The sequence below is a fragment of the Idiotropiscis lumnitzeri genome, chromosome 1, assembly GCF_059441095.1.
Source record: "Idiotropiscis lumnitzeri isolate Australia: NSW breed Sydney's pygmy pipehorse chromosome 1, RoL_Ilum_1.0, whole genome shotgun sequence".
NCBI lineage: Eukaryota > Metazoa > Chordata > Actinopteri > Syngnathiformes > Syngnathidae > Idiotropiscis > Idiotropiscis lumnitzeri.
This window is the reverse complement of record NC_142391.1, coordinates 17,684,178-17,801,677: the sequence shown is the minus strand read 5'-3', so window position 1 is coordinate 17,801,677 and position 117,500 is coordinate 17,684,178. Positions and strand designations below refer to the sequence as shown.

The 117,500-nt window shown below is 40.4% G+C and overlaps 6 protein-coding genes across 16 annotated transcripts in view; 3 read left to right on the top strand and 3 right to left on the bottom strand.

The window, feature by feature from the left end:
• Nucleotides 1-5,877: 5,877 nt before the first annotated feature.
• Nucleotides 5,878-25,953, bottom strand: pdss2 (prenyl (decaprenyl) diphosphate synthase, subunit 2). 2 transcript variants are annotated; one of them, XM_088295892.1, is made up of 9 exons: nt 25,481-25,953; nt 20,591-20,725; nt 14,578-14,776; nt 11,541-11,615; nt 10,159-10,332; nt 9,088-9,219; nt 8,927-8,962; nt 6,740-6,899; nt 5,878-6,674 (listed from the first exon to the last, which is right to left on the bottom strand). In XM_088295892.1, exons 1-8 carry the CDS (start codon nt 25,780-25,782, stop codon nt 6,744-6,746), a joined length of 1,209 nt encoding a protein of 402 aa, XP_088152018.1. In that variant the 5' UTR covers nt 25,783-25,953; the 3' UTR covers nt 5,878-6,674; nt 6,740-6,743. The 2 variants fall into 2 exon arrangements, with proteins under 2 accessions (XP_088152018.1, XP_088151939.1); XM_088295813.1 differs by having other exon boundaries at nt 5,878-6,899.
• sobpa (sine oculis binding protein homolog (Drosophila) a) lies at nt 25,907-63,486 on the top strand. Of its 6 annotated transcripts, none has more exons than XM_088295431.1 (8): nt 25,907-25,982; nt 36,444-36,564; nt 38,276-38,485; nt 42,417-42,568; nt 43,905-43,928; nt 50,146-50,241; nt 55,852-57,805; nt 59,428-63,486. In XM_088295431.1, exons 2-7 carry the CDS (start codon nt 36,462-36,464, stop codon nt 57,802-57,804), a joined length of 2,538 nt encoding a protein of 845 aa, XP_088151557.1. In that variant the 5' UTR covers nt 25,907-25,982; nt 36,444-36,461; the 3' UTR covers nt 57,805; nt 59,428-63,486. The 6 variants fall into 6 exon arrangements, with proteins under 6 accessions (XP_088151557.1, XP_088151402.1, XP_088151719.1 ...); XM_088295276.1 differs by lacking the exon at nt 25,907-25,982 and adding an exon at nt 29,986-30,310; XM_088295593.1 differs by lacking the exons at nt 25,907-25,982; nt 38,276-38,485 and adding an exon at nt 29,986-30,310.
• Nucleotides 63,487-65,842: 2,356 nt separating this feature from the next.
• rock2a (rho-associated, coiled-coil containing protein kinase 2a) lies at nt 65,843-101,844 on the top strand. Of its 2 annotated transcripts, XM_088295150.1 has the most exons (33): nt 65,843-66,710; nt 83,677-83,758; nt 83,840-83,940; nt 84,059-84,196; nt 84,316-84,576; nt 85,961-86,105; nt 86,198-86,336; nt 87,276-87,367; nt 87,449-87,608; nt 87,720-87,774; nt 88,052-88,140; nt 88,222-88,270; nt 88,628-88,763; nt 89,007-89,098; nt 89,397-89,643; nt 90,530-90,636; nt 91,314-91,473; nt 91,622-91,782; nt 92,003-92,187; nt 92,287-92,356; nt 92,591-92,694; nt 93,173-93,359; nt 93,473-93,566; nt 93,645-93,739; nt 93,870-94,061; nt 94,225-94,393; nt 94,510-94,580; nt 94,665-94,753; nt 94,872-94,950; nt 96,887-97,154; nt 97,223-97,436; nt 99,495-99,542; nt 100,595-101,844. In XM_088295150.1, exons 1-33 carry the CDS (start codon nt 66,612-66,614, stop codon nt 100,596-100,598), a joined length of 4,182 nt encoding a protein of 1,393 aa, XP_088151276.1. In that variant the 5' UTR covers nt 65,843-66,611; the 3' UTR covers nt 100,599-101,844. The 2 variants fall into 2 exon arrangements, with proteins under 2 accessions (XP_088151276.1, XP_088151352.1); XM_088295226.1 differs by lacking the exon at nt 99,495-99,542.
• Nucleotides 101,845-102,201: 357 nt separating this feature from the next.
• Nucleotides 102,202-108,100, bottom strand: slc66a3 (solute carrier family 66 member 3). Of its 4 annotated transcripts, none has more exons than XM_088294946.1 (9): nt 107,850-107,991; nt 107,630-107,673; nt 106,504-106,562; nt 104,970-105,052; nt 104,825-104,894; nt 104,671-104,728; nt 104,252-104,372; nt 104,110-104,151; nt 102,202-102,588 (listed from the first exon to the last, which is right to left on the bottom strand). In XM_088294946.1, exons 2-9 carry the CDS (start codon nt 107,651-107,653, stop codon nt 102,488-102,490), a joined length of 558 nt encoding a protein of 185 aa, XP_088151072.1. In that variant the 5' UTR covers nt 107,654-107,673; nt 107,850-107,991; the 3' UTR covers nt 102,202-102,487. The 4 variants fall into 4 exon arrangements, with proteins under 4 accessions (XP_088151072.1, XP_088150979.1, XP_088151153.1 ...); XM_088294853.1 differs by having other exon boundaries at nt 107,630-107,681; nt 107,851-107,988; XM_088295027.1 differs by having other exon boundaries at nt 107,630-107,701; nt 107,850-107,982.
• A 179-nt stretch (nt 108,101-108,279) lies between these two features.
• On the bottom strand, nt 108,280-110,494 carry cimip5 (ciliary microtubule inner protein 5). The gene is made up of 3 exons (XM_088294651.1): nt 110,182-110,494; nt 110,071-110,110; nt 108,280-109,670 (listed from the first exon to the last, which is right to left on the bottom strand). Exons 1-3 carry the CDS (start codon nt 110,397-110,399, stop codon nt 109,473-109,475), a joined length of 456 nt encoding a protein of 151 aa, XP_088150777.1. The 5' UTR covers nt 110,400-110,494; the 3' UTR covers nt 108,280-109,472.
• Nucleotides 110,495-112,346: 1,852 nt separating this feature from the next.
• The window catches only part of LOC148343456 (CAP-Gly domain-containing linker protein 4), a 29,589-nt gene continuing 24,435 nt past the window's right edge, over nt 112,347-117,500 (top strand). Inside the window, exons 1-8 of the mRNA XM_088301327.1 lie at nt 112,347-113,631; nt 113,852-113,998; nt 114,454-114,593; nt 114,705-114,798; nt 115,218-115,292; nt 115,370-115,495; nt 115,650-115,942; nt 116,135-116,230. Coding sequence (XP_088157453.1) covers nt 113,619-113,631; nt 113,852-113,998; nt 114,454-114,593; nt 114,705-114,798; nt 115,218-115,292; nt 115,370-115,495; nt 115,650-115,942; nt 116,135-116,230 — 984 coding nt within the window. The 5' untranslated portion in view covers nt 112,347-113,618. The remainder of the gene's footprint in view (nt 113,632-113,851; nt 113,999-114,453; nt 114,594-114,704; nt 114,799-115,217; nt 115,293-115,369; nt 115,496-115,649; nt 115,943-116,134; nt 116,231-117,500) is intronic.

The following is a 117,500-nucleotide window of genomic DNA, read 5'->3' as shown; positions in this document are numbered from 1 at the left end:
GGTCGCCTGGACACCAAGGAGTGTTGTTAACCATTCGACCATCACAGCTGGATAACGCAATGGGTTTTCGAAATAGGGTTTATATTTAAGGTCAGTGTTAGGTCCGTATTTATGGTTAGGGTTAGGGGTAGGGTTTGGGTTTGGGTTTGGGTTTGGGTTAGGGTTAGGGTTAGGGTCAGGGTTAGGGTTAGGAGTAGGGATAGGTATAGGGATAGGGTTAGGGTGAGGGTTATGGGTAGGGTTAGGGCTAGTTTTAGGGTTAGGGTTAGGGTTATGGGTAGGGTTAGGTTTCGGGGTAGGGGTAGGGTTAGGGTTAGGGGTAGGGTTAGGGTTAGGGTTATGGGTAGGGTTAGGGTTAGGGTTTGGGTTAGTGGTAGGGTTAGGGGTCTATAAAAACACCAATCGTGTAAGATTTGAACTAGGGTCGCCTGTACACCAAGGAGTGTTGTTAACCATTCGACCATCACAGCTGGGTAAGACAATGGATTTTCGAAATAGCGTTTATATTTAAGGTCAGTGTGAGATTACGTTTTTTGGGTTAGGGTTTGGGCCAGGGGTTTGGTTCGGAGGCTCTAAAAATACCAATAGTGTAAGATTTGAACTAGGGTCGCCTGGACACCAAGGAGTGTTGTTAACCATTCGACCATCACAGCTGGATAACGCAATGGGTTTTCGAAATAGGGTTTATATTTAAGGTCAGTGTTTGGTCCGTATTTATGGTTAGGGTTAGGGGTAGGGTTTGGGTTTGGGTTTGGGTTTGGGTTAGGGTTAGGGTTAGGAGTAGGGATAGGTATAGGGATAGGGTTAGGGTTAGGGTTATGGGTAGGGTTAGGGCTAGTTTTAGGGTTAGGGTTAGGGTTATGGGTAGGGTTAGGTTTCGGGGTAGGGGTAGGGGTAGGGTTAGGATTAGGGTTAGGGTTTAGGGTAGGGGTAGGGGTAGGGTTAGAGTTATGGGCAAGGTTAGGGGTCGGGTTAGGGTTAGGGGTAGTGTCTGCCAAAATATCCTACCCGTACGAATCATCCTACCGGAGGCTGATTTGACAGTCTGATCTGTCAAAGGGTCCTACCCATGCGAAACTTCCTACCAGAGACTAATTTGTCAGCAAAGTACTACCGTGTGCTTTCAGATCGTCTTATTTACATGCATATAGGTATAATTAAAAAATATATTTTAGTAAAATACACGTAGACGCAAGCAGGAAGGACGTCCTGACAGTTTAATTTATATATGTATATGCATAGATATGTTTACAAACAACTTTTTCTGGTGATCTCAAACGAGTGTGGCATACATATGCGTGAGTAATGTGCTCAACACACGTATTTTGAGGCAATGGAAAAATCAAATATGACTCAAGGAAAATAAAAATATTAAGTACTCCCCACTTTTAATCGAACAAACGAAAGGTCGGACAAAAAGGTCCAAACTTCCCACGAAATCACTGTCGGCTTGTGTGCATGCGCATGCGCACTAGGCAATGGTAGGACGGAATTTCAGAACATTGCGACATAAAAATGTGTCATCAAACGGTTTTTAAAAGTGTACAGAGAGGGGGCTTGCTTAACATTAATGGAAGCTCATTCCATAAGGAAGGACCGGTGTTCCGTTGTATTTCATAATTTTTTAATTTACTATTACTTTTGACAGACTCAATTTATTTCCGTGACCAACTTTGCCATTTTGTTTCACCAACAGAGGGGTGCCGGACTCACAATTGTGTCCACAAACGTAACGGCAAAACAATACACGCAACGTGGGTTCACTAACGGTTCATATTCAACGGACAACAGCGTCCTCAAGTGGCAAGATTGTGTAACAGTTTAATGGCTTTGTAGAATGAAAGAAAATACAAATATTTGGAATGTGTCACTGCCAGTTACATTGCTCTTTAAAACTACATTGTAACTTCAACTTTTAACAATGGGACTGTTTCATGAAACTTAACAAATTCGTCCTCACAGGTCCAAAGTGCTTGACTACCGCGTTTTTTTTTTCTAGCCTCTGATTGGTTAATCATGGTCAAACGTTCCAGACAACTTTGAAAATCGATACAAGTCTGAAGTAATCTGCATACTTACTAGTCCTGTATTTGTGAAATCAGTATGACGGTTACTTGGTAGCATAAGCAGTGAAAATATCATGAAATTCACGTCGATTATTTGCTGCAAGACTGAAACCCTATATCACAAAACCATCTCTTTCTAAAAATAATTGGACATAAAATCATCATGATAAATTACCAGAAAATTAAAAATTTAAATACGAAATAACTTCTTGAATGAAACACAATTATTATCGGTGGGGAATCAAATAAAATCTCTGCAAACAAAATGGCCTATTGCCTTTTATGATTTATTGTAATTTGAGCATTTTCATCCATAGAACAAGAATCAACAAGCTGTTGCCCCAGAACTTTCCATCACATGAACCACCAACCCACTATGGCTATGAAAGAACTGAGTAACATATTATTTTGGCAGGATTAGAATTTTATTAGGTGCCCCTGTCAATCATGGGCTCCTCACATCCTTCTCTTTATTCCCCCCTTTTTGTTGGCCCTCAGTCGTGGTATCAATTGATAGATTAAGTTGGGTAACTCCCCCTGCATTTTGATGTGATCATTTTCAGGCTAGTTCAGAACGGAAGTCAAGCAAAAATACCAAGCTTTTGTCAACCACATAAAATGATGCAGAGGGCCTGATCTGGCCTGAGTCTTGCTAGTTTTGAGTATGACACCTGTGGACTTGAGTGTTACAAGTGGTTGTAGGCATTTCTGTTAAACAGAGCTGCTGAACCGCTTTTCTGTGACGACTGAAGCTTTCGGTGAGATGAACAGAAAATTCGATTTTAATCACGTCCAATTTCATGCACATATTAGCAGCCAATGTTCTGTCCCGTCCACAAATACGTCGACGGAGAGACGATCTAAGAAGTCAATGTGTTGGCTGATGTGATTCTCATTAGTCGGCTAATGAGCTGTCTCCGTGGTGTTCTGCTCTGTATCAGCCAGCGGTGTGAGCACGGCCTGTGCGGGCGGAAGCGTGGCCCGGGGTCAGCCAGGCGACGGCATGCGGCATTTAACACAGGAAGCAGCTCGTTAAAGTGTCATTTTTAGCCAATGTGATTGTCTATGTCAAGCAGGGGTGCTCAGCCGTACTTGCGCCATCACGGGAGAATGACTCTCATCCATCACTGCTCGCAATACGCTCATATTACTGTCACAGGTGTTTACTGAAAGACCATTTGGAAGTGCACCAATGGAGAATATTATCATGCTGAACTCGCCACACATTTCTCCATTTTTTTTGGACAAATTTAAACAACTGAATGAGCACCCCCTGATACTAGTGATTCCATATTTTTTTTTGCCAGGGGTAGTAGTTGATGGTGAGCTATACTGCTGCTTGTAACACGTTTGAAACGCAACTAAGCATTGAATACATCCAAATATATTCCGGCTCACGGCGTGTTGGTATGGAAGCATGGGGCTGCGGAGTGAACATTTTTAACCGGCAAACTAATTTAAATGTATTTTTAGGCTTAAATGATGAAACATAATGCAACATAACGTTTTCAATCCGAGGCAAGTCTTGTCTACTGTATTTGTCGACCTCATTTTGCCTCACAGGATATTCCGGCACACAGAATTGCTGGGCGCCCTACACATCTGATAATTTGGTCACAGAAAGTAAACAAATGGGTGCGTCCTCATTTTCGTGCCTGAACTCCGCTTCGCGTCTCTAGGCATTCTGATGGGACATTTTCTATCACATGCCCCTGACAATTTGGTGAGCAAGTGTAAACTATATTTTAGGTCTCAATGGAAATTTAGTGTAATTTAGTGCTTCAAGTGCAGGCGGACTCTTTTTCTCTGATGCAATGTACAGCCGTGGGGATCGAGGCGCTATTAAGTGATGCTTGCCATCTAGTGGTGAACACTTTTATTACAACTTAAAACTGCCCAGATAGAATATGTATCCAGTATCTGATCAGCTTCTCCCCACGAGCCATCCCAGCTATCTTCGGGTAGTGGGCGGGGTACATCCTTAACTAGTTGCCAGCCAATCGCAGGGCACACAAAGACAAACAGCCATCTGCACTCGTAATCACACTTAGGGACAATTCAGAGTGTTCAATATACCTACCAAACATTTTTTGGGAATGTGGGAGGAAACCCGTGTACGCAGAGGAAACCCACACAGGCACGGGGAGAACATGCAAACACCAGATAGTAAGGCCGGAGCCCGGATTCAAACCTACGCCCTCTGCACTGTGTGTTGGACATGCTAAGCAGCCAGATCAAACATTTTATTAAAAAAAAAAAATGAATCAAGGGCTGCAGTCTGCTTGCCTATCCCTAAAGTAAAGCATTACAGCGAATAAACTTGTAGACAACTAAACAAACGTTTGCTCAGTCTCCCAAAATGTTTGGGTTCCTCTTTGTTTTCAGGGAGGAGTTTTTGAGACCTTTTCATGCATAGTGTCATTTTAGACATCGGTCAAACGGGGGCTCTTATTTTTCTCCACTGAGTCAATTTTGGGCATTGTTGCCAACAAAGTGACTTTTCTGACCCCGATAGCAAAAGTTGTTGAAAGAACAACAACAACAACAAATTCTGAACTGCAAATAGAGACAAATCGAGCAATTTTGCATTTCAACAACCCAGAAATGTATATTTATGCTGACACGATATAAAGATACCAAACTACAACTCATTACCACAAAACAAGTACAAAATACTAAGGTTTACTGTATTTGTACTACATTGAGCATCTTAGACCAAACTTACCTCTTTGCAAAGTTTTGTTTAGTAAGTACTTAGTATATTCTGGCCCTGTCCCGACTGCCTTCCTTGTTTGGTTCTTTTCCTCATGTCTCCTCAGGGCGGGGATACATATTTCATGAAGTGCCCGAGGCTTTCTTTTGCACCTGCGGTGGACAGGAAGCCATGATGGCCGAGGAAGCCCAAACTGTAGAGGACAAAACTTACAGCACGTTTTTTTTTTTTTAACATCTTGTCCTTCATTTACATTCTTTTTTTTGCCCATTTCTCTTCTTTGCCCGTCGGTCGACTATCTGTCTTTATTTGGACAAATTTAAGTGTAATCTGGAATTAAACGTTTTTGCTTCTATTGAAACACAATTTTATCTCACAGACGCAAACCAAGGCCAAAGCCATGACATTGTGTAGGGATGTCCAAATTATTATTTTTTTTTCCCTTTAAGCTACATAACGTCCATGACGTCATGCGCCCCCCGAGCTCAGTTCTTCAGGTAAGGCCTGTCTTTGACGGACAGTTGCCAATGAGCGGCCTGCGTGGTTTCACACCTCTACTGCCTCCTCCTTGCAGACTGGGCCCGGGGAAACCACAGGCTACCAGGCTGGCGCCAGCTCGCACAGCTCGGGACAGGACAGCCAAGCCCAATCAATAGCTCTGCATTTCCTGTCCATTTGCTCAAGTCTCTTCATGAATAATTACTGCTTGGCGGAGCTTCAGTGTTCTGGCAGGCTGGGCCAAGAGGAGCGGGCTGGGTGACCTTTGCCCACCCCTGACTTGACTTGGATCACATCACACACGCAATAATGTGACATGGATCACTTCATTGTTGGGCAGTACATGTGCCATTTCTCTCTCTAAAGAGTGCATATCATGTGAAACTCAAGTTAAAATTACCCAATAGTTGTCACACTTAACTGATCAAAAATATTTGGTAGAATGCGTTTCAATTTGGCAAATGGCATCAAATGCAGCTGGAAGTGTTAAACGGAAAAAAAAAAATCACAATTGAATATATTAATAGTGCTCTGGGAAGCTTGTTGACTTCTGATTTTCTCAATGCTGGAAACAATGCTTTCCATAGGCGATAGAACAAGTCAAACATCATAAAAACTTTATTAACTGCACATATTACATTCTTAAATCATACAAATATGAATAATTTAACCACCGTATTCATACATTAAAAAAAAAAAACATTCAGTCCAAATTTTAATGGCACAGGCGTAATGTAAATGTGATTCATGTGACAGATGCTGTTCATGCTCAGGGCTGCAAGACTTCAGATTTATTAATTTTTTTAAGTAAGTTGACACAAATGTAACAATCTGTGAAATTGTTTTTCAATAAATCAAAGGAGGAGCGAAAATGTATTCCCGAAAATTGGTTATCAAATAGTCAATGTCAGGCTGTAAATGTCATTGTGGAGTAGGAAAGTCGATTAATCGACTAGTCTAGACAAAGCACATACAGCGCACGCACCAATAACGAACACTCCATCACTTAACTTCTGGTGTATATTCACCATCTTTCCCCACTTCCACCCTCGCTCCCATTTCTGGTTCTCCCTGTGAAATATGTGTCACAAAAAAACGTATCCTGACATTTCTCAAACTTTGAAGTTAAGATCAATTCCTGTAGGGCTAATTTACAGCTTCCAATCTTAGTCCGTGCTGATAACCATGGCAACAAAAAAATAACAGGTTCAACAAGTCGATGAAGAGAATATGCATTAATTGAAAGCATGATGCTATAATGTTTTTCCTTTTCTTTCATCAATGCCGTCACAGAAAATTCACAGTTTAGCGAAGCAGTCCGTGAGACAGCACCTGGTTTTGTTCAATTTGTTTGCAGAAGTCAAGTCATCTGTTTTGTGGTTCTCCTTTCCTGTCCTCTGCACAAAAGGGCCAATCAGGTTTCACTTTTAAAATCAGAAGTTTGTGTGCATTTTAGTGAAACCTGGTCAAAATTTGGTGATGGCGGAGGCAATGTTTTCCAAGGCAGATCGAGCTTCGGATGAGGGGAACGCCTGGATGGCTCCCAGAGCCCTGTTGCCATGGAAACAGCATAAGTTGACTGCCGAGCTCAAGCCTTTCTCTGACTTAATCGCTGCCAAAAGCTGTCGAGAGAGCAAAACACACGTTGTTATTTTTAATAGTCATGTTTGTATTACTGCTTTTACTGCTTCCGAGCTTCGGACACCCAACAGAGAAAAGTTGAAAAATTTCTTAAGGATACAAGCTTGACTACTAACAGACATGAACTGTGACGAATATATATATGCAATCCATCTGCATAACAGTTGCAAGTGAGTTACAAATTTTGAGTTATAATGACCCTTGTGTGTGTGCTGTTCTAGAAGTTCGCTTGTAACTACTAACATGAGTGTTTTTGAGTGAATACAATATGCAGCATTTAATTGAAAATGGCTTCCAGTATGTTTTTTTTTTTTCGTGATCATTTCAAGAAGGCAACATGAATGTAAGTTTAATAAGACTTGACCACCCTCTTTCATACACCGACTGACGTGTCTCTCTATGGCTGCTGTTGATGTTGAGTTTCTTTTTGCTGTGGGCGTTTCACCTCATGAATTCGAAAAGTGGTAAGCACCATGGGCTGTTCTTCATTTTCTTCTTCAATAAAAGAGCCCGGCTTCACCTCACTCTATTCTCCCCAATATTGTGAGGACGGTTAAGCAGTGGTAATTAGGGATAGACTAATTATCGTCCGGGCCATTTATGGGCTCCGATATTTTACATTTTAACTAATATAGATATCGTCTTTATTATTTATTTTTTAATTTGAAAGCCAATAATGAATCAATTTAAAACTGGGCAAATTCAAGGAACAAAATCATTTAACTTTAGAAGAGACTGCTTTATTTTATATTAATTTTAACATTTCTGTTATTTTGAAATTTTGCAGAACTTTATTTACTGTGGTAAACTATAGGGAGCTATTGTTTAAGTTTTAATTAAACTTTTTAGGACATGCTAAAGACCCTGGAAGCTCCCTGAACTTTTTTAGAATTTTACAACACAGATGGATATTGTTAAAAATACAATAAAATAATAAAAACAAAATAAATCAATCAAAAAATTGGAAAAAATGTTCAATAACCTCATGCTTAAAATGTTTTGACAAAGTTAAGGCTTTGTGGTTTTGCAATACTTTCTTTTTTACTGAAAATATTAATATGGTCTCCAAATATTGGTTATAGGCCTCCCTACCTACTAATAATCTGTATCAGCCTTAAAAAAAAAAAAAACATCGGTCTATCTCTAGTCCTAAGAGGAAAACCAACTCCTTGACACCAAACAGCAAAAGTACACATTTCATTTCAGTCATTTAACCGTAAAATATTGGCTCCCAAATTTTTACAGTATGATGGTTAACTGACAGGTAAAAAAGACGCTAGTTCAATGACCCCAAAAAGAAGGCGCTATATTGCCTGTTCATTGACCTATATATACGCGGTTGGTTAGTATTTAGAATTTCTAAAAAAAACTTGGCACAAATGTAAGTGGACCACTGGGACAACCACTCCCACCACCACCAATTTGTTACTCCTCTGCCATCCAAAAACACACAATTTAAAACGTGTCTTCATAACATGCCCATGGTATGCTTTTGTCAAAACACCCCAAGTACCAAGAATGATACAATTTTCTTGCCATGGAAATAAAATGGTGCATTTTAGAGGCAAACGGGTCTACTTTTGCGAGGGTGATCCTTCACGTCAATGTTCCGTGGCTTTGGGAATCAGACTGGTTAAGGTCATTATCCACTTCCTGCTCTTGACCTCCAAAAGTGTTCGTCGTGTCACTTGACTTCCTCCTTCCATGCAAACTTCTCACTATGTGTCCTTTCCAGCTGAAGGAGATTCTCCCACAATGCCAGTGTCTTTGTGCCTCAATGTCTCCTCCACAAATAGGCCTTGGTAACTAATCCATGCTGCTCTGGTTTCAGACAGGACTAAATAGCCTCTCAAACATCCCAATCCCCTTCCACCCCATGAGTCCCATTCTTTCACACCTTGATTTTGGAAGCTAACTTTGGCATAAGTTGCAGTGAAATGACATCATCTAACTATTTGGTGGCTTTGCATCATGAAAAGGTCAGAAGAAACAAAGCAACTGTGCTTACCTTGGAATAATCCAGCTGGTTTCTCATTGTTTTAGCCTGATGAATAAGAAATGAAGTTAAATCGTTTGGATGAGAGAAAGGAAGGTGGTATCATGGTGGAAAGCCACCTGTACATCAGAAGGTGTTCGGGTTGCTGCGCCGGTGCCACAGTCATAAATTACCTGCTGCACTTGCTGCTGCCATCGCTCGGGGCCAACGATGTGGCGGTGAAAAACCACAGGGGCGGCGCTAAAACTGAAAGACACCTGCTCTCCCGCGTTGCTCTTCACGAATGGCTGCAGGTCAGAGTTTAGCTGTGGGAAGGAAAGCAAATCCAATGAAGGAAATGTGACTCATGTCCGGCTAACACTCCAGGTGACCCTGATCAAGACGAGCATGATGAATGGCCCTGTAACTAACACAGCTGGTGCCATGCAAATGGCCCTTAAAAGGACCCATTGCAACGTGAACCCATGCTGGCATCCCCTGTCGTAACACAGACCAGCACACAGCAGGAGAGGATCTCATAGAAAATTGTGTTAGTATAAGTGCGCTCAGTAAAAATGACAGTGAACAACTCAGGATTGGAACTAAAATTGAAAAACAAACAACAAAAAAAACCAACAACAACAACAACAATTAAAGAACACAGTCAACTTTGTATATGAACAATCCCCTCATTCAGCTTCTTTGTTTTTCTGCGTCCATATCAGCTTTAATATCTCCGACCAGCGCCTTAATTAGACATACGAAACATACGTGCGAGCTTTGCACATAGTTACTTTGATCCGACGTGGTCACAGTTCCGAACTGTAATCGTGACACACGTCTCGGCCCAGTGACACAGCGGTAAAAGGGATGTCGTATTTCTAGCATATTCAACTGGGGCTTCATTCCATTCCATTTCAGCAGCAAACAGTTTTCTATGGAACTCATGCTTGCAACTGAGCACACAATTGTCCTAGATGCCGCTACATGGCCCTTTCTTTTGAGTTCTCTCCACACCAGTCTCTTACATCACACATGTCGTTAACAGTAATAAAAAAAATAAAAATAAACTTGCAAAATGCTAATTGGAGCCGTGAAAAAACATTTTCAGGAATTTATAAAACTCCACTGGACGTGGTGTTTAAAAAAGTGGAAATGTCAGGGCAAAATAGGACATTTGGTCACACTACAGTATATGGAAAAAAGAGTATCATATAGTTTCTGCATTAATCATTCCACTCAATAACCCCAAATTTGAAGCTTACCATGTGCCCTAAGGACAGGTGTTTGCCGTACATGTAGGCCAGTCTTTGGGACTTCTTATCATGTTGTGCCAGCTCCATGGCAGCTTGGCAGCTCTTGGCCAGCAGCGCCCCGTGAGACAGAAATGTCTGCTCCTCCCATGCTGTTGTGTCGACTTCAGTGCAGAGATTATTCTCCTGCAAGAACAGGCAGACATCATGAATGTTGACTTTTCTCTGTCCACATCTTCAGTGTTCCTATTGAGCAGCGCTCAGTTCATTTCCAAGTCCAACATTGTCCGGCACACCTGACAAGACACACAGTGGATATAAAAAGTCGAAACAGCCGTGGTCAAGTTATTGGTAACGTTACTGTTGTGCCAAATGACTGTTTTTACCGTGTCCATTAGTCCTATACTTTGTAAAAAAAAAAATAAAATATATATATATATATATATATATATATATATAGGTATATATGTTTAACTGTTTTTATTTCTTAAATTCACATTGTGTGTAATACTAAACTGTTATCTTGTCTCGTAGCAGGAGATTCTATTGCAATCTAATTTTCAAAAATGAAATTTATTACAAAAATATATTTTATTTACTCTATGAGTAGCTACAAAAACGTTAGGGAGCAAAAAAAAAAAAAACATTTAAAAAAGTTTGGCTAACTTTACTTTTTTTTTTTTCCACCAAGGCCCCTCCGGGCTACTCGCACACAACTCATCCGAAAACGATGCATCCAATGTGGCTACACTCGGCTGTGGAGTTGGCCTCCGTCCATTCATCCATCCATTCATCCATCCATCCATCCATCCTGTCTGACTCAACACAAATAGATTTGAACGTTTTGAATGCATGTCATGTTTAAAAATGTTACCGTACATACCGAATTTTGCACTGAAGCGTGATTAGAAGAAAATTGCGAACCGAATCAGAATCCCAATATCTGTCAGAAAAATCGCAATTTAATCTTTTCCTAAAATCATTCAGCCCTACGCTATGCTAAGTTTTTGTTCTCGGTCATTTGTACCCCTGGCACTGACTCCTACAACTTCAATAAATACTGCGCGGGTATTTCACACTACAGTCTAGCGTGCAACCAGTGCGAGGAATGAATCGAGACAGTGTGAGGGAGGTAGCTCAAAGTCACAGAAACATATGGCAAGTGGAAACTGTGATTGGCTGGTAACTTTTGAAAGTCAGCAGCCAATGTGGTTTAAGAAGATAATTTAGAACACTGCCTTTGCAGTATGCATATTTCTGCAAAATCGGATTGTGTCTTCAAATATCCCTTCTTGATTTGGATCAAGATCGTGCCACTGACACTGTCCACCTTCATTTATTTTCATTTCCCCGTTCTCATGGCAAACAATGAATCATTGATACTTGTCGTTTACCTCAGTGTTATTGGAATTCTCATAGTAGATTCCTTGAACTAAATCGCCGATGGCACTGGAAATCAGTTCAACAACCTGGCGAACAGACAAAAACACAAAGCAGACATTAAGGTCAACCTAACAGTGCCCCTCAATATTCTACATCCAGTATTTGAGAGAGAATAGAGGACTCGTGGTTAAAAATGGCACAAAAACAGATGGAAGAATTGCAAGCTGATTACACGTCATCTTTAATGTGCAGAAGAACCAGAAAGATCTACACAGTTATCATCACGGCCTTGTGAAGTATGCGCTGAACCGATGAGTGTCTGCGCCACTACAAATCATGCCTGCTGATGAGACATGAACGCTTGATGCAAATAAGAAGAGAAATAGATATTGTAATCATTTGCGCTTTTCACAGCGGTAACACGGACTGACTTTTGTTTGTAAGACTGCAGTGTTGACGATGTCCTCTTACAAGGGGCATGCACGACTGACTACATTTGAGCTTCCGGAAAGCCTGCTCATTGTTGACCTGCCACGTGAGAGGCTGATCGGAATATTCACGACACCACCAGAATGAATCACATTCAGAGTTCATTCAGCTCATTGCAGACATCCTTGGTTCATCAGAAAAGTCTGGTGACGCTAATGCTTGCGGTGCCCTTTGGGTAACGCAATCCATCTGGGGGAAAATATTGAGGAAACTTGAGCTTCACCCACGGATCTGAAAGGACAATGTGCCTACAGTGTTACTCTGGTGTCTCTCCCTGTCTTGGGAAGTGGGAGGTGGTGGGGGGCTTTTTTTGGAAAGTATCAGATAAGCTCTCCCTCTGCTTCCCCCTTACTCCGTTCCCAAATCCAGTCGGATCGTGTTTTGCCGACAGGGCCAGCAAAAGGGAAGAAACCAGAGCTGCTTGGGCAAGATTACTTTACTGAAGCGGCATAGGTTACCTCTCAAGGCCATGACACATCATCTCCATCAATCGCATAGTTAGAGAAAGCCCGGCGACAACCCATCGGCAGGTCAAGATGTTGGCAGAAAAAATTCCAGGACAGGTTTGGATTTTCACGATGCGGCGTCATCAGCCTTGGCCTTATTTCAATGTATCGAGACGAGTTGTGTGAAGGCGAGGGTTGGCATCGTGAATGAACGTGGATGATTCCGTTTCCTCCATTAGATTTTGGTTCCCAATGATTCTCAATTACAAGTCGTTAAATGGATTAATTTATGGAGCTAACCAGTTATTCTTGGGGGGGATTCAATAATTTGATCTTCTCTATGTTTTCGAATTTCATGAATGTTTTTACTGTTTATGATAATTATTGTAAATTTCTCACAGGGCTATTCTAACCAGCATAATGAAATCAAACCTGTGAACATGGAATTTTCAAATCATGTCTGGGTGTGATTTTTAACCATTACTGACCAATGTAAAGTGAGTTGCTTTTTTGATGATGCAATATCAATGGTTAATTAGGTAAATACTGGAAATTTCCCACTGCTGTGAATGTGAGTGTGAGTGTGAAGAGAGTATGTACTTGCGTCAGTGATGTGATTAACACTCGACCAAACCTGCACAAGCGCCTTACATGCTTTGCAATATTTCAAACACATTCCAGTACAGGTATTATCGAGTGGATGACCACAGAACATGGGGACTATGTGTCCTGAATATAAAGTGGAAGGAGGAGCAATAATGGAGGGCCTGCTTTTTGGCACAAGAGTGGGATGGTGAGAGTAAACCCGCCTACTTGTGGGGGATAGAGGCCGAGTTTCACCATGACTAGCGAAAAAGTGCAATTAATTGACACCGCCCTAAAACAATTGATCATTTCACACTCATCATACATATATGTTACTTCAAATACAACTATGAGTCTTATCTAATTGTTTATGTATTATTTAGTAGTTTAGACACTCTGTGCTTTAAGAAACTAACTCATCATCTACAAAAAATGAATTTTGTTTATTTGGGTTATCTTTGGCTGGTGTTTGCATTTCTTTGATAAACATTAACAAACTATGCAAAAACATACTTTTGAAAAGAGGGCAAATACTTTTTTTGTCACGGTAATCACGGCAGACGGTATATAGCTTACTCCATAGCCTTCTTTGACTCCATTATGTGATCTCTGTGATAATTGTGAACACCTCACACAGTCTATCTTTATGCAGTCAATCCAATAAAAGAAAGCACCAAGTATATGCTTGATTATTAGGGCTGGGTAGCCATTCAAATTTCCTGAATCTATTCGATACAATACACAAGGGGCCGTTTCCATTTGATTTTCGATTCACTTTGACTGATTTTTGATTCAAATCACGCAAATCAGAAAAAAATAAAATAAATCAGAAGGACGTACTAGAGCAGGCGTGGGCAAACTATGGCTTGGGGGCCACATGCGGCCCGCTAAACATTTTAATCCGGCCCGCCAAATTTGAAAAAAATTAAATGAATAAACCTTGTTAATGATTTATTTTCTAAATTCTCTGGTGTGTCAAACACATATATTTTGTTGTAATGCTTTTGTTTATTTTCATTTAAAATCTTCACCAATGAGGTGAGGTTACCAAAACACGCCATCCATCTGCTCCTGGTCCGGCTCCTCTGTCAAATTTTTGAACCCATTGTGGCCCACCAATCAAAAAGTTAGCCTGTACCAGAGGTTCACTCTGTTGAGAGAAGTGCTGATTTCTGTCTCCCAGACTGACCTTTAAGAAAATTGGGGTCGGGCTCGCTGCTTGGCAGTTCGGTTATTGTGCATTCTTACTATTGCAGATTTTCATTGGTGACCATAACGTCATATTTTCAGCTTTACTTCGCTATTTTGCAGGATTTCTTGCTACTTATCTTCCTTCTCAGTCGAAACGGTCAAGAAATGTTGATTTTTATGATTATTGTGCTGCGTTGTTGGTATTGCTGATGTAATGCATTGTAGCCCCGCCTACTATTTCCTACTACAGAAATGTGCTCTTTCACCACACATTCATGAATTTATTCATTCATTTATTACAGCTACAGTTAATTGTCTTTCATGCCACACAGATTACCTTGGTGTTGTTTAACTGGGCCAATCCGGTGCAAGCATTTGCAAGAAGGAAGTCTCCACTCAGGACCGCCATCTTGTTTCCAAACTCCATGTCCTTCAGCAGGCCATCAGAAGCCGTCAACTCTTTCAAATTGACAACGCCACGATGCACCAGGAACGCTGTGTGGATCAACTCGGTGATCTCTGCCAAATTGCGCTGGCTACGACACAGACAGAAAATGAATAAATAAACAGAGCTGGGCACTTGAACCTTTTTTGACAGTCAGTCCACCGCCCTCGGGCCTCGACCCTCCGGACTTATTCATAAAAATTGGCGCCCACCCCCCCAACTGAGATGAACTCATGGCGGCCTCACACGCACGAGGGCCGGACTAAAATCCACCCCTGGCCTTGTTTAATCGAGCCCTTTCTTTAAAATTTGTCAACCCCCACCCCTCGCCCAAAAAAAAGGGGGTCCGGCCGGGTCAGAGGGACGGACTGCCCAGCGTTGTAAATAAATAAATAAAAGCATTCAGGCAAAACTACATTTTGTTAAACGGCGCTTTTCCAGAGAGATATGACTTTAAGAACATTTTGGCAATAAAAGATTTTGATGGTCATCGGGTTTAGGAAATATGCAGCTTGCTAAGTCGAATGAAGCAGGTAGCGGCTCAAAAAATAAAAAAAAACTAAATCTCAGCAAATAGTTCCCTTCAAAACATTTCAGTCCTGCAATAACCACATTTATTTCACACAACCCTGCTCCCGACGCAACCAACCAGTAACACCAAAACTCATTCTCACTCTCTGAAAAATAAATCAAATTACACTCACTTGTTCAATATTAAAAGTAAACTCATCATGAGCCTACAACGCTCGTTTCTGATTCTATTCTTTGAAATGGAGGCTTTCAGTGCAGCCTTCGGGAGAATATAATCAAATGTTGATTCAGTCATTGGTGGGGGATAATTAGAACCCACTCCATATGGAAGAAGCTCACAGGGCTGCGGCAGGAGGGATTCATCTAGACAGGGTCGGGCGCCCTGATGGCCACTTACCTTTTTCAGCCACAGTGAGAGACTGATAAGCCCTCTCTGTTCTCCTCCACCCCCTAAGCCACCACATCCCAAAACACAGAAACCCATACACGCGCATCTAGTATGCAGCCAGGTAATTGACGAGTTCAATGTCATCTTAAAAAAAAAAAAAAAAAAAAAAAAAAAAAGACGTGATTAACATTCAATAACGCAATGTAGTTTGCTTTTGTCAATCACACCTATTGTCTGTCAGGTTAGACGCTGGCTGCAGCAAAACATAACGGTCGGCATTGCAATAAGTACACTGAAAAGATCTTATTTGAAAGTCGCTTGTTCTCAAGGTGCATTGAAGGAAGTGATGGCAATTCTTGACAGTTTAAGAAATCAAAGTAATGTTTGGGGAAGGAAAAAAGGGGCTCATTCAAATATAGTAAAAATGTTAAGTTCAAGAGAAATCCTCAGTTGAAAATTAGTGATAAATGCTAAACTGGAGCTCTTAGCTAGAAATTCAATATCGAGACTGATTTTTCAATGGTTGTCCAAATCAAAGAACAATCGGTTGCTGTGAAATTTGCTCAGCTTTTTCTATGCTGTCAATGTGCATAAATGTGAATGCACTCACAATTCTATAAGCCACTGTCAAGATACCGTCGTAGAATGTTATTTCCTGAAAAAAAAGAAAAAAAGGATTTGATCTGAATCAGAAATAAAGGTATTTTTTCACTGCTTTTTTGATAGGAACAAAAACAAGCAAAAAAACTTCTCCTAGCTATGGACTCTGACACCTCAGCAAAACCTTTATCATCCAATCTTTGCGCTGCCTTTGAGACCATTAATCTTAACATTCTGTATACTAATAGAGCACCTCGAAACGACTCTGAGAGGACACACAGTGTACTCCATGGCAATGCAACCTTTGAGGTTTGTAATGTTACATGTGGAGTCCCCCGGGGATCTTTACTTGGTCCTCTGTTGTTTAGCATATACATGCTTCCACTTGGTGACATTATATGTAAATATAAAAGTTTTCACTGTTATGACCATTATGTCATGTCATGTCATTATCCACACCGTTTATTCTGTAGAGGGTGCTGGAGCCTATCCCAGCTGACTACGGGCGAAAGGCGCACTACACCCTGAACTGGTCGCCAGCCAGTCACAGGGCAGACATAGACACCGTCACTGAGTGGGAACTGAACCCACGCTGCCCGCACACAATTCAGGTGAGTGTCCCACAACACCATCAGTGACATTGTTATGACCATTATACCAAATCATATGACTTCTTAAATCTATGAATACACCCACAGAATGCATTTTATCTGTTATCTGTTCAACACCAGAACTGTAGAACTGTTAATAATAATTTTTGCTTATTTATGAAGCCGTTCAAACTTGCAACAAATAATTTTTCCAAAATTTTTGACATCTGAGTAAGTATTGAGATTGGCCGATAGGTAAACTATTGCCACTTTTGTAAATTGGAATGACCTTGACAATTTTCATGCGATAAGCAAATTCTCCAGTTAAAAAAAAAGCTATACAGTGAACCCTCGCTACTTCGCGGTTCACCTTTCGCGGGTTCAGTGCTTCGCGGGTCTAAAAAATATTCGGGCGGCGTGCGCCGAAGAAGAGCGTGGGCGAAGAGGAGAGTGGACGAAGAAGAGCACGTTCCCCCGGGCACGATTTGGGGCGACGTTTCGCGCGGTTCGGACCGTACGAGAGCTCCGGCCAGCGTGCGTGGCAGTTAAGCCGAAGAGGAACAACTTCCGCCCGGGCATGAGCGGAGCGCGAGGCTGTCAGTTATGAATGAATGAATGAATAAATAAATAAATGAAGAATGCCACCTTTCATTTCACAGGGCACACCGGACGGCGTACCAGCAGGTAAAAGTCAAAGTAATTAAATAAATACAAAAATAAGTAATTTAATAAATACAAAAATAATGGCTGGGGAATAAAAAAAATAATAAGTTTTAATAATAATTTTTTATTTTTTTTGTTATAACCTGAATTTCACTCTCTCTCTCTCTACCCATGTATATATATATATATATATATATATATATATATATATATATATATATATATATATATATATATATATATATATATATATATATATATATATATATATATATATTTTTTTTTTTTTTTTTAAGCATTTTTGAAGGTGCGCCGCTACTTCGCGGATTTTCAGTTTTCGTGGGTGGTCTCGGTCCCCATTAACCGCGATAACCGAGGGTTCACTGTATTACAAATAATAGCTATGGTCATACACACACACACACGCACGGCCACATGCATGCACACACACACACACACACACACCCATGTTCGCACACAATTTGCAATTTATGTGTATGAATATGTCATTGGAATTGTTTGTCCAGCTGTAATTTGGTGTTGAGTGTTTTGTGACATCATATACATACAAACAAATAAGTAGGTGAATAATGCTATTGGTGGGTACACAAACATCCGTGTACGTTACTAAAGTGCAATAAGATTTTACTACTTGAGACATCAGCTGAATCTTGCACATAGCACTCTAACAGTCAAGCACTTTTGCACAAAAGCTCTTTAAGACGTATGAAAGCTCGCACTTCAGCACTTTACAACTCATACTCATACTTGGTTACATTCAATGTATTTATGGCTGTCCATTGTTGTCTTCTTTTTGTTTTTAGAAACTGTACTGTATTTTAAATGTATATGTTATTTTTTCTTTTGTTTGCTCGAACATCAACCTGCCACAGGGACAATCAGCCATTGGCTATTATCTGGCATATTTACGGGAAACTGTTTAATTAATACGTGCTGTCCATGTATACATTTAAAAATAAATCAATACAAAATAAAATAAAATGATAAAAAGAAATGATAATTATGAATAAATACATTGATAAAACTTTCATTTCTGTTGATAATTAATGTTGTAAAGCTTGCAATTGATTATTGACTGACTTCAAGTGCAGTAAAACAGGTGAATTAATAGTGCCCACAATGAGCCCATCAAAAACTCAGACATTAAACTGATTACAAGTAGGATGTAAAAGAAATGGTAAAATATCTGACATTAGATGCCTTTTAATTTTCATTTTATCTTCAGCAAATACTGGTAGAGGTACACTTTGGTCATTAAAGATGATGATAAACTCGAGAATATTCATTTGTTGGAACAAAAGGTCACACGCAGGAATGAGCTCAACTGTTTCTCCATCTACATTATGTCCTATCTCTCAGTCCAGTTATGTATCTGTGGGTCTTTGAGAGGAAAAAGGGGAACAAGGGGGCCCGTGTATAAATAGCTTTGGTGCCTGGTTGCATAGCAACTGATGCCATCTTGCCAAGTCGTAACGCCCCTTACCACGCCTCTCGTCCATGTTCTATGCCATTTTACTCCCTCAGCTGTCTGCCTCGAGGATGTGAGAGTGACTTAAAAGAAGACTGTATAACAGATGTACAACATAATGTGTTCCGTAGCATGCAAATACCGTCATTCATTCATTCACTCACTCACTCACTCATCCATCCATCCATCCCACTGTTTGCTTCATATACCTCAACCACATTTCTGTCTGTAATATCTAGCTATCAACATATCCATCCATATGACCCGTCTGTCCATCAATCACTGCTATGTTTTGGTGAATCATCAGTGTCAGGCAGCAGAGTGGGGAATCTTTTACAAATGCTGTCTGTCAGGAGGGAGGAGACCATCCCCCCGAAGGTTTCAATCATCCCCTGCCTTCCATCTCGCCATCAGCCGAGGTGCTAATGAGCCTGAGAGAGGTAAGAGGGAGAGCTTGTGGGAGCACAAATGAGGTGATCAAGTCACGCTGCGTTCGCGTCTACATGTGAGGTCAGGATAGTCATCACAGTGCAGTGCAGTGAAGGAATGCGTGTAAGTACGGCAGTGATCCAGAGGCATCGTCACCTTTTGGAAAAATGGCACACACCCACAGGCATGTTAAGCGCCTCATGAAGTGTGCAAGAGAAGCTGAAATGACCTAAGAGAGTGGAAGCAACTCTCAAATTTGATAACATGATATAGAATATTCCTTCCCCTTTGAAACGCGTGTTAAGGACAAACAAGACGTGTCCAAATTCTCCGTAAACTTTTGGGGTAGGGTCACAAACAAGGGGCGTATGGCCCTTCCGTAAGAAGATCCCGACCTCCCGAGAATGTACACACGCGCCCCTCTGCAACAAATACAATGTCTGCAGAAATGACATCAATGAACGAGAAGAAGTGGGACACATATACACGTAAGTAAAATATTAGGTGATTGTAATTAGCCGTGTTTTAAAAGTTGTTGCTTAACGCTCACTGGCACGCGGTCGGGGCTAATAGCATAGAGTATATAATATAATATATTATCATATAATAGGTTTGTATGTAAAAGGGACATTAGTACAAAATGCCCCCGCAAAAGACTTTGGAGTGATTTTAAGGGCATTTTTTGTGATTAAATTGACGACAAATTGGCACGGCCCTCTTTTGGAGCTCAGCGTGTTATTTTTTCCGTCTCAGCCGTCTACGTAACAGAAGGGAGGCAAGCATTGTAATATTACTTGCTTTGTCAGTTCTGTTGTCTAAAATGCCGACCGATTGCCACCAAAATTGAAATGCACATTACTAATCTCGTCCACTTCAACCAGTCAAAGTATAAAAGCGTTCTGCACAATAATTTTGATTTATCGACATCAAACGTGAGCTTGTGTGATCACCTCCCCAAAATCGAAAATACCGTGCTGATGGCTTCCCCACTTACACAGGCTGAAGCGGACAAGAGCAAGAATGCGCACACGAACCCCAGCTGGTTATATTTCGGACATTTAGCTACGCTAAAGTCGGGTCAACTGTCAGGAGGCATTTTTTTTTTTAATAATCGGAACCAGAATCTAATTGAAGAATCTGAAATGGAATCGTCCAAATTCAAACGGTACCCAACTCCAGTGCTAAACCAGCGCCAATGACATGAGTGGATTTTACCTGGGGTAGATGCCGCTGACCATATCCTGAGCTAAGGGATCTGAGGAAATGTGGCTTGGTCCTGCAGCTTTTGAAAGGAGGAGCACAACCAGTCCCCTCATCTGAAGGTTGTTTCTGCTATCGTAGACAAAACCTCTGCAAAGAAAGAGGAAGAACAATTAGAGCTACCGCACACCAAGCGATGTGACTGCAAAGTGGCTAACTGGGCCATCGCAATAGAATGACATTTAATGACACGTCCCAGCATACGAAGTGGCTGAGCACTACACATCAACCAACAATCTTAGCGATGCGCACAAGTCCAAAGGCAGTCCTCTACGGCCAGGTTGGCTTTTTGCTGGGGGCAGACGAAAATGTTCAAAATTTACTTGCAACAAGAAAAGTATTGGAAAACGTCTGTCGAACGTCTGACAACTGTTTGTGACCTTGAACAAACCCTGACATGAACCTGTATTTCAGAAATCTTCGACTCTGTGAGATAGGAGCTGAAGACTTTGCAAAGTCCTGGATATAAATAAAAATATCAGTGGTGTGCAAAAATATTTTTGATGTTCAATTCTTTTAGAGTGTTAAAAAATGTTCCAAATGTATTTTTTGGGGGGTATCGAAAGCATTCTAGTCATTATCTTTCCAGTATTTTGTTGAACTAATGAAACAAATTTGAAATTGTTTAGCTGTCAGCTATCATTTCACCGCTTGTTAAAGATGTTTAAAGTTGTTGCAGTGGTATAGTTTCATTTTGTCGGCTTCCTTTAAAGTTATATAAAAAGAAAAACTGACCTGTTTTGGAAGCTGCTGTTTGTCGCAAATAAAATTGTCATTACGACAAAACGTTTTGCAAATATATCTTTGGTCAATCCTTATATCAGAAACGACGGTATGCTAGTTGAGACCACTATACACCTGCAAATATAGTCATGCTGTACTGCTTCCAAAAAGGGTGCAAAAAGTTGGTTGCACCAGTGCAAAAATTAGTGCAGAGCCCTTCTTTTTGACAAACATTCGTTGTAAATTGCCAAACTGAAATGATGAAATAATCTATTCTAAATATGTGGGCATTCACTGCAATACTGTACTTGGGAGTGTACAAAAAATGCATTTACACAAACAAAGACAGGCACAGACCAAGTGTAATGCTCGCTGCTGGTGTGGTAGCGAGATTAAATATCTTTTTAATGTCTCGTGGGAGCGCTTAGACAGAGCACCTCTAATCCTGTCCCTATGGGAGCCCCTTGTGCAATGAATCACGCTCTCGTTAGGGGCTCCGAGGCAGACAAGCGGCCACACCCCCACTGCTCAATGCCCAGACATCAGCCTCACACCCGCCACCGTCACGCCAGCCCCCACCCCACTCTCCCTCTTTGACCCACCCCTGCACCACAGACGAAGGCAGAGGACAGAGTGGATGTGGGAGATGAAGCGTGAAAAGAGGGAGGGAATGCAGAGAGACATAGTGGGAGTCAAGCCTAGGCAGAAATGAGAATGCAAAAAAGAAAAAAGATGACAGAATGACTATATGAGTGATTCAAAACACGCAACCATTACTAAGAGCAAGTTTTTGCACCTTCCACAGAACAAAATCGTCAACAGTGGTGACCTTTTGGAGCATCGTCCCGTCACCCCGCTAAAGAGGTTGATCACAATAGTGTGGTCAATATATTATTATTATTTTTTTTTTTTTTAACACAGGAAACTTGCAAAACAGAAAGGAACTGTGATAAAGCAGCGCTCTTCTGAGAGTGGTCTGAGGGCTGGGATGTGATTAATATTTATGTCACTATCTACAACAGCATCCATCAATCAATCAATCAAACCCGTGGAAGGGAATGAAGCACGGGTGGTATGATAAAAGAGGGTGAGCGATCGGGGACGTAGGCAACGAGAAAAATGGGCTGCTGTCATCTCGAAAGGGTTGTGAACAGGTCACCACACCTTCTACTTGGACTGTGCAAAGAAACTTTCACAGGCCTACCAGCTTCTGCATTTAGAAAGATGTCGAAATAATTCTTTCCTTGAGAAGAAGTTGAAATCTTTTCCACCATGAATGGGAGTTTGAATCAATTTCCTTGATGGATAACCATGAAAATTAACTCACATCCCTTGAAGTAAAAAAGTGGAGTTCAACCAAATCATCATATCGCGAGTGAGTCAGAGCATTTTCAGTGGACCTGGATCGGGTATCCCACTGTTTTGAGCTGATGTATGCGGCATCTTTTATTATTTTCAATAAAATAAAAGCATCTTAATATACCTAACTGCAACAACAGACAAAGGATTAACACATATGATTTGATTTTTCCTTTGTTTTTAGCGTGAAAGGTCGCTAGTGGAGAGACAAGAGAAAGCAACATCCCCTCTAACCTGTGTGCGTGAGCAATTGCGCATTTCACTCACCTTCTCATAGCACACAATGACGCTGGCGCACACCACGCACGCACATTACATTTCTACACTCATTGCTTAATTTCCACCCCAGTTTAAGATACAAACAGGGCACCACACCGTTCCCACTTCCCCGACAGTTTCAGTAGCGTGACTGAGGGGGCACACTCAGTTGTTCTACTACAGTTTGAAGAATACATTAACACAAACACTCGCACTCAACATTGACAAGACACTGCTGGTTCAGTTTATGAGACCCCAAACTCATTTAATCCATAAAGCATACATATTCACGTCTTCAGAAATGTAGTCCCCACTTACTGAAGACGTATTTATACATTGTACATTATTTTTCATGCAATAGCGTACGAGAGGCTCTCACGCAGCTTCTGACAGAAAGAAGTATAATGCTTGACTGCAAAAGGCCAGCGGGTGGCAGGTGGCTCCAATGAAAATGGCTGTGATTAAATGAGTTAAAGGGGAAGTCAACCCAAAAATGTTTTTACAAGAATATGGTAAATGCAGGCAAACTAGTCAAAACATGGCATTCTGATTAATATTGTGTAATATTAACCCATATTCCGCAGTAAAATCTATCCGTTTTTAGCCATCTCAGTGGGTGGCTATTGTGTCACTTTTGTCAATTGAAAAAAACTTCACATTGGCTCAGAGCTCAGATAAGGTCCGACTAATGATCAGCTGTTTTCAGAAGCAGAGTCATGATTGGTCATTGTCTTGAAAATATAACTGACCTAAATTAAAATTATCAAGTAGCATAGTCATTAGTCAGCATTGCTAAATTCCTAGTACCTGATAATCAGAGATGGGCTACCAGCGGCCCGTTGATAAACATTCTAATCTGCGAAGACACAAATTCATTGGTGCTGAACAGCAAATATGCATTGACTGTAGTTTTAAGTTGTAACATCACCATTCACCACTATATGGCAGACGTGGCTTAGTCGTGTACGTCCGGCAAGGAAGTGCGTGGTCCTATGTGGTCGGGGTGGGCAATATACATCGTCATCAATATTGCTTTCACAATGTACAATTTTACATATCGAGTATTTATACTATCTCCATAAGGAAAGACAAACAAGTGCTTCGGTGGCCGCAAAGTAGAAGGAAGAAGTGAAAGAAATAATTCAGTGAATTAGTGCGCATTGACCGCAAAGGAGGAGGAAGTGTTAAACCTTCTGTCAGCGAATCAGTGGGTAGGATCCAGTCACGTGACTCTTTGTTGCAGGATTTCAAATAAGGAATGTCTCATGTCAGCGGGTAAATTAAGAACAAGACGCGAGTCCACGTCCCTCGTCTGAAAAAGATTTGGGGTCGATAAGACTGACGTCGGTCGGATATCATTGTTAGATGTACCAAAATGGTCAACGTGGAGAGCAATTCTGTTCCACCATGAACCATATGGATTACGAGGAAAGCTTTACTCCTCCAAAAGCACGCTAAAGAAAAGCTAAATAAACACGCAGACTCGGGAAACCTTCGCAGAGTTGAGCAAACACACGCACGCGCACACATACACGCCCATGCACATTCTTACTATACTTTAGGTGAGCAAGTTATAGAATTTGACAGACAGGATGTTCAGTATTCGCCGAACATTCATTTTACACACTTGAAGTCTGCATCATAACTACTGTATGCTTTATTTCTCCTATAGTCTGTTTTAAGGACCAACCACAAGTTACATATCTGTTTTCCAGGATGACGCATGTGGTACAAATCAACTTATATCGAATAAAATATATTTTTTTCCATTCTGACTGCTGGAGTAAACACCTTTTCTCATTCTGATTGCTTTAGTAGTTGGCAGTGGTCCACCAGTACTTACTGCAGCTCAAAATGTGATGATATCTATCTTAATGGAAGAATAAAAGACATTTAAGTGACATAAATACTCCCCAAAATCAATGGAAGTCTCGACATAATTTTTTCAGGTGTATGAAGCAATTTACAATACAATACAAAAATGTTGAAAACAACATTCTCTCAGGGTAGTCTTTCCTCAAACTTATATCGCGCACCATAATCGTTCTATGAAGCAAGTTAGAATATTTTTTGTAGAATATCGTCAAATTATCGAACACAAGGCTATGTTTTTAAATAAAACACAATATATAATATATAGTTGGATGGATTATATGTTATAATAATGGTGAAACATTCATAGCATTATTTGAAGAGATGGACCTTTGGATTTTAGTAACACCGAAAAAGGGTACTAAGTGGAACTCCACCTGCATGACGTATGCATCGGGTTGGGGCGTGGTGGATTCGCAGTACTATTTCTTTTTTTTTTTTTACAAAATGTCATGTCGTGCCAAAGGTCACCAATGAAATACAACATCATAATTGCAAGTTTATATTTACTGATCTTTGTATAGGGCGGTAGGGAGATCAAATCCACCTTGTAGGAGAGGGGCAGGCATTTTCTAAGTTCTCTCTAATCGAGCAGACAAAGCGTGCAAGACAACAGTCGTGTAATGGTTTTACCTTGCGGTGTTAAGTAGAGGGTGTTGGGTTCCGACCAGCTTCTTGACATGCATTGCGACGTTACTGAACTCGTCACTGAGTAGACAGCGGAGGCTCATGAAAGAGGTTGGATATCCCACAATCTTCTCGGCGTCGGATACCACTTTACTCCAGTTTGAAGGTCCTGGGCTGGAGAATAAACTCAATGTCCTCCGCACTGGTCGGTACCGGACTGTACATGGCAGTCGCGTCCATACAGACGCAAGCATTTTCTCTTTATTACCAGGACTTTTTAAAACAGCCTTGCCAATATTTAATGGCATCTTAAATATGGGTATTTGGGATCCCACATGTTGTTAAACGGTGTTCATCTGGTTTTTTTTTTCTTTTAAAGACTCGACTCACTGTTTTGCATCCGGCTGTTTTACGACACACAACCTGTCACAGTGCGCCGCCATCTTGACAGATATCGGACGTGACCTCATCTTACGCTGCCAACGTCACTTCCTGTCAAACTATTGAGGTTTGTGATCGCGCGATTAAATTGAACTATTTTCTTTGTCTTAAATTAAAACTACTGCACAATACCATACAATACAATACAATACAATGCAAAATATGTTTTTATATAGCGCGTTCACAATAACTGTAGCTGTAACAAAGCGCTTTGCAGAACATTTGGCTTAAAATAATATGAAATAACAACACATAGCATGAAACAAACAATTATTGTCATCATCACTGCCAAATAGGCGTACAATTGACGTATGGAATATTTCTTTTTTACATGTCTGTGTGTGTACATGTGTGTTGTTGCTGTATTGTGTTTTGGGGGGTGACCCCCATTTTTCATGGGAAATGCATGAAGAATGTTTTTCAGTGTTTTTATTTTTTGGGGCCAGGTTAAACAAAAACACATTTTTTCCAATGCATTTCAAGGGGCTATTACTATTCGTAGGCTGGTACTTTTTTTGGGGGGCGGGTCCATATTAAAAAATAGTCATATGTGTGTCCCGAGTAGCGCAGATGAAAAATTATACCCCACCCCTGTCTATGATTTAAGTACGGAGGATGCTGACAAATTCTGAATTCTATATTGAAAGTTAAACATTTGAGTATGTGGATGTATCATTGTAACAAATGGATGACCAATCTAACATTTTGAAAATTACTGGCTTTCTTTAATGATGCCATGTTAATGGTTGAACACAAGTGACGTTTTGGGGATCTCATGAAAAGTGCTGATTTTGGAGGTACAAAGATTCCGCACGACACCGGTGTTTTTCTGTATGCACAGTAATATGTTCACAAACCACCACATTATGATACAGGAAGGAAACCAACGCGCTGCATAGCACAAAAAAAGTCTAAAAGTGAACATGAAACAATCTCCTGAAAGAAAATTGTACATGCAACCGCTGCTGGAATTACAGTACAGACCTCCTATACTTCATTTCAGCCACAAATTCTCATCCACTTCACAATTATTATCATCGCTTTCTATGAGCTATTTAAGAAAACTGGTTTTGCTCAAACACATTATGACAACTTGTTCAGCCATTTTGCATGTAAGGATTTATATGATGAACTAATGCCGACATTTTGTGAAATGTTATGAGACAATTTTACTGAAAACCTCGATGAAAATTTGGATCAACATGACATACGCAATCACTGATGATGTAGTGGTACACTCGCCTGAGTTGTGTGCGGGCAGCGTGGGTTCAGTTCCCACTCAGTGATGGTGTCTATGTCTGCCCTGTGACTGGCTGGCGACCAGTTCAGGGTGTAGTGCGCCTTTCGCCCGTAGTCAGCTGCGATAGGCTCCAGCACCCTCCCGCGACCCTGTACAGGATAAGCGGTGTGGATAATGACATGACATGACATACGCAGTTGATAATGTAAGAGAATGGTAAATAATCATTTGCATGGATGTGCCAAAGCATTGACACCTTGTTCTAAGAAATGAGAAACATTTTTTACTTACACAATGATGTGAAAATTAGTTTTGAGAAATTCAATTCTGATTTGAGAAACGTCTCAAAAAAATGGGTAAAACCGTAATGGGAATAGGGGTAGGACTAAATAAGCTCTCTTCATCCGACTCCTTTTCAGGCTGGGTCTTAAGTTATGATGGGAAAATTATGTGTTGGTTATCTTGTTGCCCTCACCTTAAATAAATTAATAGATGAAAATGAATGAATGAAATGAAATGATTCACCGGGTAACTATGTATCTTCTGCCATCTAGTGGAAGAGCTTTTAATAGTTTTGCCTGCCACTATACGTTGCTGGCATAGATAGATGAACAAAGCTTCAGACCAATTCAGGGAAATGTGATCATTTCCCACGGTACACCTGACGATCTCACTCTAATGCGATGCAGAATCATTGCTTTAAATTACATTGGCTAGCACTAGCGACTAGATCATTCTGAAGGCCTCAGGCAGATTAAATTGACATGACAGTGAAAAGACGCTGAAATAAGACTGGACAAAAAAAAAATAAACAGCTTTGTTCATTTGTTATTATTTTTGTGCTTGTTTTATGACCCAAGACTCAATTTAGGAGCAGGCTTTACATACTACTGTTGGCAATGAACTTTATTAAACAGTAATAACATCCATCCATCCATTGTCTGATCTGGTTATCCACACGAGGGTCGCGGGTGTGCTAGAGCTTATCCCTGCCATCTTCAGGCATTAGGCAGGGTACAACCTGGACTGGCTGCCAGCCAATCGCAGGGAACACAAATACAAACAATTACTCACGCTCACAATCACACCTAGGGACAATTTAGAGCGTTCAATCAACTTACCATGCATGTTTTTGGAATGTGGGAGGAAACCGGAGTACCCGAAGAAAACCCTTGCAGACACGGGGGCAACATGCAAACTCCACATAGGGACCGGAGCCGGATTTGAACGACCACTGCACTGTGAGGCGGACATGTTAACGCGTCACAGTAGAAACATTGCGGGTAGGGTTGCGGGGGTGCTGGAGCTTAACCCAACTGTCTTCGGGCAGTATAGGCGGGGTGCAGCCTAAACTGGTTGCCCGTACATAAAGACAAACAAACATTCACACTCGCAATCACACCCAGGGCCAATTTAGAGTGTTCAATCAACCAATCATGCATGTTTTTGGATTGTAGGAGAAAGTACCCGGAGAAAACCCAGGCAGGCATGGGGAGAACATGCAAACTCCACACAGGAAGGCCGTAGCCGTAATCAAACCCTGCACTACTGTGCTGTAAGGCCATCGTGCTAACCAGTCGTCCACCATGCAACCGAAAATACTCGCAAGCAGCTACGATGGGCCAAAACCCATATCCACCATCTTACAGATTTATTTTAAGCTTTATTGAAAGCAATAATGTAAATAAAAAACACAAAATACAAAGGTGAATAGGCTGCATACATTGAAAGATTGAAATTGAATAGTTGTCAAGGCTCTAAATCATTTTGGAGCAGTTTTGCACATTTAAGACTTCATTTGAGGGACAACTTTTACATTTTGTGGAGCATTTTTTTTTGGTTTGAACATTAATCCCAGCGACCTGAAGCAATTGAAAAAATGACAATAAAATAAAGCAACAATTGTTTTTATTTTTTACATAATCAGTAGTTTTTATTTCTAAAAATCCCCTTTATGTATAACAGCAAACTATATTTCCTTGTCTTCAAACTAAAATAAATTCATTAAAAAAAAAAGAAAAAAAAGAGAAGCGCTCCTGTAATGAAATGTGAGAACATTTATTCTGCATATCATTCAATCAGGAGTGTTGGAAGAGAGACACATAAATTAGGCTGTGAACGGGCTCTCGAGGGCCAGACTTGGGCACCAATGGTCAAAATTGTCGGTTTATGTGTGAATATTTGTTCTTCTATTTGTGTTCTGTGATTGACAGGCAACCAATTCAGGATGTACCCCGCGCCTCTTGTGTGAAGTTAGCTGGGAATGGCGGCAGTACACCTGCGACCGTAGTGAGGAATTGTGTTACAGTTGATGGATGGATAAATATATAACAATAGATTATGGAGGTTTTGGGGTACTGAATAAATTAATGACATTTCAATTCATTTCAGTGGGGAGCACTGATTTCATATTGGAGTAAATTGAGTTGCCAAAATGGCCATGAAATTGTAAGTAGTCAAGGTACTGTATTAGAATTTAGGCCCTTTGGAGCGCACTTGAGCAAGCTTTGTCAAAAGGTAGTGAAGTACAACTTCCAGCCAGGCAGCGTTCCAAAATGTCTCGAGCAGCAGTTTAAGTAGTCACGCTGCTGTCACAATAGTGTATGGAGAGGTTGGACGGTTGTGAGGGCACCTGTTTGCCTCTTGCAGAATCCCCCCAAGCTGAGCCAGTTGCACTGAAAGGCTGCGACTGCACAGATTGCGCTCCATGGGAAGCTGAGAAGACACCGTCCAGCTCAAATCATCAACACGTCATATAATGTTTCAGCATAGGCCCCTCCCCCTGTCTCCTTTCCCCCCTCGCTCAACCTCTCCTTTGACTCTTGGATAGAGGCGGCACAACAGCGGTGCTCGGACCTCGCAGGGGACGGGCAGAAGATGGCAGACATAGCCCGGCACGGAGCGCCCTCGGCGGCATCACCAGCTTCAAACGGGCCACTCAGAAGCTGCAAGACATCCGCCGTCTGGCGACTGTAAAGAGCTGCCTCCCGTCCCCGCTGCTTACACCCCCCCCCACCACCCCCCACTGCAAATATTGACTGAAGTATCAGCGAGAAAACATGGCAGAGATGGAAAAAGAGGGCAGACCTCCGGAAAATAAAAGAAGCCGAAAACCAGCTCACCCGGTGAAAAGGGAGATTAATGAAGAGATGAAGGTAACGGATCTGCATGCTGTGTTTACGGTGAAGTGCATGAGAGGAGCATGCGCCTGTTAAAGCACCAGTGGCCCTGAAACTGTAAATTATGCACCCAAGTGTAATATTATGTGGCATGCGAGACTAACTTAAAATGTGTTGTAATTTTGGGGGGGAATTACCGAAGTTCCTCCAGTCCTGCACCCCACTACACCATGTATCGGCGCGACATAGCCACCATTATACGATCACTTGGGATTTTAATTAGTTTGAAAGCAAGACAATTACCAAGCGCGTGTTTCCATCGCTTTGTTACGTGACTATTGCCGCCCGTGTTTTAATACATCTTTAATGAATTGTTTATAGAAAATCCCGTGCGCCTTGAAGGCACCGCGCGACTCCACTCTATTATTAGTATAAACGCTACAAGGAGAGCATCCTGTGCGCATAATTAGTACAAATCAATGGGGGAAATACTCGCCTCCTTGTGCTACGTTTACGTGCTTTAGTCGGCTGAGTGAAGGCGCGTGCGTTTGTATGCGTGTGTGCTGCCCGATTGCCCAGAGGCGTGTGATCCAGATGTGCCTCTGCTGTCAGCTTTACGCACTCGACAAGAACACATTGTCTTCCGTGTTGGGCCTGCAAGGTTAGCTCCCCAAAACACGTTGTTTCCATTGGCGGCTTTTGTCCAATACACTATATATTTGAACACAGTGCGGTTAATCGAGGAGAAAGAAAGTGATCACGGCTTTTGACGGCAGATGTTCTGTATGTCGCTTTGTCTCCTATCTCGGCATTGTTTGTTCACGTTTCGGCCAATCACGTTCGAAACGCTGCTCTCGGTGGGTATGTTGACGATTACACGAGGGTAATTGCAGAATTTTCGTTTTGGATTGCCAGGAATTGGTTTGCTTTAGCGAGACCTGAAACAACCCTTTATGTATTCGGACCCATCCAGTTGGAATTGAAAAGTATCCATGTGTCACAGCATCCTCTCTGTCACTGTAAAACGATTCGTTCTTTTCAAATCTGATCTCGTATGGATGGATGTATTTTTTATTCAATGTCATGGTTATTACCGATATACATACATACATATATATATATATATATATATATATATATATACATATATATATATCAAACCGTGTTAAACTTTCAATTACATATTTCATGCACAGATTGTCTCAGATTAATTTCATGTAATTTCAATACATTTCCAGTCTCATTACCGTGACTCAAAACATCATGAACAGCTGTCAGTATAATGCACAACAGTTCTACAGCACGGCAAGCCACAACAATAAGCACTATTCAATAAATACTTACCTGTATGTGTGATTTTTTTTAAGTAGATGAATTCAGTCCTCTACTTGAAATGATGTATCTTGTTTTGGGATGTAGGCCAACTTACTTTTTTGGTGTGTGTGTGTGTGTGTTTTCCATGAATTAGGACCCTTTTACTGTATATTTCTGGTCAGAGCAGATTTTTGCTCCAGCAGAACTCAGGTTAGTTTATCCTCATCACTGCCATTTGTAACGGCAGATTCATTCCACAATCCTTGCACTCCAACCATTCAAATTAATAAGATTCAGCTTCAGTATGTAATAAATTGAGCAAGTAATTAGCAGACGGTGCTGCAGGGGTGAGGTGTAGAGAAAACACACACTCCAGCAGTGTTGTCATTACAATAAGTTGTATTAAATAGATGTGGTTCAGGTGTCAAAACACTTCTTCAAAGACAAGACGCGTTCAAGTGTAGTTCACTTAACCTGGAATTTTTTTTAAATGAGACAAACAGGCTCACACAAACAGACAGAATTTTTCTTTTTTTAAAATGCTGTATGAAATGTTAATCGTCCCATCCAAAATACAATTGCAAAAGAAAGTCAGAACATTTTGTATTCTATATTTGTTCATGATTTCATCTTTAATATGTTAGTCCAAAGCTGGAGGGAAAAAAAAAAACATGAGCATACACAAATACACAATGTTCCCTTGTGAGCACTCCACTGGAAATCTTTTAACAGTCTGACAGTGTTTCCTTCATCTGGCTGCAGCTTAATGTGTGCAATGGCTAGGTAAGCTCTGGTGAGTAATCACGGGGAAGAAGGAGTGGGCATGGAGGGGAGAGGAGAGGAGAGGAAAGGGGAGAAAGGAATGTATGGAGCACGGGTCTGGCTAAACTGTAAAAACTGTAACCTGAGTGTCTCCAGCGGATCAGATATCAAGCAAAGGAGAGGGAAATGAAAGCAGAGAGCGAGAGCGTAGAGAAAGTAGAGAGTGGAAAAGTGGACGAGGCATCGCAAAATTGAAAGTTTGCATGTGGAATTGGGAATTCTATCATGGTGTTCTGGTTGCTGCTCTGGTTTTTGTCCGCTGTCCGCCATACTGGCTATATTGTTCGTCCGGCAGAGTAAAGATACAAGAGAAGCCCGCTGGATTTAGATTTTCTTTTTTTAATGATCTGCTCCTGAAAATATTCCAAATACATACATTTGTGCAGTTCATCTACATGGACAACTGACGAATGTTATTCTCTTCATTTTCTGAAAAACTGAAATAAAAACTTCAGGAGTTGCGTTTGTTCCCTTATGGTGAGAAGAAGCATGGACCAGCTTCATTCGGAAAGTGCTTCAAGACTCACTGTTTGATGCCATGTATGTGGACAATTGCAGCATTTTTATGAGTTGATTGATTGATTGCTTGATTTTTCATGTATATTTTGCAGTTCTATATCACACATTGGTTGGTTTAGAAACAAAGCCAATACATACCCAAATTAATATCACACCCAGCGGTCATTCAATGTTGTCACAATTCAAAATCAAATGAGTAAGAGTCAAGGAATTTCATGTCAGGGCTGAAGAATACTGGTCGCCTCACTTGACAATAGGAAGTATCTTGTGTTCACATCTGGGCTTGGGTCTTACTGTATGGAATTCTTGCTTTGCGCCCCCTGCTGTGCATCATGTCCACCCATCTCAGAAAGTATTGCAATAGTGAGTGCCTAATATATATATATATATATATATATATATATATATATATATATATATATATATATCAAACCGTGTTAAACTTTCAATTACATATTTCATGCACAGATTGTCTAAGATGAATTTCATGTAATTTCAATACATTTCCAGACTCATTACCGTATATATATATATATATATATATATATATATATATATATATATATATACTAGTGCTGTCAAGTGATTAATTTTTGTAACTGATTAATCACAAAAAATCCATGATTAATTGCGATTAATCACATTTGTCAACTACTATTTTTTGCGAAGCTTGTAACAGATATTTACTTGAATAATATCTTGGAATCGATGCAAAATCACCAAATATGAAGTATATTAATTCAAAGACTGTTCTAAAATCTTTCTTTGATTCTTAAATATGCTCTGAATGGAGACATCTTTTCAGACATTTTTCTACGAAGCATTTCTCAAAACTGTCCACAAGCACCACAATCCAGCAGTGTTGGTTTGGAAAGGCCCAGTGGTAACTTGAACACGGTGTTTTGTTCTGAGATGTATAGCTAATAAGGGCCAATATTTGCAAAGTATGCAAATTATTTTTGAAGTAAATCAAACTGAGTTAAAATATTTAACTGAGTTACAATTTTTGGATTAATCACCTGAGTTAATGCTTTAATTTTGACAGCCCTAATATATATATATATATATATATCTATATATATGCATAGTATACGTGCATAGTATTCTAAAGCTGTCGGTGATCAGATCATAGCATTTCCTTCCGCTGTAGCTGCCCAGAACTTAAATTTGTCCTTCTGTTTTTTGAGACGCCAAACAGGATTAGATGGCACTCGTTATAATCCTCCCACTTTCTTCAAATTGTGGGGTGACACAAGGGACACGGTGCTGTGAGACACCGAAAGAAAAAGATGTTTTCCTTCTCCTTTCCACTGTTTTGTTTTATATTTAATGTGACTGCCACTCTTTTTGTTCAATGGAACGCATTGATTTGATGCTGTGGTGGCGCTTGACAGTGTGCAATTGGACACTCACATGGTAACTTTGGTCTTAATACTGATCAATGGCAACTCCAGTTCAAGAAGGACACCTCATCAGATTGCACTGTTTGTTTTTCTCTTGCGCCGCTGCATTATCACAATTCCTGGTCATCTTTTTGTTCGGATTCATTAGGGCGGGTAGGTACTTGATGTCAGAAGGGAAGGGATGCACTTTGTGTTTAGAACTGCCTTCAGAAAATCTCTTCTTTTTCACGTTTTGCAATCATGAAGGTCATCACATTAGAAAAGCTATTTGATGTTGCAAATAGTACCCTACTTAGAAACGACTAGTAAGTCACTGAATGTTCATCAATGGGATGCTCCAAGTATAACATCATCTTTTTGTGACTTGGACTGTGGCTTACCTTCACGTCTCATCCACCCTTTGTCCAAGCCACCGTTGAGGGATTTTATATCAATACAGATCAATGAGTACTGTCAGTGGTCATTAACAATGCTCTGACTCAAAATTGGAAAAGCTTTGTATTTAATAACAGCTCTAAATTTAGCGCAGCTCATCATAGATACAAGACAAACTGAGGAGAAACTTCACTTTCTTGTAACATGCTTTTAAAACACCCTAATCATATTAATGGCATAATGAAATTGTGCAAATACTGGAAATGTATCTACTGTATATTGGTTCCTGTATAGCAGAGGTATTCAATTAAAAGTCACAGAGGTCCACGACTAAAATTTCTTCCAATTAAAAGGTCCGAACCAAAGTCCAACTTCCCTTAAAGTCTAGCCTATGTTCACATTTTTATATAGTTTCAATATTTAGTCATTTTCAACAGAGCGCACTTATATACTAAATATTTAGCAATGTTCCCATTAAACACCTTTGCCAGTCAAACAAATATAAGGCGTTTATTTCACATTCAAGAAAATGTGGCTCCAGGAATTTAAGGGTGCCACTTCCAGAAAAAAAACTGTAAAATATCTCCTGCAGAAATATATCAAGTGCTAAGCATTGAGTTAACATCTTTTACCTTTTTTTCTTAAATCCAAGAGTTATCAGCCTAAAAAAATGGAAATCCTAATTATCCAAGTAAAACAGGTCAACATCTTCAGTACACAATCAATAAAAATGGCTGTCCTCATCAAAAGCTTTGTCACCACCTTTTCTTTTGAATATTTTTTTAACTTCTCTTAATGAGAAAAATGAGTTTGTGACTGCCCTGCCAGTGACTTAAATCTGGGTTGGAACGGAGTCAGGGCCATTGGGATTTGGTAGATTATTTCACACATCTGGGCTTTGTGTTTTCCTTTAAATAATGTTTGTGCAACCACATTTAAGCACTCCTTCACAACTTCCCCATCACTTGAACGTTTTTTTTATGTTTCCCCAAAATCCATGATACTTTTACTGAATATTCGTTTGCATGCCGCTGGGATGTAAACGAAAATGTACAAATCTGTTGTACTGCACTCGAAGTTCGATGTTTTTGCCTGCGCTCACCTCAAACGTCAGCGGATAACTGTGCACAAAAGGGCGGTGCTTTGTTTCGTTGTGGCGCTTCGCAATGTTGCGACGGTTTCGGAGCATATGATGCACTCTGGTTTTGAATCGGCTGCGGCCAGAACGAAACTAAATTTCTCCGTCCATTCATTTAAAACAACACGCATCGACCTCGCTAACTTTTTAGCAAGGCATACTGTCAGCAGCACTCTCTTCCGGTCAGTGGATCGTAAACAAAAGATTTGATTGGCTCAAATAAGTGACGCCTTTTCCGTATTTACTAGAATTACTGCGCCAACGTTTGTGAATGCGCCCTGAAAAAAATTCATTATAGATTGGCCATGGGTCCGGTCCGAACCATCGCGCGGTCCGGATCCGGACCGCGGTCCGCCATTTGTTGATGCCTGCTTTATAGCTTTGCTTTGGCCCAATACGTTTGACGGTGTTCACTGGACTTGATTTTTTCCTTACATATTCTTTATATTTTAAACATCAATACCACAATTTGGCTTGTTTTCTTTTCTTTCAATAATCGTTGCTATTGCAATTTCGGACATGGTGCTTTATATTTTGTTACACACCCTGCAAATTGACAAATTGTGACACTGCTTATTACCATTTTGTGTTTATGCAGAGTTTTGCTGAGAACACCATGAATGAGCTGCTGGGGTGGTATGGCTACGACAAAGTGGAGCTGAGAGATTCGGACAACTTGGATATAGGCGAAACGCCGCAGCACATCTCCATCCTGAAAGGTGCAAGACACTAATACATATGAGAGACGCACATTCATTTCATTGAAATGTACTGTAAACTACAATGGCTGGTCCAATTATTGGAACCATCAACATTTAACAGAAACGCAATTTAACAGCAACTGTGCCATCGTCTGAAACAGTCGAGAATCAATATTTAGCTAATAAGGGGAAAAAAACATAAATGATGCAAACAATGCTGATTATAAATTTCACTGTATTAATTTGTGTAGATTGCAATTTTGTGAGTTGAAGTCGGACCATTACAATTGTTGCTGTGATTAACCAATCAGAGGACAGAAAATGCCGATGTAAACGAGGGCCCCTCTGAGGCAAAATTGAAATCTGATTGAACTGAACTCACGTCGCGACAAGCAGCAATTTGCCAAATACAAGTGAAAGATTCTATAAACAGGAGGCTTCAAGCTGTTTATTGCCACTTCCAGCCGCAGTTTACTGTCTAACGAAACATAAAAAAAAAGAATTACACGCTGTGTATTTAACCAAAGCACATTGCTTTCCCTTATGCAACGTTCACTCCGCAGGTGAAATGACAATTGGCCTCGCGTTTGTGGTGTGAGTTTGATTCGGGGATATTATAAATATAGCTGCTTCATTCATGCCATACCACAACAGAGAAGATGAGTTCCTCCTTCTTCTCTGGCAGAACAAAAAAGCATGACCATTGCGAGTCAATCAGGTGGCCAGTGTTTGTGCCGAAATGTGTGCTAATGCTAAATGCAATTTCTATCTTGGTTCACAATTCAACTGCTGTAACCAAGTAAAAACACTTCGCTTTGCCAGCCTTCTCGCTCTCCATTCTTCAATCCTGCTCTTTTTTGACTAGGTCCTGGAATCTGGCTTTGTTGTATGGCTCTTTTGATCAATTGAATATTGTGTTTTTTCATGCTATATATATATATATATATATATATATATGTGTGTGTGTGTGTGTGTGTGTGTGTGTATATATATATATTTTGCTTTTGGGGTTTTTAATGGAGAGTTTTGTTTGGGTGTTAGAGCTTGATGTCGCCTTGCTCGAAGATTTGCATGCGCTAAAAGAGATTGAGAATATCACTTTTAAGCAGTGGCGGACCGTGCATTTCACAACTGGGCCTTCAGTGAAGTCCTACTCAGTCCTACTTGAATAATTCCCCCTCATGTCATCATTTATGACACCACGGCTGGAGGAATGATATTCAGAAACACACTTACACAGTAGTAAGTGTGTGTTGGACGACCTCGCTTCTCTTTAAAGGTCCGTCTTGAAAATGGCCTCGCAAGTGTGTCTGCAATTAAATCCACACTTTTAAAATAGCAAGAATATATTTTCGATTTTTGAATGGTCGTCTGTTATGACTCTCGGGTGTGTCGATTTCGCATAGCGCTGTCCCCTCAGGAGTGAGTCTCCAATCATAAAACGCGTTCATCACCCAGGTTCTTTTTGTTAATGAAATAGGGACAAAATGCATAAAATACAGGCATCTGGATGGTTTTCTTTTTTTTTTAAGCCTTTTGTTCTCACTTTATTCTCTACATTACTTTCAAGGCCAGAGCTAAATATCAGAGAGAAAAAAACCCACAATTTATTCATTCTGGCATGCACCAAATTGAAATAATTCACATTTGAAGGTCATTTGCTCTGTCGAAATGGACTTGCAGTGAGGTGAACAGCATCTCGTCAGTGTTCCTTCTATTTTACTCACAGAAAACATGTTGGCAAAAATTCCTACTTCAAGACAGAACAAAGATGTCTCTCCGGATCGAACCAACATCTCTCAGTGTCTGCCAAACTCCAGAAACGGAATCTCAGAGCACCCCACCACACCGTCCACCTCTACAACCAGCACCAAGGAACATGGCAACCTACATGTCACTGTCCCTGTGTTACCCCCACCACTGATCAAGCCGCCGACAGGTAGAGACAGCTTTTTACACCCGTTTGGTTTACACAAACACATGAATAAGAACAAGAAGGTATTTACAGGATACGAGTCTATACCACTTATCAGAGATGGAATCACTTGAGCAAGACTCCAGTAAGTCTCAAGTTTTAACCTTCAACTCCAATTGTGCATTTGACTGCATCCTTGCTTAGCGTTTGCCGTCTGAGAGGCCGAGCGACTCACATGCCATAGACGCATGGATCAGTTCAACATGGGAGGGGAGGGGTGCTCATGTGCAGTGACCCAGTCTGACGTCACAGTCCGTGCTACCTGCTGCTGCTGCTGCGTTTCAACCGCAGAAACATTACATTTAAAGATATCAATTAAGATTCATTGTAGTGTGTTTGTCACTGATGGTGTAGTGGTACATTCGCCTGACTGGTCTGCGGACACCGTGGGTTCGTTTCCAACTCAGTGACTGTGTCTGTGTCTGCCCCGTGACTGGCTGGCGACCAGTTCAAGGTGTGGTGGTCAGCTGAGATAGGCTCCAGCACCCTTCCGCGACCCTGTACAGGATAAGCGGTGTGGATAATGACAATGATGCCACCATGGACGACTGGTTAGCACGTCCAGATGATAGATGCAGGGTTCGATTCTGGCGCCGGCTTTCCTGTGTGGCGTCTGCATGTTCTCCTCGTGCCAGCATGGGTTTTCTTTGGGAACTCCAGTTTCCTCCCACATTCCAAAGAGTAAGTTTGAGCGTGCTTGGTTGTTGGTCTTTGTGTGCCCTGTAATTGGCTGGTGACCAGTTTCTTTGTGTACCCCATCTACTGCCCCAAGATGGCTAGGATAGGCTCTAGTACGCCCACGATCCGTATGAGGAAAAGTGGCTCAGATAATGGATGGATATTGTAATTTAGTAAAAAATGCGTTTGACCACCAGAGGGCCTTGTGGGTTTACAAAACCCACCAACCCTACTCATAGCCAACTTTACATAAAGTTCTTCATTTACCCAATTTAGAATGTCATATGACCTAACTTGTATGCTTTTGGACTATCGCAGGAAGCTGGGGGATATTACAGGGAAAACCGACACAAATATAAAGAATGTACAGACTCCACAACGCTGATGGCCGTCCATCTTTTGGAATAGTTGCAGAAAAGCTACAGAAAGCAAATGTGGAGGAAAAGCTGTAGGAAAAACACATCCAGTTATTCCTTGATAAAAATGATGATCGCATTTTTAGTTTGTTCAGCTTCAGGGACATCCGACTTCAGAGATTCCACAGCAGTCCTTAGCAAGCCGGAGGCCACAAAATAGTGAATCAACATTCAAACTTTCCCGTGTTCCCGCGGCAGGCAGCAGGCACAAGTGTCTAATGAGCTAGCTACCTGCTGTACGGCTTGTTGTTCTCCACCTGCTCCAAGTGTCAATATTGCCTCACAAACTCTCCAAGGAGATGTCCTCACTCTTCGACCAGACAGCGGCATCATTATCTCTTGCGTCTGCTGTCGCACAGGAGGTTGTTACGCCCTGTGGAAGGTACGAGCCACCTTGGCATCGCTGAAGAGGAGTCCCCACTGTCCCTGCCATGGCAGGGGGGAAACAGATGGTGCGGTGCCACTTAAAGCCCAGTACCCGGCCAACACCCCCTTTCGAACGGCTCTCTCCTCAACCCCCACGCATACGCTGAATTATTCATGTACCGTGCGAAATCTGACAAAGCCTCTTTTGAAGTGTGGGTTTTTATACACATATCAGGACAGTCTGAATATTTGTTAGTGCAACGCCTTCCTCGTGCAGATGTGCATGGTTTGAGATGGCCTTGTTTTACGAGGTATCAGGCAGGTGCAGAACAGTGAAAAACAATCCACCTCAAATTGTGTCTTTCCATGAAAATGAAGACACTGAACGACATTGTGAAGCCGCATTTACCCTTGCTCCTGTTCATTTTAATCCAAGCAATTTACTTACACCGTCAATCGTATTTTTCTATTTTTTTTTTTTTTATGATGAGCAGTGGGCATGAATCCAAAAATAGAACACATATAAAAGACAAATAAAGGTTCTTAGATTTCGATGGCGAACAGAGGAGAAATAATCAGTTTTGCATTTGGTGTCTTAATAACCTGAGGGAGTGATTCTTTTAATCGCAAGTTAGTCTTTAACTTCAAATGGGATGGCCCTGCAGGTGCATTCATCCCAACAAGAGGTGGCCAGCATGTGATGAGGGGAGACAGACTAATGGCTGTGCTTTTTTTTTTTTCTTCACACCCGCATAGTCATAATGTGAAAACTGGGAGACGCCGAGACACTCTCAGAGGATCTTTCTTCACTTAACACAACAGCATCAGCACTAAAAGCCTGTCGCTCATCACTGGTCACAGAGCCACAGCTTAACACCAAAGAGCCTTTTCAGTGTCACTGAGGGTCTCTTCAGAATCATTTGTTGTCCACATTGCAGCACTGCGGCTACATACATTTTAATGAGGGCATAAAACATTTGGAAGATTTAAAGACATATGTATTTTCGCTAGTTGCTCCATTAGGTATACCTGCACAACCTCATGCAGGCTTGAAATAAGCAGTTTGGCTTTGCAGTTTGTTATTCAAATTTCTGCTTTTGTCCCTCATTAAAACACGAATCGAAAAACTGAGAATCAAAGATTTTCAAGATTTTTTTTTCTCATCATGGCTTCACTTATAGTAGCGTCGGCGGTACTTTTTTAGTCGTTCATTCTTGCTCTTGTCCGCTTCAGCCTGTGTAAGTGGAGAAGAGATTGGCACAGTATTTTTGATTTTGTAGAGGTGATCATATGAGCTCACGTTTGATGTCATCAAATCCAAACTATTGTGCAGAACGCTTTTATACTTTCACAGGTTGAAGTGGACAAGTAGTATTGTGTATTTGCATTTCGGTGGCGATTCGCCGCCGTTTTAGACAATGAAAGCGTTATTACCTCGCTTGCCACCCTCCTGTGATTTAGACAGCTGAGAACGGAAAACAATAACCTGCCAAGCTCCAAAAGGGGGCGTGCCAATTTGTTGTAAATCTCATTGCAAAAAAAAAAAACAAAAAACAAAACATAAATCACTGTGGAGTCTTTTAGGAGGCTGAATTTTAGCACTGATGTCATTTTTACAAACCTATTATATAAGTGCTAATGTTAAACTCATCCAAATGCCCCTTTTAAACTTGTGAGGTGATCTTTAAAGTCCTCCTTGTCTCTTAAATAACAAAGTAAAAAGACTGACGTGACCGCAATGTCAAGCCATTTGAACAACGTCCTGGAAACGCAAGACCATGGACATAACAATAAATGCAAAATAAATCTAATCTAGTATCACTTAATAGTCTAATGAGGAACAATCTTATCTTCAACCATTACAATTACATGGATTAGAATAGATGACAATGAATGAGTGAAATCAATGAAATCTAAGCATTATTATGGATACATTTACACCGTGTTTAGTCACGCGACAGATTTTTGTAAAGAAAACCTTTGGTTAAACTTCGCCTTTAAGCAAATCTCATGTGGCTTACTCAGTGCAACCCAACTCCCTGATGCTTGGTGTGAGTACGTACATACTGTCGTTGTACCTTGTACCACCAACGCCTGCTCAATTCCACATTGATGCCATGAAATGCACAGAGTACAAATATTATTCCCGCCCCATTGCATCTCCAAAGTTTTTACAAAGTTTTGTGGGAACCTGTTTTGTGTAATCCTCCTAACTGCAGCTGTCCTACAAATGTCTGTTTTACAATTTGTATTATGAATGCAACTGATGCAAAAAATCATCAGCAAGGGGTGGACAAAAATGTGTCCATGTTACTGCAATATTGTTTTTGTAATTTAGTCTTTTAAAGAGCATTGTTTTAAGGAGGATACATAGTTTAGTTTTCTCATTGACTGTATCTTTTACTAACAATCACAACTACATGCCTTTCCAACAGATGAAGATGCAACCAGCATCCAGATCATGTGCGCCTGGTGCCAGAAGATTGGCGTGAAACGCTACTCTCTGAGCATGGGGAGTGAGCTGAAGAGTTTCTGCAGCGAAAAGTGCTTTGCTGCATGCCGCAGAGCCTATTTCAAGAGGAACAAGGTAAAAAAGTAGTCCCAACAAAATCAGTTGCAAGAAAATGGCCAGAGCTGGGGGCGGAACGGTCCGACCCTTCGGCCTGGCCAGACGGCCATTTTTGGGGTGGGAGGTGACAAATTTAAAAAAAAGGGTTCGATTAACTAAGGTTGGAGGTGGATCTTCATGAATCGGCCCTCGTGCACGTGATGAACCGACTCGTAAAAGGGTCAAACGACAAAAAATTGCCTCGTCAAAAGCGCCACTACCAACTGTTTGTGTCTGAAGAGACGTGAGACAGCAGTGTGCGTTCAAGCGTGCCTGTATTTCCTTATTCGGACATCATGTGACCAGCGCCTTCCACCTACTACTGTGGCACTCCATGACAAGGGGTGGGGTGAGGGGGGGGGCAATACCCGTGAACCTGCTTCGGTTTGATGAAACGCTTACCACCATAATAAGCCCATAATAAGGTGAGCGGATTTGAATAGTAAATTAGCCAGCTAATGATTGTTATAGGGACTGTGGTAGTTTTTCAAGTCATGAGCTAGCCCTCGGTTGTTTTTAAGCTTTGTGTTGCGAGCCAAAATTTACTTTACAAGTGTTACGTAATGTCAGAATAAGGAAATACAGGCACTCTTGCCGACAATTTTTATGAATAAGGCCGGAGGGTTGAGGCCAGATGGTACAGAAACTGGACTGACCGTCAAAAAAGGGTCAAGTGCCCAGCTCTGACAATTGCATATTTCTTTGGTCCTGAACAGCTTTGTGAATGCTGCTTGAGGGAATTTGAACCGGTTAGCGGTTTAATTTTTTTTTACCATGTTTCACGTTTGATGTGGTTTAAGTGATGAACGGATTGTTGGTATCCTTCACAAACTGGTACATACCATACTTAGACAAGCACATGTCCAAAATCCACATCATTAGATGTTTCCATTTTTAATCCCTTTTTTCTAATCTTTGGGTAAAATGCACTCATGCTCCCATATTTTCCTATTCATGTGCAATTTTTCATGCTGTGCTGCTGCCTTGGTAAAAGGAGCAAAGTATCATTTGATTGAAAGGCACCATCCACACATTCCAAATAGGGGACCTGCTCTGTTACCCGTCAGCCAGGTGCACACCTCTCTTGTTGACGTCAAATGTTCAGCATTTTGTCATGATTGCTTTGAATACAAAATGCAAACTGCGTTTCACTCGAAAGCGTTGGGAATAAACTAAAACCTGACTTGATCTGTAAAAACATTCGCCAGGCGATACTCTTGGTGCGTGATCGCGTTGATCAGCTTTGATATTGAGTTTTTCTCATTTCACTAGCATTTCGTTAAACAATCTCTTCTCTGTCTTGTACGTCCTAAAGCTGGGATATTTAAGGAGTTACACTGTGAGTATGCTTTGTACTGTGTGTCCTTTTCTTGCTTGTCTGTCCTGAAATCAGTTACTCATCCGACACGATCACCTCCTCTGCACCCCACCTGCACAGCAAGCAGTATTTGCAAAACAAAGTCGTTTCCTTTTATTTTCACCGTTTGTCCACTTTGTCAACATGACGGGTTGATCTCTTTTACTCTAAGTTATCGCTGCACTTTCCCTAAACGTCTTGACAATTCCAATATTTAACATTTTGATGCCCAGAGGAGGGAGTCACAAGTGAGACTCTAGTCGTAACCTTCAAGATTTAAGTCAGTCCCAAGTTAAGGGCGCTTGGTTTTCGTGGTGTTTGCATGGTGCAAGTTTTCTCATATTTGGAAGTGCTTACATAGCAGCCGTCTAGGAAGTCGCAGAGAGCCTTTTCCTGCTGGTTGGTATGTTGCTGTTATGCTCTAAAATCATTCAGCCTCTTCCATCTTCTATTGCAGCGGTGCCCGACCAGCGTGACGCAGACCGGTCTTTTTGGACTGACGGGCGACGTGTTGCTCAGATGAAAAAATTTCAATATTTCAGTTGACGTGTGTCAAGACCACACACCAGCTAACGAAATGAGTATCGCTAGCACATACGAAGCCCGCTCGTTACGCCATGTGGCCAGCAAATCCCCCATCGCCCTACCACCGCCATGTGTCTCAAATTTTCAAAATGTTTTTGCTAGCACATCAGGTTTTGGTGATATTTTCATTTTCATTTTTTATAGCTATGCTGTTTCAGAAACAAATTCCACCTGTTGCTTATTCATAAATATTCCGAAATATATTATGATATTACATGTCAAAATATTATTTAATGATTATTATTATGATTGTTATTAAAACCTGATGTGCTAAAGCAAAAACGTGGGCAGATACAGAATCACCTAAACACGATTATTGGCATCTCCGATACAAAAAAATATCCTAAAAATGTGTTGACCAGTGTTACTCTACTAACTTTATGTTTTCATATTTTTGTTCGACTCTTTCACTCATACTTCCAATTCCATCACTTCAAACTTCGACTAAACTTCCCTTGGTGAAAACTATCAGAACGATGTCCAAGTCAATAAAGAGTGGGAGGGTGGCGCTCTGCCGTCACATTAAAAGGCGCAACCATTTAATAATGAAAATGAAATATTGTCATAAAAATGCACTTCTATCTAGTTTTAGATGATCAGAATAAACAAACAGTTATTGATGAGTAGAATTGATTTGTTTATCTCGAGCTTGTCAAAAAAATGACCTAACTCTGGTTTGTATTATCGTTGAAAAGTGTGACATGTGCAGCCGGTCCTCGTGCAATACAAATGTAATTGCCACCGTAGGGACACAGGCGCTCTGTTTCTTTTCGTTTTTTGCTGGGACTCCATTTTGACTAAAATGTGTGGGAAGGGGATGCATGGAGCAATGCGCGTGTTTGGATGCAGACTGACATGAACCCTGAAAAATCTTATGAATGGAACCACATGCACATCTGTAGCTTTGTAGACCCAAGCAGTCTGCTGACGTGCAACGCAGAGGGGATGAATTAGCCGTTAGACTGAATGCGTGATTAAGTCCCTACTATCTGGTGTCTTAGTAAATTAAACCCTACTTAAGGTAACTTGTGCCATGTGTTGATTGATCCGTAGTTGCTTGGAAGTGTGTCATCTTCACACCATCTCAACAATGGCCATTAAGGTGTCAAAATAGAACGCATCAATTCAAAATATTTGTTGGCATTTGTTTGAAGCTGCACTTTGGAGCCTAAGCACCACATTTATCACCGGACATTATTGTGAATGTGTTACTGTAAAATTAGTGTTGCAAATAGAAAGAGATCATACACTTGCTTCAAAAAGCAACAGAAATACCTAAAAATGAAATAAATAATAATATATATGTGGACCCTTTGGTGCAGTTAGAAAAACAGATACATTGGAAAATAAGTTGGCAGTGACCCAAAGTATGTGTGTCACTCACTTGTTGCTGCATCAGCATTTAAAATAATGTTGTTGCGGTTTTTTTCCTGTTTTTTCCTGTTTTATTTGAATCCTGAAATCTAAGTAGCGGTGCGGTGCGGAGGGGGGTAGGATGAGGACGATTGTTGTGTTCGAAGGGTGGGTAGTGACTCCCGCATTATGTTGCATGAAAAAAAAACCTCACTGCCTCATCGAAGAATCTTAATCTTAGGGTGCTGATCGTTTCTACTTTCTCACACCCCTGCAAACCTTTACTGTACATATTAATATTATTAAACACTGCAGGACATGATTTATGAATTATCGGCGCCATCTTGCTTGAGTTCCATTGCACACTAACATCAAAATAACCACACCCCAAAATGCACAATCGCTTAGTTAATATATTTGATCAATGACTCATTTATTACACTGTCGTTGTTTTTCATGGCAGAAGCCATTCTGCAACCATCCTAATTGCAATCTGTTTTTATGCTAGACTCAAACTGTTTTTCATAAAGGAGTGAATGGATAAAGCCAACTTTATTACGCTAATCTTACCTAATATGGTTCATTTAAGTAGCAATGGACCATATTACAATGAACGACAAAATGGGTTCAAAAATTTGACAGAGGGGCCGGACCAGGAGTAGATGGATGAAGTGTTTTGGTGACCTCACCTCATCTGAGAAAATAAATACATTTAATTTTAAATGAAAGTGAACAAAAGCATTGCAAAAATATATGTCTTTGAAAAACCACAGTATTTAGAAAATAAAACATGAACAAGGTTTGTTCATTTCATTTTTTTCAAGTTCGGCGGGCCAGATTAAAACGTTTAATGGGCCTGCATGTGACCCCCAGGCCGTAGTTTGCCCACACCTGGTATAGTGTATATTGTAAAGGCCGCCCGGGTTCAGTTCATATACAATGCTGAATGTTTACGATGTTTACAATACAATTTTACGTATATAGCGCATTTCACTACAGCTGGAGCTGCTTCCAATATGCTGTTATATAAATTGGCAGGTGATTAGAACAGAAATTAAAACTTGTCCAATCACGTGATTGGACTACGACAACTCTAGTTGGAAGTGTAATGTTTGTACTTGTGTTCCCAATTCAGGTTAATGCCACAACCACAATTGTCTGACTGGCAGGTGACAGATGATTCAACATCCCTACTATCCCGAACAAGTTCCAAAGAAAGAAATGAACGATATTGTGGCTACATTGATTTTTTTCACTTGATCAAAATAATAATGATGGAATATTAATTGAGGACAACAAATGGGTTGCCTCTAAGTCAAAAGTGAAAAATAGGATGTATTCCACCACATAGAATCCTCTTTTATTTCCATAAGGCCTGGTTGTCTTGCCTGTCATGTGCGCAATGGCTGAATCTGAGATCATCTTTGCTGCGCTTAATTGTGTTTGTCTTTGGACACTGGAATAAGCCGGTGAGCATTTTTCAAATGCAACTTTGTTGGGAGGTGATTGGCACACACTTGCACACAAATACACGCCTGGAAAATGTATATGAGCCCAGATGGCAGCTGGTACATCTTTCTATCTATCTATCTGTCTGTCTGTCTGTCTGTCCGTCTGTCTTCCAGTGAACACCTCACGCTTCGTTCTGAGCGCCAGCACCTCATTAGTACAATATGCAAATAAAGTGGCGTGGGGCCAGAGGGTCAGAGCACAAACTGGAGATCGGAATAATAGTGTGAGAATGTGTATAGGTGTGTGTGTGTGCGTGGGTGCGTGCGTGTATGTGTGGAGACCAACACAGAGATCCGCCCAGATCTCAGATCAGTGCGTTCTTGTGTTCTTTTGTGAGTGCTAGAGCGACAGAGACAGCTCATTCATTTGAACCGACACGCTCCGAGTTTGTTTTAAATCCCTTCTGCCATTCTAAAATCGTCTTAGATTGTAAAAGAAGATGAATGGCATTTCAGATCTTGTATCCTACATTATATCAAATTTGCGTCTCTCAAAGAACTATTTACTGCAGTTATAGCTGTAATGTCAGCTTTGAGGCTACAACGAACACGATGTGCCAAACGACAAAGGCTAAATTAACATGTACCATGTAGAGAAAGTTAACACATCTTCCTCATAGTTCTGAGGTTCTGTATTTGAATCTCAGCGCCGGCCTTGTTGTGTGGAGTTTGCATGCTCTCCTCATGCTCGTGTGTTTTTCCCCCGGTACTCCGACTTCCTCTCCCATTCTAAAAACATGCATGTCAAGTGAGTTAAACACTCAAACGTTTTCATAAGGAATGCAAGCTATAAGAACTGCTACGCCATTGCATGTATTCCCTGCAAGTCGCAAACTATGATCCTATAAGGGAAGGGCACACTGTGGGGTCTGGAAAAAAAAACTCAGAAAACATCAGCTGCATCTGGTGCGGCAATTACGGCATACAGGATTTAACGATGACTTGCATTTGTTACAAAATCCCCCCAAAAATGCAGCTTCTGTCATGTAATGCCTTTATTTTCTTTCCTTTACAAGCAGTGGACGGACTACACGAAAACACAATCATGCTGAAGCTAAACGTGAAGCGGGGCTGCGGTGTTGTTGGATGTACAGATTAGGGTTTGGTAACAGTGTTATTAGCGTTCGCCTCTGCGAACCGGCACATACTCGACTGTTCAACAACAAGGGCAGCGAGAGAATATTTTGTGTCTCTGCTGCATTATCAACCGCTTTGAATGCTGTAAAGGTGACCAATGTAGTTTTGTAATCATGGAGAGGTGAACGAGTCAGTAAATTTTGCTGATCTGTCGTTCATCATTGGCCAGCGGCCAACCCACCCGTCATTATCATCAGCCAGTCAGTCAGTCACTCCATTGTCGATATTTTAACCATTCTTCCGTGATCGCTAAATCATAGTTCGTCACTGCCAAATTTCATTGGTGTCTTCACTAAGAGCTTCTTTACAAAGCCGCACACGTTTAAAATGGCCAGAGCTTTGCAGTCCGTCCCAGGGGTGAGACGGTCCGACCCTCTGACCCAGCCGGACACCCATTTTGGGGCGGGGGGCAGGGGTGACAAATTTTAAAAAAGGGTTCGATTAACAAAGGACAAAGATTGATTTTAGTCCGGCCTACGAATCGGCCCTCATGCGTGTGATGAACCTACTCGCGGAACGACAAAAATTGCCTTTGAACATGTCAAAAGCGCCACTACCAACTGTTTGTGTCTGAAGAGACGTGAGACAGCGGTGTGCGTTCAAGCGTGCCTGTATTTCTTTATTCTGACATCACGTAACCCGCGCCTTCTGTCTGCTACTGGGGCCTAGGGGGGGCAATGACAGAGACAACAGAGGGGAAGTCAAACCGTTAACCCACTTCGGTTTGACGAAACACTTAACACCATAATCAGCCCATAATAAGGTGAGCGGATTCGACTAGCAAATTAGCCAACTAATTATTGCGATGGGGATTGTGGTAGTTTTTCCGAGTCATGAGCTGTCCCTTGGCCATGTTTGTCAATGCACTTAGAGCTAATTAATAAACGGGACAAACAGTAAAATACATGATAAAAACACAAACTGAGCATGTTGAAGCTATTAATACCATTTTTATTTTTTATATATTACACTGCAGTGCTGTTTTTTTGTGCTGTTTTGTAGGTCTAGAACAGATTGTCATTTCAGTTTGTGTTATTGGGTCCAATTGGTTTTATATAAGAGTATCCTGACTTACTTTTTAAACATGTTTTCTACTGCTTGGTGATTTGCCCAATATTAAGTCTTTACTGTAAATATTAGACGGATCTTCCAAATGGGATCTTGTGAATATTAAATGATTACATAAATTAGCATGAATGAAAAGGCGTCTTACTGATGGCTTATGCTTTGTGCGCTGTCCCTTAGCGAGGCGACACTGCAGCAGAAACCTAAATTAAGTGGAAAATTATTCAGATTAAAGAGATTTTCATAGATCTTAACTGTGTTGGTATCATTTACATTTTATTATCATTATATTTTCTTTTTATTTGGCCTTAGATTAATGGCCACTTGAAGGCGTACTCACTGCTCAGCAATGCATGAACACTCACTCGCTCACTTTAGTTTCAAATACTTTTTATTGGTTTGCCCTTAAACCAAAGTAAAGTATTTACCCACGTTAAAGTCACCATTTTTGTTCCTCATCTGTTTTCCATTCTTGAGTTTCCTTGTTGCCTCTGTTCACTTGTTCATTTTGTCCATCCATAAAAAGCAGCCATTATTTCTCCCCCCAGGCGAGAGACGACGATGGCCTCGGTGGGAAATTACTCCAGCAGAGCTTTACTCAGGACACGCCCAGGCTTGTCTTCAAGACAAACAGCGACGTGCTTGTAAGGACCTTAACCACTTGCCACCAGATAGTGCTTCAGCTTGATGTCTTACTGCGTTTTCTTTTCATGTTGTTCTGTATCAAAGGAGGAGGACCATTTTCCTGTCATGTCTTCCACAAAGACATATTACTTAAAAAGTCAGATAAAGCCACTTTCATTTTGCAAGATCAATATTGCAATGTAGCATATGCACAGACAAGTCTTAAGAATTTCCAGCGGAAACGTCAGACAGGCATGACAGTTTCTGCTGTCCATGTTACAAGCTACTTAGATGCTATGTGACTAAATTTACCTTTGTCGTTAAATGTGTAATAACCTTCAATAGTTGGTGCACATATTTTTTTTACGTTCAAATGCCATCAAAAGTTGAAGATAGCTCCTCCAGCCAACACTGTAGTGTGCCACGATGTGTATTAACATGTTTCTCATGCTGCCACTTACATGTAACCCGCAAGTTAAGATGTCACCTTACACTCAATGCGGTAATTCTGTGGACATGAAGTCCATTCACCAGGGAGACATGCGATTATAACGCACGTTATTAAGTACAGTAGAACCTCCAGGTGGAACACAATGAGGCTCAGATTGTGAAGTTAAATTCAGATGATGAACCCGTCTAAATATAAGTCTAAACCAGAGGTGGGCAACCTTTTTGATTGGCGGGCCGCAATGGGTTCGAAAATCTGACAGAGCAGAAGATGGATGGAGTGTTTTGGTAACCTCACTTTATCGGAGAAAAAAAAACACAGATTTAGTTTTAAATTAAAGTGAACAAAAGCATTACAACAATTTATGTCTTTGAAAAACCACAGTATTTAGAAAATAAAACATTAACAAGGTTGATTCATTTAATTTTTTTCAAGATTGGCGGGCGGATTAAAACGTTTAACGGGTCGCATGTGGCCCCCGTGCCGTAGTTTGCCCACGCCTGGTCTAAACAGTAAAAATAAGCACATGCTAGATGTCGTTTTCTTCTTACATTACATTTACATATTTAAAATTGTGGTTTTTCTCATCCCTATTCATTTGTTTGTCCTTCACGTTCATGACTTAAACAACTTTGGTTGGGGGATGCGCTGGATGTTTCATTTCAGCAAAAAACACAGTTGGAGCTTAGATCATTTTTCATGGCAACAAATGTTCTTCATTGACCTTTCTCACTGCAGGCGGCAAAAGTGAACAACTGATAACATTACTTAGAGCTCATGTTTCATGTAAGTGTCCAAGGAAGAAATACTGGTGAAACATTAACAGTTACTGTAGATTAAAAGTGATTCAAGCACAATGTTTTTGCTGCATTCATCGACAGCCATCTGGAAAAATGTGAAGGCCCTAAATGTATATCAGACAATTTGACCAATCACTAAACACAAACGAATATGTCAACATTTGATTCAAAGGCCACTGTTTGCTTATTTGATTTTTAATTTTTTTAACAGTGACCCTCACGCAAGAATCACGAGGAATTCTATCAATTATACCATGGAAATAAGTTGATGCAAAACATTTCCTTGTTTTTTACTTTCTCTAGGCTATGTTGTTAATGCACTGGAGCCGAGTTTGCTAAGCACAGCTTCAAACACAGACAAACGCTAACAGCGACCATCAAAGGCTATTTAAATGATCTCAACAAAGAAAGAGTCGCATAAACACACAAGTGTGTTGTTCCTAAACTTTATTTTTCATACACAATGTCAATTTTGCAAACCTGTGCATGAGATGGTGGAAGTCGTTTGCTTTCACAAGTCGCTTATAAATATGAAAGCCGCATTTCCTAAAATATGCCCAACTTTGTGAAGAGAGATTTTAAATACATAATGGCCTTTAGCATGTCGCATTGTGGCTTCATTCGTTGCCAGTTGCATCATTCACTTCATACTGAAATAGATGTGTCCTTTTTAGGGGAAAAAAAACTAAGCAATCATGTCAGTTCATCGATGCGCAGACAAAAGAGTTAACTTCATTGCATTTTTATTTATTTTTTCAGTCAGTCTAGGTTTGGGTACCTATGATTATGTTTCTGCTCATCGGACTTTAAACACCTGTTACAAGTGTCAAAAAAAATTGGGGATTTTCTTAAAATGTGTAATTAATACTGAAGGAACAAATCAGGAATTTCTCAGGGTCCATTTTGAAGAGCTGTACAATGATTGTGAGGTTTTAGAGACAGAGAGGTCTAACACAAAGCAGGCGTGTAATTTTATTTCTGTTGGTATTTTTGCCGACGTGCGCAGTTAGAAACGGACGTTTGCGCCGTTGTGGAAATGAACGCTGCTTCTTGCTTGCTTCCCGGCCAATGGAAGTGACTCGTATATAATGTTTTCACTAAATATGATAAATAATCGCACATTAAACTCAAGAGGCAATAATAAAAAGCCATCGGGTCTTTATTTAGCCTTTTTAGCCTCTGCAAGCTCCTCTTTTCTGTCTTCTTTCCACACTTCCTCAACAAGCGTGTTTAACATCAACAATGTCTTCTTGACATTCCTTTCGCAAAACCTCATCATCATCATCATCTGTTGGTCAGGGGTCTATTTGTCTCGTGAGATAGCTATCGTATTTCGCAGCTAAAATAAATGCTCACATCCAAGCTTTTATATTCACTATCATCGGATTACTGGACTGTTTCTGGCCACTAACCTAGTCGTTAGGCCATGTCATTCGGTCAGATGGTATACAGATGATGCCTGGCTGACATGACCGATTGGCGAATTGCATGATAATTGCTGTACTGCAAATGTTTAAACTGCGCCACCAATGTCTGGGCCTTGGCCGCGGTGGAAATGAATGACCGTAATTAAATTGAACTGCAAACATCTGTGTGCAGGATGTGAAGAGTACAACTCCATTAGCGTAATGTGCAGTGGAGTTTTACTCACAGTGCACAGTCGTTAAGTGCCTTCCATCTGTATTTCTGACTGAAGGAACATTTGAGCACATTTATAATTCAAATTTCTTAAAATCAAAGATGGCCTTTTTGACTTAAACTTAGTCATGAATCATTCTGTCGACTAAGGAGAAATTGAGATTGACTCTTGTAAAATCTTAATGACTGAAATGTTTGAAATCTGCTTTTTGAGCATTTGTGATCTCAACAGTTAACGCAAGTTTTTTTTTTTAGGAAACTCCCTTTTAATTGCGTTTTCCCAAGTGCCTTGAGAGATGCTCTCTTCACTTTGCCTTTTTGGGAAAGACATCTTTTCTATTACCCTGCTGCTTTGTCGTTGTACAACAAAATGCATGTTGATTTTGAATTCATGTTTTGGTTAAAAAAAAAACTCATACAATATGGAAATACATTCCCTTTGTTGGAAGGAACAGACAAACAAAGCAACCAACCAAATAACAGAGGTGGGAATAACACCTGGATTCATAGATAAAAGGGGCTTTTTTTTTATGCACCTGGTGCACATTGTCCAGAAAATTGTGACCAAGTGATAATTTAGTTACTACTCAAAAGACAGATTGAGTGCCTTTCTCCCTCTTAGCTGCTGCCAAAGAGGAAGAGGGCAGATAAACAAACGTTGTAATGCCGTGTGGCTAAAATAGTTTTTCCACTGCCAGTTTGCTTCCTCCTGCTTATTAACATTCAGTACCCAGGGATCTTAAGGATGTGTGTGATGGATGGTTGTCGTTGAGGGTGCTGACAACTGATTAATGCCTTAATTATCTCCAGCAAGGACCCGCCACTCCTCCCAGAGCTGACAGAGTGAGCTGTGTGTGGCCTAACAAGTAACACTGTGTTTAGGGCTCGCCCACTGCTATCGGCTCTACCAGGGTCACATTCATTCTCTTCCTCGAGAAAAATGTGCTTGCTTTGTTTCCGAAAAGGTGCAGAACAGCGATGGCAGTGAGCAGCAGGTTGATCAAGGGTTAGAAACAAGGACAGTAACTGAATCACTTTTATTAAACTTGAGTGTGGTGGCAGTTAAGGATTTAGAACTTAACCCAGTCTAGTCACGTGTCATTGTAAAAGATTTGATTGCAAACAGTTGCTCTGATCACTATTGTAATACTTTATACAAAGTGAAAGTATGTTGGTGATTGGCCAACTGGGTTCATTAGGTTGGCTAATGGCTCACATAACATTTGACTGTTGGCATTCATTTCTACTCAATGTCCCATTCATGATGGCCCTGCCTCGGACTGGGAATAGGTCCACGCCGCAACTGTTGTGACCCCGAACAGGGTGAATGGATGATAAGCACACAGTTTCATCACAGTTTCATCTACTTTCTATATTGCATATCTTCACGAGGGTTGTATGTGAACTGGAGCCTAAGGCCAGCTGACTTTTGACAAGTGTCAGGTTGTACCCTGGACTAGTTGCCGACCAATCACAATGCACATATAAACAAACACCCCTTCAAACCTGAATTCACACCTAACAGTTTTTGTCTTCAGTTAACCTAGACTCTTTTGGATATCTTGTGCTTGTCAGTTTAGTTTTAATGCGTCATAGCTATCATTTTACTAGAATGTTTGTGAAGAAGAAACATGTGTTTACTTTCTTTCATTTAACTTGATCACATTCCACTTGCTATGTTTATTTTATGGATTACTGCTCATATGGTAGTAAGAGATTTATTCCTCAGGTGCCATCAAATTCACCAATCCATCGTAACTACTAGCTTCACAATAAATTCGGTCAAGTGCATTTTACTCTAAAAAGACTAAATTTTGTCTAAGTCAAGAGGAAAATTTACTCAAATAATTTCACACTATATATTTTACTCTACAATTTGACTTTGTTTACAAGGGTCTTTCTCGAGTAAAATGTGATCTATGAAATTTACTGTGTATTTCTTTTCTCCACTTCACCACTAAAATGAAGACAGTATGTTGCGTGATTGCACACAAAGTCACCATAGCCCCACACAGACACAAAGTTTTCAAAGTGACTAATTTACATGAACTACTGCAGAAACAAGAGTCAGAACACCGCTGGTCTCACATTCAATCTGTCATTATCTTGCCGACTATGATAAAGGAGCTGAGTTGACTTGTTCTTCTTTCATGGCATCTCTGCTTGGTGAGCCTATTGGGCTATTGCACAAGTGTACTGTACACAAAGAAAGTTAGACCATTTCTTCTGGCTGAATTCTCCTAATTTTTTTATTTGATTAAAATGTATCTATATGTTATTCAGTATACGTAATATTGTTGAGTTACTCAATAAATGTGCAGTCTTGCGTAAGTAATTGGATGAGTACTTTTATTTGAGTAATGTCACTCAAGTCATATTTTTCTGAAGTATTAATAGTATGGCATGGAGAGAACATGCAAACCTCACACAGCAAGACCAGAGCCCGTATTTGAACCTCCAGCCTACAGTTTGACTATTCATATGCACAGACATGTACACAGGACTATGTCAATGTCAGGTGAAAAAGGAAAATGGAATTAATTGACTTCAGACTTCATAATTATTCAGTCAAAGTTAAGTGTTTCTGTGGAATTTCAGCTTCCTTCTCCTTTGTTTTATGTTTGTCTCCAATTGTCTTTTCTTAACACGGTACTTCAAAGGAGAATGTGACCTAATTCAATTCCGGAAGTCTTTTTAAAGCAGGGTGACTGCTACAGTATGGGTAACATGTGTTTTTGTCGTAGGTATGTGACTGGTGCAAGCATATCCGCCACACCAAGGAGTATCTCGACTTTGGGGCTGGTGAACGACGGCTGCAATTCTGCAGTGCCAAATGCCTGAACCAATACAAGATGGACATTTTTTATAAGGAGACCCAAGCAGCACTGCCTGGAGCTCTGTGTAACCCGGGACATGGTGTTGGAGGCGAGGGTAAGGCAGAGTGCAGTGGCGGTGTACAACTGCTCACCCCTGAATCCTGGGGAACGCCAATATCGGACGTTCGCCGTAAAGCTGCCTCCCCTGGAGGCCCCCCCAACTCTTCAGCTCTTTGCACTTCATCTGCCACATCGTCCTCAGATGCTCTTTGCTCTCCGTCCTCCTCTTCCTCGTCCGCCAAGATTCCTACACCTCGACCCCATGAGAGTCCGACACTCCCACCCCCTCCCATACCTACTTTGCATCCAGCGGTTGGGGTCCCTCCAGGGAGTCCTCCCATGGTGATGACTCCCCGTGGGCCAATGCCTTTGCCTCTGTTTATGGAACATCATATGATGCAGCAGATCCGGCCGCCATTTCTTCGTTCATCTGTCCATCCAGGCGGACCCAACAGTCCCCTGTCTAACCCGATCATTCCTGGGATAGGTCCCCCACCTCCTCCCAGGACTCTTGGTCCTGCTTCTAGCCCCATGCACAGACCGATGATGTCCCCTCATGTCCATCCATCATCCAATACCAATCCTGGCATCATCCCTCCCCACCCTGGTCTCCACATACCAGGATTCCCCCCTTTCCCTTCACTCAATGTAATGCCCAATGGACCCATTCCATTTCCACCAATGATGAATTATGGCATGCCATCCTTAGCCCCATTAGTACCACCACCAACCCTTTTGGTCCCTTACCCCGTCATTGTTCCTCTTCCAGTCCCAGTTCCCATTCCAATTCCAATCCCTTTCAACCCCAAATCTTCCAGGGACCAACCAGAAAACAGTGACCCTCTCTCCTGTGCACCTTTGTCTTCAGATGTTTCAGCATCTGGGCTTTCAAAGTCTCCAGGATCGTCTGGAGGCGAGAGAGGCAAACAAAGAGTAGCTTCTGATGGTGTAGAGTGTCTCTCTCCTGGATGCTCCGATAGAAACAGGTCATCAGTGATGAACATGACTGTGAAGGCCGAGGATAACATGAGCAACATATGCTCAACTGTTGACACTGGACAGTTGGAAGGAGTTATTGATCTAACTGTAAGCCAAAAACCATGCCAACAGCACGACATTCAGAGGATTCTGTCTAAGGTTCATGTCAAAGAAGAGTCAGACGTTGATTCGAGCTCTTCATTGGAAAGGGCCGAATTGCAGCAACCCCTCACTAATACTGAGCTGTTTGTAGCCACCAGTTTAGAAACATCAAATCCTCCTCCCAGCAAAAATTGCTCTTCTTTCATCGCTAATATTGAACCTGACATTACCTTATCACCAAGGACCCAACCTCACCCTCTTCCACAGATTCAAACTAACCCTGCTGCCTCATCTAATGTCATTGTCAATGGTACAGGGTGGCATTCACTTCACACACCTAATTTGAACTTCGGCACCACTGGAGCTGGGCTGACATCCGAGGGAAATGTAGGGGAGCACCCAGCAAATGGTGAGTTGGAACGGGAAGCCCTGAAAGAGAACAATTGTTCGGTGAGAGAATGGGAATCTGTTAAGCGTGGCTCAACGCAAGACCTGATGGTAGAGGCCACAGAGGGTAAGGCAGACCCTGACTCCAACTTGGAGGAGGGTGAACATGCTTACACGTTGCCACTGCTATCTACTGGGGGTCGTGTGGTTATCCAGCCTGTGCCAAAGCCTGGCACCGAGAAGACTGCCATCCTTTCCTGTTCCATTAGTGCACCATTATCAGCTGCTGGAAGCCCTGAGCTGGAGCCCCCAATGAAGAGGAGGTGTCTGCGAATCCGCAATCAAAACAAATAAGGTTGGTCTTCCACAGTGTCCTCACACAATAGCTTTTATGCAAATGTTTGTGTATGGATTTAGACAGAGTCCTACGATATTTGCTTATTCACAGTTCGGTATCAAATAATCAGTTGGGTTTCTCTCTACTCTCACCACCACTATATCCCTACCATTTGTCAGTCATCCAAAATAATCTTGTTTTCCATAACATAGATATGATTAGCTCAATATTGAAAACGTGTTTTAGTTTTTACCAGAAAGTTATTTAGCGTCCACTCCAGATTGATTTTAAAATGTGGTGCTTGATGAGATGCTAGTAAGTTATTGAGAATTTTTGCCAAATCATGGATTCTATCCAGGTATACAGTCTAGGTGCGTGTGTATGTGTGTGTGCGTGGGGGTGTGCGTGTGTGTGCGGGGGCGTGGGTGTGTGTGTGGTTGCCCCATCCGAAGCAGCTGAGAGGTCTGAGGTCTTCTTCAAGAACACTTGGACACGGACACACTGGCCGGGGGTCAAAACCCCATTCTCTTGAGTTGGGAGACGACCGCTCTATCAGAATCCGATTCAGAATGTGTTTTATTGTCATTGTACTCACTGTACAACGGGATTGGAGAGCTCCCCTCGTCAGTGCAATATAACAAATATTATAGTTATATATGTCAATTAAATCAATTAAGATTGAATTTAAAAAAATATATATCACTGAACCATACCGCTCCATAATAGCTGTATGAATTTGTGGTCTATTTTTCACTAACAATCACTTTACGTAATTTTTAATCAGGAAAATAATATGTTGCGTTTTCAATTTTGTCAGTTTGTTTCGGACAAATCAGTACAAAATACTCTCAAAACGCCCTATCTAGTCAGCAATCTAGCCATGCTCCGCACTCTCTTCCCATGTCTTGGTACGAGTCAGGGAAGGAACTAGAAAAAAATGTGTCCATTCTAAACTATTGTACTTGTACTTACATCATTAATAATTTACATAAATGGCAATCGATCGACACCATAGTTTATGTGGACATCTCCACTCATACCCTCTTAAACTCTAAAAATATCACAATTAATTAATTAAATACTGTAAAAATATCAAAAACAATCATCACAATATTTTTTTATTTTGTTGACGTGAAAATGTTTTTCCTCATTGGAGCTGACATTTAATGTCAATAAAATTCTAAATAATGTGCTGAAGACTTAAGTAGTGCAACATTTTTATGTGTTTTTTGGGGGGGGGAGTGGGCTGAATTACATCGCCATGGTAACACTGCATTCTGAATGAAATCATTGTGAAGAGAGTTGGGCCAAGACACATCTTATATCGTGATATTTCACTTCTATGGATACATTAAATGGTGCATATTAAATTCTTGACCAAAAAAAAACTCCTGAAAAAGAAATAAAAAGATGTGATAAGTATGCGGGATACTAATATGGGCTGCTTACTTTGCATTGCTCCGCAACAGTGTCATAATTTGATGCTGAAAATAATGCCACCAAGAAATGTTTTTGTGGCTAATACACATCTCAACAATCGAAGTTGTAAACGGGGCTTCACGTGAATTTCTTGACTGTTGTAACTTGGGTGTAGGAGGGCTTCCTTTGTTTGCCCACTGACTGTTTCTCCTTTTTCACAGATGGCTACTCCAACGACCGCGGTGCCATCCATGTCACAAACCACACTGCATACACACTCATGCAGGTGTCCTTGTCATCATCCAATCTACCAGCATCACAACTCGCCTTTGACTTCTGCAAGTCAATAAAATGTGCATGTCACAGAAAAGATGACAGCACTCTCGGTCCATGTAACTGATGCTATCATGGAAAGTCTTGAGGAAGCTGCCAGTGGAACCACCTGACAGCAAAGCTCACAGCACAATGGGCCAAGTACGGTAACTTACCAATAGTCACTGTTGATTCAGGTTCCATTGTGAATTACAAAGTATCAATAGAGTGCACCGCGGTGTGCAAATCTCTTTGGAAGTTTGTGAAGGAGTCTTTCTTTTGTAGTCCAGTCCAGTTGGACTCACACAGCACATTTGAATCATTGCTGCAGTGTGTTCCTGACGCTTCACCTACTTCCAAAAACTGAATTGTTGCCCTCTCTCTTCGGCCTTATTATGACAACCAGAAAAGTGCACTTGGCAACCCAATACTCTGTTTTCTGATTTTGATGGGAGGAGCCGCAAACATCAACAATATAGTCAATGTGCGCTGACTAATGAGTCTATGAATAATCGAACAAGAATATTGACGCCGTAAATACCACATCATGGTATTGCGCAAGCTCTTCATTTATCGTTGGCTTTCATTTGTTTTGTCCTACACATCACAGAAGTCATAGAATTACAACAGACTCCTGCTGTTTGGAAGCTGTGAAAGCATGGCAGCCTGTCATGGCGAAATGACACTGCAGGCTCGTACTTTTCTATAATACATTAGCAGTGCTGTTACTGTCACAGGGCACTTTGAGACTGATGCGCTGAATTGAAACAAGGCTGAGAGAAGCCATCTTTTACAAATAATTCTCCAAGCACTTGCTGAGTAAAACAGAACACAACCAAATTATTATGAACAAGAGTAGTCACTCACAAGACAATTTAAATGTTTGCCTCATGTTTGACGTTTCACTTTGCCTTTTGTTAATTGCCAAAATATTTATTTGTTAACTTATGTTTCATATCTAATTCAAGAACCAGCACCATCCATGATCATGCCGTGAGTTTAGACTTCGACTTCTAGGGGACATTGTGCCTGTTGGAGGAAGGAATGCACGATTGTGTTATTGGCTTGCGTTGTGTTAAAACCAGAGCTGGGCAGTCGGTCCCCGGGCCGGAACAGTCCGAGTCCGAAACGGGATCGAGGGCTGACAATTTTTATGAATAAGGCCAGAGGGTCGAGCTCGGAAGGCTACCCACATTGCAGCCGGAGGACGGAGGACTGACTGGCAAAAAAGGGCCAAGTGCCCAGCTCTGGTTAAAACAAACATGTTGCTAAATTGAAAGACAGACTGATGAATCTTAATTGCCAAAATAGCAAGCACTTAGCGTAAGATCAAATGCCCGCTACATGTGACATCACGAATAATCTTCCTTTTTTGTCCTGTTGAGGCTTTTCCATGTCCAAATGATCCCAGCATTTGTGGATCTTACTTATTCCTGGAATTGCAGTCATAGATGCAGTAGTAGCATCCTCATCCAGTAAACGCAGTAAACTTCATTTTGTGTGTGGGATGTGAGGGGGAGGTAGGTGCGAGCAACAGTGGAGATTGCACAGTGCAATCATCTGCTCCCTGTTAGTCATGCATTAAGCTTGCTAAGGCTTTGTTTTGGTGGCACTTGAAGCATTTCCTTTCGCTTCTCTCCAGTCAATATCAATGCCAGTGAAAAAGTCATTCTGAAGTTGCCCTTATCTGCTTGTTTCCGCAGTGTGTTTTTCTGTATTCTACTAAACATCGCTGTGTTCATAATATCCTTTTTTTTAGAGAGAGTAAACATTTTATTTTGGACATGTTCATAACTCGGACTTGAAAATGCTTTTCATCATATTGTCCATTATGTTTTTGTTTTATATCAAACTTAACTGTCTATGTTGCTTCATTCAATTATTTTGAGGGTCACCTACAGTGAAAGAACTTCTAAAAGTTTTCAACCATTTGTGTACACTGCTTTCAGAAACATATACACTGTATACAGTACTGCGTAAGATGAAAGTTAAAGCCTGTGAGACATTCCAAGAGCAAGAGTACAGGCAAATAGTAAAAGTGTTCTTGCATGGGCAGCATGGCATTGTGGATTGATCCATGTTAGTCCTGTCAAATCAGGGTAGGCTGATGAATGATACAATATTTAATTTAATCGCAGAATGGACCTTTCCAATAAAGACACCCTCAGGGCCATATAATCTCTGTCCATGAGCTACACAAAACATAAGGTTAAGAAAAAAAAAAAAAAAGACAGCCGAAATGGTCTGGAATAATATAGTGAAACCTCCAAGGTTGATACAAAGTCCTTTAGAGAACAGTGATTGACCTCTGACCTTGTATGTGCAGAAGTCAGAATCAACTTTTAAAATTACTAAATCATAACACTTTTAGTCAAGTGCTCTGTAAAGTCACATTTTACATCAGATGTACTACATTTCACTTATTTATATTCTCGGTCAGATATGAATTTTAAAAAAAGTCAACTACAGGTAAATTAAATATATGTATAGATATTTGAAACAATACAATGAAAAGGCATGTGATACAATAAATGTAATATTTATTCCCGGCAACTCGTCATATCTTTTGTTTTCTTTTTACCCTTCTGTGATGGCACGAAAAAAACTAAAAGAAAAAGCAAAAAAAAAAAAAATGAAATTTCTGCTCACCGAGTTATAGTCGCACAGGATTTGTTGAGGTGTTGGGTGAGTGCAGGATGGCAGTTTAACCTTTTTGGATTTTTGTTCTACTTTAGATATATTGCCCCCAAATATGGAAGAAGTTCAGACTCATACGACTTAAGTGGAGTTCAACTTTGGAGGTTTAACTGTATTATCGTGTTGCTGAGCATACACATTACAGGAATTATGAATGTGTTCAGATTGTGAAAAAACTGTGCGCGCTAAAGTGTAATTACACGTGTAATTACATGATGACCTTCTAAATTTTGAATCTTTGGGCTAAGCTAAGGAGCTGCCAATTGACCGAATTAATTAAAATGTCATTCCTGAAAAACAGAAGGATTGTTGACCTTTTCCTCCCCCAGTTCATCTTTGCCTCTATCGTGTGATTTTATGTTCTTGGCAGTTAAATCACAAATTGTTGTTAAATCGTTAATCTGCTTGTCCTCCTTTTTAACATACACATACATGCACACTCTCTCTCTCTCATTCTCTCTCACGCTCTCTTTCAAGAACACAATTTATAGTTAGCCTGGTGTTAATTTGCACAATATCGGGGTGCCATTGTAAAAGCTATGATGCTAACCAAGTGTCATTATTACATAGAAATGCCGCTGAATCATTGTTGTTTGTGATGGCAAACAAACAAATATTATCAAGCTGTTTAGATGATAGTCTGCAGGCTGGTTCCATCTCCATGAATTATGCAATGACAACCAACCCTAAACGAGACAAGAAATCAAAAACGTAAACTGTTTCATGAAAAACAACAGAGAAGTTGCCTTATCTCTTGCTTGAATAATCTCTACAGTTAAGACAATGATGCTCACACTGAAGAGGACTCTCACTCTTTCTTTGTACGAAGGGTAATTTACCAGAAACAACTTTGTTCTATTGTGTCGATGTATAGATGATCATGTTTTTTTTTCCGTAACTTGTATAAATTGTCACACTTTTGCTCTCAACCCCAAACATCCTTGTTAGCGATCATCTGGATTACCTTGTGGTGAAATGTCAATCTTTTTGTGTACATTTACATCATTATTTATTGTTGACATGTTTTGCATTTACAAATAACAAAAAAGTGACAAGTCTTTGACCTGAACATTCTGTTTCATTGTAAATGCTTGGAGAGCAATGACATTCTTTTGTAATGATTAAAATGGTGGAAACAACAGTATGAGGAGAAAAATCTTTTTATTATGTGGCCAAAGTTACTTTGGAAAGTAACTTTATTTTGTGTTGTAACATGAGTATTTGTTATTGACTTGCTTATGAAGAAAAATAAATAGAGGCACACACCTGTTTCAGATTGGTCATGTCTCCAGATGCACAATCTACCTGCACAGTGAAGGGCAGGAGAACATGTGTGAGTGACGTTACATTGTCCTTTAGCTATCATTTATTGCAAGTCGCAAACAAAATAGCAGAATTTAACTGTAAGTGCCAGAGTTGCGAAATTGCACTGATCTCCATCTACAGTAAGTCTTCATATCTACTCATTATCAAGCTGGAACCTTTTGAAATAGTGATGATCAAAACGTTTTTGTTTTGTAAGGGGCGGTAGGACTTTCACCAAGGGGTGACGATAAATTAATTTTAACATTTTAATGTTTTATCTTTAGGACCTGAAAATGAAGATACAATCAGAACAAAATCTAAACTATTAATAAATTCAAATCGGCATAGAGATTTTTTTTTTTGATAACGGAATGTACATTATTCCTTGAAAAAAGGGAAGAGGAGCGTGTGCTGGGGGCGGAGGGTAGGGTTGGTCCTTGATTCAAGGTCATAATGCGGCAGCTCTCTCTATCCCCCCCAAAAACAAAAACAACAGCTAAAAATGTTTAGCTGTATTGTAGCGCCATCATCTGGCTTCCAAAAGTACTGATTTTATGTTCAATGGGGTAGTAAGGCACAGCACAAAAGTCAACTGCTAACAAAGACGTCTCTGATCAAAAGAAATCGCTCAGCTAAATAGTTGAAGAAGGAAACCAACAACGTGCCGAGGTGCAGTGCGAGCCTACAACCATGTTGTACCTTCAGATTGAATTCATATTAATTAAACTGTGCATGTGGAAATGATATACAAGCTATGGTTGAGAATTAATACCATCCGCCGTTGTGAATAGTTTCTATGTGTCAAGGGCCAGCACTCCTGATTGTGGAGGGCCTGGGCGGATTGACATGACAACAGATAGACCCTGAAATATGATTGGACCAAAAAAATTGTAACCAACACACTCTGAAATGAAGAGATAGTAATAGACCGGGGATGGGCAACTTAAATCATGGAGGGGGGGGGCTTCATTTTTCATTAGCACTACTGGGAGACCACATTGTACCACGCACTTCCTAACAGATAATGACAAAAATACCATTTTGAATACGGACAGAATTTGTGCATAACTGCTTCATGATCTTAATATATTTCATTTTCCATCCATCCATTATCTGTACCGCGTCTCCTCACAAGGGCCACTGGGGGTGCTGGAGCCTATCCAAGCTGTCTTCGGGCAGGAGGCAGGGGGACACCCTGAACTGGTTGCCAGCCAATCGCAGGGCACACAAAGATGAACAACCACTCGCGTTCACACCCACACTCGGGGCCAATTAACCTACCATGCATGTCTTTGGAATGTGGGAGGAAACCGGAGCACCTGGAGAAAACCCACGCAGGCACAGAGAGAACATGCAACTCTTCCACACAGTAATGCTGGAGACAGGAACCGAACCCAGCACCTCTGCACTGTGAGGCGGACGTGCTAAACAGTTGAACACTGGTCCACCCCCTCATTCATCATAATCTTTTTTGGGGGGGATGGGGGGTTAATCAGCCCATGAAATGCTACAACAAATTGTGATGAATCTCCAATATAGCCCACCCCCTCAAAAAAGTTTTGAAATATATTGTGAAAAAAAACTGACAATGGTGCCCAGCTGTGAGTAGTTTGTGGTCCGCTATAGTAGAGACCCCCCCCATAACTGTTTTTTTTTTCAAAATGTTGAAAAAAACGTTTTTCTTCCAATGCATTTCAAAAGGCATCAAGTGTATGCTGATTTGAGCTATTTGCGGTCTTGCTCTGGCCCTTACTCCGCGCAAATAACGGTGTTCCGCTGTGTAAATTGGAATATTACCATTTACCGCTAGATGGCAGACATAGTTTAGCTGCGCTTGACTCAGGTGTTGTACTGCCCACACTGGGCCTAATATTTCTCCCTTTTCTTTTTTTGAATGCCATGCAAAACAAACAATACATCGAGTTTATCTATGTGAAAAAATATGAAGAAAATTTATTTTTGCCAGAGCTGGGCACTTGACTCTTTTTTGCAGGTCAGTCACCCGCCTCCGACCGCTTCTCGGTACGGTTCCGTCCTCGACCCCCCCATCCTTATTCATAAAAATTGTCGCCCAGGAGCGGACTGTCCATTCTGGTTAATGCACTTATTGATGTTTTGCTGTTCAGCAATTTTGTGAATGGGTGCCTTTTGCACTGGAAGAAAAACCCAATATGTGCTTATTTTGTTGTTTGCTTCAAACCCTTTGCTGTGGAATAATGTATCTTTTACATACATACATTGCGAACATGCATTTTGCCCATATTCAGGACTGTACTGGTGAGTCATGGGAAATGAAGTTCTCCCTGTCTGTGGGAGGAGGCAGATCCCAGCCTGTGTTCCTGTTTGCATGTGCGTTGCTGTAGATGTGAGTGAATCGTGAGGAGTGCAAGACTTGTCTCTTCCAAGCGAACCAGCGTTTTTTTTTTTTTTTTTCACGACCAAAGCCTAATGTCCGGACGAGACCCCGGTTCGAAAAAACGTCCGAAAATGCAAGCGAGAAACCAGGAAGAGAACGCGTACCCATTAAAAATTGAGCGCGGGATTCTCCTTGTGCCTTCGTAGCACTTGTGGCATCACCGAGGAGAAATTTTGACACCAATTGGCAGCCAACATTTCTTGAATGGGCTGAATTGACGTGGTGGTGTTTTTTTTAAAGAAGAGAATCCGAGGCATTTACAGTCGTTCAAAAAAAGGGAAGGGGAGGCGAGTGGGTCAAAGAAAACGCCCCACTGCCACTGCCACTGCCTGTTGCCGTTATCTCCAAATTCAAACTTTCTCGTCGACTTTGAACATGCATCTCCCCCTTAACGGGAGATGAGATGGAATGTGGGACGTTGTCTTTGTTGTTTGAAAGGTTAACGTCTCTCGTTTCGTTAAGGGCCGCTCTCTCGCTAAGTTTTTGGAAGTCTCGTTGCTTTTGGAATATTTCCTTGCCCTCGTTGTCGCACTCTATTCCCGTTGGATACAATCTGGTTGGTCTGGGAGCCCCGAGGCTGCCCCGCTAGGCCCGAGCTTCGAGCTTCGAGCGACGAGCGACGTTTCGCATGTAACAACTCTTTCTTCATCTTGTTGGACGTGCGACGCCACAGACATGTCTCAGGGCGCCGAGAGGAGGATGGAAAGCCGGCTGAAGAAGTTGGAGGACATGATGAGAAATCCCAGGTCTGCGTTGAACCTGGAAAGTTTGCTGGTGAGTCAAGTGGAAGACGTCTCCTGTATTATTTAAGAATGTGGTGGCGGTTGCGCCCTGAAACGTGAGACGCACCGTCAAGTAACGTTGTGATGTGGCTTTTGCGTGCTTTTGTATTAAATCTGTACACCTTAACCTTCTCTGAGCCGTTAGCATTGTCCTTTGTTTTGAGGGAGATTGCTGCTACGACTCTCCCTCGTTCACTTTGTCCTCGTAAAACTACATTTTCCAGCCTGTCCTGTAATCAGATACAAAATCTTGCCATTGCAACGGATTTTGTGGGAAAGTGCAATGGAAGGCAGTGTGCTGGTCTAAATGATGTAGGGTAGGCCTGACTAATAGTTACAGTTGGCCAGAGAACGTGCATTTGGGAGGTCTGTCGTGTCCAGGGATTAGGATTAATTTGTGGATAATGTTCCGCTTTTAGGTTTTTAGGCAGACTAATGTGTAACAGTTGGTCACTGCTGTCAGAAATGAAAGGAAAAAGTTGTTGCATCTGGGAGGTTTTTATATCAAAACGTGAAAACTAACTGGTATACTGTTCCATGTTTAGTCTTAATTTAATCAGATACTCAGCCCATGAAATGAAAGAGCCAAATTCAATTCGAAACGTGACAGTGATTGATGGTTGTAGACAGATCATGTATTGCACCGGGCATCCTTGATTGACTTCCACCTCTCATGATAGGGTCAGTAAGTTTCAAATTATAGTGCAGGAAACTTGTGGTTAGTAAACCGCATTGATGGCAAGAGTTCCAAAGAGAGACATGCTTGTAAGAGATTGAGGGTCTCCTGTATAAAATTGGGGAATTAATTTATTGAAGAGGAGACTAGATGCTATAGTGCTGCGATGACGGCTACGGCAAAGTAAAAGCAGAACGTAACTTAATCATGTTTGTTCATATTTGTCATTTCTTGGTATACATATTGTCAAATGTTACATTGACACATCTGCTTGATGAATTAGCGAGCAACATCTCAACACTTGGGCTGTCACTCACCATTTTCAAGTTGATCCTATCAATTGTTCCATCAATTAATCATATAAGATCATTTTACATGAACGTGTATGACAAAACTACTGTTTATCAACCAGTGATTGTTGTTTCTTTGTTATAGTTTTGTGATGACAAAACAACTCAACAACAAGCAGTATCACACGAGAGGAATTGATGTACTCACCAACCTGTTTGAAACTGATTCATTGTTTTCCCATACCAAAGATTAACATTTCCCTTTCATGAAAACTACAGAAATCAGAGAATGATTAGTGTTGAGAGTCTGAACTCAGATAATTTGGGCAATTTCAATTTAAACAATGACTCGAAATGATTACTCCATTATTAAAATTGTCAATCATTGTCTGAAAATATTAGCGCGAGACTTACAATATTTTTTATACTATTCACGTCGTTTGGTTGCCTTGTTGAGGATAAAAAACATACAACACTTCATGTACAAAAAAAACTTGATTTTCACCAAAATGTATTTTTTGTTTTAACACATGCTTGATAAATGGTTTTGATTTAAAAGATGCGAGTACAAGATGTGAGTGCATCCGCAAAGTTCCACTTAAAAATGTAGTCCTTGAAGCAAATTGCACCCATCTATCGCGTTGCATATGGAATCCTCTTTTATTGGAGAGATGCCCACCCTTACGTAAATCTTTCCTGCTCACTGATCTGAAACACTCTAGTGGGGTGAATACTTTTCTCTCACTGATCTAAAAGCTGGTGACGTATGCATGAATCTGCGGAGGTTGGCTGAAATCTTGACTGACCTCATGTACAGCTGCGGTTCAACCACAGAAATTTTGTGCAACTTTTGAGTCATATTTTCCCCCCAGCATTTTGATGAATGTGTAACGTGTGCTTTTAGAGCTTTCCCTATGCAGTAATTAGTGGCCAAGTGGTGCTTCCTCAAAAGATTAATGATGTATAAATCCTCTTTCATGACTTACAAGATAACTTAATCCAAGGCATGCCAGCCATTTTAACTGAAGTTTCATTGTTTCTGGGACTCTGATTTGAATTGTCAGACACCTTAACTGGATCTGCCTCAAGACAAACTTATCATTTATATTTTAAATTCAAGCTACCCTCACATTTTCTGGATTAAATGACTTCAAGAGAATAGTTGCTGTAGTGTCAGTGGTGTTCACTTCCTGCATGTGAGCTGGGGCGATGGACGTGCTGAGTGTTGGAGACAAAAGTTGAGTGGGAAGCATGCTTTGGGAAAACAGGTTCCAGTTTTGCATTTTTAGAAGGCACACTGCTGTCACTAGGATGGAAGCTTTTGCTGCTAAAGGGAGGCTTCTAACACATACACGTTCATGCACCCACCACAAGGCCCCTCTTTTGAAGGTAACTGAAAATGAGGACTACTATATTCGAACACTACATGATGGTAATGGTACTGGTAGTTGGATTTCTCTCTTGGTGTGGAAATCGCGCTGAACAATTTCAGGAAAAGTTTGAAATGTAGAGTTACGGATAGTCCATATTTTGTTATGTTAATCTCTGAATGTGACCTTGTGATGGTTTTTTTTTTTTTTTTTGGGGAGGGGGGGTCCTTGAGAGTATGTCTTTTACTGAGCCCCTTATCCACCAAAACACCCAGGAATATTTAGCTCCTGTTAATATTCCTGGTAATACAAAGTTCCCGTGACCCAGAGGGTTTGCATTTCCACTGCAAACTCATAGTTTTTGGTAAATCACGTAAATGAGATGAATGACACACAGTTGAGAACAAATTATACATTGAGACTTTTTATTGATGCACTTAACAAACACAGACAGAAGCCGTGCTACATATACATAGAGCTGCCAACTGCTGCGATTAGTCGACTGACAACAGTCGTTTCTGGAAGCTAGCCATAGTTAGCACACACGGGCTACTGTGTGTGTCTGATGTAAGACCGCACGCAGGTACTATTGTGGTACGCTAACATATTGTAGCATCTACTATGGATCATGGTGGCATTAGTCAGTGAACTCACGCTTATTAAAAGCCAAAAAACAGTTTGTGTGTACCCGTGATTGACATTGAACAGCAAGAGCACATTTTACATACACGATTCCACGACCTTCTGCATGAAAAAAATAAGTATATCTATTTGTGTTAATAGGTTGTTTCATAGTGTTAGTGCAATTCTGCATTGTCTATAGTTTCTGGTTCCATTTTAAAATGCACTAAACATTTAGAATTCAATTTCATTTGCTCCCATCCTTTAGAAACATGCTAGGAATGCCGGTACATGATGCAAAGCTGACTGTACTATCATCTGAAATGTCTTTATTTTTCATTTGTGCATACCTTGAAGAATTCTATCTGTAGGCTACGGGTGGTCATATAATGGTTGCTGGTGCGATTACACCACGATTTACATGTGATCCAATTAGTCGACTAATCGGGACTGATAGTCCCCCCTGTATGAATCCCAATGAGCAGTGGTCCCCAGGCTTTGGTACAGGATCACACAGAAACAGAGTCCATAAAAAAAAAAAAAATCACACTAACCGAAATGCAGCTTATTGCGCAGCTGGTGAGCAACCTTGACTTCCAACGGTGAAGCTATCTTATTGAGAGAAGTTCCTTCCCATAACTTTTGTGGCCGTATCTCCAGAGCTGTTATGCAAGGTTTGTCGTCAAAAACAAGGCGGTGCAACAAACTTGTTGAATCGTTTGTACAAGTTTGGTACTCACCTAAATCACCAGCAGCGGTCACGATTAGTCGACTCATCGGATCATATGTAAATTGCGGCATGTCGCACCAGCGAGATGCTGCTCTTACCAAACCATAATTAGTGTACAGCATGTTAAAAAACCCGAGTTCACTGACTAATGCCTCCTTAAATCCATTTTAGACGCTTCAATATGTTAGCGTGGCAAAAATGACATTGTCTCCGTGTACCTCAAACACACACCTGTGTGTGCGTGTGTGCTAACTACCGCGAGCTCGCAGTCATGACTAAACGTGTCAACAATTTAAAAAAAACAAAAAAAAAAAAGGCATCAGCCAAAACGTGCTTCCTTTCTCAGTGATTGTGCATCCCCATTGTGCTGCCATGAACGGGAGGTTTGCGTCGTATTTGTAGGTGAAATGTGCGGTAACTTCAGCATTCTGTTACTACCACCAGCACAAAAGCAGCGAGAGATGAGGCTGAGAAAAGCAATGCGCCAAATAAATATTTAAAGAAACGACGCGTCCACTACTTGAATTTATTGTCGACTATTTGGATCGTCGACGTTGTTGTGATTAGTCGACTAATGTTAACCCTAACCCTAACCCTACCCAGCCCTAATACCCATCCTTACCAGAACTCATCTGCGTCAGAAGTTGTCTTCAAGTACTTAGATTTTTTTTTTTATTAAGATGTAGTGATTAATAAAAGGGAAAAAACTTTCACAACTACTGTGCTAAATACGCGAAATGAACTCCGTCTTGATAAATCACGTGATGATATCTGCGTGTCAAGCGGACAATCTGATTAATTTGCGGCGGATATAAATGGCATTTATAATTGTTCTTTAACCAAGCAAAAAATCATTTTATTTTACGTAAAATACCCGACTTTTGGATATAATTTTCAGTAGGATGAGCGAATACCAAAATATTTAATTGCTGCCGCCCTACAAGTCACTTAGGCTGCTTTTCTACCATCCTGAAGGAAATGACCTCATTGGCTAAGTAGTTGGCAAGTCTACCGAATATGTTGATGCTAACAACAGACTACAATTTCTGTTTTTGCTTTTTGGCCTTATCTGTTATTCTGTCTCAATTTTTATCCCATAGCCTATCTCTCCTTTTAGGCCTGTTCGACACGCTGCTGGTACTTGTCAACGAACTGTGTCGTCAGGCTCAGGCTCAAGACTTGATTCAACTTTGACTTACATATGAGATATTCCACATTTGAATAAAAAATAATACATAAGTTTCCCTTGAATCCATCTTTATTCTCTATCACTCTTAGTAATGATGCCCTTATGTGTCGGAGTCATAAAAGCGGCATCATGCATTTGGTGATCATTCAATGTTTATTCCTCGCATATCTTTTCCTGTCTCTAATGTCCTTTTCTATTTACAGTACATGCTCCACTCCACTTTTTCTTTCTCCCTATTTTGGCCACACTGTGAATGTGAATGTCTTCTTATGTTCCAGCATTTCCTGTTCACTTTTTGTCTGACTTTTATGCCACTTTCCAAATCCCATATGGAGCAATTTGAATGTGTGGATCCTCAAATAGGCGTGGATAGTCTCACCTCAACCTGACACGAAAACCAAAGCGACAACTTTGTCTTCGGAGTGTAGTGGAGTTCTTAGACGAGCAACAACGGTACTGGTATCAGTGTGCTGGCTGGGAAGAAACACTTCCTTATAAGGCACTCGGGATGGTGGCCCAGGTCATTTTTTTTTCTTTTTGCAAAACAAGTCAGTCTCTCTACTCAGCACCTCCTCTGGGGAGACTGCTAGGCCTCTTTGCGGCCTTTTTTTGGTTTGTTGCTCCACTTCAGCGAAGAAGACCCAGTGTCTGTCAGATGTCCAAGTCCTAAATGGCTTGAAAATGTCACACTTCACCTCAGTCATGTAGCTTGCATGCCTTGGACACAACTTGAAATGTTGATCTTGGTTTTCTATTTCCATTAGAACCACTGAGAGGGAAAAAGAAAGGTACCACATCATATCACATTATTATTTACTATCTTTGCTCAATATACTGCATAACTGGGAATATAGCATTTATTCAGGTACAGGCGTCATACTAGATTAGTCGATAATAATCGATCAACAGTTCTGTTGATTTTGGTGGATTATATTGTTGATGCAGCTGCAAGTAAAATGGAGTACAGTGTACATGAAGTTCGTCACACTCAGTCACTGCTTATTGACAATGACAGTATCGCCTCCTATTAAGGGATTTATTTTGATACGTCTTTCAGGTAGTATTATTCTGCTTCTCAAATTTATATCAAGGCTGTATCGTTAGAAAAAAGTTGAATAGAATCATAAAGATTATTAATGTCAGGGCTGCCAAAAAACTGGCTGACATACATCTCGACGGAAGTTAATTCATTTCCATTTTAGCATTTATGATTTTTTTTTCTCTCCCAAAAAACATGTATTTGTCTGCTATTTTGCTGTTCGAAATTGGATGTTCCAGTCAGGTGTGTGTGAAATGTGTCATTGGTCACACAAGCACCGTGACACTCTCAGGTTAGCTTAGCATTCATTGTATCTTTTCCTGATTATGACATGGCTTCTCCATTGCCACGGAGGGGAGGATTACTGATTTACGAGCGACTCTGCAAAGCGTTTAGTCTTACTAGTAATTATTTATACACGATTCGAAAAATTTCCACTGATATAGCCGTTTAGTTTCTGCTTAATATGGTCGGTACTGATATCAATAACCGACGGTTATTTATTTATTTTTTTTATATGCTATACATATATTTATTGTTGCAGCTTGAAAGAATAATGTTCAAATGCTGATGATCTTTTAAACAAACACCCATGCAAATGACCATTATTGAGTCCAAAAAATGTGAAGATATCTTCAAGCACCAAAAAAAAACGCATCGCTAGGGTGGCAATAAGTATGCCCTTGCCTGCTCTGCATCTCTCACCATGGGCAACTCCAGAGTGAAAAAGAGTCTAACCCCTCTTGAGAGGACCGGTACCAGAGCCCAAGCTTTGCGTGGAGGTGAGTCTGACTATATCTAGTTGGAACTTCTCCGCCTCGCCTACCAGCGCAGGCTCTTTCCCTGCCAGCGTGGTGACATTCCACGTCCCTTGAGCCAGATTCTGTAGCCAGGGATCACACCTGACCCCTTTGGCCTCTCCCACAGGGGTGAGCCCATGGAAAAGGGGAATCACGTTGTCCTTTTGGGTGAGCCTGTCCGAGCCCCATGGCTGCAAGGCGCTCGTCTTCGAACCCTATCTCCAGGCCTCTCTCCTCAGGGAAGCCGCAGTAACCCGCATTCGGGCAAGGGAACACTAAGTCCATTTATGATATTCATCATCAGGGGTCTCTGAGTCCTTCTTGGTCAAGGACCTGTATGCAATGGGGTACCCGTCCATAAAGCCCCAGACAGGTTAGCTCCTAGGATAATTGGGACAATCAAATTCCACCAGCAAGATGTCTAGTTTCTTACAAAAATAATCCTTAAATTGGATCAATTGAAGTGCACAAATTAAAGTGGTATAATAAGAACTAGTCACTCATTCAACGTATCTGCGTTTTTTGTTGTTCTTGGATTTTCAAATTACTTATCTTGTGGATGTGTTCAAGGGTTTGCAACCTTCGTCTTAGTGTATTTTTAGTTGGATGAGGGCGTGAGTGAGCAGAGCAGAGAACAGGAGGCTCCCACACACAACGCTTTCCATCTAGCTTCAGCTTTGTCAACCTTCTGGTGAGACATAACCGCCCACATGCAATATTTTTTTTTCATCTTAGGCAAACACACAGTATGTATATGCTTTATACACAGATTTATGTGCTTATGAATGCACACTTAAGCATTCAAACGTAGAACCAGCTTACAGCTTTCACATCTCTGCCTTCCTCTCCAAGCTAAATAATGATGGTGTAAGTAAACAATAATGATGTTAGAGACAATGAAACGAGATCAATTAATTAATACTGCAGGTGTCCTGTCTCTGTCTTGTGATGCCTTGGCAGGAGGCTCACGGTGTGTTGGCAAATATGTAAAAATATCTTGACAACTGTAGAATATATTTGTAATATATATTTGCAAGAATGGCAAACGTTTCTGAATTCATCACATTTCACTTCCCACCCCCAATTTTTGACATGCTGAAATGAGGCTGTTTTGAGGGGGTGTTCATGTCTGATGCGACTGAGCCGCTTCTCACCCCTCCCTTCCTACAGCAAGGCTAATGTTCATTGACATTTTTATTACCAGTACGAACGGCGGTGGTGCACGGGGATATTAGAAGAACATGCATTATGCGATGTGGATGCTGTCTATAGTTAATATTGATATTATCGCAGTATTTAAGGAAAGAAATTTCATTTTTATCTATTGAAAAAATTAAATAAAAAAAAAAATTCTGCGGGAAAAACAAGCACGCTCATCTGCATCTGACTTGGCAAATTCTGATAAAAGCATGCAATTTCATAAGGAAATGATTTCATATCCTTGCGATCTGTATATTTCACAGGGCATTATCGTGATATCGAATTTTTTTTTCATATATTGTGCAACCCTGAAAGAGAAGGTAAGGGGAGAGGAGAAGCGAGAGGGGGAGAGAGTCATGATTCCTCGCAATATGCAACAATATCTCTCTTTTCGAATGATGGCTTCTGCAACATTGCTAGAAAATCACAATTCCCATCACTGGTGAGCTATTTTTAGAACAGGCCCTTCAGGCAACTCATGCAGTCCTTGGGGGGGGTTACCTGCTTTTACCATGTTGGTGACCCAAGTTCCTGTACGTAACAATTAGAAAACCTTGTTTCTTACATTTTATGTATACATTTCAATGTTTACACACACAAAAAATGCATGGAACAGGTTCCAACGTGACAGCTTCACCTGCAATGGATTGATTCTATTTTGGAGAAAATGCATACATTTGAAGTCAACGTGCAACCCGGAGTAGATTGTGAACAAACTCTAAGGCAGCAAATAAGGCATTTTATCCCCCATTAACAATGTTAGTTGAAATTATGTCCCCCACTTCAGTCGTTCACGTTTAACCTTGAACTTCATGGGCACTAAGTCTCTTCCCTTGCTTTGTTTTTCTAGCTCATTCCTCAATTGACTGTATTATATTAATAGATCCTTGGCGCCAAAAATGCACGGGGCACAGGAGCATGGGACAAAAATCATTCAAATCTAAGCGTAAGACCCAGTCCTGCTCGCCCCTGTGGGCGCGTTTAGTGAGCTATCTGAGAGCCTCTGCTGAATTCCTGCTGTTGTCTGTTGAGGAGAGTTTATGAGCCCTGCCAAGCGGAGTCCTTCTCACTGTGCTTGGACCACTGTTTATCTTGACAACTATTTTTAAAACGTCTGGAATTCAATCAAAACAGACATTCTTTGAATTGTTTTTCTGGGGCTGCTGCTTATTTTTGTTACGTTTGCCCAATGATGAGGCGGGTACAACGGCTGCATGTAGCCTTTCTATGTGATGGTCAACTTCGAAGAGTTTTACCATGTGTATGGAAGTTCCCCAAAAGCAGTGCTTGATATTGCTGATACAATTGTGTATAATAGAGCATCAGTGTATGAAATAAGGCACTCACTAAACACTGAGCCACTCTTTGCATTTTGCTGTAGTTGCCAAGCAACCATCCATAATCCATTGCCTGTGTGTGTGTGTGGGGGGGGGGGGGGGGGGGGGGTAGATTCACAATTTTGGTAAATTGAGATACTCCTGTTCATCAGAAAGTGATGACTGGAATGGAATCACACTATGGCATGGGACCTAAAGAGGAAGCGTACCATATTTTAAAAAGGGAACACCGAAGTATCTGTAGTTTTTGCAAAACCATTTAAAGTGCAAATTGTCCATTCTGCTCTGCACTTCCTCAGGCACTTGTTAGCTGATTAATATTAATGGCTGGCTGTTTGACTAAGTAGTTGACAAATGGCCTCTGGACTCTTGCTGGTATTTTCTGTCATGTTACTAAGGGCAGGACATTTGAGGTCCTTCATTTTTCTTGTGACACTGAAAGCATCAAGTGCAAATGTTGACTCCATTTGGATTTAAAGCAAAAACATCACCTATTCATTTTACAGTTCATAAGAAGCTGACACCTTGCATAGGCTAATGGCTGAACTCCATTTGTTTGGCCTTATCTCAGGTAGACGGTAAGACTAGCTTTGAATAACACTAGTATGGGAAAAAATGACTTGTGAAGAGCAATTTACATAATTTTGCTGCCAAGACATTTAGAACCACTGGTGTCTCTTTTGGCTGAATATGAAACATGTTTATTTTAGAGCTGTTAAAGGATTACACATTTTAATCGAGATAATCACATCTTAAAGATGAATTCATTGGAATTAATTGTAATTTGCATTCACTCCAAAATATGCCATATCTTATACATATATACAACAAATGCATGCTTTGCGTTGAGATGAAAATTTATATTGAATAGCTGTGGTAGAACTGTAATTCCTTCTCGCCATGAGTACAAATCCCTACCGGCTTAATTATTGGTCCATCTGTATTCTTTTTATGTTTAAATTGCCCAGCCAGAGGGCCAACCTGCTTTTCTTTCATGTTTACATTCACAAATGCGTGTGTCCTCGAGAGCTGAACGATTGTAAGAGAAAATCTTTTCTGTGTACAGAAATGTTAACTGTAATATGCCGCAGATTCATGAGCTTGGGGGAGCCATTTAAAAAAAAAAAAAATGCAATTTTGTTGACGATCTCGAAATCTACACTGTCCGCTCCAGTGCTCACTGCCCCTGAGTGGGATTATGGGGATGCTTGGGCGGGTCATTCTGCGCATGCATTAAATGCGTCAAGTATTTTGAATCAATTACAGAAATTAATTACCGCCCATTGACGCGATAAATTCGATAGCCCTCGTTTATTTATTCACCACTTGACAACGTGCAGAATGAGAGTGTATATGAGGTCAGAGTCAGCTTGTGGAGTGAGTGATAGGAATTGTTTGCTTGGTGATTGCAGTGATTTCAAACATTGCATCACTGTACTATGTATTCCTCATGGTCACGAGCAACCTGTCTTTTTTGGCATTTCTTTCTTGCCCTAAGTGGGTAATCTATGAAACAGATTTTTCTATTGTATCTGACATTTGCTATATTTTCCAAAAGAATAAAATCTTTGCATGCAAAGGCTATTTATTGGCCCTTAAGGTGTATCATGGTCTACACAGAAGCGTAAATAAAAGTAGAATCGAAAATTGATAATTGGATACTTGGTTAATTGCTGTTGCTCTCAAGTTGTAGCCCACTGTCTTCTTCCCATTCAAGGAGGAGCAAGCCCATGTGACCTGAGTTGCCTTGAAAAGGACTTGAAAAGGTCAGCACTCTCTCAAACCTCATGTCAAAATGTTTAAAATTGCACTATATTTAACACAACAACGTTCTAAAATAAAGTTCAATTGCTGGCAACCAATTCAGGGTGTACCCTGCCTCCAGCCTGAAGACAGCTGGGATAGGCCGCAGCACAGCCGCGACCCTTGTGAGGATGAGCGGCTCCGATAATGGATGGATGCATATTAAGAGTGCTAAAAACGTACACTTTATTGTACGGGGCCTGTTGTCAGCGCTGAGCGGCTGCTCCAGCGCTTGCTCCAGTGCTAGATCTGAAAACTTGCTAAGCCTAGCGTTAGAGAAGAATAAACAAACTGAGAAGGTTTTTTTCCGATAGTTTAACAGCGGAGACCGTCCCAAGGTGCGTATATCATCTGCTGCCGGGTAGTCAACGGCTTGAGGTGACACGCCGCAGCAGCTTGCTATAGCAAATTTATAATTGAGCTTCAGTTGGCTACTACTGCCTGCTAAACATGCGGTTTCGCTCCAAAGTCAGTCATCACAGCCCTCATGCCGGCAAATAAGATACTGTACACTTATGATATCGGACCGCAATCCGATACAAATATCGGATCAGGACACCCATAGAATGCAGTGTTTACAGCAGAGACGAGAGAGCAGCTCTGGTTAAGATGGCCCAAAAGCACTGGCTTGACACAGTGCTTTTGGGGATGAACATTTCTGAGTAGTGTAAATAGCAGCCAAATGCGCCCACAGAGGAAATGAGTTGCACACAGGGACCGTCTTTATGTCATAGTGAAATTATTTGCCAAACAAGGGGCGGGGGAATCATTTCCTGGATTGCTGTTTGGGAGATCCTACTGCATGTATTTGTATGTGCACACCCCTTCCCTCCTCCACATGTCCCCGCCCCCTTGCATGTGTATTTTTTTCCCCTTAAATAGTAGCCTTTGTGTGAGGTTAGTCCTTTAATGGGGAAGTGCTGTTGAGCTGGTAAATCAAGAGTGTTAGCTTGCTGCGCACTGACTGCAGCTGAGTGGCAAACGTTATAGCTGGAGGAGAGGCATGTAGGACATTGGAAGTTGCAAAAGAAACTACAGAGAAATTTGGAGAGGAAGGGATTGGAGACGCGGCACATGCTCAGAACATGTTTATGAAAGTATTGAGCCACACTTTTAAATCAATAAATTGATCATAAAGCTATTGGGTTGGCTTGCTTATACCTCCCCTAGGCCCCCTGTTCACTATTTATGTTTTAAAAGAGGGAGTTGCAATCTAACCGCCCCCCCCCCCAAAAAAAAGTCACTTTTTGGGTCACAGCATACTGTACATGATATAAGTGAAAATTGTTATTTCTTGCCCCATCTCGTGCCTTAAATTTAATATGTAAGAAATCACGGTGCTAGAGGAAAAACAACCAATCATAGACAGAAAGCGTGAAAAAAAATGTTTTTTTATGATATATTTTAGTAATTAATTGGCCTGTCGTAGTCTGTATTTCTTTGTTTCCCAAATCTTCGGATTGGGCATCAGCCACAAAAAAAAAAAAAAAAAAAATCCATATCGGTTGATCCTTAGTTCTTAAACTCTTGGACTATTTGCTAACGCAGTTGTTCACAAAGTATTGCGTTGCATATTTTGCTTCATATAAAAATACTTCTTTTGATAGGGAATACAAATGTGATTTTTTTTTTGTAGTTAAATGTTAAATATCGCATTAATATTGATATCGCACGTTTTCTTTTCACTATTGTGCACACTGAGCTCCTTCTATACCCCATCATGACACTTAGCTGGTTCCAATTAGTCTGTTCATTTGTGTTCCAAACAGGTGTTTATGAGCATTTCTCAACTTTCCCAATCGTTTCTTGCTCCTGTCTATCAATTGTTTGCAAATTCAAAAGGAAAGAATATTTTTGAAATAAAACAACCCTAACATTCATGAGTTTGAACATTAAATACATTTTCTTTGTAGTGTATTTAGATGAAAGGAGATTGTAAAGGATTTGCAAATCTTTGTGACCAGTTCAGGCCAGGTGAAGTGCACCTACTTCCTGCAGATAGCTGGACAAATGGATGGATTCTGTTTTTGTTTACATAATGTTCCAACTTCATTGGGAATGGGACGGAAGGGTGCCCGGGTCGCGGTCGGAGAATGGACCGGGAAAAAGTGCCCTCCTCTGGCTGTAGTTCCTTTTCCAATTTGCTAATTTTACGTTACAAACCCACTTAAGAGTTTCAGCACAAAAAAAACAATGACACAAGAAAACAAGTTCCGCGATGGTCTTATACAGACTGAGTCGTTCAATATTGATATCATCACATTCTGTTCTTAAAAAAAAAAAAGAAAGGAAATAATATAGAATTTAGTTTATTTTGAGTGTGTTATAAAAAGCAATTGATTTGTTGCAATGGTCCATGTAATATTCATGTAACATATACACATGGATATGTATAAACATGTTTGTATGTGTATTTTTATATTAATTTGAGAAAAATCTGATTCAAGCTCTTTTATTTCTTAACGCATTGCAGAGGTATCGTTAGATACTTAAGACCGAAGACTCTGTGACAAAAAAAGCACGATCGGGACATCAATCGCGATATTAGACCCTGTTATGGATGATAACAGGGACTGTAAAAACCACACTTTCAGGCTTGTTTAGTCCGTCCTTTAAAAATCTAAATTTCCATGGCATTCCGTTCGGGACGGGCCATTCCCATCTCTGTAATTTACACTTGTTCAACTTTGAAGTTACGTCGTGTAGACCCATCCTGATTGTTAACCTGCCTGGCGCACTCTCAACTCTTGCGCTGTTTAGTGAGGTGGCTTAGGCAGACTTGGGCTATTTTAGAAGTACCTTTTGGCCTACCCTGAGTGTTTTCTCGTGTTTTGTGTGTCGATGTTGCTCCAATTTAGTGCTGCTGCAGTGCGGAGGCGGCACACTGGAAAACACACAGACATGCCGCTGTGACTGCGTGTGTGTGTGGCTCCTACTGTCCCTTTTCACTTTAGGCATGTTCTTTTAGTCATGAGCGGTGTTGTGTTTGCGACAAACATTCCTTTTGGAATTATAACCCAAATGTTACACCGTGATTTAGTCAGACCATTTTCCTCCATGTGTTTGGGAGATTTCAAGTGTGTTTTTGCTGAATGTGGCTCAGTTTCGTTGTCTTTCCAAAGACCTAACTTGTGTGTTTTGGATCATTGTCCCGCTATAGAAAAAGAGTGTGCCTCAGCTAGAGGTCATGAACTGATGGCCAAACTTTCTCAATTAGTAATTTCTGGTGGTTCCATCAATCACAGCAAGGCATCAATGCTCTGAATATGCAAAGCAGCCCCAGACAGTCACATTACTACCTCCAACATTTTTGACCGTTAGTATGATTTTCTTTTTCCGAAATGCTGTGTTGCCTTTATGCCTGATGTAACATGTGACATACCGTAAAAGTTCAATTTCTGTCCCGTCACTCCTTAGAGTATTTCCCCAAAAGTCTTGGGATTCAATCAGATTAGTTTGTTTTTTGTGCAGAAACGAGACCATCCTTTGTTCTTTTTGGTGAGCAGTGGTTTTCACCGTGAAAGTCATTTTCACTCAGACTGTTGAGTTATGAACTTAATCTTCACTGAGGTGAGGGAGGCCTACAGTTGTTTAAACTAGTGGTCCTCCAGTGCCAGTGGTACCGGTCCGTGGGTCACTTTGGACTGGGAAGCGGCGGGTCACACAGATGAAAGGGAAAACTAAAAAAACTGACGCTAATAGTAAACTCACAAGCTTGCAAAATGAGTACGACCACGTAGGAAGCCTGATCTGCACAATGTGTGGCAAATGAATAGTGAATTTTCAAAATTTGTAGTCAATTAAATTCATGATTGATTAGTTGTCGATTAATCAATTAATTTGGACACCACTCGTTCCATGTGTGGATTATGGTTCTCACCGTGGTTCGCTGGTGTTCTAAAAGGTTTAGGAATGGCTTTATTGGGTTGGGCATTGCTAACTGGGAATTGAGTGGAACCAGGACTAATATTCCAGGGACCTAGGATCGTTCAGGTTTGAAAATGTCTTTGTTAAATTTTGATTCTGGGCACTCGTGAGCCGTCGCGGCAATTCTTCCCACTGGCCGCCCCTCTTATTCTGCCCTCCTGCACATCTCCCCAGCTGTGTCGGCCGCTGTGACCCCTGCGGTGGCGAGATGAGGATACTAATCAATTCACCATTTCAAAACTGCATTTGGTTTACTTATCTTTGGTGATCTGAGACGTAGCAGTCAGAAAACCACGCAAAATAGTAAGAACTTCATGTCACTATATGAAGAAAACAAGATATTGATGTCACCTAAACTAAACAGCCAGTGACTGACAGAAATTCCTACACCACCTTTGATGTTGCTGTCCCCCTCTGACCAGTTTTCTTCTCATCCTTTCATCAAATTTGGAGAGGTGTCCAGTTCTTGGTAATGGCACTGTTTCGCCACTTGACAATTGTCTCCACTTTGTTCCAGTTTGTATTCAATACCTAGTAAATTCTTTTGTACCCTTCTTGTGGCTGATAACTTTTAAACAGTCAGATTCCTCTGCTGCCGTGGAACCAACTGCTCTGTGGACATGCTGTCAAATGCAACTATAAACGCATATAAAATATCTTCACTTTATTAGGGGTTAAACAAAGCTGTGTGCTGACTTCCCTTATGAGTTTGAATAATATTGGTGAATTCCAAACACCACAACCCCAGTTATGAGAGGGTGTGCAGCCTCATTATTTAATTTATATTTTCATTTTTTTTTTTTAATTTCTCCTCATGCTTTACTTATTTATTTATTTTTTTCAATTAGCAATTGTGTTGTTCAGGTTATAGGTCAGATTCATGATGGAAAATATTTTGAAAGGATTTGTCCTGGTCTCTTTATGCCCCAAAACCTTAACAGGGGTGTATTCATGTTTTATATTTACTCTAGGCCATGATATCTAGATAAATATTGTTTTTTTGTGTCCGTGGTGGTGAGGGGGTGGGTGTTTAGTTGCCTTTTGTTGTTGTTGTTGTTGTTGTTGCTACTTGTGGCAGGGCTCAGTCTCTATTGTATCCAACACAAAGAGCAGGTGTTTACAGTATTTGCGATGTCAACAATATGTATATTTTTTATTGATTATCCTATCAATCTTCCCATTGAATACTTTTTGTTTTTGTGTATTCCTCCTATGACTGTGAGTGTGTGCATCATGGAGAGTGGCCAAACATGGTTCTGGTTGGTGCAAACATAGTTTTAAAATGATCAATTGTAGTTTTGAGGCAGAAGTGTTTTTCTTGATTTATTTTTCTCATTGACTTAGCCAAGTCGTTCCAAACCATCTGCATCCAGGAATTATGTTTGCTAATTATGTTTCTGAATATTTACTGGAGGTAAAACTGTCCAACTTATTTTATGGAATGTTCTTAATTTTGATTGAGAAAGATTGTTGACTGTCCCACGAATCGGCCCTCATGCGTGTGATGTTGCGAGGCGGACAAAAGTTCATCTCAAAAATTGCCTCAGAATGTGTCAAATGCGCCTGTTGTCCGTTCCTGCTTCGGTCGCCTGACCGTGGTGGGGCATGTAGGGGAGATCCCTCTCCAAGGTCGAGGGTCGACAATTTATATGAATAAGGCCGGAGGGTCGAGGCTGGAAGGCTGCCCAGATCGTGGCTGGAGAATGAGGGACTGACCTTCAAAAAAGGGTCAAGTGTCCAGCTCTGGTAATAGGCAGCTGCTGGTTGGGATGTTAGGGAAGGAAAAAAAGCCAGCAAGCTTTAAAATGATTGGATATTTTTTTATTGGTATCATTGAGTGAATGTTGGGCCCTTTTCTTTTTTTTATAATCATTACTTGACATGCAGAATTTTAACTGTCAAATATTTCCAGTTGATATTGCGTTCTATTTTTGTGTTCTTCTGTTGTTTTAACATTGTGTTTTTTCCCCCTCCAGGACTCCTTAAATGCTGTGGTCTTAGACTTGGACTACCCTGCACTTCGCAAGAATAAAAATATTGAAACCTTTCTAAATAGATGTAAGTATTTCAAGTATCAAAGTAGTGGTGTTATTTTTGATGAAGCAAGTATTGACAATACTCATGACATTTTATTCTCAGATGAGAATGTCATAAGACAAGTTCGAGACCTGCAGATGAAATCAGAGGATTTTGACAGAGTTAAAGTGATTGGCCGAGGAGCTTTTGGTGAGGTTCAACTGGTGAGTATGCCTGATGTTAAATACATGACTCGATTCAGTAACGTTAAATGTAAATCGAATTTGATACTGTCTGACATTAACGCCAAATATACATACTGTGTGTTCCCCCATCATTCAGGTCAGGCACAAAGCCTCTCAGAAAGTCTACGCCATGAAGCTTCTTAGCAAGTTTGAAATGATCAAACGCTCAGACTCTGCTTTTTTCTGGGAAGAAAGGGACATCATGGCCTTTGCCAACAGTCCATGGGTGGTGCAGGTATGCCATTCAAGCCACGGGTGTGTGTCAAACACACTCTAATGTACTTTGACCGCAATTTTTCTTGGGCCATGTGGTGCGTAATTATCTATAAAGGAGCTTGTTGTTTGTTTGATCAGTTGTGCTGTGCCTTCCAAGATGAGCACTACCTCTACATGGTGATGGAGTATATGCCGGGAGGTGACCTGGTAAACCTCACCAGTACCTATGATGTGCCAGAGAAATGGGCCAAGTTTTACACCGCAGAGGTGGTGATGGCACTGGATGCTATTCATTCGATGGGCTTCATTCACCGCGATGTCAAGCCAGACAACATGCTGCTCGACAGACACGGACACCTGAAGCTTGCCGACTTTGGCACATGCATGAAGATGGACTCGGTGAGTTTTATTAAAAAAGAGAAAGGTGTAACAGTAGGAGTTTTATTTTAGTTTATTTGTATAGCCCTTAATCACAAAATGATATCAAAGGCTTCACAGGCCCGCAGTTGACAAATATTTGCGGGGATGCATTTCTTGCAGGACTGCGGTACTTGGGTCCGGATTCGACATGTTTTCTTTTTTTAATCGGACTCCTTAGGATTTTACTTAGACTTGTCAGGTACTCGGCCTTTGGACTTCAAAATATTTTTATCAACAGAGTCCAACTCATGTTTTTATTACTGAAAATTAGTGTCCTCCTTAAATTAAAAAAAAAAGTTTTTCAGATTATCTAAGTGTTGAGCCAAAGCACAGTCTTTTACTTTCAGCGGTGCTAACCAACTGTAGGATTATAAAATTGGGTTTTACCAACCACATGATCTTAAAAAAAAAAAAAAGAAAGAAAGAAACGTGAAGCAACCATCATATTCTGTAAGAAGGCAATTTCGGACACTTAGGACATCACGTCGAACTGACAGACACTTGTCGAGGCACAAAAGAAAGCGGTAAATGTTTTTGTTGTTTATCTGGACACTCGGCTAATAACGCAAAGGGTACCCATGCGATCCAAGACGAGTGTTGAGCATAATGAAATTTGGAATTTTGGTCGTGGAATTTTCCCTCGTAAGGTTTTTGCTTGATTTCATGTGGACTTGACTTGTACCTTGGTGACTTGGACTTTACTTGGACTAGATAAAGTTGGACTTGACTGCAGCGCTGATCCTTCGATCTAAACGGTCGCTCCTAGAATAACGGTGACTAACTGTAATTTAGCGATGACTGAAAAATGTTTCAAATAACGATGATGGACAGGTGGCCGAGCTGCTGTCAAACGACGGATCGGCAAAATTTACGGCCGTGCCCATCTCTGCTAAAAAGTCAAATTAATAAACTTTGCTTGTAAGTGAAACGCTTGAACGGCAGCTGTGGAGTCTTTGTGCTTTGAGTCCTCTTTGCTCTCTTTGCAATTTCCAGTATATATTCTTCTTAATTTCCACTGTTTCACGTTGTCTTTCTTTTGTCTTAAGTGTTAAAAAAACAGAGAAAAAGACTCCGATATTCTTACGTTTGCTGTACTGAATATCCTGTGTTAGGTCGTACATAAAATGTGAAAAGTTTTGTACAATTTTGAACATGTAGTTTCCAGAAATTGTCTTGAACGTTTTTTTTTTGGTTTTTTTTTACCTCAGGGACATTTGCATCTAGAAATGAAATTTCTATATTTCTTAGCAATTCTAACTATGGGCACTAATGGGAGTTTTTGCACAAAGATTCAAATTGAGATGATGACTTTAAAATGTATGTGTAAAAATGTGGCATATTTACATTTTGGCTTGTGTCCCAGACCGGTATGGTACATTGTGATACAGCAGTTGGAACTCCAGACTACATCTCACCTGAAGTGCTGAAATCCCAGGGAGGCGATGGGTGTTATGGGAGAGAATGTGACTGGTGGTCCGTCGGGGTCTTCATCTTTGAAATGCTTGTTGGTCAGTGTTTTTCACCTATTAGCATCAGAGTGTTGTTTTTTTTTGTCAGTAGTAGTAGTATTAACTCATCAAATGGTCTTGTGCACTTTCAGGCGACACACCATTCTATGCTGACTCTTTGGTGGGAACCTACAGTAAGATCATGGACCATAAAAACTCCCTCAACTTTCCTGATGATGTGGAGATTTCAAAAGATGCAAAGAATATAATCTGTGCCTTCTTGACTGACAGGTTGGGAAATTGATCATTTTTCCTTTTTGCAAGTTAACTTCACCACCCCACCAATGTTAGTTTTTATGTGTCCTTGTCAGGTCCATAAACTGTGTAAAGAAGTACCATATGAAATTTTATTATTACTTAAATAGTCAAGAACAGGGTCCAACCGATGCAGATTTTATTTTTTTTTTTTAGGCCGATTTAGATATTTGGCAGTGGAAAAAAAATAAGAGGCGAGATGGGAATCATACCTGTTGAAGAATTTCTCATAGCTATCTGCCTGGAGATAGCGTGAAGTAATTTCAATACTTTTCGTTTGACTGTCCACACTATTCTACTGCCGCACGCCAAAACCTGCTCATGTGTGCCGCAGTCACCATTTTCCTTCCTTACACATGCTCAATCAACGTCAGCAAAATCAGATTAAGATATTTGGCACAGACAAATTCTACATGGGCACATTGCCTACTGTCTGCTCAATGAAAAAATGCGAATGCATGTTACTGTTTTTTTTTTTTTTTAAGGGAAATTAGCTGGCTTTCCAACAATTAATACATATTGTCAAGAAGCATTGTTAAAACAACAATAATAATAAAAAAAATAGATGGATGGGAATTTTTGGTGCTATTTTTGCCATTGTGTCACACCATAAATCTCTGTTGCTGGTAGCACACTCTCTTTAGACCCACTCCCGCATTCGCTCATCCAAACTATACAATATACTGTCCATACAGAAAACATTTTTTCAACCTTGAATTGACCTGGAATTATACTAATGTTAAATAATGTGTTTGTGGGTGTGATTTTAACCCCATCTTAGAACTCAGACTCAAAACATTAAATTTTTCAAGACAATACAGCAAAATGTGGCAGTAGACTAACATAACTAACATAAGCTTTTGGTCCCTATCACTCTTTTTTTCTTTTCTTTTTTTTTTTTTTTTTTTTTTAAAGGGAGGTGCGATTAGGACAGAATGGTGTGGAGGAGATCAAGCGACACACTTTTTTCAGGAATGACCAGTGGACCTTTGACACCATCAGAGAGAGTGAGTGTCTCTACAGAGAACTAGATAAACCCAAACATCCAAGTTTATTGAATAAGACTTTGTCATTTTTTTTCTTTTTAGCTGTTGCACCTGTGGTCCCAGAGCTGAGCAGTGACATTGACACCAGTAACTTTGATGAGATTGAAGATGACAAAGGTGATGTGGAGACGTTCCCCACACCCAAAGCTTTTGTTGGAAATCAGCTCCCCTTTGTGGGCTTCACCTACTTCAAAGAAGACCAGTAAGACATGAAAGGTTTTTTGGGAGTGCTCCGTTATAGTAATATGTAGTTCACTAAGCCTCGATTTTCATTTGACATGTATTTTTTATTTTTTTTTGCTTCCATATTTAGTCTCCTAAATGCTCCCAACAACTCCTCGTGTGTTAATGATAATTCGAAGGGAGAGGTAAGTCAATTCACACGAGTTAAAGCTCGTTTTATTATTCTGTTTATCCTCCTTAACCACACTATTAAACATCCTTCTAGGTAAAGTACGGTACAGTTACAGTATTCTGGCTTTTGACTGCATGTAAACATAGTCAATGGCCCAACTGGACTGTTTCATATCACAGAAGTCATTGACTTGAAGTTATACATTTATTTAGTATTGTGTTTGCTTAAGAATAAATATGGATTTGTATTTGTGTGTTTGTGCAAGTTGATCACCTCCCACTTCTTTTTAGTTTGTAGCATTACAGAAGAAACTTCGCCACTTGGAAGTGCAGCTGAATAATGAGAAGCAAGCCAAAGATGATCTCGAGCACAAATTCAGGTACATGAGATGAAGCTTACGAAAACCTGGATCATTGTTGAGACTAACATTTCTGATGATTATTTATCTGTAACTTTTCAGAGCTGCCACTAGTCGCCTGGATAAAGTCTCCAAAGAACTTGAAGATGAGGTAGAACAAATAACTGCTGACAAACTTGCTGCACAGGAAAACTTTACGTGAATGTTTTGTATTTGAATATTTTGATGGTGCTACAATCCAATTTCCCTCCAGGATAGTTACGTTTTGAGGTTAATGTGATCTTCAGCCCATCTTACAGTTTTACGCACTTATTTAATTTATATGGCTTTTTGTGTAGTTTTGTATGTTGAATGCCAGTGATTTTGAAATGCTGACAACCACATAAAATGTCGGTGGGATTTAGACTTGTCTTAAAGACACAGTTTTATCCTCACTTTGAATGAATATAGTGAGAAAATCAGGATTGTGAAAGCATCTCTTGATGACATTTGGTGCATCTCATTTTAGGTAACCAGCAGGAAGAATTTGGAGTCAGGCCTGAGGCAGCTGGAAAGGGAGAAGGCCCTTCTCCAGCACAAAAGCATGGAGAGTCACCGCAAGGCTGAGAGTGAAGCTGATAGGAAACGCTGTCTGGAAAATGAAGGTGATAGCAAAAAATAATAACTAAAGTTATGACTTCAAGTTCTGAGAGTTTTTGGACCCTTTTTAAAAGTAGTAATTGATTACATGGACAAAATATGCCAAAATTATTCAAATCAACACAATGAGCATGTTGTTGTTTGCATTAATAAAAAAAGATATCGTTAATATTTTTTAGGAGCTATTTATTCTTGGTTATTCAAGTTGATGGGTCAATGATTCATGTATGTATATCACAATTTTGCAGTTAACAACCTGCGTGATCAGTTAGATGACTTAAAAAGAAGAAATCAGAATTCACACATTTCCAATGAGAAGAACATTCATCTGCAGAAACAGGTCAGTCAATTGGTTTTATAATGCACTTGGACCCAAAAGGCATTTTTTTCTTTAATAAATAGACTTATTAGTCATTGATCTTTTCATTGTCAATTTGAAATGAAGACATTAAAAGTATATACAAAAAGTAGTCAGAATAGTTTATTTGATTTGCAAGCCGCAGATTCAAGTTTTAGTGATGGGCTCCTTGAGACATTGATTTAAATTGCTTTGCACCTACCTGTCAAAACTCAAGACTTCAAAAGTTTTCTGTCAATCTGGGAGACGTTTTGTAAACCTCCCAATTATTCTCCCTCAGTTGGAAGAAGCCAACATCATGCTGCGGGCTGAATCTGAGTCTGCAACGAGGCTCCGTAAAACCCAAACAGAGAACAGCAAACAGCTGCAGCAGCTGGAGGTGAACACGCGAGAGCTGCAGGACAAATGCTGTCTGCTGGAACGTAGCAAGTTAAGCCTAGAGAAGGAATGCATCAGCCTGCAGGCCGCCCTGGAGACAGAACGCAGGGAGCACAGCCAAGGCACAGAGACCATCAGTGACTTGCTGGGTGCGTAAGATGACTGCTTTACTCAGTTCAGGAAATCACCCTACAGTCTTATATGCATTTGTGAAAGCAGTTTACGCAGATCAGCTAACTGACTCATAGCAGTACAGAAAGACTGAGATCACAAAGAAGAGCCTTCTCTTTTCCACAATTGCATTAGGAAGTGTTAAAGATTTTGCACCGACCTCCAGTCTGAGTATATTTAAAGCGACTAAAGACACCATATTCGATTTTCAGGCTTTGCGCCTGATTTCATACAGTGGTACCTCAACTTATGAATTTGTTTAGTTCCATGGCCCCGTTTGTAACTCACATTTGTAAATCGAGGTAAATTTACCCATCAAAATGAATGGAAAAGCAATTAATCTTAATCTTACATTTTAGTATTTGTATATTTTTCTAATTTTAATCGGTGTGTCGGTGAAAATAAATACAGTCCAACATAAAAATTAGTGAATATACGTCACTACGAAGAAGTAACTCTAAACAAACAAGCAGAGATGGGAATTCATCTGTCTGCGAGTTCTCGTCAGTATTTTAAGACCGGCGTGTCAGTTCGAGTCAGCCAAACGGTGTCGAGAACGGACTTACCCGAACCACGTCACTAGTGAAAATATCAGAATTGAATGAATTTATGAACTAGGGATTTATAAACTATTTGCCAACAATTATTCGTGTCAGAAACATGCTTTATAAATGATGACTTCAGTATTTACAAATACTGAACGAATGCTTATTAGTGTGTACTTATATTGGTTAATTTGATTGCTCCAATAGTACAAACTCACAGAAGGTCAATCATTTAAACCTTTTATGGTTAGATTTTATTAAAAGAGAAGCTGAAAGTCTTTGTTGTGTGAACTATTTACTCACCATATCCATCTTGTAGGGCGTGTCTCTGGCCTTAAGGAGGAGGTGCAGCAGCAGAAACGAGCTCTCTCCAAAATGGAGACTGAAAAGAGGCATCTTCAAGAGAAGCTCACTGACTTGGAAAAGGTTAATATCATCGTCATCATACCAGATTCTGCACTTTATAGTCATTTTTTTTAATTTATTTATTTATTTTTTATCTTTATTCATTCCATATTTGGTTCAGGGCTGTTACGATTTTGTCATTTTGGTATCCCAAGTTGGGCATGGCTGACATTTCCATTTTAGTACTGTATGTTAAAACTAGTGCTCTCAAGCGGTAGTAACTAATTAATCGCAAAAAAAAAAAATCAGTAATTAATTGCGATTTTTCAACTACTATTTTGGGGGAAATTGATTGAATATCTTGGAATGAATGTGAAATCATCAAATATGATGTATATTTTAATTCAAAGACTTTTTTTTCAAAGACTCATCTTTACATTTTTCTTAGAAACAATTCTCAAAGTGTATACAGTTAATGTAGCCCTTCCCACAGTCACCACATTCCAGCAGTGTTGGTTTGCAAGGCCCAGTGGTAATTTGAGCAGGGTGTTTTGTTCTGAGATGCGAGAGATGTACAGCAAATATTCTACAGTATTTGAATTTGCCTTAGCAATTTATGCAAATTATTTTTGTTGTATATAAAAATTAGTCAACTGAATTAAAATATTTAACTGGGTTTAAAATAATTGTCACTTAATCTTCAGTTAATCCTTTAATTTTGACAGCTCTAGTTAGAACATGTTTGTGCTTGTCCCCAGGAAAAGAGCAACAAAGAGATTGATTTGACCTACAAACTGAAGGTGCTGCAGCAGGGGCTGGAGCAGGAGGAGAGCTCCCATAAAGCCACCAGGGCTCTGCTGACAGACAAGAACAAGATAAAAGTAACCATCGAGGGTGCCAAATCAGAATCAACGAAGGGTAAGAGTCACTGACTTAACCACTTCAAAATATATCTCGCACCCATCCTGATGCGGGGTCCATCGCAAAAGAAAGAGTGTATGCAACGTTTAATCAGTGTGAAGTGTCCCTTTAGTATGTATCTTGGTCTCTGCATTACACAACCCAGAGATGGAGCAGAAGCTGGCAGAGGAACGAGCGGCCAAACTGCGTCTGGAGAACAGAATACTTGAACAGGAGAAGCATAGCAGCATGATGGACTGCGACTATAAACAAGCGCTTCAGAAGCTGGATGAGCTGCGCAGACACAAAGACCACCTCACGGAGGAGGTGAGTGACGCAGCTAATGTGTCAATGTTGACAATTTATTCACCCCTTGAGATTAATTATGGGCTGTATGGAAAGAAGCACTTCAGTATACACTTTCTGACCACAGCAGTCAGGTATTGGTTTAATGGGACTCGCATGGTTTAAGATCTGTTTGTTTGTTCAAGAGGAAACTGAGCTTCTTAGAAGGAGAACACAGTCTGTGTCCTGTCCATGTCTGCAGGTGAAGAATCTAACCCTGAAGATTGAGCAGGAGACCCAGAAACGCAACCTGACTCAGAATGACCTAAAGGCCCAGAACCAACAACTCAACTCGCTTCGAACGTCCGAAAAGCAGCTCAAGCAAGAAACAAATCACCTACTGGACATAAAACGCAGCTTGGAAAAACAGAACCACGAGCTGCGCAAGTCAGTTAATTTTCTTGTGAACACTTATTTTGATTCATGTTTCATATTTAGACATGCAGAGAGGATGGATCGCAATAAGTGTCCCTGTTTTGTTTACAGAGAAAGACAAGACACAGACGGGCAAATGAAGGAACTGCAAGACCAGTTAGAAGCTGAACAGTATTTTTCTGTGAGTCAATACCCCTTGAAAGGTGTCACTCTTGAAAATACATTAATTTTATCTTTATAGTTATGTAATGTGATCTAATGACGCAATCTAAGCATCCCTTGTTTTTAATTGAGTGCAAACTAAATAAAACCAAAAGCAGTGGATCGATAATACATTAACAAAAAAAATCATATTAAGGCAATGGTTTATAATCATCATCACAATCATTTATTTAACTTGTTTTGTTCTCTCCAGACTTTATATAAGACCCAGGTTCGTGAACTAAAAGAGGAATGTGATGAGAGGAACAAACTCTATAAAGAAACACAGCAGACCCTTCAAGAACTCCAGGAGGAGAGGTGTTTTAACTGATGAAAAGTTTTGTCTGTGTTTCTGTAATCCTGACAAGCAAACCAGCAAATGATGATGATGATGGTATACAATCTCTGGCACCCAGACGTTTTTTTCTGCAGCCAGAAGTTCCCGTTTTATGGCATTCTTTTTGCTAATAGCAGCCTCTAGTGGTACAGTCTAAACTGATCATTTTACTGATTGTAGTTCAGTGTATCTACTCTGTAAATCAAGTGATAATATCTGGCTGAATAGATTCCCCAAAAATAATTAGACTATGTTCATATGTAACAATGTTATATATATATGTGCAATTCTCCTAAACTATAAAGGAAATTCTACATAAGAAACTACCAGTGCCAAACATACTAGTCCTTGTAGAAGTACAGTAATTGACAAGTTGCTGTTAATTCAAATTGTGAATTGCAGGCTGGATGAAAAACTGTTTTTTTTTTTTTTGGGCCTTTCATTTTGTGAATCATTCAGAGATTCTCTGGCTGCCCAGCTGGAAATCACACTGACTAAGGCTGACTCAGAGCAGCTAGCTCGCTCGATTGCTGAGGAGCAATACTCTGATCTGGAGAAGGAAAAAATCATGAAGGAGCTGGAGCTGAAGGAGATGATGGCCCGCCATCGGCAGGAATTGTCGGAGAAGGATATCACCATCAATTCGGTAAATTGTGAAATCGGCATAATGTGAGGCGTTTTAATACTGGTTAAAACTCACTTGTATAAGTGACACACAAAGCTACCTCTTCCAATACTGTTGATTTTTTTTTTTTTTAGTTGGAAGAAGCCAATAGGACCCTGACCAGTGATGTTGCCAACTTGGCCAATGAGAAGGAAGATCTCAACAACAAAATGAAAGAGGCCCTAGAAGGTATTGAGAAGTTTTCATTTACGACTTTGTTGATAAAACACGGCATCATTGTAGCATTTTTATTTGTTTCCAATGTAGAAACTGACAAGTCAAAGGATTGGGAACAGCAGATCAATCAGATGAAGAACACATTTGAGAAGCAGCTGCAGTCTGAGAGGACACTGAAAACACAGGTTTGTTACGTTGCTATGTCGAACAAGGGTTGGGCCAAGCTGTGTTTCTTTCAACATAGCAAGGCACTTCTTTGTAAGTTGGATTTTTTTTTTCAGTTTATTTTGGTCCTTAATTAATGTACTTTTGCAGGCTGTCAACAAGCTGGCAGAGATCATGAACAGGAAGGAGGTGCGCGGTGGAAGTAGTCGCCGTGGCAATGACACCGACATGCGCCGCAAAGAGAAGGAGAACAGGAAGCTGCAGCTGGAGTTAAGATCGGAAAAGGAAAAACTTAATAGCACCATCATCAAATATCAACGAGAGATCAACGAAATGCAGGCGGTGAGTAGAACAATCACAGGTCGGTTCCACATTTTTCATGAGACATTTTGGATGAACTGATTGACGTTTGTGCGACACAAAAGTTTTCTCATCCTTTTTCAAAGTCAATGTAGCAGCAGGTGCAAAGTTTCACACCCGTTTCCTTTTTAATTGTACTTTGTAGCAACTGGCTGATGAGAGTCAGATGCGGATTGAGCTTCAGATGGCGCTGGACAGTAAAGACAGTGACATCGAGCAGCTGAGGAATCTCCTCCAGTCACTCAGTGTTCAGTCAATTGACTCTGCCAGCGTCAGTAGTGGTCCGGACTTTGACGCTGATGATGCCTTTACAGGTAAAAGGAAATCAACTGATACCTGTATTCGCATACAAAATTGCATTAACTGAGTTCAGTTGAAGAGGAAAAAAAAAAAACAATCTTACTTACTCGAGGCTTTCTTTTTCTCTTAGAAACGAGGCTTGAAGGGTGGCTATCACTTCCCGTGCGTAACAACACCAAGAAGTTTGGATGGGAAAAAAAGGTGAACATTTAAAACTGATAAGAGAAAGATGGGAAATGTATTCTTTTTTTTTTGTCTTGATCATGTTCTCACCACTTGCTGTAGTATGTTGTTGTGAGCAGCAAGAAGATTCTCTTCTACAAGAGCGAACAAGACAAAGAGCAATCCATCCCTTATATGGTGCTTGATATCGAGTGAGTACAGCACCTGAATCAAACGGCAGAGAGAATTGGTCGTTTGTCAAATACATGAGGAATTTACTTCTGAGAGTGAGCGTGTGCGATGTGGGGGTTTTTTTTCTCCCCTACACAGCAAACTCTTTCATGTGAGGCCTGTCACCCAAACGGATGTGTACCGAGCTGATGCCAAAGAGATTCCAAGAATATTCCAGGTCTGTAATTGCAACTTCAGTATGTATGCTAGGCCTTCAGTTACATTCACTTCATTTGAAGGTGCACTTGCCTACAAAAGTATTCTAAAATATTGATTATCCTTTCCATAGCCCATTATCTGTTCATAAAAACATACTTTTACTTTTACTAGTCTTTTTCCTCATAAATTGACTTGACTTCACGCGTCACGCGAGATCTTGTCACGATGCGAATGTAGCGTATCAAAACAAAACGGCGGAAGCTGTCAAGTCAGTGCCAACAAGCATGAAGGCAGATGTATTTATTGATTTCATATGGTCATGTTCAATAACACATCCATGAATAATGTAACTGCATTGGCTTCAATTCTTTATGTGAATATTAATATTTTTACTAATGCTCCTGGTCACAGAAACAAGTTTGTACTAATTGCCGCATTAGTTCTTCTGAGGAGGCCTTCCATACGAAAGGGGAATTGGTACAGCGTGAAATCTTTGATTGAATCGAAAATCATTCAAAGTGAATAAAAAATTGAATTGAATCGGGCCCTTGTATATCAAATTGAAATGGAGTTTGGAAATTTGAATCAATACCCAGCCCTAATTCTAACTGCCATAGATTTAATTTACAATAGAATCTGAGGTTATGAACCATTGGCTTTAGGAGCAATTCCAGTTGCGCACAAAATTTTATTTAAAAAACAAAACAAAACACGTCCTATTTTTGGTATATTAACGTTCTTGTGTATGGATCTGCTGTATGTTGCGCTTCTTCTCACGCCTTCATTGTCTCTGGTGCATAATGCCTTACTGTAAGTCGTATCTCTGCAGCCTACGGTGGAAAGCTGTCCACTCACAAACAACTGAGTCATTGATGTGGTAAAACAAGTCTGAAAATGATTTTGTTTTTATTTATTCTTCTTCATTTTTTAAAATGCAATCTGGAGTATGTATGATATTCATTGAATTGCAGCGTTTCTTTTAAACAACAGACATGATGATCTGTGTAATCAAATCAAAATAGCTGAACTTCCACATGTCTGTCAGCGAAAGTTTCGCTTACGCATCCTTTATCATTTGTTCATGAATCTAAAAATGGTCACGTTTGTGATTGATTGTGGTGAAAAGCAAAATTTCTTCTGTGGTAATTACGTCACTTGATCCCATAGCTCAACGCGGCGGCCCCCTAAGATTCACAATTCTCACCTACTGTTTTTGACAAGAAAATACCGTTTGCTGTACTGCACAATTGGAATTTCAAAACCGGTTCACTGTTCATTGTTAAGTGAAATGTCTTATTTCCTTTTGTCTACTCATTAGTTCTTTAACCAAGCAAAAAAAAAAAAAGTTTTCTGAATGTTTGTTTATTTGATGGCGCTTTAGTAAGACACTCGAGTAGTGAACTATTTGATAGGCACAGCCCTACGTGGTTGCATCAAGCCTTTCCTTGGTCTACATCTTTGTCGGTCTTCTTCTCAAAAATGAAGAAATTGGCCAATCGCACCCAACTGGGCGCACGACATACAAGCTGATGAAGACAAGCTGTTGAGACTTTGGAACCCACATATTTTTCTGTCGTTCGAATGCTGGTCCTCTTTATTGGTCCATGAATCATTCACACCTAAGTAAATGAACCTCATCAGGTTGTTGTGACTGACTTTCTAAATTTACCTTCGTCTTGATGAACTTGTGCACATGAATCAGCGTTTCAGCATGCCATCACCAAAATAAACAAAACAGATCCAGCTCTGTAAGATTTCAACAATATTATTATTAATGTGCAGACTTCCACTATGAACTGAATTAATTCAAAAGAATAAATCAAGTGCATTATAAAGTGCCTAAAATGAAAAAAACCCCCACATATTTATGAAACATGGTTAAAATAAGTGCTGTTGAGTTCCACTGTAGATGACAAATGCACAATTTGAATCATTCTTTTCTTTCGGCTGCTCAGATCCTTTATGCCAATGAAGGGGAGAGCAAAAAGGAGCCCGAATTTCCCGTGGAACCTCTGCCAATCGGTGAAAAGTCCAGCTACATCTGTCACAAAGGCCACGAGTTCATCCCCACACTGTACCACTTCCCCACCAACTGTGAGGCATGCACCAAACCACTATGGAACATGTTCAAGCCTCCGCCTGCTTTGGAATGCCGGCGCTGCCACATTAAGTGCCACAAGGATCATATGGACAAAAAGGAGGAAATCATTGCTCCTTGCAAAGGTAAAGTTGATCAAGGCCATTTTTCAACTATCGTGACAGTCATCAAATAACCACTTTTGTCACTGCAGTGAATTATGACGTGTCTACGGCGAAGAACCTGCTGCTGCTCGCCATGTCTCAGGAGGAGCAGCAGAAGTGGGTGAGCCGCCTGGTCAAGAAGATTCCCAAGAAGCCACCACCTCCGGAGAACTTTTCACGCTCCTCACCACGCACGTCCATGAAAGTCCAGCCCAGTCAGTCCATGAGGAGACCCAGTCGACAGCTCCCCACCAGCAAGAGCAGGTACAGTAGTAAAATAAAGTATTTGTTCGCGCTGACTGATTTACTGTTTGTATTGTCGAGCGTTTACGTTCCTCGATTGATGCCTTTGTGCGTGGCATTTTGTAGGATGCCATATGTGTACCATGACTCAGCCAGAATTCTTCTAATTTGACCCAATCATTCAAGAAGAGATGTTATTTATTAAAAGTTTAGGAGGTACCATAAATAAACATTTGCTGTAAGTATTGTTCCTGTCAATATCCTCTTGATGTGTAAGCGCTTTTAAAGGTAAGAAGTGAGCGTTGCATTTGGGGTGCCAAAAGACTTTTAGCTGATGCAACTTGAGAAAAATAAAGAAAAACGGCAGCTTCTAGAGGAACGGCAAAATAAATTCATTTTTAGTTCCTACAATGTGGGATGGGTGTTTTCTGTTAAGTTCTGGAAAGGTCATGGAAATAATTTGTGAATAATATTTGTGATGCGCAAAACTAATCAAATGTAACGTGTGATTAAAATTTCAAATTGACGGAAGTTTCACATTTACCGACTACCAACGAAAAGGAACAAGCAGCAAGTGTGTGCTGCACACACATCAGAATCAGAATCAGAATGCCCATTATTGTCATTAGACTCAGTGTACAGCGTGATTAGAGAGCATGCCCTCTCCAGTGCAAATATAAATAATAAAATAAAATGATAATAAATATTTACAATCCTGGTTAGTCCATTGGTGGGATATCAGGAACATTTATCTACTTGCACTCAAGTTGGAATTTTGTTACATGATCAAATAAATTGCTCTCTTGTAAAAGTGTCATTTTCACCCATTTTAAAAGAAAATTCATAACTTTAAAATTTAACTTCATAGGTTTGATAATAATATTGACTTAAAATGATAGCATTGTGAGAAATATATACACATTCAAAATTCATAGAGAAGTTCTGATGATCCAAACAATAACAAAAACTAAGGTTCTCCAAATAAAATGGTATGTTGCAAACGTCATCATCCAAAGGCCACATACAAAAAAATCAAACTTTATTTAACGCACTCAACCAAGGTGCGGTGGTTCATCTGTGAATGTTATTGATAACTGTTAGTGTTGCTGCTGTTCCAATTAAAACATGTATTAGTGTTTATCGAGATGTGTCTTTAGGAGGATTTACACAATCAGCATTTTGTAGCCAATCACCAATCAGCCAGTTTCAAAAAACGGCCCAGCCCAAGAATAATCAAAATTCACATACACACAAATTGACTTCCATTGATATGCTTTGGGAAACGATAATGACAATTACACAATTAAAAATGTTACGCAAAACACTGTTAAACTGAAAACACGACCAAAAAAAAAAAAAGACGCCATTAATTGACGAAAATGCAAAATATCTGCAGATCTGAATCTAGATCTAGAACCCTGTTTTAGAGGCAGGGTTTATGATGGCATTGTCTGAAAAACAAACGTGTATGAACCCTGATCGTAGTACATTACAATATTGAGGAAAAGCTATTTCAGTCGTTAAGATCATAACGTGAAACCCATAGAAAGATACTTTTCAAAAGTTGAAATCCTGCTTTGTTGCTTTTTATACAATGCGGTGGTGAATGTGAGGTTTTTGTTATACTTGTGTTCATTTCTAATGAGTTGCTATGGTAACACTGTGCAGTGCAATGGTGCCTGCTTGAGCTATCGCACATCTTGCGCTTGTGATGCATTGTGGTTGGCTTTGACGTTTTACGTTCACCTTATTTGTTGTTGATTTGGACAAATATGTCTTCAAATTGATGCAAACTGAACACTTTGGGTCAAAGCCTCTTCCGTTCACAGTTTTTCAGTCGGGGCATCCCACAAAGAAGACTGGAAGCCCCATAGTTCTTTTTTTTTTAGTTTATTGAGGATATAAAAATACTCTTGCCCACACTGTAGTGTACATTACAAGTGTGTACCTCAGATTTGTACCCATGTCTGACAGCTTTACACCCTCTGTGTTTTGTTTAGGACCCCCCCCCCCCCCAATTATTTGCGGGAGGACCTTACGAATATCGTTTGACTCGTTAACAAATGTTTCATTCACTAGATCAAATGGCCTCAAATTGATGTCAGAAGACTCCAGCAGTGGACTATGGTATAAGATGATTTCTCCAGAGTGTTTCTTTCCTCTCGGATCATTTTGTGGTGGTGGGCTCAATGCATGTATCAGCTTGAGGTGCTCAAATGAATTTCTTAGAAGATGGACTACACGGTGATTCATTTACGACATTTTATTGTCTTCCTTATTAACCATTATTGTGTACTGCGATTATTTAGCAAGGATATCGACTTATCCGTTTGAGCATTTATTTTACATTCATGTTAGGGGAGCTACCAGTAGTTTTAGTAAGATCCAGTTGTGTGCTAGTAGGCAAAAAGTTGAACTAGTAGTGGAAAAAAATAAAACATTACTAGTAATAGTTGTTCTTTGATTGCACCATAGTCATTCTAGTAGAGTGCAAAATTGTCTTACTGGTCACGATAAAGAGCGATCTTTAACAATATCAAATAAATAATCCTCAGACGGCTTTCCATAATATTTGATTCTATATGTTAATGTTTACATTTCAGCCACGAGATGACAGTTTACTTTGGAAGAAGTAACGTGCATGCGCAGATGGCCAATTTGCACAAGCGTCAAAAGCAGGCAGTGACGACCTGGACGTAATCATTAATATAAAAATGAAAGGTTACATATTGATTGGTTGGCTTGGGCTGACTCATTTATTTAAAGGAGTCTCATGTCAGCATTACTCCACTGGCCGCAGTGGGCAATTATTTTGCTTATTTAATGATGCACTCTTAACTGTATACGTCATAGTTCATGTTTGAACTTAACAGGATGTGTCTTTTAAATGTATTTATCTGTGTTGTTGTGTAAACGACACCAGTTTGGTGTTGTTTGATGACGCCAACCATGAATACTGCACCATCTAATTAGGGTCCGATTCTGATCTGAAAATCTCCCGAGTAAAAGTGCATATTTAATGTGCTCCATTTGAGCCCCCGAAAACAAACTTCACTCATATAGTGTAAATCCTACTTGCGTGAAAATAATTGAAGTCGATGGCCGTGGTTTTTTTTCCTCACTTATGCAAGCCTATTTTTTTTTTTCTTAAACCTGAAACTGTTTTTGTCTTGCTCTAGCTAAGCTTGTGCAGGAAGACGGAGTGCACCTTGAAGACGTTCCCTCTTAAAATGAAGACTTTACTGCAAAGCTCTGTTGACCAATCACCACACTGACCTTCACTTTTCCACAAGTCACCCTCCTGCTTGACGCCAAAACTTCCAACAGCTCATCTCTCTTCAAGGTGACGTGGCCGCACGAGAGCGTGGCAGCCCCTCGACTCTTCTTGGGAGCATTTGACGCGGACTTTAAATGTAAGGTGCGTCTCGGGAGTTATGACTCCCACAGAACTAGATGGGCTGCGCATACCTCAACGCTTGATTGAAGGACCCTCATCTCCTACTCCTCTTCATTGTGGATTGTGGCCAAAAAACTTGTGTTATCGTTGTCAGTATAATGAAGGGGTTTCTGAAGAAAACTGCAAAATAGAGAATAAAAATCATGTTACTTTTTGGTGTCGTTGAGCACCATTTAACATTCAGTACAGCTTTCAGGTGTGGTCGCACTGCTCACAGAAACTTGAAGCGACTTTAGCGAAAGAGCCACCAAAGGGCTGCTTGTTGTGATCTCGTCTGTCCTACATGAACAGAAATACACTTTGAATGACGGCTCCTGTTCATCCCGCCGCACTGCACTGTTAGTTCCGCGTTGTATTGTTTACTGAATTAAAGGGATGCACCCTCCTTGCTTTCTTGATCCAAGCTCAGCACCTGCTGTTGTTTGAATGTAAAAACTGGGATGTACCAGAGTCAAGACACAAGCATTGTATTCCTTGGATCCCAATTTACTTGACTGAAGCGCTTTGTTAATCACAAAGCGTGCGAATGACCTTGCAGGTCTGCTGCTGGTCACGCACGTACACACTGCGACACATTCAGATGTGTATCAGTCACGACTATGAAATGGAGGGAACGTAATGAATTGCATTCACAGATTTTCTTCAAAGGTGGTGATTGTGATATTTTTGTATTAAAAGTAACCAGACGTTAGTTTGGGCACATTGTTGTGTGTGGGTGTGGCTTTTAGAGCAAGTGGAAAGACACTGAGTGTTTTTGTGTGTGCGCGAGCTCCTTTAACCATCAAGCTTGTTTTATACATCTATAAATATACACAGTAGTATACATGGTATATATTTTACATGCCATACAGTGCACATATTATTTATACAGCTGTCTCCACTTTGTATTTAAGGGCTTTACATCCATACCGCATGTTGGCTACCAAACAGTTCTCTCTAATAACCACTTCAACAATAAATATGTGGATGTGCCTTTTGGTTCTTGAGTTATTTGTCTTTGCTCAAATCAACTCAGAATAGAGTGGGTAACTCCCCAGCTGGTGTTAGCATTATATTGATTAGCATTACTATAACTATATGTGTGTGTGTGTATGATGCTGTTTGGTTATGTTTACAAAGTAGATACCATGACAAACGTATTCATGTGGGTATAAATGACACTATTAAACATACAATGTATCTGAATAGAAAGACACCCCCTCCTTATTTAAATAATCACTGAATAATAATTCCTCTGGCAGAGGTCAGTAGAAAAATTAGCATTATCTTTGTAAATACTGAATGTCCTCATTATGCAGTGTACAGAAAAAGCATCACAAGGCCAAGCAGTAAAATTGAAAATTTATTTAAATAATGTTTGGAAAAGAGCTTAACACAAAAACATTAATTTATCCTGAGTTGGAAAGCGTCATGTTTGTGCTTTCCCACTACAGAAGTATTCACAGTGTAATAAAACATTTGTGTGGTGTTTTTTTTTTCTGAGCATTGAAATGTTCTTTTAAAAATAATAGGGAGTTAAAAGCACGTTTTACAGGTAGAACAGCTATTTACTTAACAGTTGTAACCTGCCAAGTTTCATCTTGCAGTAACAAAGTAAAATTGCTGTCTAAAGTGCTCAGTCTTCTTTGATGACGCTGCACCTGTGTCTTCGGTAATGGAGCACGCTGAGAAGCACCCACAGGTTCAGCAAGGTCATGGCAACGAACCGCACCAGAACTGCGCTCAGAAAAAGAGCTGGTGTTAGATCATAGAAGGGCAACTTAAATGCGGGAGGGGAGGAGAATTTTTCTTCAGTGCTATTCAGGCCACGTAGGACCACGCCCTTCCCACCTAAATGTGTGACAGAAATGCTATCTGAAATATGGACAAAATACATGCTCGTAATATAGTCCATTTTTTAATGCATGTACAAACGATCCACTAAGCTAACTCAAAAAACAACTCAAGGCAACTCAATGTGCTTCACGCAAGCAAAAATGGAACACCTACAAGCATTTACAGTTAATGGCATTCAAAGGCAAAGCAGAGAAAAGATAAATATGTTACAAAAATTAATAAAGAAGATATGTTGACCACATTTTCAGACAACTTCAAAAACATTAAAAGGTAAAAAAAAAAAAAGACCTAAATTAAAAATATTTTTACCCGGATTTAAAAGCATTTACACTCAGGCCAGACTTCGCTTCTGTTGGCAGCTTATTCCATTCGTGTGCAGCATAACAGCGAAATGCAGCGTCACCATGTTTACTTTAAACTCTGGGCTCCACCAATTCAATTGACTCAAGTCTGCACATCTCTGAGCCCTACAGGGCTTATAATCAATCAGCATTTCTTTAATGTATTCAGGACCCAAACCATTCTGTGATTTATAGACTAGTAGCACAATTTTAAAATCTATTTTACAGCTAATCGGGAGCCAGTGGAAAATCTTTTGGACTGGAGTAATCCGATCTCTTTGTTGTGGTCGGAACCTAGGCTGCAGCGTTCTGAATGACATGCAGCTGTTTGGTGCTGTTTTGAGGGAGTCCAGTAAGAAGACTGTTACAATAATCAAGTCTTACTGGAAATAAAAGCATGGATAAGTTTTGCTTGGACCTTGCATGTTTTTCAGCTGGTGGACGGCTGTTTTAGTGATTGATTTGATATGACTGCTGAAAGTTAACTCAGTCTACCAGCACCCCAAAATTTCATACTCGGTCTGTAATACACTTACTCACGTTGGAGTCTAAGGCAGTTTAGACCCAATGTAAGTTAAACTAAGACATGGCTGCCATCTAGTAGTGATAAGTGATATTACAACTTAAAAGAGTTGACTCCTGCATATTCGCAGCTCGACACGTGCAGATTTTCATATTCGCTGATTTTTTTTCTTCTTTTACAGTATTTCTATTTTGGATTTTTTTTTGTTTATGTGTAATACATTTGGGGGGTTGTAAAAAAAAAACTATATTTTTTTATATATATATATATATAAATCAAGGGGTCACTAAATAATAATAATGGTTGAGCCAGTTGCCCATCCTTGTTAGATCTTCACAAACCCAGACTCATTTAAGCTTTTTCTTTTTTTTTTGCTTACATATTAGAATTCCTGCGACCTTTTCTTCTATCAGAGAAAATAGGAGTAAAAATATCTTCATATTGTTTTACCATATGACTGCATACTTTTATCATTTCAATTTCAAATTGTATCACTTTTCTGATACGCCTTTTTTTGCTTACATCGGATACATTTACCTTGCACGTCTCCAGTTGTCGCTATGGTGGTATAAATCCGAGCTGAAAAGAGATGCACAGTGTTAGATGGCATCTAATATCCAATCAATCATGCGCTGAAATATGTATTCACTAAATGGCAATGAACTTTGATTTGCCTTACTTGCACACGTGTATGTGGCCAGCGCCCAAGTGAGGGCGCTCACCTGTCCAGCGTCCTTTGACCTCCACAGGCACTGCAGTTGGGCAAACTTGCTGGCAGCACTAATGAATGTGCACAGGCTCTGAGAAGAAGAAAGAAGATCAAATAAAAACTATACAGCGTGTCAAAATTGAAAATGCAGTATCTAAAAAGCAATCCCACATTTGGACACACACAAACACGCACACACATAGTTGCGAGTTTAACGTCCAGTTTTGTTGCAATATTTGGCAGGTGTTTAAAACAACACCCTCCATGTCCAACTTTTAGCGATCATCCTACACACTTACACTCTCCATATCTATACCATACGTCCCATTACCATTGACAAAACGACATCGTTCACTCATAGCAGCCAGTCACAAAGATATGTTCATTACCATTGCAAAATCAATGATCCATTTTTCCACTGTGAGGAGCCGCCAACCCACGACAAAGCTAAATGTGTCACGTCAAGGTGCATGACACGAAGGTAACAAATCGAAAACGCTCCTCAATGTGAACTATCCAAAAGCAACTGTGGCAGAAGGATACACAACGCCGTACACGAGGCCGTCCTGCAGTCGGCCGCCGTAGAGAAGAATCAAGAGCAGAAGAACAACATCTGAGGAGACAAAACATTGCTACGCATTTTAACAAGAAACCAACACTTAGATTTAGTGACAACGTGTGGCCTCACCTTGCGCAATGAGAATGGGATATTCCAGGTAAGTTGGAGATGGGTAGTCATAATACATCTGGTATGTTACAAACACAATGTACCTGTGAAGTAGATGCAAAGTGAAACTTTGGTACTGAGCTGTTTGATAGTCAGAATGGATGAGAGAAGCAGTGCTGCTACGCAAACGGTCAACTGTGTGGAGTAAGAGCGGATGATGTAGCCTAGCATGATGATCATTTTAACGCAACTGACACAATAAGAGGAACACTTGCACAATTTGATGAGATCCAATGTGAGGGATGTGGAAATCACGTTTAGATGGTGTCCCACATAATATCGGAATTTTGAGTTGATGTTTCCCACATGAACATGCAGCAAAACGTGCGTGTTGAGATGTCACTGCTGTCATTCGTTAACTTGGCAAATAAACAATCCCACTTATTTTATTGCATCAATATCGAGCACATTACATAACTGCGCAGAAGTCTAAGCTTTAATGGCTCCAAGTTGTTTTCACAAAGTAAACAGTTAATATTGTTTCTAAAACAATTGGGCCGAAAATATCTCGACGAGAAAGATGGAAGTGTAAGAAAATACTTCATTTGAGTTTTTGCCGCCCCCATTTTGGCCACTAGGTTTAATGGGCAAGTACATTTTCACACAGGCCCATGCAGATTTGAATGGCTTTTTTTCCCCCCATTAATAAATAAAATCAACATTTAAAAATGTCATTTTATGTACACTTTGGAGATTTTGTCTGACATTTCCATTTTTGGTGATTTTTAAACATTAAAATGCAGTAATTGCAAAAACAAAATAGGAATTTGAGAGGAGGAGAAATGCTTTTTCATGGCACTGTACTTGCCAGATTTTGGTCTTTTCTGCGATTATATTCTTGTCAAGACACTCATAATGTTAGGATCAACTGATCTTATGGTGTCCTTTTACCATTAAACAAGACGCATGCAATTTTCATGTGTACAATTTCAGTAAATTGTTGATAGCTCAATATATTCCCACGCTGTTCCAAATCAACTTTTTCGTTTTTAACTCTGATCAGTAATAAAATTAAGAAATGTAAAATGTCTTTCTTGGTCAATTGGCAGTAACTTTAGAATCTCCGAGTAGTATTAAATGTCCTTTTTTTTAAACACTGCAGCATGCAAGGTGACAGCAGTCAGTCACTTACCACATCAGAAGCCTTCGACACTAAAGGGAATGAAGTACACTGAGAAATGAAAATGCCCAAATAACATGGCTCCCACATATAAAACCACCGTGACGGAATAAATAAAAGAATGTGCCTACTAAGCAGTTATACATCCATTTATTATCCTCGCAAGGGTTGCGGACGTGCTGGAGCCTATCCCAGCTGCCTTCGGGCAGTAGGCGGGGGACACCCGGAACTGGTTGCCAGCCAATTGCAGTAAAATAGAAGCAAATAAGCTTGCGTGCACTAACCATTGAGGGTGACAGTTTATCTTTTTCCCCGTAAATAAGTGAAAAGCACTCTGAGCTATACATAATAAGAGAAATTTGATCACATTCTTACCAATTAAATGTGCATGTCGTGCTTCTTCCCGACTTATTGGTACAGCCGTATGCCACACACTGCGGCATTTTCACAGTAAAGACAGAAAATAATGTGAAAACTCAATGGCGATTTCAATTTAATCGAGTTATCTTAGTTTCGCTTTGCAAGTAAGCTTAGCGAGTGGCAATATAAAATGGCCGCTGGCAGCATTGTTAATCCATATAGTGCAAATCCATGCCCGCTGTAGTAGATAACTCTCTACTGATGCTTTCACATCATTTCCCATCAACGGTTGGAAATGATTTCAGCTAATGCGGCGCCCATTCATTATATTTATTAATTATTCCGTTTAATTCTTATTCCACAATATTAATTTTGAAAAAGTCGTAGCACACACAACGTATTCTTCCTTTCGGTTTTATCCCCCTGTAACACCACACAACTCTGGCGTTACGAATACCTGAGACCTGGACAAGGCCAGGATTTCTTGTTGTAATACATGTGTCAAACAAGCAAAGGATGCTGTTGCATTTTATGCTCGCACTAACTTACTTGGCAATTGCAGAAAACTAAAGAGAAGAGGATGCACAAAAATCTAAATTGCACAGATAGGGAGGAAAAGAAAATATATGATTGTAATGCATTCGTGAGGATTGGACTATATTTCCATTTGAAAGGTCTGAAATTACGGGAGGCCTATTATGGACGTTGCGTGATGAGGTTGTTTTTTCGAATCCTCAAAAATAAAAATGACATCAATAATCTGATTTCTAGATTGTATTTATGTCATCAACGCAATGAAGCATAAAACTTTAACATTGCAAAGGAAGTTTAACTTGAAGCACCATCGTACAGCTAAGTAGTCACGTGGGGCATTTTTCCCTCCAGGATGCGCTGTGGGGAAAATAAACACTTATTCATGAAGGCTCATTTCGTATTTGTAGTTTACGTTGTCATTCTTATTGTAGGCTAATATGGTTTACAGACACAGCGTGTTGCATATTGTTGTTTGCTGCCACTTTCAAAAATCGGTCTTATTGCACAGAATTTCAAAAAATTTTATTTTAGGACAATTGATGACGATAAATTGAAAATAAGTGTAATGTGTGCACCAACGGTTGGTTGAATGTTTGTTTATACGTGCCTGCGATTGGATGCAAACGCACATCGGGTCCTGACTGTGGACGCCTATGCACAGTAGAAAACGGATGGACAGCTGCGTGGCACGGTTACACGTAAAAACAATCTTCGAAAACAAGCTTCAAAATTAAAGCGAGCGCTGATTTACTTTATTATCAAATGAATGACGATGTGCATACCCTTGCAAAAAGACACATTTCTATTACGACAATATCGTTACTCACCCGATAAGTTCGAGCACAAGACTTTTGAAGCTGACTCCAGTTGTGGATTTAGCTCGCAACAGCAAGAAGATCTGTGGGAACTTCAGCACCATGCACACCAATAATGTTAAAACATTGGCAAAGTGTAACAAAGTGTCAGATTCCATATTTTTTTATGGTTACAATTCCAAAATGTGACCTATATAAGCATCAACCAGACACTGACGTCGGTGCGCTCTCACTAGTTTCAGAGAACATTTCCGCTACTGCATTTCAAAATAAAATAATGAACGGTTTATTCATCGCGTTTTCTAACAACAAAAATTGCAAGGAATGCTTTTATTCTGAATACCTATTACTTTCGCTTCTTTTATGCATTTTTGTATTCCGTTCCCTATCGCACGCTCACTTCCGTATATTTAATTTTCAATCGGTTACGATTTAGGCCATTTCAAATTAATCGTAGGAGACAAACGAGTAATGCTTTGCTAAGGTGTTATATTGGACAAATAGACTACAATCGCATCTATTATATTCAAAGAAGTTCTGCACGACAGTGTGAAAAACATGCAAAATGTGATTTGGTTGTTGCATATTGCAATATCAATATGATGTATTGATATTTAACATGTAACTAAAGAAATAAATTTTTTATTGTCAAATGAAAGAAATACATATTTTCAATGTGGGAAAATATGAATGTATTCTCTAGTTCTTAGGTGTAGTTATCATTATCACCATTATCACGATATTTATTAACATTCTTTCCAATTTACTGCACAGCCCTAATTTAAATTATGCCTCCTAAGTATGGGAAGAAAATAAAACAAAACAGTAGCTCTCCTTTTTCTCTTTTGAAATATTTGTTTCAGTGTAATCATGTAAATATTAGAACAGTGGTCTCACAAGAGTATGCAAAAGAAAAAAATGTCCCTTCAGTTTTGTTCCTCCCAATTGTTTTCTTCTCCATCATGTGTTCCCGGGTCTAACAAGTAAGCAACTCTGTCAACTTTGCAAACGAGGATGTTTGCTCACCCTAATAAAACATATGAGAGTCTGCAAACAAAGGACACAATCATCATTTAAAACACTTACATTTCTAAAGACATTCCAAACCTAGTACAACAACTGGCATACATTCAGGACCACATGTATGGCAATTTGAAGAATATTTATCTTGCTGCTAAATTGTCGTTGAATGATCACAAGATATGCATTATTTGCTAAGCAATGGATGTTTCTTTTTGGTGATACGTACAGTACATTCTGGTGACCAATAAATCGCATGCAGTTATGGCAAGTTGAAAAGCTAGCAAAACACAACCGATCTCTATGTCAGGACTGTCATGCTGCATTCGAGGAGGGTGTTAAGTTGGACTTCTCCTGCTCAGATTGTCCTAGTTTAGACCTCAAAGCGTTCCAGGCGAATGAAAACAACAAAGATGACTGATTCCATTAAATTGTTTGTTGTTCTGGTCACACAACTCTTGTTCCTTTTTTTCGATCTCGCAACTCGGACCACTCAGTTTAAATAGGCGTTAGTGGAAGTTGGAAAAGTCCGACATTCCAGCTGCATTGATTGCAGCACAATATCACACTTTGGTCGACTCATGCGTTAACCGGTGTGAATACAAAGTTATTTATCTAGCTTGACATCATCTCTGGATCCTGTTTGCATTTGTGATGGCTTGCAGACCAGGATAAAAGTCGGTCTAGTCTAATCAGTTCGCGTCCCAGTGGTGTCGACAATCGGCTTCCAAATATTTGGTTAGTTGTGTTGGGAGCACCATCCGAGAAGAGTGGTGAATTGTCAGGTAAAGGCTCTTCAGTCTTCAGCTCTCCCTACAAACATGTAAACATTTTAGCACAGTGCCTTTTCCTTTTTGCTCATCTGATTTCACAAGCATTTACATTCGTTATTCACTATTGTGTTCCGACTTTTTCATAAATATTGGGTGTTTTTAATTTAATTTTTTTAACATCTCTATGAAAGTTATTAATGAAAACCAGAGCTGGGCACTCCGCCCAGACCCTCCGGTCCGGCCGTACGCCCATTTTTGATTTGATGCTTCATAAGATTCATTAAATAGAAAAACGAGAAAACTAATTGGAAATCCAAATAATTAATTATGATTATTATTCAACGTGACAACTACAGTTCAGACCAAAGTAGATGCAGATTGCTCGGCACCGTATTTATTAATGATGAGACTTATTGGTTAACCATTATGAACACACTTACCAATTGATCGTAATTCCGCAAGAAACTCCAATTCTTCTCCCTGTAAACGTATTGTTGTTGTCAAGCATTGCTTATTTTTCCATCTTTGAGACGCGATGAAAGTGAACTCACCATTCCAGCACTGCTCTCCTTTCGCTCCACACCATTTCTTTCCACGCTTGGTCTTGTTTGACTGGCTCACTCACTTCTGCATCCCGCTTCGAGGACGTCGAGTCTCGGTGCAGACTTTTGGCCGCCGGTGTTTGGTTCGTTATCGGCCTGCTTCCTTTAGCTCGTTCTGGCAGCCGATAGCCAGCAGAAGACGCTCGTCTCAGATTGCTCAAGTCCATTTTGTAAACCTAAATGACTTATTTAGGGCTGCTTACATAGTCTGTTTTACAAAAGGCCCTCTGCAATTTCAGGTCAGATGACCGGCGGATCAAATCACGGCCACCACTTCCGTGTGTTTCCGTTTCCATGGAAACGGACAGTGTAAGGCGAGACCGCTGTTGATTTTCTTATACTTGCATTTAAATTAGACTTGGGAATTATTCAACAAATTATACCAAAATGGTCATCGTAAGATTAAAAAAAAATGGGCAAAACGAATCGCTTCACATTATTAATTGAAATTGCAATATTTCTATTATTGAATGTTGAAAATGAGATGATTCACCTCCACTCTCATTTCAAATTACATCTGATTTAAGACACTTTAAAATTGTGGGGGTAAAAAAAACATAAAAACAGTCATTTGTTGAATTTTCTGCAATAGGTGAGTCAATATGTTCGAAAATCAAAAGCCACTAACAAATCATGTTACATTTTCAAGTATTATTTGGGGGCAGCTTCCACTGAACTTGTGAATTTTTGAGAGTTTCTATTTGACTTCTTTGCAGGATGTCAGAATAGTAGAATAGTTTTTCTTTTAATGTGAACTCTCTCCCACTGCCTTCAATCTCGTCATCATATATGTGATGCTCCAAACGTTCTCGGTACAGATAATGGATGGAAACCCTTTATAGTGCTTTTCCTTTGGTACTCAAGGCGCTTCACACTGTTACCTCATCTACATACCACAGGGAGCAATTGGGGGCTCAGTATCTTGCTAAAGGATACCCCGACAAGGTCTCAATAGCCTGGTGATCAAACCCAGAACATCTAAGATGGGAAACTACCACTCCGCCACTGAGCCACGCCATCCCATGTGCTGCTTGAAACTTATTCCATCACTTCACTTTGAAAATCAAAGTCCAACATGAAAACGACCCTTTCTAAATCACTATCGTCAGATGGCCAAATAGTTTCTCAGAATTCACAATGAATAAATGACATATTTTATCATACAAGCAAATTATTAGGAGTGTTTATGTTTTTTTGGTTTGTTTTTAATACAATACTTATGTCATTACTCCATTATTTAGACCAGTGGTTCTTTTTATAGTGATGCGCCCCCTGTGAAATACTTTTTTAGCCAAGTACGCCATAACCAGCGCAAATCATTTTTGGGTTAAAGAATTGACTTAAAGCATGCCATCAGTGTCTAATTTATTAAACTTTAGAACTGTTCAAACTTCATTTGTATTGGTCCACAAAAAAATGATCAACATAAAGTGTCCTCTTTTTGATCATAGAAGAGATCTGCAACTTGTGGAATAAATCCAAATAAAATATAATCTTCCACATGCAACTGGAATTTTGTCAACTGTGGTTTGGCCTTCTTTTGCATTTGCGCCTGAGTTTTTTTTAGGAGGCTTATGCTTCAACCACAACTCCATTGTTTAGGTCTTCAAGTGATTGACAGGTAACAAGAGATGGCACGTGACAAGTTGGGGAGAGTCTGGGTTTTTAAAATAATTAAATAGAATAACCTACTGTATACATTTTTTTATTATCTCCTATTTTCCCGAAATATTTCATTAATTCAACAGAAGCGGATCAGATAATGGATGGATGGAATAATTATTTTTAAAGGATATCTGTTTGTTTTGTTTTAAATGTCGGGTACCCCCTGGAGTTCCTTCAAGTACCCCCAGGGGTATTTGAGAACCACTGATTTAGACATTTTATTTTTTGGGATCTACAGTACTGTACTATATATCCCGTATTGCACGTTTAACCAGTTTTTGAAAACAAAGAATTTCCTTTTATTTTGAAGGCTGACAGAAAAAATCCGGATGTTCCTTAGAAATGCAGCATACTGATGGGCCTTGATTTTATTTTCCTGTGCTAGACATCTCATATGAAAGAGGACACCGTGTTAAGGTAAAACGGAAGACTTTACGCGACATTTTTTAAAAATAAAATAGAGTACTTATTATTACATGTGTATATAGACATATCTTTTGGAACGATCGGTCCAATATTACCGCAAGGTGTTGTATTGAATTTGAGATGCAATTTCCACTGCTTCTTTCATTCTGTTCAAATAGATTAGCAAAATATACAACATGGAGGTTTTGACCACTTTATCCTTTTTTGACTTGAATAATGCAAGACGTGATGTGGCACCCCTGCCGACATTTTCGCTTCACCGGCATCTTATACGATGCTAGCCCGCTAACATTAACGCTCAGCATCCGCTAACATGCCACACGTGTGACATTTGACAGCACAAACACGCGAAGCACCAAAGTCTGCTTACTTCAGTGATGTAAAGGTGTTGTTCGCCTCTCACTTAAACTGTACTTGCAGCGGCCATGCAGATACTCTTTTTACGAAGTGTGCTGTAGTGTATATGTAGAAATTAAAGAGCCTGCAGTGTAGAGTGGGTGGACAATGTTTTAAAATATCACGCTGTTTTAGTAGTTAGCACAGATACCGCAGAGCGGAGAGGCCCAGGGTTCCACCTGCTGTTAGTTTGAAATGTCCTTTTCTCGAAGGAGCTATACAGAAGTGATGCTCATTTACGTCGCACATGTCCAGAAAGAGGCTGTCACTGTATCAAGATGTACTTTTGTTGCAAAACATTTCGACCAGTGTGTTCTGGACTCATAATTCCATCTCCGCCTTTGTACACTGTTAATATAGATACAACCCACAGCCTCATTTATTGTGGTTGACCAGTGACATGCATTGGCAGCGGCATCGACAGTGCACAATACAGGGGGAAGCGAAAGTGTAAGTCAAGACATGGAACATCAGTGGTGGAAACAACTTGAAAGAGAGGTGGATGTAACTAGAGCAGACAGTCAGGGGATTAGTGGGGATTAATCGGCGGGACGGCTTGTGTTGTTGGTGTGTGTTTTCAAGAAACAACATTGTAGGACATTTTATTCAACAGTCATCGTCTCTTGATTTAGCTTAGCTCGACCTAGATACTCTTATGGAGTTTAGTAAGAATGAGGATACAGCCAAAAATGACAGTGAGTGAGGGTTGGGATGTTGTCCAGATTGTGCCACCTTCTACCTTGTATGTTTTCTTTAAAGCGTAATTTCACACCTCCCCTTTCCCTTTTAGTATATTTCATAAATTTGCATTGAACCTGCATTTTTCATAAAATGATTGCCCAAGTCTCCTCATCCCGTTCTCTGGTATACCACGTGTTCATATCTGACACATTTCCTACATGGCAAATAAAGGTATGTTTTTAACTAAGAGGCTATGATTTTGGCACAATTGTGTATAATCTATTATTATAGTTTTTCTTTAAATTTGTGCTCACTGCTAAGAATCAATCTGAAACTTGTCTGATAACCCAATTCATTAAATGAACTGCCACTCTGCCAATGGTGCTGTCTTTGCTTTCTTGAGATTAGACCCACTTAAATTCCAAGAATAGGGCTTCTTATATACTTCTAGCCGCTGGCCCTGAGAGGAAGATGACAAAGGAGGATATTTCAGAGCCTGTGGAGGGAGATGCTTCTTTGGACCGCCTCACTACAATTTCTCCTCATCAGCGACCGGTCATCCACCAGGTGGCTTCTGCACCAATGCCTGACGACTGTGGTGAGAACTTAAATGAATGCACACAATCACAATGTGCTTGCTTTGGAAAGTTTACAAGTTCACAAACGAGTTAATGGTATTTTACAGGTACAATAAAACCGAAAGGTATTCTCCTATTTAGTCACATTACTCAAATAAAAACAGCTGACAAAGCCCTCTTGTGAACATAAAGATTTTTCCTGAGCAAATTTAAAATGTATAAAATCATATTTTCTCAATTTGTTTAGGGTATTGTAATATTTAGTTACTATAAATGTGTAATATCTGTGCACTTAGATGGAGTTTTACATAATTATAAAATCTCTCTCTCTCTCTCTCTCTCTCTCTCTCTATATATATATATATATATATATATATATATATATATATATAATAAATACATAAATAAATAATCTGGATTCAGCCGAAGTGTTACTTATTGTCTGTGCCTGTATTCTTCCACCTACCATGGGCAGAATTCTCCTTCTTTGACCCCAGCGATCCGCTATGCAGAGAGGTTCTGCAAGAGCCCAGCACCACCATACCAGAACTGTTTGCTGTCCTTAGGCAATGGGTTCCCCAGGTTCAGAAGAACATTCATCTGATCGGCAATGAGGTGATGATGTAACCCTTTTCAATCAATGCAGAACAAAATGCAAAGCATACTGAGATGTATGCATGTATGTCTCTATGTATGGATATGTATTTATATATTTTTTTTGCACAGATCCTTAACAGAGGTTGTGGTGTAAATGATCGGGATGGTCTGACAGATATGACCCTTCTGCACTACTGCTGCAAGGCTGGGGCCCCGGGAATTGGTTAGTGTTGACTACTTTTCATCAAATATCATGAGAAAAATGTTTTCATGTCTTTTTATCATCATGCATATTGGACTTCTAAAATATGAATATGACCCAGTATGATGTGGTCACAAAAGCTATTTAAATAGTACAGTAATCCCTTCGACACCTTTTGCGGTTTCAGTGTTAAAAAAATTCAGCCATATTGCGCAAAGATGCGTCGTTTTATGTTAATACATGCAAGGGAAGGTTTTCCTACATGCCAAACAAAGAGATGAGTTTGACTCAAAGGCTTAATTGCAAATACCAGTACTGTACTGTACTCTTCATGCCACAGGCACTCATACAAGTCACGTGATTGGTTCTGGGGGTGGCATCGACCAATGAGAGCACAAGTGCATTTATCCTGTGAGCTGATTGGCTGTGCATCATTGCAGCCTCAACCAGCATCTTCCTTGTTGCTCGTCACGTCCACGCTGTTGACTGTCTCGCATACTGCATCTTAGTGTTGGGTTAGCTATAAGTGCTTTTGAGAAGTGAGTTCAGCCCTTACAATGCCCCTGCGAAAACTTCCTCTGCTGCGCCCGAGAGGAAGAAGATTATGATGAACATCATCCAAAAAGTGAAACTTTTCGACCGAGAGTGCAGAAGTTATGCATCAGTGGCACGCCATTATGGCCTGAGTATATCTACAGTGTGGTGCATCACGAAAGAGGTAGCAAACATCCGCAAAACCACATCAATAACCTTCAAAAGGGAAGCGAAACGTACAGTTACTCTGTGTAATGAAAGACTTGTGAAAATGGAAGCTGCATTGGCTCTGTGGAGTGCAGAGAAAACGCAGTGAGTTTGAGCTCTAATATGATCAGGACAAAGGCCAACGCTCTCGATCACCAAATCTTGCTGGATTACGACAATGAAGATGCTGACGAACCTGAACCTGCCGAACTTTGAGCCAATGCTCGCGCCGCCAGGAGTGATTCGCCTCCTCGAGGACAAGCAAAGGATAGATACAACCTCAAATGCGTGTCTCTATGTGGTGAGGCCTCCTCTGCTGACAACAGTGCTGCTCGTCGTTAGGATGGGATTTTGGAGGATTCCTTCACGTATTTTCCTCAAGGACGAAGTGAAGAGGCCAAGATTCAAGCCCCACAAGGACCGTGTGACTGTCATCATGTTTGGCAATGCTGCAACTTTCATGCTTGAGCCAGGCCTAATTTATAAAGCCACAAATGCATGGGCATTAAAAAACAAAAATAAGGTTCCGCTGCTTGTGTATTGGATGCATAACTCCAAGGTCTTGATAACGAAAGCTATGACCCTCGAATGGTTCCTCCATTGCTTCATTCCCTAGGTGACGCTGTATCTGACTGAAAAGGACATCCCCTTTAACATCCTTCTCTCGATGGACTGTGCAAGACGCCATGCAACGGACCTGCAATATGATGGGGTGCAGATAGTTTCTGCCCCCAAACACCACATCTCTAATTGAGTCGATGGATCAAGGTGTCATTTGTGGCTGGAGGGCCTCATCTCGGCAGTTGACGACAATGAAGAATTCTCCTTGAAAGCATACTGGCGTAGTTACGACATTACCTCATGTTTGTTTAATATCCAGCAAGCATTAAATGCCGATGAAAAATGAGACCATAAATTCGAGCTGGAAGAAATTGTGGCCAAATGTGGTACACGACGATCCAAGCTTCACTCCTGACGAAGTTCATCACTCAGAGGCGAGGTCCACATGACGGAAAAAGACGTCAGCACCCTTATCGATTGCCCCTTTGACCCACTAACAGATGAAGACCTCCTTGAGATGACAAAGTGAGGAAGAAAACAAAGAGGACGTTCAAGAAGAAACTGAAAAGCGTGATCTCACCCTGGAGAGCCTGCAACGATTGAGCAACACAGCAAGGGCAATGCAACGATTTGCTCAAGACATTGACAACAATAAGCCTCGAGCTGTTGAGTTTAGCATTCGTGTTGACGGGGTTATGTCCTTGTTCAAGGGAATTTTGAAGCAAAAGAGAAAACAAAGACAAGTAGTAGAATCTCCGAGTGAAGCTAAAGCCTCTACGAGTCAAGTGAGAGCCTCTCCCACGCCTCCAGCTCAAGCCTCTAGCCTCTCTCAGAAGGCAATGTTGATGAATGCTAATTACTGTATAAGGTTTTATAAATCAAGATTTAAGTAAATACGTGGACACTTGTAGTATTTTTCTTAAATATGTCAAGTGTAAATACTGTTTACATATTTTAATCATGGTACCCACATACATGAAAATTGTAGAGCTGTCCAGTCCGGCCCGGACGGATGCCCATTTTTGGGGCGGGGGGTGACAAATTAAAAAAAAAACAGGGAGTGATTAACAAAGGCCGGAGGAGGATTTTAGTCCAGATCACAAATCGGCCCTCGTGTGTGTGGGGGTGTGTGTGTGTGTGTGTGATGAACCTACTTGCCAAATGGGCAAACGACAAAAAATGCCTCAGAATGCGCCAAGAGTCCCACTGCCAACTATTAGTAAATGAAGAGACGTGAGACGCAGCTGTGCGTTCAAGTCGTGGCCTGTTATTTTTCCTATTCTAGACGTCACGATAACCTCGCGCTGCTACCACCTGCTTCTGGGGCATACCATTACTGGGGGTGAGTGGGGGCAATACCACTATCCTGATAGACGAAGTCATTAGCTAGCTAATTTACTAGTTTAGAATCCGCTTACCTT

Excerpts from the sequence above, each read along its gene's own strand:
- pdss2 (XM_088295813.1), bottom strand. The coding sequence starts at position 25,782 with ATGCCATTAAATATTGGCAAGGCTGTTTTAAAAAGTCCTGGTAATAAA. Across the intron at positions 9,220-10,158 it reads ACCTGTCCTTAGGGCACATG|CTAAACTCTGACCTGCAGCC; the intron begins GTAAGCTTCAAA and ends TCCTTCCCACAG. Across the intron at positions 6,900-8,926 it reads ACCAGCTGGATTATTCCAAG|CTTTTGGCAGCGATTAAGTC; the intron begins GTAAGCACAGTT and ends CTCTCTCGACAG.
- sobpa (XM_088295276.1), top strand. The coding sequence starts at position 30,215 with ATGGCAGAGATGGAAAAAGAGGGCAGACCTCCGGAAAATAAAAGAAGC. Across the intron at positions 36,565-38,275 it reads GCACATCTCCATCCTGAAAG|AAAACATGTTGGCAAAAATT; the intron begins GTGCAAGACACT and ends TTTTACTCACAG. Across the intron at positions 38,486-42,416 it reads ACTGATCAAGCCGCCGACAG|ATGAAGATGCAACCAGCATC; the intron begins GTAGAGACAGCT and ends CCTTTCCAACAG.
- rock2a (XM_088295150.1), top strand. The coding sequence starts at position 66,612 with ATGTCTCAGGGCGCCGAGAGGAGGATGGAAAGCCGGCTGAAGAAGTTG. Across the intron at positions 89,099-89,396 it reads ACATTCATCTGCAGAAACAG|TTGGAAGAAGCCAACATCAT; the intron begins GTCAGTCAATTG and ends ATTCTCCCTCAG. Across the intron at positions 93,360-93,472 it reads AGGATATCACCATCAATTCG|TTGGAAGAAGCCAATAGGAC; the intron begins GTAAATTGTGAA and ends TTTTTTTTTTAG.
- slc66a3 (XM_088294769.1), bottom strand. The coding sequence starts at position 107,995 with ATGGAATCTGACACTTTGTTACACTTTGCCAATGTTTTAACATTATTG. Across the intron at positions 104,729-104,824 it reads GGCCTCGTGTACGGCGTTGT|CTTTGTCGTGGGTTGGCGGC; the intron begins GTATCCTTCTGC and ends TGACACATTTAG. Across the intron at positions 104,373-104,670 it reads GGATCATTGATTTTGCAATG|AGCCTGTGCACATTCATTAG; the intron begins GTAATGAACATA and ends TCTTCTTCTCAG.
- cimip5 (XM_088294651.1), bottom strand. The coding sequence starts at position 110,399 with ATGGACTTGAGCAATCTGAGACGAGCGTCTTCTGCTGGCTATCGGCTG. Across the intron at positions 110,111-110,181 it reads AGGAGAGCAGTGCTGGAATG|GGAGAAGAATTGGAGTTTCT; the intron begins GTGAGTTCACTT and ends ATACGTTTACAG. Across the intron at positions 109,671-110,070 it reads TGCGGAATTACGATCAATTG|GGAGAGCTGAAGACTGAAGA; the intron begins GTAAGTGTGTTC and ends ACATGTTTGTAG.